Source organism: Mycena indigotica (genome assembly GCF_014461135.1).
Source record: "Mycena indigotica strain 171206Taipei chromosome Unknown Mind.scaff0008, whole genome shotgun sequence".
NCBI classification, from domain to species: Eukaryota; Fungi; Basidiomycota; class Agaricomycetes; order Agaricales; family Mycenaceae; genus Mycena; species Mycena indigotica.
This window is the reverse complement of record NW_023503007.1, coordinates 1,310,050-1,448,140: the sequence shown is the minus strand read 5'-3', so window position 1 is coordinate 1,448,140 and position 138,091 is coordinate 1,310,050. Positions and strand designations below refer to the sequence as shown.

Below are 138,091 nucleotides of genomic sequence, written 5' to 3'. Positions count from 1 at the left end.
AGTAGCGCAGTACCGCAGTACTGCGCGACCACGGCGCAGTGCCTAATTTAATGTAAGCCGGCGTCGGCCTCCGGCCTCCGTTACATTCGCCCTCCGAGGCTTACTTGGAAGCCTCTACTTCGCCGGCTCTAATAATTTGCCATATCCATGCCGCTATCTGCGCGCTCCTCCTCGCTATTCCAGCGTCCACCCTCCACTGCTGTGTCATCCACCGGCATCTCCTCGTATGCCGGAGGTGCCTCCTCTTCGGCCCGCTCTACTCCCCGATCTCATCGCTAAACAACTCGTCCAGCTCGTCCATTTCATGAGCCGACCCATCCGTGGCTGTAACGCTTGCCTGTCGAACCACTTCAGCATCTTCCACCCTTTCTTGTGCTTCTGCTTGTCGGTTCTGGCCGCGGGCGCCTCTGCATACGCCCCCCGCCTCTTCTCCTTCCTATTCGATACCCGGATCGCATTCATCCGCGCCAACAACGGTTTTTGCCCATTGGACGGCTTCTGCTTAGCCTGCCATCCACGCGGCCCCGTCGGAGGCTTTCGGTTCACTTGGCCACGAGCAGTTTGGAATCCGCTTGGCACCCGATAACCCACTGGCTTACGGCCCGGGCAGTACGTTCCGTACTGATGGTTGTGCCCATACTCAGTGCACAGCGGTCGGTTAACGTGTCTCCCTGGCCACGGTGCTCCCATCCCTGGCCTTTCTCCCAAGCCCGTCGCTGTCGTCTGTGCCAGCGCTCCAATTACTGCTGCCAAGACCTCGGAGGTCATCGTGATTTCACTTCCACGGACAAGTCCCGCTACCCGTGACTGCTCCTCTGCCGCTTCCGCCCGTCTCGCCAACTCCCGCTGCCTTCTCCCTGCGAACTGCTCCGGCAAGGGCGCGTGCGCGTGCTCGCGCATGTACCTCTCTCGGTACAGGAACGGCGTGTCGTCCCCCGGATACGGCCCCCCTTCCGCCAGCCAACTATTCATCGCAACATGGTACTCGATGCAGGCCAGTTTGACGGCTGCGGTGTACATGCTGGGATTGATGTGCTGATTAGTGGGGTTCATTTCGCTTGGGTAGAAGAGTGTCGAATGCAACTGGCTAGAGGTGTGTGGTATTGCTTCCTCTTCATCGTTGCCCACTCTTATACTTCTGCAGACTCTTACTGCCGCCATCATAATCTGTTCTCCTTGTTCTCCTTCCGTCTCTTGCCTGGCCCCCTTTGCAGGTAAGCTTTTGGGATGCTTCACTCCCATTGCCTCGCAGTAACTATCCATTGCAGTCAAGTGCTTCACCTCCGCATATGGCGACCACGTCACATCCCCTGTCGCCCATCGCACCTCAAACGTGGCGTCCGTCCCTTTCCCCGCGTGAGATACTATTTTCTCTACCGCCCATTCCTTTGGGTTAACGCCAAAACCAGGGATTTGATGCATTTGTCGTCCAGGAAATCGTCGATCATCACTTGGGTAGTGCGGGGGGAGCAACGATGCATGGAACACATCATGTATGCCCCTCATCTTCAACTCCTTTGACAATTCTAACTTGTAGGATGCTCCTGGCGACACAATTTCAACTATTTTGAATGGTCCAAGGTATTTCGGCACTAGTTTTCGTGCCCGTTTCTTCGGTAATCGAATGTTCTTAGTCGACAAGTACACCAGCTCTCCTATTGCCCATCCTGACTTGCGCCTATGTTTGTTTGCCTGGTCCGTCTGCTGGATACGCGCGCCAATGATGGCGTCATGCGCTCTCATCAGCGCCTCCTTCATTCGCGCCGCAAACTTTTGTACCCCTGGAAACTCTGTCTTCTGGTCCCAAATCATCGGCCTCGGCGATCGTGCATAATTCAGAAAAAATGGTGAGAACCCCGTTGTCTCGTTGCGTGCTAAATTCATAGCAAATTCAATTGCAGGCAGCTTTTCAGCCCAGTCTGTCTGGTCCGGCGCCACGCACTGCCGCAACATTTGGGTCATCGTACGATTTGCACGTTCCGTCATACCATCTGTCTGTGGATGGTATGCTGTCGACATTCTTAGCTCAATGCCTAATAACTCGTTCAGTCTTGTCCAGAATTCGCTGGTAAACCATTTGTCACGGTCACTTATGATTCTTTCTGGCAGACCATGTAATTTGTATACCGAATCAAATACGACTTCTGCAATTTGTCGTGCGCCATATTTGTTTCTTGTAGGTATCAAATGTACCATCGACGTCAAGTGGTCGATAACCACGCAGATCATGTCAAATGACCCAGATCGTGTGCTCGATTCCGGTAGTGGTCCCACAAAATCTATCCCAACATACTGCCACGGCCTCTTTGGAACCGGGAGTGTTTTCAGCAGCCCCTGGGTTTCTGATTGTTGGGCTTGCTTGTTGCACAAGTAATACAAGATTTGCAGTATGACTCCACGTCCATTACCATAGTCTTCCACCAGACCTCTTCGAAGGAAGTCGAGTGTTTTACGTGCCCCCAGGTGTGCGAGCACCGAGTGTGCGTGCGTCATCATGATCTCTCGCGCGCTTCGTCCCTTAATTTTGATGTCAGGTATGCACAACACTTCCATTCCTTCCCTCTTTTTGAACACAAGACCACCCTTTTCCATGAAGTCGTTGTAGTCTTCAGGAGTGGTTAATATATTCTTGAAGAATGGATCTTCATGGTAGCGGTGCCTAAGGACCCCTGGAAAATCTATTCCAAGCTCACCCGCGGTCAGCACTCCAGGTAATTCGAGCATTTGTGTTTCCTGCTCAGTCTCGGTCGTCTCGGTGATTGGCATCACTTCCGGCCCGATGACATCGGCTCCACTTGCCTCGTGGTGCGAAATCTTCCCACCACGCTTCTCCTCTTTCCTCGACCTCCGCTTTCGGCCTTGGCTACCAGGTGGTGTCTCCTCGTCCCCGTCCTTATCAGATGCATCGCTCTCCTCGTAAGTCTTTCTCTGCTTGCCTGCCAGTCTCGCAGACCTTCTCAACCCACCTTCCAGGACCGCCGTTGCTCCCGTGAATACTGGAGTCGTCAATGGGCTCTCCGCCTCCCCAGACTCATCCGCAGTTCGTGCCGACGGTCTCATCTCATCCATTTCGACAACTTCCGCTGCTCCCCGCTTGGAGCCGTCACCCGCAAGCGCGCCTCGAAGGTGCGCCGCATCCACCACCTCTCGTGGCCGCACGGACGCTCCGTGAACGATGGCATCCCCGATGCCGAGGCCAACATCCGCTACGACATGATCGACCGCGCGATCGCCGATGTCATAGAAGCCGGCCGCGGCTCGCTCATGGTCAAACTTGACCTCGAATCCGCTTTCCGCCACATTCCTGTCCGTCCCGAGGACTGGCACCTTCTGGGGTTCATGTGGGACGATGCATTCTACTATGACATCGTCCTCGGTTTTGGCTGCCGATCTGCGCCATACATATTCAACCTCTTCGCCGAGGCGCTACACTGGATTCTCCAGCGCCATCTCCCCGCCGCGATCCGCCACTACCTGGATGATTTCCTCCAAGTCTTCTCACCCCGTGTCCCGCGACCCCTCACCGAACGAGCACTGGAGTGGTCGCTTGCACTTGGCGACCAGCTGGGCCTCTCCTTCCAGCCGTCCAAGATCCTCGGGCCCGCAACCACAGTAGAGATGTTGGGAATCGAGATTGACACCGTTGCGATGGAGGCACGTCTGCCAGCCGACAAACTGGCTTACTTGACCTCTCTCCTGGACGAATGGCATCACCGGACTCACGCCACGCCTGAGAGGTCCAGGAGCTGACGGGCTTCCTTCAGTTTGCATCGCAAGTCGTCCCCACCGCTCGGGCTTTCATCCGGAGCCTTTACGATTTTGAATCATCCTTCACCACTCCTTTCTCACGCCGGCGCATCTCCAAACCAGCTCGTCGCGACCTTGCCTGGTGGGAGACTTTCTCTGCCGCATGGAATGGAGTCCGACTACTCGCACCGGAACAACGCACGCTCCATGTCTACACGGATGCTAGTGGAACCAAGGGTCTCGGGGGACACTTCGGTACTCACTGGTTCTCCATCCGCTGCCCGCAACGTTACCGCAAAGATCACATCCAGGTCAAGGAAATGCTAGCCGTCGTGCACGCCATCCAATGTTGGGGATCCGAGTTCACCGGCACTCACGTTGTCTTCCACGTCGACAACGAAGCTGTTCACGATGCTATCTCCTCCCTAACCATTCGCTCCGCCCCCCACCATGAACCTCCTCCGCAACCGTGGCACTTGCATGCCGACTCGATTTTTCATTTTCCTCTGTTTGGTTATCCTCCGCTGACAATTCAATTGCTGACGCCGCTTCTCGATTTTCCTTTTCCCGCATGTTCTCCCTTGCACCCTACCTGGAACGACAGCCGAGCTCCAAAGTCCACCAGATTGGTGGTACGAACAACACGGCAATCTCCCAAAAACCGTCGCATTCTACCTTTGGCACGGCCTCGCAAGTAACACACGACGTACCTACTCCACAGGCCAAAAATCCTTCATCAACTTTTGCAAGCTCCACAGCTTGTACAACAGTGACGGCGCCATCCTTCCTGCCACTCAAACCGCCGTTATGTCGTGGGTTGCCAGCCTTGCCGGCCGAATCCAGCCCAAATCGATTAAGGCCTACCTGTCCGCCGTTCGTTCCCTCCATGTCGACGCCGACCTTCCCTTCACTGCATGTGAATCGCCAGTTGTTCAACGCCTCATCCGAGGCATCAAGCGCTTCCACGGCGAGAAGGACCGGAAGCCCGTCCTTCCCATCACCCGCTCCATCCTCACCCGCATCCTTGCCCAGCTCCGACCCGGAGCGGTCCCGGCCACAGCACGCTCTACGCCGCCTTCTGCCTGGGCTACGCCGGTTTTCTCCGCTCAGGGGAAATCACTTGGGAAATGGCAAGGACGCCAGCCTTAATCTCACGCGTAACAATGTCCAGTTCTTACCCAACTTTGAGCACGCTGAATACATCCAGCTCACTCTTCCCAGCTCCAAGACTGACCCCTTCCGAAAAGGCGTCACTCTCACTATCGCCGCAGTCCCCGGAGAACCCACCTGCCCTGTCACAGCGCTCAAGCGCCTTTTCTCCGAACTACCACGAGCCAACAACTCCCCGCCTTGAAGGACTTGACGGAAAGCCCCTACACTACAAGACGTTTGTCACCGGTCTGCGTGAGGCCCTCAGCGCAGCGGGCATCAACCCCTCCGGATATGCAGGCCACAGCTTGCGCCGAGGAGCTGCCACAGAAGCCGCCGCCGCCGGATGCAACGACTACGAAATCCAGTTACTTGGACGATGGCGTGGCGACGCCTACAAACTTTACATCGAGAACCCACTCTCCCGGATCATCGCGCTATCCAGACAACTTCACATGGCCCACACACACACCATCCCTTTCGAACCTCCGGCTCTCCGGCACTACACCTCCATGGCTTGAGTTGGTCCCCGGACCGACTCGAGAACTCGGACCCCAATATAATTGTGCCCAAACTCACTCCTCGCCCGATTCCATCACCATCTGTCTTCCTCTCCCTCACGACATCCTCCTCGCGTCGAAGGCTAATGGCGGGTCAATTAGTGGTGGGGTGGATTGACCCGGGTTAGCAGGCAAGCGTGACGCCGCCCAAGCCCGCCAGCGCTTGGAGTCCCAAGCACAGTGCTCGGACCCCCTCCGCATAGTATATAAGCCGCCTGCGAGCGCTGTCGAGACTCATCGTCTCACACTGCGCTCGCAGGTAAGTCAGTCTCAGCTATCATACTTTCTCCTCGTCTCACACTGCGCTCGCAGAACAATTCGTGTCATTTAAATTCCCCACCCTCCATCCCTACTCCATTTACACTCCATTCTACTGTCTCTCTTCTCCTCAGTCCTGTATGTCACTAGTCCCTCGTAGTTAGGCTTGAGTTGGTCCCCGGACCGACTCGAGAACTTCGGACCCCAATATAATTGTGCCCAAACTCACTCCTCGCCCGATTCCATCACCATCTGTCTTCCTCTCCCTCACGACATCCTCCTCGCGTCGAAGGCTAATGGCGGGTCAATTAGTGGTGGGGTGGATTGACCCGGGTTAGCAGGCAAGCGTGACGCCGCCCAAGCGCGCCAGCGCTTGGAGTCCCAAGCACAGTGCTCGGACCCCCTCCGCATAGTATATAAGCCGCCTGCGGCGCTGTCGAGACTCATCGTCTCACACTGCGCTCGCAGGTAAGTCAGTCTCAGCTATCATACTTTCTCCTCGTCTCACACTGCGCTCGCAGAACAATTCGTGTCATTTAAATTTTTTTTGCGTACACACTTACTTGATTCAAACCACCACTCCGGCCTGATCAACCGAAGTGCGTAATAACTACCAATTTTTGCTAACAATTTTTTTCTATTAGACATGCATGCGAAGGAAGTAGCTACTGGAGCGCCCGCGGCTGGAGGACAGGAGCGTAGGATGTCACCAGCAGCGCAAGACGGCGCAGAGCCCGTACTGGAGGCATCCAGCGGGACGCAGCAAATAGGAGCGGCGGCGCGGAGGTGGGAATATCGCTGCTCACACACCGCAGGACAAGCGGTGGACGGAAGGGCACTTGGCAGACAAGTGGGGAGCCTTCCAGATACCGGAGATGGAGGGCGGGAATCGAATGACGCGCGCAATGCGTCGAAGATCCACCATCTCAATGATGGAGAGGCCGAGTGGCATGGACGCCATATTGGAACCGGCTAGAGGTTCCGTATCGGACAGGGGTACAACCAATAGGTCAAAACCAGGAAACGACATGGGTATGGGCAGGCCGACGCCGGAAGACCTGGGAAGCCCAAAGGAGAAGAAATCCCAGGGCAGAACCGATGAAGGCACGAGTTCGGACAGCGAAGCAACAACTGCATCTGAAGTACCCGAAGGAACTGAAGTCTTCAAGGCACAAGGAGAGCTGCACGAAGGGATGATGTCGTTGGACGACCAACTAACGACTCGAACCCAAGCAAGAGTGCTGGAGTCTTCAATAGTAGACTTCTTTGGTTGGGATGGAAAGCGTGAATGGAGCGAGCCGTTTCCCGAGAAGCCAAGAAGTGACTCATCTCGGGGAGACGAGATCTGGGAGGAATGGGACGAGAGGAAGGGATGGACAAAAATAAAAGGAAAAGGAAGGAGGACGAGTACGCCGCGCGAACGGGACACGCCTTCACCGGTGGACAACAGGCGTCGCTACTTCCCGGACAGCTTCGAAAGAGAGAATAATAATAGTCCATTTCTACCTGAAACAGGCGACGAAGATAAAGTTACAACACCGTCGCAGCCACCCTCTATCCATATACCATCGCTACCGGAGCATGAAGCAGTAGATATTGATTTCATGGAATCTATCCGGAATGAGCTGAGCGATAATGAGGAAATAATGCAATTACTTACGGATGATGACGGCGAGCAGGAGTCCGAGTCCGAACGAATAAGAATGCAGGAGATTGATTGACTCTTGGAAATGGCGGCCAGAGCTCAAGACAAGGCCGCCAGAGAGCCCGAGCATATTTGCTGGAGCGACGATGGTCGAGACAAAGACAAAAGACGACCTGGAGGAATCCAAGGGTAAGGCGGTGGACCCTGCGGAACAGGGACCCCGTTACACTGAACTACACCAAGCGGGACCGAGTGGATGGGACCGGAAGGCTAAAGGGAAGTTCAGGCCAGCAAGTGTGAAAGGACGACAACATACCGTTCAAGCACCAGTGATAGACATCCAGCGAGTACCGACACCAGTACCAATGGCAAGGGAACAGCACTTTGGACCGCGCCAATACCTCCGTGAGCGGTCAGCGATGCCGGATGGGGGGTATGCAGGCGGGCACTTTGAGCCAGCAAACCAGCGGCGTGTGTCAAGTATGATGTCGACACGCCAAACATGGAGGTACCAGTGCGCCGACCGCCCAGGCCAACCCCAGTTCCAGATGGTGGGGATGGTGGTGATGGCGGAGATGGGGGCGACGACGGAGATGGAGACGACGAAAGCAGCGGGTCCGGATCAGATGGAGGACACCGTTCAGCATCCTGGAAACGTCGTCAGCGTACACCGAAGGACCAACGACGGGATGATTCTGAGAGGAATAGAAGAATAAAGAAAGTACTGTCCTCCATTAAAATCAAGCCACCGTTGACCTATGACGGAAAGGCAGACTTGGACACCTTCGACCAGTGGGTCTATGAGTTGGACACTTGGGCGGAGCTGCATGACTTGGACGACGAGATGGTCGTCAAGTTAATGGTGAATTTCATGAGCGGGAAGGCGGCGAAATTCTTCATGAAGCATGTAGCCATGTGGAGGCGGAGTTGGACGCTTGAGCAGGTATATAATGCCCTGTTCGACGAGTGTTTTCCGCCAAACTATAAGCTGGAATTGCGAGAAATTGATGAGCGCGACGCAAGGCAGCAGCAAAGTGAGAGACTTTGTGCGTGACATTGAGGCGTTGGCGAATCGTTTCCGCGATATCACAGAACGACATCTACAACAAATCTTCTGGAGTGGATTGCGGCAACACTTGAGGCTGCATCTAATTGGCGAGGGTCTTGATCCCGAGAACTCGGCGCTTGAGGAGATGGCCATCAAGGCAGCTCGTGAAGAGAAAAAGCGGGATGCCTATGCGCTTGAGCAACGGCTGGCGGGGAAGAAAGACAACTGGACTTACCGGGATGCATACTGGGAGTCGCAGCGAGTAAACCGCGGTCCGAGTTGGCAACCAAAACAAGTCAGCAATCAACAACGAAGGGGCCAGAGTTCATACAAGAACGCGGCGCAAACGCTGATGAGAAGCGACCTGTGATTAACACGAAGAATGGTCAGCCGGACAAAGACAAAGGTGCAAAGAAAAGAGAACGCACCGATTGGATGAGCCAAGAGGAGAGACAACGACTGCGCGCAAGGAAGGAAGATGCTTCCGCTGCAAGGAGGTTGGCCACGACCAGCGCAACTGCCCGGAGAGACAAACGGCGAAGGCGCCCGAAAGTCAAGACAGCGGCAGTAATGTACGGCGGCATGGAGAGCAGGGCGGCCGCCGCAAGGGCTGCGAATATGCGAGTGAGTGCCGCCCGCGTGATGGTTCTAGGGGCTGGAACGGAGGGCGCATCGGCCAAGGACATGAGGGAAAATGAAGAAAAGTACCTAGTGCGACTGTTTGAGGAGTTTTATGGAGTCAAGGAATATGAGAAAAGATTTACAACTCTTGACTATGGAGAGAGCATAGAACTCACGGATTGGCAGGCGCCGCACGCGCCTTACTTGATCAGGCGGAACGACTTGATGAGACCATCGTTTGGAGTGCTGGAGGTGCTGGACCGCGTTCTTGGGTGAGGCGGGTGACAAATATGCCCACTTGTTGCCGCATAATAAAGAACCATGGAGGCAGAATCGAATAGCGGTCGGTGTTCGCGTGGCGAGGCAGCGCCAGCAAAAGGTCCTCATCGTCGGAGACCTGCGACACGGAAGAAGGTTGCGGTTGCGGACACGATAGCAGCTGTGGAAAGGACAGCAATGCGGCCGCGGGATTTCAAGCGACAGCTGCCGCGACCAATAGTGGTGGAGGTGTTGGTAAACGGACAGGCTGTCCGAGCATTGTTGGACACTGGATCTATGGCGGATTTCATATCAACAAAGCTAGTAGACCAATTGCGGCTAAAACGGGACTTACTGGCAAAGCCGCTGACGGTACAGCTTGCTGTACATGGTTCTCGCTCGAAGATAAACTCATCGGTGACCGTAAAGCTGGAATATCAGGCCATTAATGGGGAACGGAGACTGGATGTGGCGAACCTGGATGACTATGATTTGATTCTGGGCACACCGTTTATCTATCAGCACCAGATCCTGATTGGGATGAACCCAACGCGTGTGGTGGTCGGATCAGCGACGCCGCTGAGAATGGAAGGCGCTGAAGTGGCAACAATACAATCAGCGGCCAGGACATATTTGAGGAAGACCTCACCGTTTTGCGTGAAACGCTGAAGAAGGAGGCGGAAGTCTTGTGTCCAAATCCGGGCGGAGACGGGACTGCCACCGTTTAGGGCGGTGAACCATGCAATCCCACTGAAGGATGAGTCGAAGGTTTATCATTGGCGGCCGTCTAAATGCCCCGAAGCATTGAGAGAAATATGGCGTGAGAAAAAGAACACGTACATGAAGTCGGGACGTTGGCGAATGGCAACAGGCAGTAATCGTCGCCAATGCTAATACTCCCTAAGCCAATGAAGGAGGACGGCGTGCAGCGAATACGCACCGTGTTTGATAAGCGTGAACAGAATGACAACACGATCAAGATCGCGGCGCCGCTTCCAGACATACAGGGCATTCTCCGAAACGTGGCAAAACACCCTTATCGCACACTGGTAGATGGGAAAGATTTTTATGAGCAGATAAGGGTAATACCAGAACATGTGTCGCGCACCTTGTTTAACACGCCGGATGGGACAATGGAGAGTTTGGTCCTCCAGCAAGGTGATCTGAACGGACCGGCAACCTGTCAAGCGTTGATGAACTACATATTCGCGCCGTACATTGGCGTGTTTATGGATGTATACCTGGACGATATAATAATATACTCAGACAGTGTAGAAGAACACCTGAAACATGTCAGAACTGTGTTCGATGTACTGAGGAAGGAGAAGCTATACCTGAGTGCGGACAAGATGCAGTTCTTCGCCAGGAAACTCAAGATTTTGGGCCACATTGTGGACGAGCAAGGAATCCTGATGGATCCACATAAGGTTGAATCCGTTTTAAGCTGGAAGACACCTACGAATAAGGACCTGTTGGCGAGTTTTATTGGTGCCGTTGGATATCTAGCAGACGACTGCCATGGCATACGCATACCGATGGGCATTCTGACTCCGTTGACGGGTGCCAAATCAGCATGGAAGTGGGGCGCCACAGAACAGCGAGCCTTCGAGGAGGTGAAGCGAATCGTGAATCGCTGGCGGGATCATCACCGAACGTCGATCAACTACAATAAAGACGCACCAGTGATTAACTTGGTCACCGACGCAAGCTGCACCGGAGCTAGTGGCTATGTTAGCCAAGGGGAGGATCTGAAAACGGCGAAGGTAATCGCGTTTTGGTCAGGAAAGTTCAACTCCGGCGCAACAGAATTACCCCGTTCACGAGCAAGAGCTGTTGGCGATAGTCGAATCATTAAAACGATTCCGCGGCCTGCTGCATGGAGCAAGGTTTCGTATTTCGACGGACCACCGATCCCTGGAACACTTGATGGCCCAAAAGAACCTATCGCCACGTCAACACCGATGGCTCGACATACTGAACGAATTCGACTTTACCATTCGATATATCCCGGGCGAGACTAACGAGCTCGCAGATGCGCTGTCACGAATATACAGTGATGAGCCGCTGGGGACGCAAAGGGCGCCAAGCGAATATGTGGGGACGAGGGGTTGGATGAGATGAGACCGTCGGCACGAACTGCGGATGAGTCTGGGGAGGCGGAGAGCCCATTGACGACTCCAGTATTCACGGGAGCAACGGCGGTCCTGGAAGGTGGGTTGAGAAGGTCTGCGAGACTGGCAGGCAAGCAGAGAAAGACTTACGAGGAGAGCGATGCATCTGATAAGGACGGGGACGAGGAGACACCACCTGGTAGCCAAGGCCGAAAGCGGAGGTCGAGGAAAGAGGAGAAGTGGTGGGAAGATTTCGCACCACGAGGCAAGTGGAGCCGATGTCATCGGGCCGGAAGTGATGCCAATCACCGAGACGACCGAGACTGAGCAGGAAACACAAATGCTCGAATTACCTGGAGTGCTGACCGGGGTGAGCTTGGAATAGATTTTCCAGGGGTCCTTAGGCACCGCTACCATGAAGATCCATTCTTCAAGAATATATTAACCACTCCTGAAGACTACAACGACTTCATGGAAAAGGGTGGTCTTGTGTTCAAAAAGAGGGAAGGAATGGAAGTGTTGTGCATACCTGACATCAAAATTAAGGGACGAAGCGAGAGATCATGATGACGACACGCACACTCGGTGCTCGCACACCTGGGGGGCACGTAAAACACTCGACTTCCTTCGAAGAGGTCTGGTGGAAGACTATGGTAATGGACGTGGAGTCATACTGCAAATCTTGTATTACTTGTGCAACAAGCAAGCCCAACAATCAGAAACCCGCGGGGCTGCTGAAAACACTCCCGGTTCCAAAGAGGCCGTGGCAGTATGTTGGGATAGATTTTGTGGGACCACTACCGGAATCGAGCACACGATCTGGGTCATTTGACATGATCTGCGTGGTTATCGACCACTTGACGTCGATGGTACATTTGATACCTACAAGAAACAAATATGGCGCACGACAAATTGCAGAAGTCGTATTTGATTCGGTATACAAATTACATGGTCTGCCAGAAAGAATCATAAGTGACCGTGACAAATGGTTTACCAGCGAATTCTGGACAAGACTGAACGAGTTATTAGGCATTGAGCTAAGAATGTCGACAGCATACCATCCACAGACAGATGGTATGACGGAACGTGCAAATCGTACGATGACCCAAATGTTGCGGCAGTGCGTGGCGCCGGACCAGACAGACTGGGCTGAAAAGCTGCCTGCAATTGAATTTGCTATGAATTTAGCACGCAACGAGACAACGGGGTTCTCACCATTTTTTCTGAATTATGCACGATCGCCGAGGCCGATGATTTGGGACCAGAAGACAGAGTTTCCAGGGGTACAAAAGTTTGCGGCGCGAATGAAGGAGGCGCTGATGAGAGCGCATGACGCCATCATTGGCGCGCGTATCCAGCAGACGGACCAGGCAAACAAACATAGGCGCAAGTCAGGATGGGCAATAGGAGAGCTGGTGTACTTGTCGACTAAGAACATTCGATTACCGAAGAAACGGGCACGAAAACTAGTGCCGAAATACCTTGGACCATTCAAAATAGTTGAAATTGTGTCGCCAGGAGCATCCTACAAGTTAGAATTGTCAAAGGAGTTGAAGATGAGGGGCATACATGATGTGTTCCATGCATCGTTGCTCCGCCCGCACTACCCAAGTGATGATCGACGATTTCCTGGACGACAAATGCATCAAATCCCTGGTTTTGGCGTTAACCCAAAGGAATGGGCGGTAGAGAAAATAGTATCTCACGCGGGGAAAGGGACGGACGCCACGTTTGAGGTGCGATGGGCGACAGGGGATGTGACGTGGTCGCCATATGCGGAGGTGAAGCACTTGACTGCAATGGATAGTTACTGCGAGGCAATGGGAGTGAAGCATCCCAAAAGCTTACCTGCAAAGGGGGCCAGGCAAGAGACGGAAGGAGAACAAGGAGAACAGATTATGATGGCGGCAGTAAGAGTCTGCAGAAGTATAAGAGTGGGCAACGATGAAGAGGAAGCAATACCACACACCTCTAGCCAGTTGCATTCGACACTCTTCTACCCAAGCGAAATGAACCCCACTAATCAGCACATCAATCCCAGCATGTACACCGCAGCCGTCAAACTGGCCTGCATCGAGTACCATGTTGCGATGAATAGTTGGCTGGCGGAAGGGGGGCCGTATCCGGGGGACGACACGCCGTTCCTGTACCGAGAGAGGTACATGCGCGAGCACGCGCACGCGCCCTTGCCGGAGCAGTTCGCAGGGAGAAGGCAGCGGGAGTTGGCGAGACGGGCGGAAGCGGCAGAGGAGCAGTCACGGGTAGCGGGACTTGTCCGTGGAAGTGAAATCACGATGACCTCCGAGGTCTTGGCAGCAGTAATTGGAGCGCTGGCACAGACGACAGCGACGGGCTTGGGAGAAAGGCCAGGGATGGGAGCACCGTGGCCAGGGAGACACGTTAACCGACCGCTGTGCACTGAGTATGGGCACAACCATCAGTACGGAACGTACTGCCCGGGCCGTAAGCCAGTGGGTTATCGGGTGCCAAGCGGATTCCAAACTGCTCGCGGCCAAGTGAACCGAAAGCCTCCGACGGGGCCGCGTGGATGGCAGGCTAAGCAGAAGCCGTCCAATGGGCAAAAACCGTTGTTGGCGCGGATGAATGCGATCCGGGTATCGAATAGGAAGGAGAAGAGGCGGGGGCGTAATGCGAGGCGCCGCGCGGGCCAGAACCGACAAGCAGAAGCACAAGAAAGGGTGGAAGATGCTGAAGTGGTTCGACAGGCAAGCGTTACAGCCACGGATGGGTCGGCTCATGAAATGGACGAGCTGGACGAGTTGTTTAGCGATGAGATCGGGGGAGTAGAGCGGGCCGAAGAGGAGGCACCTCCGGCATACGAGGAGATGCCGGTGGATGACACAGCAGTGGAGGGTGGACGCTGGAATAGCGAGGAGGAGCGCGCAGATAGCGGCATGGATATGGCAAATTATTAGAGCCGGCGAAGTAGAGGCTTCCAAGTAAGCCTCGGAGGGCGAATGTAACGGAGGCCGGAGGCCGACGCCGGCTTACATAAATTTGTGACGTCGCCGGCTGTCGAATAGATAGATCGGCGATAACACGAGAGTAATCTTGAAGTCGAGTGTTGTCAGTGCTGAATAATCAGTCAAGTTGCGTAGGTAGGTTGTCGATTCAAGGTCTTCTAACTACTACTATTATTCTAGCTACTATATATACCTATTTGTGAAAGGAGTAGCGCAGTACCGCAGTACTGCGCGACCACGGCGCAGTGCCTAATTTATGTAAGCCGGCGTCGGCCTCCGGCCTCCGTTACATTCGCCCTCCGAGGCTTACTTGGAAGCCTCTACTTCGCCGGCTCTAATAATTTGCCATATCCATGCCGCTATCTGCGCGCTCCTCCTCGCTATTCCAGCGTCCACCCTCCACTGCTGTGTCATCCACCGGCATCTCCTCGTATGCCGGAGGTGCCTCCTCTTCGGCCCGCTCTACTCCCCCGATCTCATCGCTAAACAACTCGTCCAGCTCGTCCATTTCATGAGCCGACCCATCCGTGGCTGTAACGCTTGCCTGTCGAACCACTTCAGCATCTTCCACCCTTTCTTGTGCTTCTGCTTGTCGGTTCTGGCCCGCGCGGCGCCCTCGCATTACGCCCCCGCCTCTTCTCCTTCCTATTCGATACCCGGATCGCATTCATCCGCGCCAACAACGGTTTTTGCCCATTGGACGGCTTCTGCTTAGCCTGCCATCCACGCGGCCCCGTCGGAGGCTTTCGGTTCACTTGGCCGCGAGCAGTTTGGAATCCGCTTGGCACCCGATAACCCACTGGCTTACGGCCCGGGCAGTACGTTCCGTACTGATGGTTGTGCCCATACTCAGTGCACAGCGGTCGGTTAACGTGTCTCCCTGGCCACGGTGCTCCCATCCCTGGCCTTTCTCCCAAGCCCGTCGCTGTCGTCTGTGCCAGCGCTCCAATTACTGCTGCCAAGACCTCGGAGGTCATCGTGATTTCACTTCCACGGACAAGTCCCGCTACCCGTGACTGCTCCTCTGCCGCTTCCGCCCGTCTCGCCAACTCCCGCTGCCTTCTCCCTGCGAACTGCTCCGGCAAGGGCGCGTGCGCGCGTGCTCGCGCATGTACCTCTCTGGTACAGGAACGGCGTGTCGTCCCCGGATACGGCCCCCTTCCGCCAGCCAACTATTCATCGCAACATGGTACTCGATGCAGGCCAGTTTGACGGCTGCGGTGTACATGCTGGGATTGATGTGCTGATTAGTGGGGTTCATTTCGCTTGGGTAGAAGAGTGTCGAATGCAACTGGCTAGAGGTGTGTGGTATTGCTTCCTCTTCATCGTTGCCCACTCTTATACTTCTGCAGACTCTTACTGCCGCCATCATAATCTGTTCTCCTTGTTCTCCTTCCGTCTCTTGCCTGGCCCCCTTTGCAGGTAAGCTTTTGGGATGCTTCACTCCCATTGCCTCGCAGTAACTATCCATTGCAGTCAAGTGCTTCACCTCCGCATATGGCGACCACGTCACATCCCCTGTCGCCCATCGCACCTCAAACGTGGCGTCCGTCCCTTTCCCCGCGTGAGATACTATTTTCTCTACCGCCCATTCCTTTGGGTTAACGCCAAAACCAGGGATTTGATGCATTTGTCGTCCAGGAAATCGTCGATCATCACTTGGGTAGTGCGGGCGGAGCAACGATGCATGGAACACATCATGTATGCCCCTCATCTTCAACTCCTTTGACAATTCTAACTTGTAGGATGCTCCTGGCGACACAATTTCAACTATTTTGAATGGTCCAAGGTATTTCGGCACTAGTTTTCGTGCCCGCTTTCTTGGTAATCGAATGTTCTTAGTCGACAAGTACACCAGCTCTCCTATTGCCCATCCTGACTTGCGCCTATGTTTGTTTGCCTGGTCCGTCTGCTGGATACGCGCGCCAATGATGGCGTCATGCGCTCTCATCAGCGCCTCCTTCATTCGCGCCGCAAAACTTTTGTACCCCTGGAAACTCTGTCTTCTGGTCCCAAATCATCGGCCTCGGCGATCGTGCATAATTCAGAAAAAATGGTGAGAACCCCGTTGTCTCGTTGCGTGCTAAATTCATAGCAAATTCAATTGCAGGCAGCTTTTCAGCCCAGTCTGTCTGGTCCGGCGCCACGCACTGCCGCAACATTTGGGTCATCGTACGATTTGCACGTTCCGTCATACCATCTGTCTGTGGATGGTATGCTGTCGACATTCTTAGCTCAATGCCTAATAACTCGTTCAGTCTTGTCCAGAATTCGCTGGTAAACCATTTGTCACGGTCACTTATGATTCTTTCTGGCAGACCATGTAATTTGTATACCGAATCAAATACGACTTCTGCAATTTGTCGTGCGCCATATTTGTTTCTTGTAGGTATCAAATGTACCATCGACGTCAAGTGGTCGATAACCACGCAGATCATGTCAAATGACCCAGATCGTGTGCTCGATTCCGGTAGTGGTCCCACAAAATCTATCCCAACATACTGCCACGGCCTCTTTGGAACCGGGAGTGTTTTCAGCAGCCCCGCCGGGTTTCTGATTGTTGGGCTTGCTTGTTGCACAAGTAATACAAGATTTGCAGTATGACTCCACGTCCATTACCATAGTCTTCCACCAGACCTCTTCGCGAAGGAAGTCGAGTGTTTTACGTGCCCCCAGGTGTGCGAGCACCGAGTGTGCGTGCGTCATCATGATCTCTCGCGCGCTTCGTCCCTTAATTTTGATGTCAGGTATGCACAACACTTCCATTCCTTCCCTCTTTTTGAACACAAGACCACCCTTTTCCATGAAGTCGTTGTAGTCTTCAGGAGTGGTTAATATATTCTTGAAGAATGGATCTTCATGGTAGCGGTGCCTAAGGACCCCTGGAAAATCTATTCCAAGCTCACCCGCGGTCAGCACTCCAGGTAATTCGAGCATTTGTGTTTCCTGCTCAGTCTCGGTCGTCTCGGTGATTGGCATCACTTCCGGCCCGATGACATCGGCTCCACTTGCCTCGTGGTGCGAAATCTTCCCACCACGCTTCTCCTCTTTCCTCGACCTCCGCTTTCGGCCTTGGCTACCAGGTGGTGTCTCCTCGTCCCCGTCCTTATCAGATGCATCGCTCTCCTCGTAAGTCTTTCTCTGCTTGCCTGCCAGTCTCGCAGACCTTCTCAACCCACCTTCCAGGACCGCCGTTGCTCCCGTGAATACTGGAGTCGTCAATGGGCTCTCCGCCTCCCCAGACTCATCCGCAGTTCGTGCCGACGGTCTCATCTCATCCAACCCCTCGTCCCCACATATTCGCTTGGCGCCCTTTGCGTCCCCAGCGGCTCATCACTGTATATTCGTGACAGCGCATCTGCGAGCTCGTTAGTCTCGCCCGGGATATATCGAATGGTAAAGTCGAATTCGTTCAGTATGTCGAGCCATCGGTGTTGACGTGGCGATAGGTTCTTTTGGGCCATCAAGTGTTCCAGGGATCGGTGGTCCGTCGAAATACGAAACCTTGCTCCATGCAGCAGGCCGCGGAATCGTTTTAATGATTCGACTATCGCCAACAGCTCTTGCTCGTGAACGGGGTAATTCTGTTGCGCGGAGTTGAACTTTCCTGACCAAAACGCGATTACCTTCGCCGTTTTCAGATCCTCCCCTTGGCTAACATAGCCACTAGCTCCGGTGCAGCTTGCGTCGGTGACCAAGTTAATCACTGGTGCGTCTTTATTGTAGTTGATCGACGTTCGGTGATGATCCCGCCAGCGATTCACGATTCGCTTCACCTCCTCGAAGGCTCGCTGTTCTGTGGCGCCCCACTTCCATGCTGATTTGGCACCCGTCAACGGAGTCAGAATGCCCATCGGTATGCGTATGCCATGGCAGTCGTCTGCTAGATATCCAACGGCACCAATAAAACTCGCCAACAGGTCCTTATTCGTAGGTGTCTTCCAGCTTAAAACGGATTCAACCTTATGTGGATCCATCAGGATTCCTTGCTCGTCCACAATGTGGCCCAAAATCTTGAGTTTCCTGGCGAAGAACTGCATCTTGTCCGCACTCAGGTATAGCTTCTCCTTCCTCAGTACATCGAACACAGTTCTGACATGTTTCAGGTGTTCTTCTACACTGTCTGAGTATATTATTATATCGTCCAGGTATACATCCATAAACACGCCAATGTACGGCGCGAATATGTAGTTCATCAACGCTTGACAGGTTGCCGGTCCGTTCGTATCACCTTGCTGGAGGACCAAACTCTCCATTGTCCCATCCGGCGTGTTAAACAAGGTGCGCGACACATGTTCTGGTATTACCCTTATCTGCTCATAAAAATCTTTCCCATCTACCAGTGTGCGATAAGGGTGTTTTGCCACGTTTCGAGAATGCCCTGTATGTCTGGAAGCGGCGCCGCGATCTTGATCGTGTTGTCATTCTGTTCACGCTTATCAAACACGGTGCGTATTCGCTGCACGCCGTCCTCCTTCATTGGCTTAGGGAGTATTAGCATTGGCGACGCATTACTGCCTGTTGCCATTCGCCAACGTCCCGACTTCATGTACGTGTTCTTTTTCTCACGCCATATTTCTCTCAATGCTTCGGGGCATTTAGACGGCCGCCAATGATAAACCTTCGACTCATCCTTCAGTGGGATTGCATGGTTCACCGCCCTAAACGGTGGCAGTCCCGTCTCCGCCGGATTTGGACACAAGACTTCCGCCTCCTTCTTCAGCGTTTCACGCAAAACGGTGAGGTCTTCCTCAAATATGTCCGCGGCCGCTGATTGTATTGTTGCCACTTCAGCGCCTTCCATTCTCAGCGGCGTCGCTGATCCGACCACCACACGCGTTGGGTTCATCCCAATCAGGATCTGGTGCTGATAGATAAACGGTGTGCCCAGAATCAAATCATAGTCATCCAGGTTCGCCACATCCAGTCTCCGTTCCCCATTAATGGCCTGATATTCCAGCTTTACGGTCACCGATGAGTTTATCTTCGAGCGAGAACCATGTACAGCAAGCTGTACCGTCAGCGGCTTTGCCAGTAAGTCCCGTTTTAGCCGCAATTGGTCTACTAGCTTTGTTGATATGAAATCCGCCATAGATCCAGTGTCCAACAATGCTCGGACAGCCTGTCCGTTTACCAACACCTCCACCACTATTGGTCGCGGCAGCTGTCGCTTGAAATCCCGCGGCCGCATTGCTGTCCTTTCCACAGCTGCTATCGTGTCCGCAACCGCAACCTTCTTCCGTGTCGCAGGTCTCCGACGATGAGGACCTTTTGCTGGCGCTGCCTGCGCCACGCGAACACCGACCGCTATTCGATTCTGCCTCCATGGTTCTTTATTATGCGGCAACAAGTGGGCATATTTGTCACCCGCCTCACCCAAGAACGCGGTCCAGCACCTCCAGCACTCCAAACGATGGTCTCATCAAGTCGTTCCGCCTGATCAAGTAAGGCGCGTGCGGCGCCTGCCAATCCGTGAGTTCTATGCTCTCTCCATAGTCAAGAGTTGTAAATCTTTTCTCATATTCCTTGACTCCATAAAACTCCTCAAACAGTCGCACTAGGTACTTTTCTTCATTTTCCCTCATGTCCTTGGCCGATGCGCCCTCCGTTCCAGCCCCTAGAACCATCACGCGGGCGGCACTCACTCGCATATTCGCAGCCCTTGCGGCGGCCGCCCTGCTCTCCATGCCGCCGTACATTACTGCCGCTGTCTTGACTTTCGGCGCCTTCGCCGTTTGTCTCTCCGGGCAGTTGCGCTGGTCGTGGCCAACCTCCTTGCAGCGGAAGCATCTTCCTTCCGCGCGCAGTCGTTGTCTCTCCTCTTGGCTCATCCAATCGGTGCGTTCTCTTTTCTTTGCACCTTTGTCTTTGTCCGGCTGACCATTCTTCGTGTTAATCACAGGTCGCTTCTCATCAGCGTTTGCGCCCGCGTTCTTGTATGAACTCTGGCCCCTTCGTTGTTGATTGCTGACTTGTTTTGGTTGCCAACTCGGACCGCGGTTTACTCGCTGCGACTCCCAGTATGCATCCCGGTAAGTCCAGTTGTCTTTCTTCCCCGCCAGCCGTTGCTCAAGCGCATAGGCATCCCGCTTTTTCTCTTCACGAGCTGCCTTGATGGCCATCTCCTCAAGCGTCGAGTTCTCGGGATCAAGACCCTCGCCAATTAGATGCAGCCTCAAGTGTTGCCGCAATCCACTCCAGAAGATTTGTTGTAGATGTCGTTCTGTGATATCAGGGAAACGATTCGCCAACGCCTCAATGTCACGCACAAAGTCTCTCACTTTGCTGCTGCCTTGCGTCGCGCTCATCAATTTCTCGCGCAATTCCAGCTTATAGTTTGGCGGAAAACACTCGTCGAACAGGGCATTATATACCTGCTCAAGCGTCCAACTCCGCCTCCACATGGCTACATGCTTCATGAAGAATTTCGCCGCCTTCCCGCTCATGAAATTCACCATTAACTTGACGACCATCTCGTCGTCCAAGTCATGCAGCTCCGCCCAAGTGTCCAACTCATAGACCCACTGGTCGAAGGTGTCCAAGTCTGCCTTTCCGTCATAGGTCAACGGTGGCTTGATTTTAATGGAGGACAGTACTTTCTTTATTCTTCTATTCCTCTCAGAATCATCCCGTCGTTGGTCCTTCGGTGTACGCTGACGACGTTTCCAGGATGCTGAACGGTGTCCTCCATCTGATCCGGACCCGCTGCTTTCGTCGTCTCCATCTCCGTCGTCGCCCCCATCTCCGCCATCACCACCATCCCCACCATCTGGAACTGGGGTTGGCCTGGGCGGTCGGCGCACTGGTACCTCCATGTTTGGCGTGTCGACATCATACTTGACACGCCGCTGGTTTGCTGGCTCAAAGTGCCCGCCTGCATACCCCCCATCCGGCATCGCTGACCGCTCACGGAGGTATTGGCGCGGTCCAAAGTGCTGTTCCCTTGCCATTGGTACTGGTGTCGGTACTCGCTGGATGTCTATCACTGGTGCTTGAACGGTATGTTGTCGTCCTTTCACACTTGCTGGCCTGAACTTCCCTTTAGCCTTCCGGTCCCATCCACTCGGTCCCGCTTGGTGTAGTTCAGTGTAACGGGGTCCCTGTTCCGCAGGGTCCACCGCCTTACCCTTGGATTCCTCCAGCGTCGTCTTTGTCTTTGTCTCGACCATCGTCGCTCCAGCAAATATGCTCGGGCTCTCTGGCGGCCTTGTCTTGAGCTCTGGCCGCCATTTCCAAGAGTCAATCAATGCGTCCTGCATTCTTATTCGTTCGGACTCGGACTCCTGCTCGCCGTCATCATCCGTAAGTAATTGCATTATTTCCTCATTATCGCTCAGCTCATTCCGGATAGATTCCATGAAATCAATATCTACTGCTTCATGCTCCGGTAGCGATGGTATATGGATAGAGGGTGGCTGCGACGGTGTTGTAACTTTATCTTCGTCGCCTGTTTCAGGTAGAAATGGACTATTATTATTCTCTCTTTGAAGCTGTCCGGGAAGTAGCGACGCCTGTTGTCCACCGGTGAAGGCGTGTCCCGTTCGCGCGGCGTACTCGTCCTCCTTCCTTTTCCTTTTATTTTTGTCCATCCCTTCCTCTCGTCCCATTCCTCCCAGATCTCGTCTCCCGAGATGAGTCACTTCTTGGCTTCTCGGGAAACGGCTCGCTCCATTCACGCTTTCCATCCCAACCAAAGAAGTCTACTATTGAAGACTCCAGCACTCTTGCTTGGGTTCGAGTCGTTAGTTGGTCGTCCAACGACATCATCCCTTCGTGCAGCTCTCCTTGTGCCTTGAAGACTTCAGTTCCTTCGGGTACTTCAGATGCAGTTGTTGCTTCGCTGTCCGAACTCGTGCCTTCATCGGTTCTGCCCTGGGATTTCTTCTCCTTTGGGCTTCCCAGGTCTTCCGGCGTCGGCCTGCCCATACCCATGTCGTTTCCTGGTTTTGACCTATTGGTTGTACCCCTGTCCGATACGGAACCTCTAGCCGGTTCCAATATGGCGTCCATGCCACTCGGCCTCTCCATCATTGAGATGGTGGATCTTCGACGCATTGCGCGCGTCATTCGATTCCCGCCCTCCATCTCCGGTATCTGGAAGGCTCCCCACTTGTCTGCCAAGTGCCCTTCCGTCCACCGCTTGTCCTGCGGTGTGACAGCGCGATATTCCCACCTCCGCGCCGCCGCTCCTATTTGCTGCGTCCCGCTGGATGCCTCCAGTACGGGCTCTGCGCCGTCTTGCGCTGCTGGTGACATCCTACGCTCCTGTCCTCCAGCCGCGGGCGCTCCAGTAGCTACTTCCTTCGCATGCATGTCTAATAGAAAAAAATTGTTAGCAAAAATTGGTAGTTATTACGCACTTCGGTTGATCAGGCCGGAGTGGTGGTTTGAATCAAGTAAGTGTGTACGCAAAAAAATGTGACGTCGCCGGCTGTCGAATAGATAGATCGGCGATAACACGAGAGTAATCTTGAAGTCGAGTGTTGTCAGTGCTGAATAATCAGTCAAGTTGCGTAGGTAGGTTGTCGATTCAAGGTCTTCTAACTACTACTATTATTCTAGCTACTATATATACCTATTTGTGAAAGGAGTAGCGCAGTACCGCAGTACTGCGCGACCACGGCGCAGTGCCTAATTTATGTAAGCCGGCGTCGGCCTCCGGCCTCCGTTACATTAAAAGGCATCCCGCTTTTTCTCTTCACGAGCTGCCTTGATGGCCATCTCCTCAAGCGTCGAGTTCTCGGGATCAAGACCCTCGCCAATTAGATGCAGCCTCAAGTGTTGCCGCAATCCACTCCAGAAGATTTGTTGTAGATGTCGTTCTGTGATATCGCGGAAACGATTCGCCAACGCCTCAATGTCACGCACAAAGTCTCTCACTTTGCTGCTGCCTTGCGTCGCGCTCATCAATTTCTCGCGCAATTCCAGCTTATAGTTTGGCGGAAAACACTCGTCGAACAGGGCATTATATACCTGCTCAAGCGTCCAACTCCGCCTCCACATGGCTACATGCTTCATGAAGAATTTCGCCGCCTTCCCGCTCATGAAATTCACCATTAACTTGACGACCATCTCGTCGTCCAAGTCATGCAGCTCCGCCCAAGTGTCCAACTCATAGACCCACTGGTCGAAGGTGTCCAAGTCTGCCTTTCCGTCATAGGTCAACGGTGGCTTGATTTTAATGGAGGACAGTACTTTCTTTATTCTTCTATTCCTCTCAGAATCATCCCGTCGTTGGTCCTTCGGTGTACGCTGACGACGTTTCCAGGATGCTGAACGGTGTCCTCCATCTGATCCGGACCCGCTGCTTTCGTCGTCTCCATCTCCGTCGTCGCCCCCATCTCCGCCATCACCACCATCCCCACCATCTGGAACTGGGGTTGGCCTGGGCGGTCGGCGCACTGGTACCTCCATGTTTGGCGTGTCGACATCATACTTGACACGCCGCTGGTTTGCTGGCTCAAAGTGCCCGCCTGCATACCCCCCATCCGGCATCGCTGACCGCTCACGGAGGTATTGGCGCGGTCCAAAGTGCTGTTCCCTTGCCATTGGTACTGGTGTCGGTACTCGCTGGATGCCTATGCGCTTGAGCAACGGCTGGCGGGGAAGAAAGACAACTGGACTTACCGGGATGCATACTGGGAGTCGCAGCGAGTAAACCGCGGTCCGAGTTGGCAACCAAAACAAGTCAGCAATCAACAACGAAGGGGCCAGAGTTCATACAAGAACGCGGGCGCAAACGCTGATGAGAAGCGACCTGTGATTAACACGAAGAATGGTCAGCCGGACAAAGACAAAGGTGCAAAGAAAAGAGAACGCACCGATTGGATGAGCCAAGAGGAGAGACAACGACTGCGCAGGAAGGAAGATGCTTCCGCTGCAAGGAGGTTGGCCACGACCAGCGCAACTGCCCGGAGAGACAAACGGCGAAGGCGCCGAAAGTCAAGACAGCGGCAGTAATGTACGGCGGCATGGAGAGCAGGGCGGCCGCCGCAAGGGCTGCGAATATGCGAGTGAGTGCCGCCCGCGTGATGGTTCTAGGGGCTGGAACGGAGGGCGCATCGGCCAAGGACATGAGGGAAAATGAAGAAAAGTACCTAGTGCGACTGTTTGAGGAGTTTTATGGAGTCAAGGAATATGAGAAAAGATTTACAACTCTTGACTATGGAGAGAGCATAGAACTCACGGATTGGCAGGCGCCGCACGCGCCTTACTTGATCAGGCGGAACGACTTGATGAGACCATCGTTTGGAGTGCTGGAGGTGCTGGACCGCGCGTTCTTGGGTGAGGCGGGTGACAAATATGCCCACTTGTTGCCGCATAATAAAGAACCATGGAGGCAGAATCGAATAGCGGTCGGTGTTCGCGTGGCGCAGGCAGCGCCAGCAAAAGGTCCTCATCGTCGGAGACCTGCGACACGGAAGAAGGTTGCGGTTGCGGACACGATAGCAGCTGTGGAAAGGACAGCAATGCGGCCGCGGGATTTCAAGCGACAGCTGCCGCGACCAATAGTGGTGGAGGTGTTGGTAAACGGACAGGCTGTCCGAGCATTGTTGGACACTGGATCTATGGCGGATTTCATATCAACAAAGCTAGTAGACCAATTGCGGCTAAAACGGGACTTACTGGCAAAGCCGCTGACGGTACAGCTTGCTGTACATGGTTCTCGCCGAAGATAAACTCATCGGTGACCGTAAAGCTGGAATATCAGGCCATTAATGGGGAACGGAGACTGGATGTGGCGAACCTGGATGACTATGATTTGATTCTGGGCACACCGTTTATCTATCAGCACCAGATCCTGATTGGGATGAACCCAACGCGTGTGGTGGTCGGATCAGCGACGCCGCTGAGAATGGAAGGCGCTGAAGTGGCAACAATACAATCAGCGGCCGCGGACATATTTGAGGAAGACCTCACCGTTTTGCGTGAAACGCTGAAGAAGGAGGCGGAAGTCTTGTGTCCAAATCCGGCGGAGACGGGACTGCCACCGTTTAGGGCGGTGAACCATGCAATCCCACTGAAGGATGAGTCGAAGGTTTATCATTGGCGGCCGTCTAAATGCCCCGAAGCATTGAGAGAAATATGGCGTGAGAAAAAGAACACGTACATGAAGTCGGGACGTTGGCGAATGGCAACAGGCAGTAATGCGTCGCCAATGCTAATACTCCCTAAGCCAATGAAGGAGGACGGCGTGCAGCGAATACGCACCGTGTTTGATAAGCGTGAACAGAATGACAACACGATCAAGATCGCGGCGCCGCTTCCAGACATACAGGGCATTCTCCGAAACGTGGCAAAACACCCTTATCGCACACTGGTAGATGGGAAAGATTTTTATGAGCAGATAAGGGTAATACCAGAACATGTGTCGCGCACCTTGTTTAACACGCCGGATGGGACAATGGAGAGTTTGGTCCTCCAGCAAGGTGATACGAACGGACCGGCAACCTGTCAAGCGTTGATGAACTACATATTCGCGCCGTACATTGGCGTGTTTATGGATGTATACCTGGACGATATAATAATATACTCAGACAGTGTAGAAGAACACCTGAAACATGTCAGAACTGTGTTCGATGTACTGAGGAAGGAGAAGCTATACCTGAGTGCGGACAAGATGCAGTTCTTCGCCAGGAAACTCAAGATTTTGGGCCACATTGTGGACGAGCAAGGAATCCTGATGGATCCACATAAGGTTGAATCCGTTTTAAGCTGGAAGACACCTACGAATAAGGACCTGTTGGCGAGTTTTATTGGTGCCGTTGGATATCTAGCAGACGACTGCCATGGCATACGCATACCGATGGGCATTCTGACTCCGTTGACGGGTGCCAAATCAGCATGGAAGTGGGGCGCCACAGAACAGCGAGCCTTCGAGGAGGTGAAGCGAATCGTGAATCGCTGGCGGGATCATCACCGAACGTCGATCAACTACAATAAAGACGCACCAGTGATTAACTTGGTCACCGACGCAAGCTGCACCGGAGCTAGTGGCTATGTTAGCCAAGGGGAGGATCTGAAAACGGCGAAGGTAATCGCGTTTTGGTCAGGAAAGTTCAACTCCGCGCAACAGAATTACCCCGTTCACGAGCAAGAGCTGTTGGCGATAGTCGAATCATTAAAACGATTCCGCGGCCTGCTGCATGGAGCAAGGTTTCGTATTTCGACGGACCACCGATCCCTGGAACACTTGATGGCCCAAAAGAACCTATCGCCACGTCAACACCGATGGCTCGACATACTGAACGAATTCGACTTTACCATTCGATATATCCCGGGCGAGACTAACGAGCTCGCAGATGCGCTGTCACGAATATACAGTGATGAGCCGCTGGGGACGCAAAGGGCGCCAAGCGAATATGTGGGGGACGAGGGGTTGGATGAGATGAGACCGTCGGCACGAACTGCGGATGAGTCTGGGGAGGCGGAGAGCCCATTGACGACTCCAGTATTCACGGGAGCAACGGCGGTCCTGGAAGGTGGGTTGAGAAGGTCTGCGAGACTGGCAGGCAAGCAGAGAAAGACTTACGAGGAGAGCGATGCATCTGATAAGGACGGGGACGAGGAGACACCACCTGGTAGCCAAGGCCGAAAGCGGAGGTCGAGGAAAGAGGAGAAGCGTGGTGGGAAGATTTCGCACCACGAGGCAAGTGGAGCCGATGTCATCGGGCCGGAAGTGATGCCAATCACCGAGACGACCGAGACTGAGCAGGAAACACAAATGCTCGAATTACCTGGAGTGCTGACCAGGGGTGAGCTTGGAATAGATTTTCCAGGGGTCCTTAGGCACCGCTACCATGAAGATCCATTCTTCAAGAATATATTAACCACTCCTGAAGACTACAACGACTTCATGGAAAAGGGTGGTCTTGTGTTCAAAAAGAGGGAAGGAATGGAAGTGTTGTGCATACCTGACATCAAAATTAAGGGACGAAGCGCGCGAGAGATCATGATGACGCACGCACACTCGGTGCTCGCACACCTGGGGGCACGTAAAACACTCGACTTCCTTCGCGAAGAGGTCTGGTGGAAGACTATGGTAATGGACGTGGAGTCATACTGCAAATCTTGTATTACTTGTGCAACAAGCAAGCCCAACAATCAGAAACCCGCGGGGCTGCTGAAAACACTCCCGGTTCCAAAGAGGCCGTGGCAGTATGTTGGGATAGATTTTGTGGGACCACTACCGGAATCGAGCACACGATCTGGGTCATTTGACATGATCTGCGTGGTTATCGACCACTTGACGTCGATGGTACATTTGATACCTACAAGAAACAAATATGGCGCACGACAAATTGCAGAAGTCGTATTTGATTCGGTATACAAATTACATGGTCTGCCAGAAAGAATCATAAGTGACCGTGACAAATGGTTTACCAGCGAATTCTGGACAAGACTGAACGAGTTATTAGGCATTGAGCTAAGAATGTCGACAGCATACCATCCACAGACAGATGGTATGACGGAACGTGCAAATCGTGCGATGACCCAAATGTTGCGGCAGTGCGTGGCGCCGGACCAGACAGACTGGGCTGAAAAGCTGCCTGCAATTGAATTTGCTATGAATTTAGCACGCAACGAGACAACGGGGTTCTCACCATTTTTTCTGAATTATGCACGATCGCCGAGGCCGATGATTTGGGACCAGAAGACAGAGTTTCCAGGGGTACAAAAGTTTGCGGCGAATGAAGGAGGCGCTGATGAGAGCGCATGACGCCATCATTGGCGCGTATCCAGCAGACGGACCAGGCAAACAAACATAGGCGCAAGTCAGGATGGGCAATAGGAGAGCTGGTGTACTTGTCGACTAAGAACATTCGATTACCAAGAAAAGGGCACGAAAACTAGTGCCGAAATACCTTGGACCATTCAAAATAGTTGAAATTGTGTCGCCAGGAGCATCCTACAAGTTAGAATTGTCAAAGGAGTTGAAGATGAGGGGCATACATGATGTGTTCCATGCATCGTTGCTCCGCCCGCACTACCCAAGTGATGATCGACGATTTCCTGGACGACAAATGCATCAAATCCCTGGTTTTGGCGTTAACCCAAAGGAATGGGCGGTAGAGAAAATAGTATCTCACGGGGGAAAGGGACGGACGCCACGTTTGAGGTGCGATGGGCGACAGGGGATGTGACGTGGTCGCCATATGCGGAGGTGAAGCACTTGACTGCAATGGATAGTTACTGCGAGGCAATGGGAGTGAAGCATCCCAAAAGCTTACCTGCAAAGGGGGCCAGGCAAGAGACGGAAGGAGAACAAGGAGAACAGATTATGATGGCGGCAGTAAGAGTCTGCAGAAGTATAAGAGTGGGCAACGATGAAGAGGAAGCAATACCACACACCTCTAGCCAGTTGCATTCGACACTCTTCTACCCAAGCGAAATGAACCCCACTAATCAGCACATCAATCCCAGCATGTACACCGCAGCCGTCAAACTGGCCTGCATCGAGTACCATGTTGCGATGAATAGTTGGCTGGCGGAAGGGGGGCCGTATCCGGGGGACGACACGCCCGTTCCTGTACCGAGAGAGGTACATGCGCGAGCACGCGCACGCCCTTGCCGGAGCAGTTCGCAGGGAGAAGGCAGCGGGAGTTGGCGAGACGGGCGGAAGCGGCAGAGGAGCAGTCACGGGTAGCGGGACTTGTCCGTGGAAGTGAAATCACGATGACCTCCGAGGTCTTGGCAGCAGTAATTGGAGCGCTGGCACAGACGACAGCGACGGGCTTGGGAGAAAGGCCAGGGATGGGAGCACCGTGGCCAGGGAGACACGTTAACCGACCGCTGTGCACTGAGTATGGGCACAACCATCAGTACGGAACGTACTGCCCGGGCCGTAAGCCAGTGGGTTATCGGGTGCCAAGCGGATTCCAAACTGCTCGCGGCCAAGTGAACCGAAAGCCTCCGACGGGGCGCGTGGATGGCAGGCTAAGCAGAAGCCGTCCAATGGGCAAAAACCGTTGTTGGCGCGGATGAATGCGATCCGGGTATCGAATAGGAAGGAGAAGAGGCGGGGGCGTAATGAGGCGCGCCGCGGCCAGAACCGACCGACAAGCAGAAGCACAAGAAAGGGTGGAAGATGCTGAAGTGGTTCGACAGGCAAGCGTTACAGCCACGGATGGGTCGGCTCATGAAATGGACGAGCTGGACGAGTTGTTTAGCGATGAGATCGGGGGAGTAGAGCGGGCCGAAGAGGAGGCACCTCCGGCATACGAGGAGATGCCGGTGGATGACACAGCAGTGGAGGGTGGACGCTGGAATAGCGAGGAGGAGCGCGCAGATAGCGGCATGGATATGGCAAATTATTAGAGCCGGCGGTAGAGGCTTCCAAGTAAGCCTCGGAGGGCGAATGTAACGGAGGCCGGAGGCCGACGCCGGCTTACATAAATTAGGCACTGCGCCGTGGTCGCGCAGTACTGCGGTACTGCGCTACTCCTTTCACAAATAGGTATATATAGTAGCTAGAATAATAGTAGTAGTTAGAAGACCTTGAATCGACAACCTACCTACGCAACTTGACTGATTATTCAGCACTGACAACACTCGACTTCAAGATTACTCTCGTGTTATCGCCGATCTATCTATTCGACAGCCGGCGACGTCACATAAAGGCCTAGCATAGTGTGCCCCAAATATGTAATGCCCCAGAAGAAAGGTAAAGTCTATCTATCCAAGGGACCCAGATGCCCCATGCACACAGTTGTGTTGCCCACATGGTCCAGTTCGTCCAAGAACTGTTTTAGGTGGCTTGCCCCAAGGACTATGTAATTATCTAAGTATAGTACATGCTGCCGAAGGGTGTTTATGACGACCACAATGGGCAATCATTCCCTTTTGACACATCTGCCACACGAGGACAGACACCGGAGGCAAAGGCCCGGGCACGAGGGAGCCTAGTGCCTGACAGGCACCAGGCGTTCTGTAGGCATCTCGGCAACATCTGAGTGGCCGGGCGGGTAATCGCGTGAACAATACATTGGTCCGACTTAGGTCTGAGTGGCGGCCAGGGAGATAGTGCCTGTAGATAGAAGATCAATTGGCTTATATACCAAAGGACTACCTCCTTGTGTTCAACCAACATGCCCTCAGTTTGGTGCTCTTGTAGCCACTGTTCTCAGTGTGCTGGGGGTAGAAGATCAGTTGCCCGCCAAACCAGACTTCAGCATGAGCGCAGTGATGCTCGACAGGCATCAGCAAGTCCAATATTATCAGAAGGGGATGAAAGCAGTTCAGATTCATCTGGTCCCCAGTTTCCTGTTGATCCAGAGGCCTTGAATAATGGTGAGTATTATTTCACTAGTAAGGCTATCAATATTAATAACCTATAATAATCATAGCAATTTCACCTGTAATCAGGCTATCTTTGGTGCTAGTTCTCTGGCTAAATCTCACCATTGGAGTCAGCAGGCAGACATCAAGCATTATTTTGAAGGCTTTGCAATTCATCTTCTATGCTCTGATCAAATCTATGCTTGCTGTACTGAAGACTACTGGTGCACAAGTCCCTATGCCAGCTTTTCCAGTGGATGTACGGACACTCTACACTGATGACTATGAACCAGAAATCAAGCGGACTGTCTGCTGCCCACAATGCTTTACCATGTACTCAAGTGATCAGCCTATACCAGAAAAATATCTCTGGCGTAAAAATCCTAGGCGGGGTAAATTCTGTAACACAAATCTTTGGAAGTATAGGAAGACTAAAACAGGAAAAAAGAAAGTCCCTCTTTGTCATTTTTCAGTACAAGACTTTGGCTCTTGGCTATCTTATTTTCTAGATCGCCCAGTTATACGAGCAGCTCTTCAGTAGTCTGCAAATCTCTCTCATGAACATGCTATGCATGGTTATCCAAAGGAAATGACAGATGTTCAAGAGAGTCCTGTTTGGAAGAGCTTAGGCAACTTCACATTCATGCCTACCAATCTTGTCTGGGCAATTTATATTGACTGGTTCAATCCATTTTCCAACAAGATTGCAGGTATGTATATATACTCAATTAAATGATGTATTCAAATAAATCAATAGGAAAACATGTATCCTGTGGTGCAATAGTTCTATATTGCCTTAGTCTTCCCACCCATCTAAGATTTAAGTTGGAAAATATATTTATTCTAGGATTAATTCCAGGACCAAATATGCCAGATGTCTGGACAATCTCACACATTCTAGATACATTGGTTCAGGCACTAAATGCATATTGGCTACCAGGGAAACAGGTCAACACAAAATCTGGCCTCCAGTTTATAGTACAGGTTATAGTCCTGGCTTTAATTGCAGATCTAGCAGCTATTTGCAAAGTAGCTGGCTATTTAGCCCATAATGCTAATAAATTCTGCTCATACTGTCTACTAGATCTTAATGCTCTTGATAGTCTAGATTGGAGTACTTGGACCTACCGTAATAGGCAGACAGTCAAAGAGCAAGCCCAAGCCTGGCTCAAAATCACATCTACTACTGGGAGAAAAAAGGAATCAAGAGAAACCGGAGTACGATGGACACCACTGCATGATCTTAAAGGCTGGGATCCTGTTAAACGCTTAGTTCTGGGTTTTATGCATAATCTTCTGGAGGGTATTGCAGAAAATCATCTCCGTGAAGTTTGGGGATTAGGACGATCAGAGACATTCTCAAAGAAATTAGCACTGAAAAAGGCAATTGATGAGCTTGGTAATGCTGAAGCTGAGCTATCTGACTCAGAATTAACTCAATCTTCCATCTCAGATCTAGAGGCAGATATGACTACTACTCATGCCATGGAGCTTGATGATGATGATGATGATGATGATGATGATGATAGCACCCCAAACCCTGAGAATAATAAACTTGGATTATATACACAGAGTATTCAGGCTGATGAAGAAGATATTGAATACCAAGTGGGAGATATATTCCAATTTACTAAGGCTGAAATTGCCACTATTCGGCACTGTATTACTCATATTCATCTACCCACTCATGAAAATCGGCCACCTTCAAATTTAGGAGAAGCTTCACATGGAAAATTGAAAGCATATGAACTGCTGCTTTTGTTCACAACAATTTTACCTTTGGTGATCCCTCAACTTTGGCATCAAGGAAATACTTCTGCAGATCTTCTAGAAAATTTTCATCATCTGGTTGCATGTGTTGCAATTGTCTCTTCCTTCAGAACCTCAGATGACACTGCTAGAAAGTATATGTATCATTTTGTGGAATATAGAAAATCACTATCTTAACTATTCTCATTCTTTCCTATCAAGCCAAACTTTCATTTTGCTTGTCACAATCTGGAACAATTGAAATACTGGGGACCTCTAGCTGCTCTAAGTGAATTTGCTGGCGAGCGTATTAATGGAATTCTTGCAAGCACTAATATTAATAAGTGATCTGGTTAGTATTTAAACCACTACTATTTAATAATCTAATCATTATCAAGATGATATGGAACTGACTATGTTGCGTCATTTTGCTCGACGCAGCCGATTGGAAGCAATGCTAGCTGATAACAATGGAGATACAAGCCTGCTGGGAGAGCTCAACAATATCTTAGAACCTACTCATCCATATGATACAATGAATTCCCAGAAACCACTTACCAGCTTAGAGGAAACAAAATTTCTACAGAAAGGTCTTTTAATTGACCTGAATATATATACTTTGATCTTACAGTATCTGCATTCTATTGGCCAAACTCAGTGGTTATCATTTATTGATGATATTGGAACTCTTCCAGCTGAAAATGAATTTGTTCTGCCTCCTCATGCAGCTCTACCTTCTGAGATAAAGTTTAATAGAAAAACCTATAGCTGTAAAATATCACATGAAGGAAACAGTGGGATTCAGTTCAAGGACCCTAATAACCCTACAGCATACTTTACAGGCTATATTGAGAAAATATTCACTATTCCACTTCAAGGAATATTACAGAATTTTCTGTTTGTTCAAAAGCATAAGCCTGTGCTATCTCCTCTCATAGAACATCTTCCGTTTCATAATCATCCATGGTTTCAAGCAACAGTAGTTGATGCAGTAGAATCTGGTGAATTTTATATCATTGAACCTCAACATATCATAACCCACCTTGCTATATACAAGCCAGAAGTTGGAGCTTACAATTTAAACTGGCAATGTATGATTATCTCATGGGCATTGAATAGAGGAAGACAAGTTTGATGATTATATATATAGGAATACAAAAATTTAGTTAAATATTGTTAGTTTTGTTTTTTGTTTTCTTCTTATTTTATTTTATTTTATTTTCTTAAAATATTTTTATTTTATTTTATTTTAAGAAAAATCTTTCTAACTAACTGTTTCTTACACTGATTTTTATAAGTAATGCAATCAATCTTGACTTAGTTTTAGATCTATCTGGGAATCATAATGTGGATCATAGACATAAACATAGCATAGGCATATGGCATACACATAGGTACAAGACAGGTAAGCATAAGAAAAAGAGACAACATATTAAGCAGCTGGCATATCATCATCATCATCACCCTTCTCTTCATCCTCATCTGATAGTGCTGTCCAATCAATGTTGTCCATCTCTTCCTGTGTGGGCACATCATATGATCGGAGAACTTCAGACACATAGTGTTCATCAAATTCAGCTGATGTCATAGTCTTGAAATGTGCTGGAACATAGTAATCACCATCCCTATCACAAAGCCAATGCCTAGGTGCAGGCAATGCAACACCATTGGAATATATAGTAAAGCGGCGATGAGCGCTGAACTTGTTATATATCTCTGGCTTGAACCAGTCAATAGGAGCACCAAGTGCAATGTGCCGTTTTGCCTTGGGCTTCGGAGCATCTGGATCATCAACTGTGAGACGGCGGTGTACTGAGAAGCTATTTGTTGCACTAGCAGAAGCAGCAATGCGCTTGTCAATATTGATGTTGAAGCGTGTTGCAGTTTCACTACGTTCAGCATGTAGAACTTTGGTAAATGAGCCATCAGGATTAGCCTCATCTTCACTATTGCATTCTGGATATTTGACAAGCTTCCGGGTTGTCTCTGGCCAGCCATCCGACTTGAGGAATGTATAGCGACGGTGGGCATCCTAAAACACTTTATCAGTAGTCTGAAGCTATCTTATAGCTACATACCTGAAGTCGTCATTTGTACATATTAAGATCTTCATGCACCACATTATAGAGACTATCAGGCGAGCCAAGGACATCAGGAAGAAAACGAGAAAGCCCAGCCTCAAGTATGCCACTAAAAATCGTCTGGAGATGATTATCATTCATGCGAGCAATAGCACCTGCAATTGTTCCTCGCTTCCCCTTGTGCAGCTGATCAGCCAAACGTAAGGTCTGGACCTTGTCCATTCCATGTTGATGAGAGTATGGTTGCAGTCACGACTTCATGACAAGCTGTAATTTTGACTTTTTGGGGCTGAATAATGAGAGATTTAACTCAGAAGTACCCTTAAAACGTCCAAATTTCTCTGCCCGAAGTTTTGATCGATTACATAATCAACCCGCCAAATTTGTCTCCAACGAACGACTTTTACACACGTAACAGCGTGGCTGCTTTGGCTTCCCTCTCTTCTGCAGCAGCATCCAGATCAGCTTGAGAGACAGCACGGTAGGACTTGTACTTCTTGACAGCGTATTCTGCGGCAACACCAGTTGCTCCGAGGGAGTAGACGCTGAGATAACGGCGTGATCGTCGGAAGAAACGGGCGGATTGTTGGCAGTGGACAGGCATCCAAAGCCTCATCTAGAAGCTTTCATGCATATTTTGCGTTGCCATTGGTCCGTTCACGATAATAACGCTTTACCCATCCCCAATAATACTCGATGGGGTTGAGTTCAGGGTGAAATTTCGGCAGGAAATGGCAAGTGTGCCCAGCTTCATCGATAACCTGTCATTTGAATGAGAAATCACGGTTGGATTATAAAATTGAAGACAAACCATTTCCAACAGGCATTTTTGCTTGGCAAAATCATCTTGCAGAGCCAAGATGCGGCACATGCAGCAATCCGTTGGCTCTGTGCTCTCATCTTCACCCTCTGACTCCTCTGACTCGTTATCGCTGCCCTGATTTTGTGACACATCGGCATCTGCTTGGATCTTTCGTGAGCGCCGTTTTTTTGCACAACTCACAATCACCAATAAGACGGTGCTTGCCCAATGATGCTGCAGTATACCCTCGTTCCTCGAGGATTACCTTCATACCTTTTGGTTTGCCTTCAAACTTCTTGTAGGGGTGTTTGTCGGGGAGCTGTTCTGGGAAATTGAGCTGTTGAGGTTTACCACCACGACCAAATGGATTATTTGTCGGAATGATAGTGTCATGCATTACTGGCTGCTTTCCGCCTGGATTTACGTTCATCTTTGTGACGCAAAGGGCATCGTCCGGCATACTATCGTGGCATGATGAGTTGTCGAAAACCCAGTGGATAACTGTGTTCGGAAACATGAAATTTGCGATTTTAATCGCATTCCGAAGCTAAATAATATGAGTGACACAATTGATTGAGACCTGGGCACAGACTTGGGCAACCATCTGACTTGCATTCCAATAACTATCGCCAGTGGACTTCGACGAAGGGGTAATAATGACGCGGGAATCAACAATGTCAAGCTGGGCTGTCTGCGGAAGTTTTCTCATCTTCTCAATCATTTCTGGTGTGAGCGCAAGATTCCCGAAACATTCACACAAGAAGCCCGAGGTCATCATAAGCTGTCCTCGAGTTTTTTTCTTCAGAACATGCTCTCCTTCTTTGAGCCAGTAAGTGACGGCTTGGAAATCATTTGCGTGAAAGGCAGATTCATCCTGAGTGATCCAGACATGCTCCTTCTCACCAGCAGCAAGAACCGGAAGTGTCTCAACCATTCCGGTTCCATCATAAGATGCGGTGAATCTATTGATTGATTGTTAGAACGTTATCTTGTGATGCAAAATCTCAGGCTCACTTCTCCACTCTCTCCACCTCCTTCACAAACTCTGCGCGGCGAACGCGAACGCGAACAGATTTCCGCTCATGACCATTGTAATAGGTCCCCTTCTTATGTTGCTTCCGACGATAGCCCATCGTAATCAGCCAGCGACAAGCTGTTGCAACACTGATGTGATTCTTGCTTGTGTCGAGCGATGGCAGCACATGCTCATTGAAATGGCGCTGAACCAAGCGGGGAGTGACCTGGGGGTGTTGGTGAGTTTTCTCTCTTCCGTCGTTGTCTGCTCACTCACCGTTCCTGTTGGCAATGTCTTCAGATAACGACGGAAGCCAGATTGAATCGCTTCTTGGTGCAAAAGGCCAGTCCGCCTTGCCCGTTTTCCTTGCTGACTTGGCCGTAGTATCCCATATGCTTCGAAATGACGGGCTTGCGAGCATAAAACCCATGCAAATGCTGCACCACGCTGCAGGTTTCTGGCCACCTGCGCAGATGCCCTTGCTAGTGTTTGTCGTGGAAGAAATTGATAGAAACTGGCCAACGAGGCAAATAGTGCTTCATCACGATAACTATGGGCCTTCCGCGCCTTCTTCAAACCTTCCCGAGCCAATATCTCTAGCTCACCATAGCTTTTCGGCGCAGCTTCTTCATTTTCATCGACCACCCACTGAGATACTTCATCTGCTTGCTGTGCTTCACGCTCCACCTCCTGCTCCACCACCTCCACCTCCTGCTCCACCGCACACTCTTTCTCAGCCACGACTTCAACCAGGCCTTCATCTTCGGCAAGGCTTGGAGTAGGGATCTGGATAATCACCTCAAGGTCCGAGTCTGAACCATCAGTGGGTGACACTGGGTTCAATGTTCTCGTGTCAACATCCATTTTTGAATGCTGGGTGGCTGGGTTCCAAAATGAATCAAGGGTGTGATTTGGTCGTGGCTTTGGACGACTTTTGACTGCTTCCAGGGCTTTCTGAACTGATGGTTCATCCAAACTGCGACCTCCGGCAAGGACTTCATCACGGATCTTCTGTCGCTTTTGTTGTGCAGTGTGTTCCGCATCACCACTGACTTGATACGGCCCCCTCTTTCGTCCGACTTTGTCTTTTGGTCCATCAAGCACAAGTTCCGTGCAACGATTTGCGGCCAACTTATCCCGTTTTACTTGTGACGGTGCGCGAGGTTTGATTACAACTTCAAGAAGATTGCGGTATTCTTCATCAGAATCTTCGTCGTATTCTCAGTCAGACTCAGAGTCATCTGAACTTGGGAGAATTTCAGGCTCTATAAGCGTGCTTGCTGTTCCAGACTGGGCTCTAGCTGAAATGAAGGCACCACGAGAGTCCCGGAGAGGCTTGGCCTGCCATTTTGTACGTGTCATAGGGTAGTGCGGATGGTGAACCAACGCTGGTCTGTTGACACGTGATGTTACCTAAGCTTGATCCGCCAAATCTTGTCCATTTTTTGTGTTATTTCAAATGCGTAAAATATGGGCCGTGCAGTGGGTAAAGAGGTTGAATAGCTATACAATTATGGAGTATCAAGTGTCTACAGTACCTACTCAATGTGTTATTCAAGATTCAAAATTTCCTTTTTTGGCTTGTCATGAAGTCGTGACCGCAACCATACTTGAGACCACCTAGTTTTCGTCGCCAGTCTGCAGCAGAAACGAATCGTGTCTCGAATTCAGCAATATCTAAAGGACTAGGGAGAGGAAGGACATATTTGCCATCATGGACTCCAGCCATAATCTGCAGATGCAATGTCATCCCATTCTGATATAGATTGAGTAATGGCAGTAATTGGAGAGCTGACTTTACCTGTAGTGATCGATCTTCAAGACGCGCAGCGCAGCCACACCCTTAGTCGGAATCCAATAGGGGTTGTGTCGGCTATGCGAGCGCTTTGACGATGTTGAACCCTTTGCTTGTTTTCTACGAGCCTGGGCCTTCTTCCACTTCTCGTATTCAGGATCAGTTCCAGCTGTTGTTGCTGGTTGTGCATGCATACGAGGAGGTGGAGGCCAAGGCGGAGGAGGCGGAGGTGGAGGCCGAGAGGGAGGTGGCGAGTGATGGGGAGGTGGCAAACCTGGGTTCTGCATATTGCCAAGGGGAACATCATCACCCAGAGGTGAGTAGGTTGGTGAGAAATGAGGCACTGGTGTGAGCCGAGGTGGAGAAGGACTCGTCACCATATCCAATGGCTCAGAGCATATATCCTGTTGTTGGTGTGAAGGCCCTGGCTGTGGCGACAAAGAGTTATGATGTTGCGCTCGTGGCGTTCGGGAACGACCCCGTGTATTTGAATTTCTGGCTCGTGGTGCAGGAGAACGTGAGCGAGAAGGATGTCGCTGGCGCGCAGGTGTCCGATTGTGAAGTCGCCGAGATGGTGGTGGTGACAGAGAGGGTGAAGAACGAGATACTTGCTTGCCTTTGCCCTTCCAGGCATGTATTGCAGCAGGCGGCAGTGGGGGACGAGCCGCAAAAGCAAATGGCTCTGGGCTTGGTGAGACTCTTACTGGTGGTGGTGGCCCATGTCCATTGCCGTCATCTTGCACCACAAATGCAGGAGTGTCGGCATTATGTTTTGGAGTCGTTGATGGCAGCGGTGGATGGCCTACTTGCTCGCTGATCATTGATTCATGCTGCGATGCCTGTCGCGGTCGTGATGATGGAAGGGTGTTGGCGTCTTGGGAGAAGCGAGCAGATTGGGATGTGCAGCTCTGAAGCCGCCGCTTGTATCTGTTGGGTACACAGCGGGGACCGGGGTTGGTCGGAGAGCGGGAGTCGAATGGGAATGGAAGACGGGGGATGGGTTGGACTGCAGCTGTACGCGCTGACCGCACTGGTATGCGGCTTGGACGAGAGCGTGGGTCTCCATTGCTGCTGCTCGGAGCAGAGAACGGGTCAGGTGGCGATTGAAGCGGAGGTCTTTCGCCCTTTCGGTGGCGTGAGTAAGGTGAGAGAACAACACTGCAGCCCCGGGCGGCCGCAGGACGCGTTGTTCCAGTACTGGTTTGTTTGCTAGACATGAAGGTGAGCTTTGTCGGAGGAAAGAGACGGAAAGCATACCTGAAAGCCCCCAATACTTCAATGCATCGATTTCGCCACGACACGCGCGACACACTGCTTCCTTGTGGTAAGAAACAAAGGGAAATGAAAAGAGCGTGACCGTCTTACCGCTTCTATCATGTCAAGCTCAACAGACACGAGCTCGAGCTCGAGCGTGCAGTCCATGCACTGCAAAAGCCTCCGGATCTGCCTAAGGAGCGCCTAGTGCCTGTCAGGCACTAGGCGCCCTAGTGCGTGGGCGTCTGCCTCCGGTGAGAGGTCCACCCTTTTCTGTTCAGGACAGCATCTCACAGCCTCGCAACTCCCTAAGGAGATGTCCCCAACAATCCCTTCTGTGCAGAGGTCTGATCGAGTTTGACATGCATGCACTGACAGGGCCTGGTCGCTAACCAGAATGATCGGTGTTGAACCGTCATATTGCTGTTATGAATTTACCCTACTGGGGAAGGACTGGCTATGCGCTTGAACCTGAAGTGAGAGCAGGGCCGGCAATGCCACAATGGCAATACTAGGTTAAGAAATGATAGGTAAAAAGAGGGGGCTTTGTGTAGGTAAAGGGGCAACACTAGCCTTGACACAAAGTGTCATGCCATGTCCAATAAAGGACAGTACAATAGAGGCAGCACCGATCCGAGCAAGAAGGACTTGCCTTATGCAGGAGAAGGGGCGGGGCCCATAACCTGTTGAAGCGCCAAAAGGTCTGGTCAGACCAGGAGTTGAACCTGGGGTACTGGGATGCCTAACCACTAGGCTATCCAACCAGTCAAGTGTGAGGATTCCCATTTTCCAACATGTTGAAGTTGAAGTCATATCCGCTTACCATACTTGCACATGACCGCTTGGTAATAACCAATGCGCTTGGTAAGGACTGAATACTCGCTCAGTCATCCTCTACCTTTACTTACTCATCGTACTTATAAATCGTAGTCAACATAGTGTAGTCAGCATAGCTAGCCTGAGTATATATACTGAGTAGTCTAGCTCGTCGTCTCTCCAGTCCTGTTGTTATTCACACAGTTCTGATATCGTCTTGTCAGGTTATGGGCCCCGTCAGCGTGAGAGCGCTGCCATGATCTGCTCGCGTCAACTGTAGTTGGAGGCAGCGGGCAGACAGAAGTTCTGATCCCTCACCCAAGTTTGGGGTAACTCCGTAAAAATGACATGTAATCAGAATGTTGCGACACTGATATGATGATCACCTACCTTCTGACACAGAAGTCACGGATTGGGTATCCGTGATGAGGTAGTGTCAGGTGTCAACGTTGAGTTTGACACATGTCTGGTTTCTTGAAGTCCGTGTGAGTCTTCAGGGGGTGTGTTGGAAAATGGGAATCCTCACACTTGACCAGTGTCTAGTGGTTAGGCATCCCAGTACGATTGGGAGGACCCAGGTTCAACTCCTGGTCTGACTAGACCTTTTGGCGCTTCAACAGCTAGGAGGTTAGGAGTAGCGCCTGGCCCGCAAGGGATGTACAATCATCCCCTCTGCGGCCAGGAATGGGAGCGAGGAGGAGGAGGAGGAGAGGCCAGAGTGTCCGATCACCCCCTTTGCAGGCTCACGTATATAAGGCACGATAGTGTACCTAGGGCTCGGCGCCGTACCGTATACGGCTACGGCCGTACTTTTACGGCGCAATACGGCGCCTCCCGGACCGTCGCCGTACCGTACTGCCACTTGGCGACCCTCACTACGGCTCCGGTATGGCTCCGGTACGGCCATATACGGTGATACGGCCGTAGTTGCCATCAATGTCTGATGGCACGCATTCTACCCCTGCCGGTGGGTTACTAGGCGGTCTGATGGCTTCGAGACTGACCTTGATTACTCCAAAGGTCTGCTCTCGTCGTCAGCGCCGGTTGCGCACCTGCGGGACCATATGTGACGCGCCGGTGTCACATCATGTCACCGCGACGACGCATCGGGCCAGCGCTGGCGAGCGTCCATCACCGGTCAACAATGAGGATGTTGACAAGCCGGTGTTCTGGACCCCGTGAGGCGGCGTTCGGCTCACGATTCGCGGGCCCGTGGCCCATCAGAAGCGACCGCCGTAGGCGACCGTACCCCGGCCGGATACGGCGCTACGGCTACGGTCAGTACGGCGGCTCACCGGAGCCGTACCGTACCGTACCAGCCACCATCAACCCCTGGTACGGTACGGCGCCGTAGCCGTACTACGGCGCCGTACTGCCGTACCACTACGGTACGGTGCCGAGCCCTAAGTGTACCCTGTACCCTATCGCTTAGATCGTCTGAAGAACTACCTTACTCCGTGCAAGGAGGTGTTATCTACTCATCGGGCCCGACATGACCCGATTCGAACCTTCGACCACCGACAGCGACAAGGGACCGAGTTCACGGGCCCTTACGGTTTCGATCTACCCCGCTCGCCGTCCTTGCAGGCCCGACTATCCGTCTGTTCTGTTCCGGGCGCGTGTTCTTAGAAAAGGTCCTTGCACGGCCCGACCCGAAGTCTGACAGACACACAGTGATGTGCAGTCCCACATGTGATTGTGGCTGGCCAGAGCTCAGATAGGACAGCCTGAGGGCTGGAGTAACATTATAAGTATCAGCATCTGCATGGCTGGTAGCCACACTTTTATCTCCCTCTGTTCCCTTTCAAGTTGTACCCTCTATAGCCATTAAGCTACTTGTCTCAGGCACTCAATTGGGAGCATGTGGCATGGTCTAAGTATAAGCACCAATTTCTGACAGTTACTTTTCCTTAGTTTTACTTGACTGGGCACGGTTACAGGAGATTTCACAGAATGCTACCGGATTTCATTGAAAGAAAAGAGCAGTGTCGGATTAAGAGACCGATCGATAAGCATTCAAAGTCTCGATTTGAACTTGGGATTATCGGTAGTCTATTGGAAACTTTCAATCTAGGCCTCTATCGGATAGCCTTCTGCTTTAAGCTTCACATATGTTGGGGTCGATATGAGCTCGTTCCACCACCTAGATCATTCGTGAAAAGTACAAGAGCAGCCCACGATGGACATACCGTGCTACATGTGGCCTCTCTGCGCGCGTCATAATGTCGACTCCCGCAGGAGCCAATCCAGGAGCGTAAATGAGGTGGTATAAGTCGACCAGGGAAAGTTCCTAGCAGTAATATTTATAAGTTCAATCGCTAGCTACTCAGTTCGATTTAGACGCACGTTCCCAGCGATATACTTTTGTTTCGCCAGAATGCCTTCATAGACGTCGAGCTTCATCCCAAGGTCGTTGACACCATCCGTGAGGTTGGCCTGGTTCGTCTCAGCACCGAACATGCTGAAGAGCAATTTGAGATTAGCAATGCTGGCAAGTCAGGCTCACGGTTTAAAGATAACCTCCTGCGCAACGCGTAACATCGGACGGTAGAAATCGCACAGCTCCACAGACAACATCTGGTCATACATTGCCTGGCCCTTGATATCGCTCAGCGGCGGCGCTAGCCTGACTCCCTGGCCGGGGTACTTGTTCTCGAGGTACTTGCAGATCGCGCGGGTTTCGTAGATAACAAACCCGTCGTCATCCTGGAACGCGTCAGCATCAATTCAAGTAGCGGCCGATTTGAGATTATTTGACGCACAAGAGCGGGCAGCTGGCCAAACGGATGGCGCGCCTTGTGTTCGGGCGATTTGTGCTGCTTCTTGGCCATGTCGACAAGCACGAACTGGTACGGGATCTTCTTCATTGCCAATACGACTGCAACGACGGCGCCACCGCCGTAGAAAGAGTGACCGGCAAAAAGCTGCAGGACCATTGTTTCGTGTTGTCTTTGAGGGAGACAAGAGCGAGAGCGAGAGAAACTGAGAAAGAGACAGTGAGCTGCGATTGCCGTGAATCGGCTCGCAAATCGACAGCTTCTTGGCTTAGCAAAGCCCGGAGAATGCCCGAAGCGACATCGGAAAACGGGTCCTTGGTAGAGGAAGTATCTGCAGCGAACCGAATCGTGTTTGAGTTACAACTTGAACCGTTTTCTGCCCTCCATAACTCCGATCGGAGTTGCTTCCGGGTCTCGTCACTGTCACTTTCCTCTGAAACGTTCAAATAAGAAGAACAAGTGGGCGCGAAAATGGCGAGCCGTGCGGCGAATTTGGAGTATTGAACTGCAGTACGCCGGGTGTTATATAGCTTTCTTGGAATGAATATATTGGTGCTGGTGCCACACTAGCGCAAGATGGCGCGACCCAAAAAATGTCATCCCCATCAGGTAAGCAATCAAGAGATAAGATAATCTCATTCCCCGGTTCTAAGAAGTACGAAGGACAGAGTCCAATGCTAACATGCCACTAGCAACGACTGGCTATAAAACACTCAATTGGGGGGATGATACCCATATCCGTCATCCTGCAATTTGACGAACGCCGGGTATGTGATCAGGTCATTCCACCACCTACACCAACACTTGATAAGCAAAGGATGGGTGAGTACAAGAGAGGGGCAAAATACCGAGTCACATTGGGCCGCTCTGGACGAGTCATGATGTCCACTCCGGCTGGAGCCAACCCAGGCGTGTAGATGAGGTGGTACAAGTCGACCAACGAGATTTGCTGTAGATTTGAGTTAGCGGTCGAGTTGGAGGGGGAGAGGGACAAGTCACATACACCACCTGTAAGATATTTCTGCTTCGCGAGAACGGTCTCGTAAACATCCAATGTAGTGCCGAGGTCCTTGACCCCTTGATCAATATTGGTCTGATTGGCTTCGATCCCAAAGAGCCTGAGCATTATTATATCTATGAGCACGGAAGAGGCAAAACAATGAATGCACTGTACCTGTTGAACACAACTTCCTGTACGATCTTGAACATCGGACGGTAGAAATTGTTGACCTCGACGGACAACATCTGGTCGAAAATAGCCTGTCCCTCGGCGTCGGTCGGCACGGGAGCCAGCTGTTGACCATGGCCGGGGTACTTGTTCTCCAAGTACTTGCATATAGCGCGAGTTTCGTAAAGGATAAAGCCATTATCATCCTAGGTCGTGTCAAACTCTGCACGAAAAACATGGATATATGGCCTTACGAGGACAGGGATCTGGCCAAACGGGTGGATAGCGAGGTGCTCAGGTCCTTTATTCTGTTTTCCGGGAACGTCGACCAGGATGTGTTCGTATGGGATGTTTTTCGCCAACAAGACTGTCGCGACAATCGAGCTACCGCCAGAGACCCGTGCACCGGCATAAAGTTTGACGACCATTGTGTATTTCAGAGTGCGGTGGGTCTTCGACTTGTACTAGTAGAGCTGGCTTGAGACTTGAGGAATTACTTATTGCATGCTCTTTACTGGTTATATACCGCTGGGAAACCACGCTGACCATTGTAGTCTGCCGTTACAGGACCCTGTGATATGTTTGGAGCTTAGCAATGTCGAGTCCCAAGCGATGAGACAGCCGTTCAGAATCGTGTTGGTCGACATCGTTGGCTGAGGCAGCGATTATGGAAGCGTGTTAAGCCAGGGTCTTCCTGACATAATCCGTATTGAATTGTTGGCCGCCAAAGATGCGTATAACTGAGGCCACCGGGGCTATAGTTCGGAGAGTATGATTCTTATGTTGTCCTCCTCATGATCCTCAACGATTCCAGGTTCTGAAGTTGATGGGTTAAAATCTTCTCTGAAGTTCATGGATGCATTGTCTACACAACAGCGAATAGAGACGAAACGCGCCTCATCAACGATGACTAGACGGCAGCATGTCAGCCTCGTAGATATGAATAATTGGTTGGTATATATACCTCGCTGAAATTTTTTTTATCCAATGATGCTCGGAAACTTCAGTCCGCACCACCCACTTTCCCGCCAATCCATCGTCCCGCTACAGCAGCAACCGCGGACAGAAGAAACGCTCCATCAAAGAGGGGGCCAAACACAGCGAACGGCGGAATGGTGCTGAAGAGATTGGTCACAGCCGCATCATCGTTCCCAACTTCTGAGGGGGGCGTGGATGGGGTTGGAGGCGGGAAGGTTGTTCGCAGCTGGACGATGGTTGCAAGGATATAGACGCTCTAGAGGAAAATATCTCAGAGTAACGTCTAGTAGTCAAATGCAGAGCATACCATGACCCATGCAAGCACCAGGACCATCAGCGCAGAGCCTAAGGTCTGGCTTGTTACTCGTAAAACTCTCGTTGCTCCCCGCACGACTCGCCTCAAGCTCGATGCAATGATTATGCCCACAAGAAGAAGGCTCGCATGTCTGGCCAAGCGGGAGGCCAATTGCGGTTTGTCCGCCAATGGAGGGAGTAATGTCGTCATCACGTTCGTAGCGAGGTCCAGATCGAGCGCAGGAGAAGTTTTGCTGGCCTCAGAAGTAGTCCGTGAACCGAAAGACGAGGGCAGCAAGAATGCAGCCATCGTCTTTTGTGATGTTATTTTGGGCTAGTTAGATAAGTTGAAAGGCCACTCACTGTTAGAACCCTGAACGCGCAGTAGACGGAAAACACCCTTCCGCAAATTGTAACCAGTCTCCCGTACCATGTTCGCATTCGCAGAGCTTCCAGCCGGCGTTGTCGCAGGGTATCCACCCGTATTGTCATTTGCTCTTCCAAAGCAGAAAGGCCGGCGAGGACTTGTGTGTCTTTCAGGCAGTCAAATATGAGCACAAATATAAGACAAGGAAACTGGGAAAAAGTCGTACCATCATCCCCTCGAAAGCTGGGCATCACACGAGAAAGCCAGGTCGCATTCGCCTGCAAAAGTCAGTCGGTTACGAAATTATATGGATGTCCCAACATACTTGAGCAGCTGCAGCAGATTCAGCGCGCCGCCTTCCTGCTTCCCCTCTTTTTCTCGATATCATTTCGAATATTGGACAACGACTCCTGGGCGCTGACAAGCTCATTTTCCGTCGGGGGAATTCTGAGGATAAAAAGTGAGACCGTAAAGAAGGAAGAAAAAGATCGCTTGCATTTGTCCGTTGAGCGGAAAGTATGTCCAAACGCTGCTTGCGGCACCATAACCGGCCAGAAGACCAAGAATGACAGTGCCGACAACAATGAGCCGCGACAGCACAGCAGTAGTATAGTCGCCTGCTGGTTCTGGTAGCGGTACAAGGGAGAGAAGAAATAGATGGAGGCCAACCACGGCGACGCTGAAAGCTAATCGCGGCAAAGTGGTGCGATGCCGGGTTTCTAAGAACATAATCAGCGCTAGAAGAGGATACAGCAGATTTCGACGCACCAGAGTCCGTAGAGAATATGAGCAGTAGGCTGAGTAGGAACGGGAGGTACAGCAGAACAAGGGCAAGCAGGATGAAGAGCGAGATTCGCCAGTTGAGCAGTCGCACACTGATATGTGGCATCAGTCACTACGCAGCGAAAGGCGAGCAAACACTCACCTGGGACTCGATATATCGAGTGCCTGCATCATGAGCAGTGTGCAAAGCACACAACTTTCCATGAAACAGCCCGCAAAAACGTCTCCTGCCTCTGTTGTGGCTTTGCTCTTTCCAAATGACTTGCCCTTCGACGAATGTGTTATTGGCGATGGAAGCGGTTCTTGCAGAGGAATGAATTCGGTGTCGGAGTCTTGATAGTTTGCATGGAGACCTGCGAGTATGAATTTGCGGCAGGAGAAGAAGATTGCAGCTCTGAAACGTTAGATGATCAAATATGAGGATTCCAGACACACCTTAGAGCGACAAGAGCAACAGTCTCAGCGAGCATGACGCGTATACGTGGTTGGGTTCCAAGACTAGCATTCGCGACTGTGCTGAGATGAGAATCTCCAAGTCACGCGATTTCAGCTTTCAGCCTGACAAACAACCACTACAGCCACAACTTGCCAACGGTGTTAGAGGACGTCGATGGCTTGGTTGAACTCCCCAAGAACTTTCAACTCCACAAACTCATTGCCGTCAAATCGTCACTGTCAACGTGTCGCAATCGTGTTCTGGGAAGATTGGATGCTCTTCAAAAGCAATTGACTCTTTCTTTACATCCACCATGGGCCGTATTCGCCGCGTAAGCGCGCAGCCCACTCTTCGCCAGGTGGCAATACTCATGACTCATAGACTTTGCTTCAAGGGCTGCTATTTGCCTCCTCACTTTCGTCTTCCTACATGGCCTATGCCGCAGCAGGCATTCTCACCAATTGCAAATCGCCAGCGGTGGTAGTTCTAACGTATGTTCAGCCTACATGTCTTTCACAGATAATTTACAACTTCAGTGGGTCAATGGAACCTGGCATTCATCGCGGCGACCTCTTGTTCCTCAGCAACTGGTCGCCCCAAGAATATCAGAACGGTGACATTACGGTCTATGAAGTTCCCGGACAGATGGTCCCCATTGTCCATCGCGTGCTGGAGATGCGTGAATCTGGAGCGAGGTAAAGCCAGCAAACCGTTCTCTATCCAGATTGACCTTATGTGCTAGTCCTCGCAGATTCATGACCAAGGGTGACAACAACGATGTGAACGACATTTCGCTCTACAACGGTCTTGAGTGGCTCGAGCCGGAGCACCTTGTTGGGAAGGTGCAAGGGTCCGTAGTTTATCTCGACATCTATTCACAGCTAACCTCCCTGCCAGCATTATACCCTACGTGGGATACGTCTCTATCATCTTTGTGAGTACAAATGGTCGTGACTGTTTGCGGGACCAACCTGTTTTATAGAACGAATACCCTCGTGTTCGTAATGCTGTATTCCTACTGTTGGGTCTGTCTAGTTACATGGTCAGCGGATGAAAAATACTACTTTCTCTCCACCAGTGAAACTCAACAATGCAACTCGTCCCCAGACTGGTAGAAACTTACGACCTAGTCTACCCTAGCTTTGAATACCCGCAAAACAAAGCCGCCTTGCCGCGCCGTGACCTGAGTGGCCAACAAAGATACCGAACCAAGCACCATTCTACTCGTATAAAAGGCTTTCCGTTCGCCCTCTATGGCTTCCAAAACTTATCCCAGCTACTCCGTTTCAGCCAACGCAAATTAAACTTCCCAGCATGTCACCTTCCCACAACCCATCTCGTCTCGCCACTCTGAACATTCCTTCTCGTATGCCTCCCGACGATGTCTGGACGCTGCCACAGGACCAAGCCCGGAAAGACCTGTATGGGGTAGACGTTGTCCTGACCCGCTGTCCGGAGACCGGAAACCCCGTGGTCATTGATGAAGGCCACGAACTGCGGGGTTTCAACGTCCAAGCCAAGTCTACTGCCAGGTCATCCAGCGCAGAGTCTTCGACTAGCTCGTCGGGCAAGTCGAGCGTAATGCGGAGCTATGGCAGCAGCAGCGCCTCAACAACTCCCGAGTTGGCATCTTCCGGCTCATCTGAGGAGGAAATCATCCCGGCGTTGAAAATCAAGACTGGCGTTGCCATTCGCCATCCTCGACCTGTGTATCCCATTCCAACGTTTTACGAGCGCGATCCCACTCCACCTCCAGACCCCGCTGAGGAGCGCTACAAATATTACCGTGACCAGCTCCGCAATGCCACCAACATAGCCGCACCAATCTGCGAATTACTTGTGTCTGGTCTTGGGCACGTCACGGCCAAAGTCGTCGCGCCACTGCTCGCCCGTCTGTCCGTCGGCAAACCGAACGTAGTTGCGGTTATCCGAAGCGAGGCCATCAAGCTATTCCGCGCTTACTGGGATACTGATGCGTGGCGGAAAGAACCGCATGGCGAGCATGACTACCTGACCTCCCGCGGGGTCAACATTGCCGGCCTCCTTGGCTCGCTCTTCGCCAACGAACTCTTTCCTACTGACGACGTCTTGCGCGCGATTGGTGTGCTAACGGCCGGCAACCCGGCCTTCCTCAAGTTAATGGCTCTACATGCATTGGTCGTGCACGCTGGCCCGCCGGTTTGTGTCGGTGACGCCAGGCTCCGAATCGAGGGTCTTCTTGCCGTTGTATTTGCCCGGGACTCTGCGGGGGCTCTTGTGTGGGGTCAGCACGAGGAAAGCGCGGTCCTAGTCCAGCACTTGATGCAGGTTTTCGAGGCATATCTAGCCAGCGATGATATGCGCCAAATTCACGAAAAGGCTGTGGCATATACAGCGCCGTCTGCCACTATGCGGTACCGGATTGAAGAGAGCCACGAGTAATATATGAATTCTTGTTGTTGTTGCATGTGAATATTACAAACACTCTGTAAACTTTCGTTGACAGGGGCTTTTGCTTATCTCTCCGCCGATTGATCGCCCCGGCATCGCCAGCCAATCATCCTCGCGAGATTTCTCAGGCTGTCCCTATTCCCGACATATCTTTTTTTGCGACGGATAAGCATGATGCCTGCTTCCTCCCCAACACCATGCTCGCAGCCCTGGCCTTCCTCCCGCTTGCCTCTGCGCTCTCCCTTCCCCTCCAACTACCACTCCCAATCCCTCAGAATGAACAAAAACTCGAAACTCCGATACCACCAGGCTCAATGGAAAGGAAGCTAATTCCACCGCAGGTCGACGCGTTTATCCGTGCCCAACAAGTGTATTGGAACTCTTCAGGGCTTTCCATTGCTGTGGTCCGCAGAAAGCCAGGCAAGGAATGGGAATTCGAGTTTGGCTCGTATGGGCAGGCGAGAGCAGACGGCACGCCCGTCAGTCCTGACACCATGTTCGCTATCGCGTCTGACAGCAAGGTGTTTACGGCCGCGGGCGTCGGGCTGCTCATCAAGAATGAGACGTTGGCGGCGGAAAGGGGCCGCCCGTTGAGATGGGACACGAAGGTCGCGGAAATCTTGGGCGATGAGTGGGTGCTGATGGACAAGGACATGGAGCGCGGAGCGACGTTGCAGGACTTGCTTTCTCATCGTACGGGCTTGCCGAGACATGATTACTCTGGGTTTTCGAGAACGGGAGGAGTTTCAGAAATGGTGTGTTGAGCAGCATTGTTGTTGAAGATCATTCATTTACTCTCGCAGATATCAAAACTTCAATACCTTCGTCCCTCTGCCTCTCTACGCGAAAAATATCAGTATAATAACCTCATGTATGAGGCGCTGTCGTACCTCCCAGAAAAGCTCCTCAACCAATCATTCGAGTCATACATCGCACAACATATATTTGCTCCGCTGGGTATGAATTCGTCGACCTACTCGGTGGGAGAAGCTGAGCGGCGGTTTCTGCCCGATGGCACAAACCAGTTGGCTCATGGTTTCCATTGGAGTATGCGAGATTGGCTGGCAAACCAGACTGGCATCTTGACTCCAAGCGAATACTTTCAACGACCAGGAGAGGAGAGAATATGGGCCGGAGCAGGCGGTATCATCTCCAGTGCGAGAGATTTGGTGTGCTTCATTTTTAGCTCATTGATGCAATTGTTCCTGAAACTCGTAGTCAGTGTGGGTTGCCACGCTCCTCAACCAAGGTCGACATCCGTTTACGAACAGGACCGTAATACCTGCGGAAATCGTTGAGCACGTTGCTCTCGGCGCCAGCGTATCGCTTGAAAAAGCGGAGTTTCCTGAGACTGTAGGTGGCCTATGCATTGACGAAAACTCGCTCTTGAATCAAGTAGAGCCCCAAAGTCTATGGTTGTGGCCAAAACCGGTTCTCGTATCGCGGCCACGAGATTATTGAACATGGAGGCAGTAATCCGGGCTTCAAAACTATTGTCACCCGTCTGCCGTATGGTGAGCCCGGTTTCCACATATGGTGACATACACCTAAACTGTTTGTAAAGACCAAATTGGTCTTGTCGTCTTAACCAACGACGACGACGGCGTCCGCGTCATGGAGCCTGTCAAGTTCCGCATTATCGACGAGCTGCTTGGGTTTGGGGGCAATCCAACAAACTGGGCAGAGCGGTACCTGAAGTCTGTTGCGGATGGAATCCGGCGGAATCAAGATGTTACCCCGCGACCATCTCCCGCAAGCATACCTTCGACGCCATTTTCACAGATGGCTGGTGTCTTTGTTCACGAAACTTATGGCGCATTCCAGCCCTGCTTTATTTCGGTCGAAAGGATGGTGAACACAAGATGTCAATCCATTCTAGATGTGCCAGTGGTTAGGCAGATTCTCAACGCGTCCGACAATGTACCAACCTTTGTCGTTCCGTTTCAACGGATGCTTGCGAGCTACATCAGGTTGGCGCATTTCGACGGGAATTTGTTCAATGCTTCCATGATTTGGACCACCACAAGTGCAGCGCCCACAGCGACGAGCGGCGATGATGTCATCGTCGGCCTAGACCGTAGATATGTAGCTGAGTGGGTTCCAGGAGACGACGTGAAGGAGAAAGACGGATGGGCATTCAAGGGCGACTTTTGGGGCAAGGAGGGGGACGTGAGGGACTTAGAGGGTGCTGGAAGGGCCAGCGCAGAAGTGTGGTTTGGTCGCGCTGCTTGACCATCAGGTAGATGCCTCAGAAATATCACAGAGACTGACCTCGAAGATGAGAGCAGTAATTCGTGACCACGTCGGACAGATTTTTGACTGTTTTTGAAAATGCACTGGGGAGAAAAGTAACGGCCTCGCAATAGTCCACTTTTGTGAATGGGGTCACCGGAGACCCCGATTCAGATGTGTTTGTCCTGGTAACCGAAAGGTAACTTGAAGTATCGGAAGGGCAAAATAAATTTCGAATTTGTTTCGATTGCTCAGAGTCAAGAAGAACACATAATCAGGGTTATTGTCGAGACGTATTCCGAAAGTGGGATGATTTGTCCCGTTTTTTGCGACAGTAAAAGTCGGAGTTGCTCGTCGACGTTATGGTTGGTTGATCTTGATCTAGGCAGCACGTGCGCCATCAATTACAAAACTTCACCTCCACGCTAATAGTAACCAACCACAAATGACCTCGGAGACTCTACGGCAATGTTCGCGTCAAACTTTGCGCTCCAACAGGCTCACGAAGTGGTCTCTTTCTCTCAAAAAATGCATGTCGTAACCGTGGATTCAGCTATGCGACCGAAGGGCAAAGCAGTAACAGAAAGCAATAACGAAGAAGCTAGCGACTGTGGCTCGCCATGTTGGTGTGCATTCGCTTATAACCATGACCCCTACACGCACTAATGGTCAATCTGCAGAGTGTCTTGTGAACGATTGGGATAAAGAACGTAACACGAATATTGAACAAGAATGGCCTCTTTTTCCTCTGTCCCAAGGCCACTGATGCGGTCGGTATGTGATATTTTCGCTGTTTTTCATCAGCTTAATCCAGTCCCAACCTCAGATAGACAAAGAATCTTTGCATGGGACTGGTGGTCAAACGGGTTACAGGCTGTGACCCTTTTCTTTGCGCATAATCGACTCGCCACCGTCTAAAGGAAGACATTGGCTATTGTTCTGGACCCGGCCGACGATGGAGGTGGCAAGAACGCCTCATCCAGAGACTTCGCCCATGCCGAGACAGCCAGTTTTATCTGGGCGAGAGACAACTACGAAGACGCTGCAACGAGCTCACACGACACCATTTTGATTGGACCTCCTCAAAATAATCGCGTTGAGGGTGAAAGGAGCTGTGGGACTGGAGATCATCTGGAGATTATGGCCATTTGAAACCTCGATGCATTGGCTTCTGGGTGGGATGGATATGACGAAAAGCAAATATGCCTGATAACACTGAGCCTGGGTAAGCAACACGTCTCTCGCTTCGCCTACCTCGCGCTCATTGCGTCCCTCTAGTGCAACAACCTCCATTTCTTGGTTTTCAAAGCCCTCATTCCCAGAACGCAACTGTTTGGAGTTTATCGAGACTGTTGAAAATCTGCGATATCTCAAGCTGGCGATTGCAGACAGCCTCAGCCTCTCGATTGTCCCAGTTCTCGAAGAAGAAATATCTTTTGGCCGATCACCATTCGAAACCATATCCCAAATCGTCCTTTCTTCTTTCCATTGGCAAGATGCCTCCAACCCTCCCTTTGGCTCTATTGTCCACACAGACAGTGACCACCCTAATAATCGTTGATCCCCGACACGGTTTCCGTTTGCATTCGCCGTCGACAACTCGCTGGAACATCCATCTTTTTGGCCGCTTAGCAGGACTATATTCGTCGTGTCTCTCGAAGTTTAACCAGAACACCACTACTCGTCCTCCGAAACTTGAACCTGTCCCCTTTGGATTTGTTTGGGCGATGCTGCAAATTGCTTTTCTTAACGGGTCCTGCAGTCCACAACATCGAGTCGTCATACTGTCATGTCCAAAGACAGTGTTCTGCGCATCACGATTACAAGATCACCAACTCTCGACTGGGCCAATGGCAACAAACACTATGTTCTTTCTTTATGTTTGTTCAGCATACCAAGAGGGTTTACCTACCCGTTACTTTCTTCTGATTGTTCTCGCGTTATCATCGTCTATTACTCTACATATAAGAACTCTTTGGTACATACATAATAGTAGTCCTAGTCGTTGAAGCACTACTGACTTGCGATCTAGGTGATTTCGCTCCCCGACGCGGCACACGAGAACAGCTTCCAACTCCGCCGTTCGGTCCGGCTCGCCGACACAAGTCACTGCGCCAGAAGCTGATTGGCATCCACCTCGCCGTCGACCCTGGCTTTCGCTGCCGCGGCCGGTCCAGCCGCCCAAACGCCACCATTGTCGTCCGATTGCAGACAATGAGCGGTACTGCAGTTCTCCGTCGATTATCGAGGAGAATGACTTGCGTCGTGATGCAGATCGACTGTGGACCCACTCAATGCCCTATTTTCGACTCTTTGCTACTGTTCTCGACGGTGAATCTCCCACGAAAACGCCACCGTGGAAACGATCGAAACGTTCTTCTGTGCCCCGGCGAAAAAATGACTCTGCCCGGGAATTATCGCGGGCTGTACATATACGACAGGCCTCGCCTCGCCCTTATCTCAGTGCCCCCGCCACTTTGCGCACACAATGCTCGACAAGCTGAAAGCGAAGGCCTCATCGCTCCGCCTGCGTATTCCCTCCACCAGCGCTGCTTCTGCATCTAGCGCTTCCCTAACTTTGGCCCGGCCAAAGTCGGAGGCGCGCAACTCGTTCAGCGACACGGACTACTATCGACAGACCAAGGAGGAGATCCACTCGCCTGTGTCGTGGGTGACGCTGTATGGGCCAGAGGTGAGTGACTCTCATGAGTCGCTGGCCCTGGTTGACGTATTCATATCACAGCGCGACTCCGCGTCGGCCTATGAGCCCAACCGGGCAATAAACGACAATATATCCAGGATTCATTTGGTCTGCCCTCCAGTCCTTTGTCCGTGTCAATTACGAATAACTGTGTTCAGGAACGCGCACATACCTTCCAAGATGGCTTCGACGACGAGGACAACGACGAGGACGAAAATGACGACATAAGCCTGAGGTTCCACAACCCTCGCCCTTTTCAAACAAAACGCAACCTCTTGCTCGACAATGCAGCCCTGCCCACCCACGTCAATCACAGTCGGACTGTTGTTGCTTATACCTCTGTCGACGACGACGATGATGATGACAGCGATCTGAGATTCCGCAATCCGCCCGCATACAAAGGGCAGCTCGTGCTTGCTCATGACCTGCAGCCGCGCATCGAGCCTCCATCAGCCATTGTCCAGGTCACGACACGTAACTTCAGCGATGAAGTCGACGACGGCGACCTGCGATTCCGAGACGGTCTCAAAAGACAGCTTATACTTGAAGAGCCGGCTGAGTTGTGCCCACGGAAACGACGGGGATCACTCTGGGTGGATGGTCTTTTTGTTGACATGCTTAGACGTTTATTGGTGCTGCAGGCAACTCTTGACAAAATACTCCGCAAAGCTGCGCGGCGCAGGGCCAAGGGAAGACCGATAACAGACGCGCCTGGCCATGATCATGTTGCCGAAACAGACAATGCCGCTCCGGGGCTGAGCCGGTTTGGCTCGGGAATGCTGGTGGGCGGGTCCCGTTCCCTCAGAAGACGTCAGCGCAAAGGCAATCGGGCAAAAGTTTTCGAAGGAAACCTCCGGTCCAAGTCTATGCCCTCGTTTTTCTGAACTGTAAGCATGCTGTACTTCAACTCCACCGGATGACTGGTTGCATCCACATACATATTATTCATTTGTTGTACCTCAACTTCACTCAATACATAACCGATTAGATAATCGGGACCGACCTTGATTTTGCAAATTGCCCCCTTTCTCCCTTTCACCACGACGACGATGCTCCGCTACCAAATCCCACCCGATATCCTGCGGTCCATTTTCTCTCACTGTGACGTCGCGAGCGCACTGGCCATCGGCACGGTAAGCACACAACAATCCAGGAGACGTTGGCTCAGAAATACTTAGACCTGTCGACGATTTCACCAACTTGCGCGAGCGCGAGAACTCTGGGTCGCGCTTTGTGTGCGGCTGCAACAACACGGTGTGCTCCCCTTGGCAGCGACGCTGGTCCCTCCTCTCGCCGCGCTGTCGACGAACAGTCTTGTTGAGCTTGTCAAGCGTGTGGTTCACGGCCCACGGACCTGGGCATGCGCCGGTGACCTTGTCCCGGAGGTCAGGCACGAGATTAGGCTGCGGGTGCCTATACCCCGGCTGCACTCGTACCTCGAGAACGAGGTCAAGATGCTGCCCAGCGGGAAATATGTGCTGTTTTGCAACAACCGGCGGCTGCAGTGCTGGGATACTGCATCAGGCAGGCTGCTCTGGACGCATGCTGCCGCTGTTGAGCGTGCAGATGTCGCGGCTTTCGCTGCGGAGGAAGGGGAGGACGGGGCCCTGAGGGTCGTTGTCGGCTTGCATGCTGGCAGGAACTGCAGTGTCCGTGGAATGTGAGCAGTGAACCTAAACGCCGGTAACCGCCTGCTCACTCCTCACAGTTTTGTGGAAGTTGTCGAAGTAGACCTGCGCACCCGTGTACAACACCGTCTTATTCTCACTCGCCCCGCATATGAGCCGGATGAAGACGGGTTTTCCCAGCCATGCATACTCGGTCCGCTTGCTGCCATGGTGGTCGGGGATAACAGAATATACCTGCTCGATTGGACGACCAGGGCATACCTGTTCATCGATGTGCACGGCCAGTTTTCGGACGACGACGAGAGCTTCGTGTCTGCGTTCATGCCCGCGGGGGTAAGTTTCCGCTATTCAAGTCGCCAGCGAACCGATCGCGATTTTGTAGGCCGCACCAAGCGCGAGTCGGAACCGCGTTGCCTTGATTCCGGGGTATATCGTGCTGAAGACCGCCGTTCGCAAGTCATTTGGCGGAGACGAGCTTCTCCTCGTGGCGCATAGTGCGCTGGAGAAGCTGTGGACCCGGCTTCCGGACAACTATGATGCAACAAAAGACTGGGATGAGTACGAGCCTGAGGGGGTGCTGGCGCGACAGTTAAAGACATTCAATGTGTCGAAGCCTCCTCGTATCCGGGAGCCCGGGAGTGTGACAGGGCAGGGCAGCGACAGACGCGGCTCGTATAAAGCAAATCGGGGGAAGGGGAAGGGAAAAGAACGGTGGCGGCCATCGGGAAGCGTCGGCCGAAGCGGCCGTGATGGCCGACGCGAAAAATTATCCCGCCCCGCCGCACGCTACATGGACTGTTTCTCGGTGTCCACGAGTCCCCTCCGCGACGACGCGTATCGCATCTGGGTGCGGGAGACCCCTGTTCGTGGGCCAGCCACATATTTCGACGATCCGATGCTGGCCAATGTTGCATGGGACGATCTGGACGATGCGCTCGACAGTGTGCGGCAGAAGAGGGAAGACGGCGATGCAGGCGGGGAGCTCGTTGCGTATGACATCACACTCAACAGCGGGCTTTCTCCAGTGGTCAAGCGCTGGTGTCCTGGGGGCCGCTTCAAACCTTCAAAGGGCAGGTGGGCGAAACGTTTGTGCCGTATTCCGGACATGTGGTGGATGCCGCGGCTTGTGGAGTCCGTCCGCCATTCAGTCGGGCAGAAAGCGATGGGGAGGAGCTGGGCATGGTGAACGAGACGGAGGACAGCACGGAGAAGGTGTACGTCGGGAACGGGATCATCGGGTATGCAACAAGTCGAGAGATTGTACTGCAGTCATATATATGAACTGGAATGTTCAAGGGGGAGGTTGACGCTACGAGAAAAAGACGCAGCCTTGAGAAAGACTTTTCTCTCCATTTCTGAATTTGAAGTAAGTTGGATAAGCTTTGAGATTGTTTCTCTTACAGTACGAGGTGCTTGCATCCGAACGGAATCTCCCCGCTTTCCACTGTAGAAAACATATCCGGGTCACTGTTAATGACAGGCTAGTAAGCCTGAGTACTCTTGGGCGGATGTGGTCTCCAAATGCAATTGACGACTAGTACCGAAGAATGTAGTTGTCCAGGTTTGAAGTTGAAACCGAAGGAATTTGAATGGCTGATAAATTCTCCGTCCTGATTTGACCCGATACGACAGTTTTCTAACCCAGATCGGGTGGGATATTGATACAACTAGGACCTCTGGAAGCGCTACAGTTATTTCCGACCCGATTTACAGCCTCAACACAAAATACACCAGTCATCATCAAGGTCAAATAGCAATCTATCTTCGAGAGCGCGAGTCCAGATCTACACTGGCGGCGCATCCGAACATGCGTCAAGTTGTCAAACCTATTTTGCTGCTGTGTCAGAGACGAAATTCGAGATTGTGGAACCACTCACGCAGCCGATGTGTTTTTATTATGTGTACCAGTTTGGCGGTGGCCAGGCGGGTCGGCCGGTCCGACGCCGGGTCCGGTGTCTCTCGGAAGTCTTGCGGAGAGAGTTTTGAGATCTCTTTGTTGACCGAGGCGCGCACAACGGAGTTCGGGGCGAAATACGCGTCCACCGCCTGGTTAAATGCGCTTGGGAAGTCGGCCATGGAGGCAGATGATTCTAGGGCAGTCTGTTCGAGACAGATGCATAAAGCTGGGCATAAGTCAGTGGGCTTGGGTACGAGAAGCGGGTTAGATAAACGCACTAGCTATCACATCCGCGCGTTTCGTGTATGCCGAAGTATCCTATTCGACATTTTGATACTCAGCGGAAATTTTGGATGCGAAAGGATGACGCTACCCGTGTAGAATGTTTCCCCGATAAGCTTGACTGGCAGGTCGCAGCCACCCGCGCCTTCGAAAGTTTAAACCCAGTATGAGGGAGAGAGACACGACCTACGAGATGGTCGTCGCTCTAAAGCACCAGTCAGATAATGTTCCCGAATAAAGTGAGGCTGATTACCAGGCTAGCCATTGCTCGAGTTAAATCAACGGGCTCCTAGTTTGAGATAGGTCGCTGATCATGCTTGTGTCGCAAAACTTACATCCTATGACACATGGGCAAAGAACAAATGAGTCTATGAGGGACGCACATACTATGCGACGATTAGCAAGAGCACCAATGAAATGGGGGTTGACTCACTGTCTGTGGAGTTTTCACTGCCGTATGATGGAACAGAATTGAACGACGCACTTCATTCTGGTACCCGATCTCAGCAGAAGCGACAGAGTCGAGATTACGGACCCACTTTCTGAAGGACTGATTAGCCATTGGTGCTAGGCAGGTGGAAGCATCGTACCCAGATATGAGGATAATGTCGTAGAATACAGGACGCGAGGTCTGCCAAAGGTGATTGGAAGCGCGCATTCGAAATTGACTAATATTACCGGAGCCGTCTTTTGCATCGAAAGCTCTTTTAGTGACAATGAACTTCAGTTATATCGGATAGACAAGAACATACGCGCTGACCGCAGCTTCCATAAAAGGGTCCAGGTTGTTTTGTCGCACCGAGAAAACCATGGGCCTCAAATTCTCTTCCGTCATCAAGGCAAGTGTCGTCTGGATGAGATGCTCCAAGGTGGTGCTATCCTCCAACAAATCTGCGACGATGGTATAATTGGAGCAGATATAGATATGGGTCCACGCACCATCAATTTGAACGTATGCAGTTGGAGGGAACCGGAGTGCCTTCAGTCGATCAATGTATCCCAGTCGGAGTAACTCTCGAGCTTTCTCAAATCGCTTTTCTTTAGATTCTACCCGATTGAGAGTCCTTCTAAGCTCTGCGAATGCTGTAGTGACTAGGCCGCGGTATCGCGTGAAAACCACAATGACCGGGACTGGAAGTCGTGAGTAACCAACTTGGAAACTTCAAACAGGCTGCTCGTATACCTTGTTGAGCAAAATCGTTGTCGAAAAAATAGAAATCCCCGGGCGCTAAGCGCATCGCGGTGTCGGTGCATATGCAATACCTGCTCAATTCTCTTCAACGACTCCAATACGGATAAAGAGCAAACCATATTGCATGAACACGTTCCGAAAATGTTCGCGACAGTCCACGGTTGGCGAGAAATGATGTAACTATCCGGAAGCTTGAATCTGGTGCCTCAAAACCCGCAGAGTCGTGCAAGAAGAGATAGGATTGCGGGATTTCCGTCTCGATGTTTTCTCTGCCAGACTTCATTGCGTCAGTTCGCGTACATTGACGACCAACACAGAGTTCTACCTCAAAGGTTGTGCCACACACAGCCGCGCCATTCACAAGTGTCGTTTTGCTAGCGTGTAGTCTCCCTGCCACTAAAACCCGATGTTTGGCGATTTTGGCACCAGGGATAGTTGTCGCTTCTTGATGGCGTGATTCCGGAGTCTGGCGAAAACGTGTCTTCGGATCGATGACGGTATTCATAAATGCATCATTCGTATCTAAAGCAGACGCGGTTGAGTTCATCGCGGAGGAGCTGGGGGGGAGGGCAAGCAAGACAAATAAAGTCTAAACTTGCGTTCGGTGATGGAGGTTGAGAGCAAAGGCGAGTGTGTGAAATCGATCACTCTCCGAACTTGGACAACGACATGATGATGTAATAAGCAACGACTCTCTTCCCTGACATGCACACGTTGTTATGCTTCTTTTGTTCACACACTGTGGACGAAGTTGGGACAGCTTGGGAAAATAATCGCTGCATGTTTTTGTTAAGGACAACGTCCCGCCCACACACTGCTCATCTTTCCTCTCTCCTGCCATCCTCTCGCTACGAGAATGCCAGAACTTGAAGACGACTCCGTTAGGTACGCATGGAGCCCTTCTAGGAGCTCAGAGCAGTGCCCACAGTACGCCGCCTCCTTGATTCAATCACGAGCTATAGCTAACCTGTTCAAGGTTACATCTTTTGGTCATCGGCCGTGTAAGCTGAGCTTTGTCGAATCCGGTATCGTCACTCACAAACAATACAGCGGGAAGTTGGTAAAACGACCCTTATGCGCCATGCTCTTGGACCGGAGTCAGAGTTCCAGGCAAGTCCCAAACTTGATCAGTTTTCGAAGTGCTTAACCTCCGTCTGGATCACGGCACACGCCGGCAATGATCGTTGGGTAGCACCGGGCCTGAGTTCAATGCGAAATCCTCGTCTCATGATTCATGAGCTGTCTTACATATACAGTGTCAATCGAACTCAACCTCAGACCGTCGCCAATTCTAACACTGGCACATGTCAGGAATTGATGGCGGTCCGCCCCGGCCTCCGGCCCGTGATAGTGATCTCCATGGGAGTTCCGGGAGTGTCAGCAGGTACTGTAGTATTTTACTCAGTTCGAATGTCACGCGTCACACTGCCGATTTTATACGAATTTTTTTCGCATGTCACGCAGATTTAAGCAAAAAGACGTCCCAAAAGGGTAATTTTTGACATTTCCGGGCGCCTCCGGCGCCAAGAGTTGCCTAATTAGGCAATAATTCGAATTGAAATTTTCGTATTGAATGTCACGCTAAGAATGGCATTCGAATTGAGTTAAATAGTACAGTACATTACATTTACATATATACTGACACCTCTTTTCCGTTGCCCCTCAGTCTTTGATCCCATATAGCGGGAGACTGAGGGTATGTTACTTTACTTACTTAACTTATATAAATACTTACTGTACTTAGTTACTGCGCTTTCCGCGCATTTACAGGTAGTTAATACAGTCTTTGATCCCATATAGCGGGAGACTGAGGTTACTGCGCTTTCCGCGCATTTACAGATTTTGACAGGTTATGGGCCCCGGAGCGCTACAGCTCTGACAACATACTTGCTCTTATCAAGACTCACTGCTCGCTCTTGAAGCTAGAAGCATTTAGAAAATATTCTGCACCATCTAGGTTTTTTGCTATGGAGACTTCTAAGGTCAAATTGGCTGGAGCTTCTGATTGGCCTACATTCAAACGTTTAGCTATAAATGAACTTCGTACTTCTGGTGTCTACACTCTGATAGCAACAGTCATCCAGGCTACAACTCCTGCTGATGCTACTGCTGCAGTCCCTGCTGCAACTCCTACTGCTGGGTCAACTGCTACAGGTGTTCCATTTAAAGATCAACCAGAGGAACGTAACAGCAGAGCTTTAGGTGTTATCCATAGTTTTCTCTCTGATGAATTATCAGGAGAATATCTCAATGATACTAGTGCTGCTGGTCTTTGGGCCAAATTACGTGTCCGCTTTGAAGCGGAAAATCGTGCAGGAACTGCAGCTGGAATTCTCTCAGATCTCTTTGACACCAAACTGGTGATTGAAGGAGACCCACAGATTGTGGAACGTACTGTTATAGAGACACATATATCCCAAGTTGTGGGATTCTTCAACAGACTTTCCTCCCTTCAATATGGAATTTCTCCTGATCTTCAGCCACTAGTTCTCTTAGGTACATTGCCTACAGATGCTCACTGGACAGGTATCCGCGATAACATCACAACATCACTGGGTACCAGCATTAATCTAGATAATGTCCGTGCTAGATTGGTTGCTTTAGGAAGAAAACCTACAGATGGCAACAGTCAAGAGAACTCTGCTCTTTCTGCCAAATCCCTGGCTTCTTCCAATGCCAAGTTCACCAAATACTGTCTGAAACATGGGAAAAATAACTCTCATAATACAGATGAATGCACTGTCATGAAGGGTTTTCTCAAGGACAATAATAAGAATAGTGGAGGGAAGAAAGACAGAAAGAGAGGTGCTAAAGCCAAAGCCAATAAATCTACAGAGTCTGATGATGAGGATTCTGATGAAGATTCTGCTAGCTTTGCCACTGCCTATGTAGATGCTAAATCATATTCTGCTTTGCATGCTTATTTGGCTAAGGATAGTGAGAAAGCAAAAGAGGTCATAATTATAGATTCTGGTGCTTCAACCACTATGACTCCAAATCTAGACTGGTTTGAAACAGGAACTTATAAAATTCTTGATCCACCACAAAAAGTCAGATTAGGTGATAATTCATATGCAGAAGCCATAGGTATAGGCATTATGAAACATTCATGCCAGACCAAACGTGGAAAAACTCTTGTTTCTCTTAGAGCACTACATATTCCTACTTTTGGAATCACACTCATCTCAGTGAGACAACTGGCCAAGAAAGGCTTTGACTGTATTTTCACAGGTGATGAATGTATTGTCAGAGATGCCTCTGGAAAACGCATGATTGAAGCTACTACTCATGGTGGACTTTATCATGTAAAATGTAAATCACTCAAGGATGATCCTCAAGCACTATTTGCTATTGATATCAACCACCTTCACAGAATTTCTGGACATACAAATATGCAACATCTGCAGAAGGCAGTTCAGAAAGGTCAACTTGGTGAAATCACAATATTGACAGGTCAACCTAAACTTTGTGAATCTTGTGTTATTGGGAAAATGAAAAAGTTGCCTTTCCCAAACAGCCAAACTGTAGCTCGTGGACCTCTAGATATTGTCTCATGTGATGTAGGAGGTCCAGTGACACCTGAAGGTCCTGGTGGTATTAGATATTGGATTGTCATTGTTGATCATTTTTCATCACATACTTGGGTTTTGCTTACAGATAAGAAATCTAAAGTCTACAAGTTACTCAAGGAATGGAGAAAAACCACAGAAGAGCATTTCAAACAAAATATTGCCAATTGGGAATTCTGTCCTGGCTGGATTAGATTCTTTCGTACTGATGGGGGTGGTGAATTTACCTCTAATCAGATGGAAATTGAATTCAAAAACCAGGGAATCATTCATGAAACTACAGCTCCATATACACCTGAACAAAATGGTGTTGCTGAAAGAATGAATCAAACTCTAGTGACTAGAGCTATAACAATGCTAGTTGATTCTAGGTTACCTCGTAAATTTTGGACTTGGGCCATGTTAGCTGCTGCCTACACATTGAACAGGACCCCAACTGCTTCTAAGAATTATCGCATTCCTCATACAATACTGTATGATCGGCCTGTGAATATCAAACAACTGTACCGTTGGGGTTGTAGAGCATATCCAAAAATTCCAGATGCAAAACAGGCTAGGAAATTTGGGGACAAAGCACAAAGATGTGTATTTGTTGGCTACCATGAAAACAGCAATGCCTATGATCTTTTAGTTATCAATAAAGATGGAACCTATGGACAACTTGTCACTGCCACTCATGTGAAGTTTGATGATGATCATCATTTCACTGATTATCAGCCTAAACTGGAGCCTGTGAATGATTCAACACATGAACTTGAACGCATGTCACAGATATTGCGTAAGAGGGAAACACCATATTTTGATGATGATCAGGATGATATACCTATTTTCCCATCTACACCAGTACAGAGTTCAGTGGGGGGTTCTATTATAGCACCACCACCAGATAAGAACCCTGGTCCTATACAGATTCCAGCACAGATGCCAAATGTTATACCTCCTGAGCAAATAGCTCCTAGGAGAAGCAATAGACCTAAAGTCCTTGCAAAACATAAGAATGCTGAATATGAACGGATTGCCTCAGGTCCGCAAAGTTTACGTTCAGCTCCAAATCTAGAGCCAGTACAAACTCCAGAAGCAGATAAAATTCCAGAAGCTCTTTTTGATATCACAGATCATGCTGTCCTCTTAGCTACTCTGGAAGATGTGCAAGATGTTGCTTATGCCACTCGCAGTCCTCGTGATCCTCCAAATTGGGAGGCTGCTAGAAGTGGTCCAGATGAAGACTATTGGAGAGCAGCATTTAAAGAAGAGATTTCTGCATTTATTGAAAATGGAGTTATTGAAGTGGTAAAAATTCCTGAAGGAGTCAAGCCAATAAAATCCAAGGTTATTCCCAATATCAAAACAGATGAGAAAGGAGACATTACTCGTTTCAAAGTCCGTATTGTTGCTAGAGGTGATCTACAGAAGGAAGGTATTGACTATAAGGAAGTTTTTGCTCCAACTGCAAACTTAGAGTCAATCAGAATCCTTTGTGCCTTAGCAGCAAAATATGATCTTGAACTAGATCAAATGGATGTTTCTACTGCTTTTTTGAATGGGGAACTACAGGAACAAGTCTATATGATGGCTCCAGAAGATGCAAATCTCCCTGAAGGATATTGCTGGCTTCTAAAATGTTCAGTTTATGGTCTACACCAAGCTGGACGTACTTAGAATCGTACTCTTGATACAGCACTGTTAAAACTAGGATTTCATAGGCTTAATGCTGAGACTTGTCTCTATGTCTATCAGAAAGGAAAACAAACTTGTTTCCTACTAGTCTATGTGGATGATCTACTTCTAGCCACAACTACCAGAGAGTTTATGGCACAGATCAAAGAGACATTAAAATCTACATTCAAAATGAGAGATTTAGGTCCAGCCAGATATCTTCTAGGAATTGAAATTACTAGAGATCGCAAACAGCGTCGGATCCGTCTAAGTCAAGCCCAGCATATTAGCAAGGTTTTAGAGCGCTATGGAATGCAGGATACTCAAAATGGTGTCAAAACACCTATGGCTCCAAGACAGCAATTGTCTATTATAGATCCTGAAAATGATGAAACAATCCACAAGAAACAGCTTGTTCAAAATGGACCAATTATGCCATATCAAAGTATTGTGGGGTCTATCATGTATGCAATGCTAGGTACCAGACCTGACTTAGCATATGTTGCTGGAGTTTTGGGTCGTTATAGTGCAAATCCAAAAGCATGCCACTGGGAGGCAGCCAAGAGAGTTCTCAGATATCTGAAGACTACCAAAGATTGGGGTCTGACATATGATGGATCTGATATAGGCATGGATCTAAACTTCATAGGCTACTCAGATGCAGACTGGAATGGTGACAGAGATACTTCAAGGTCAACATCAGGCTATGTATTTCTTTCTGCAAAAGCAGCTATTGGGTGGTCAAGCCGAAGACAAAGTCTTGTAGCTCTATCCTCTACAGAAAGCGAGTTTATTGGACTTGCTAATGCTGGACAACATTTAGCATGGCTTAGATCATTCTTTGAAGAAATAGGTCAACCACAACAGGGAGCTACTGAACTACGATGTGATAATCGTGCAGCTATCATTCTCTCCAAAGATCCTCAATATAGAGCTCGAACACAGCATATAAATCGAAAATATAGTTTTGTCCGAGATGACTTGGTCCGTCATGGAGAGTGTGAAGTTGTTTGGTATCCTACAGAAGATATGGTGGCAGATATTTTCACCAAGTCTCTACCCCATGCTCAGCACTACAAATTCTGTCTAGCTATGGGACTACGGCCTGGGTCGAGTGGGGGTGTCAGGAATTGATGGCGGTCCGCCCCGGCTCCGGCCCGTGATAATGATCTCCATGGGAGTTCCGGGAGTGTCAGCAGGTACATTACATTTACATATATACTGACACCTCTTTTTTCCGTTGCCCCTCAGTCTTTGATCCCATATAGCGGGAGACTGAGGGTATGTTACTTTACTTACTTAACTTATATAAATACTTACTGTACTTAGTTACTGCGCTTTCCGCGCATTTACAGGTAGTTAATACAGTCTTTGATCCCATATAGCGGGAGACTGAGGTTACTGTGCTTTCCGCGCATTTACAGATTTTGACAGCACACTGGACAAGTTAAAGGATTTTTTGGACCAAAAGGTCGCTGGCCAGCCGTTGGTGGACCAAGTTCATATAATTTGGTGAGAGAATTTCACCGCCAAGTCCTAATCCATTAAGTAGTATGGGAACAGGTTTTGCATCCAGGTCCCATTGTCTGGGGATCGTCCAGTTCTGGGTCCTTCAGAGCTTGCATTCTTGGCCTCACAGAAGGGTATATATATCGAGTTCTTGAGTCTTCTTGGTCATATCGAACCATCTTTAGTGCCGATTATGGTGGTGTTTACCCGATTCGACGGGCTTGTCGCACAATTGGAAGAGAGATTGAGTTTGCCCGACATCATCTCGGATGAGTTAATAGCGGACGGTGGCTTAACGGTTCAACGAGCGGAGTCGCAATTCTGGGAGACATGTGTTGCTCGACTGAACAAATTGGAGAACGTACCCTGGTATATTCGCACTGGAGGTCTGATCTTTCTTCTTCTTTGTCCTTATGTGTTGTTTTGACAATATCTATAGGCCTGGAGACCAGTGATTTGGATGCGGATTCGCGACGCATTATCAGACAACTGCTTGAAACAACATGCCAACTGGGAGACGAATACGTCGAACGCAAGCTGTGGGAAGTAGAACGCACACGCATAGATGGTTCTCGGAAAACAATTGCGGAGGCTCTCAAGTCAGTGTTCATATTAGTCCTGTGGCAAAAGCAGCTCACGCCCAATCCCAGAATTATGATGGATGGTATGAACGGCCAGATTTCATGAATAATGCTGATGATATACCAGTCTATTACTTGGGGGGGCGTTCAGTAACATTCCCTGGCACACGCAGGGTAACATGCTTGACCAACTCCACCGGACCCTCACGCGAAGATGGAAGATGGATGATCCTCGTATGGTGAGATAGCTCTTTCTTCAAGAATAGGAATACTGCTAAGTACTTGCAGCGACGAGATGCTCCCCCTTTTGTTTCTCAAGTCCATGAACTGTCAACGGCCTACAACGTCCACCACCCGGAATCCGACAAATCTTCATGGGGGTAAGCATCATGAGTACAACAATGTGAAGTGAAGCTTACTAGCCAGCCCAGGGAGGCCCTCGACCGATATCAACCCCTTTTCTCACTTTTTGTGGGAGGTATTGTCTCATATAAGAGCCGCCTGTGTATTGCACTGGTCGTTTGTGGTTTCCTGTTGCTGGGACAATTGGTTTATTGGCTCAAGTATAGAGTGTGAGCAGTTCATTTGCTGTGCCACACACCAATAACACTTACCAGTCCTAACACCCTCCGCTTCTTCCTCGAATACACCATCCACCTCATACTCCTCCTGGACCGCATCTTCTGCAATACTCTGAACCATGTCAGTCGCCCGCACCCGTTGACAGACGCGGATCTAAATCAGGCGCTTGAGGAATACCAAAACTCTGGAGCAGCGGCCCAGGTGCACTCCGAAGTACAGTTATTTATTGATGATGGCTGCAAAAGCTGGTGGTGGATGATATGCTTTGGATTAAGGAAGGGAATGGCAGAGCCGTTTGTGAACGAGGTGGTTGAAAGGTGGAGGGTACGACCGGAGAATGGCTTGACACCGAGGCCGGCAGTGGGTAACAACCGCTCAAATCAGAGGACTGATGTCGTGGACAATTCTCCTGGCCCCATGCAGGCGATTGAGAGGTGGAGGGCACACGTGGAGAATGAGATGATACCGATGGAGGTGCTGGGCAACAACTCCTCGAATCAAAGGAACGGTGTCATCGTCAATCCTGCTGGCGCCACCCAGATCGAGAATCAAAATGGGAGGGCCTTAACAAGCCCTGACGATAACAGGTAGACGGAATCAAGAGGGGAAGGCGCCGACTGCAAGGAAGTTGATTAGCATATCGCATACTGTAGAATAGCACCACGGACCCCTTTTAGAACGCTTTTCGCGTCGTTATTGCATATTTACACCATGATTCTACCGTGCCGAAATGAAGCAGATTGAAAACGAAGTTGCGAGATGAAGGGGTGTGGCAGCGGTGGAATTTGAGCGACGAGAATCTAAGGGTCAGGTCATGAATCCGACTTCGACAGAGTCCCTCCGTTGCTTCGTATTGGGTCTTTGTGTGTTGAGCGAAATTGAAGAGGACCGCAGCGAATCCAAAGAGGAGACTACAAGAGGGCCGGAATAAAGCAGACCGAGATAACAAATCAGACGAACGAAGCCAGCCCTCCGTTGCTGCATTGGACATCCAACTTTTCGGCAGCCGTATTCCGTATTTCCATGCAGGAGAATTGACGCGAACGCAGCTTCAACAACGGTGGGTGACGGACGACAAAGTAGACTCCCGAGTATTGAGTATGTTTCTTGATGTCGAGAGCGGGTTTGGGGACAGGCAGACGGTGTAGATGTTGAGCTCGTCGTCGTTGACCTCGAGAGGTGTGATGCGTGACAGTGAATCACTCCTTGGCTCGAAAATTACCGGGGCAAGGCAACAGCTGGGTGCATAGTAGCCTGTTCCGTGCAAGGGTACTTATTGGGGCCGCAAAAACCCAAATTGAGAAACATCTGCCTCTTGTCGCCATTTGTATATCAAGCCTATACATTCTCGAAACCAGTTGTTCATGGCTCTCCTGATACTTACTTATATCCAACTATACGCGCCGATTTTTGTTGACCGGCGAGCCAACTACAGAAACTTGGCGGCGTATTATATTCACTTTCCCCATCGATTTCAAGTTGCTCGTTTTCAGCTGCACATCATCCCCTCTTTTGGTGTGCATCCGATGCATCTTCCTCACGAGTCACCGCACGCTTCCCCCTCCTCAATCTCCTGCGCTATCTGCCTTCCTACTACAGAAAAGCATGACACTTATGATGTAGTGTCTGTATTCGTTTTTCCTTTAGCTTGGAATCGATATTGATTTAGTCCTGAGAAATCATTCAGCAGAATACAGTAATTGGACTTGAATTGGCACCTCCTTCACTAGAACCTCTTTCACATTGGGCAACTCCCTTATCGCATGCTCGAGGAAGTGTACTGTCGCGGGTTGCGGGTCCTGTCGCTGCGGGCCCCAACGGAACATACCTTGCACACTGCGGAAGATGACTTGTTGAAGCGCTGGAAACAGCGCCAGCCACGGGATCATAGCGCGGGTGTGTGCTGACGCGACGACGGGACACTCGATATCGATGTGCGTCACGTGATGCAAGGCGCGGGTGGCAGTTTCGCAAGCCTCTGAAAGTGGAGTTGCATCGACGTTCAGGGCACCAGGATCGCCTTGCCGGAGATGGAGCGCAAGGTCTTGCTGATGGCGAGTGATGCGTGCGAGAACGGGCGTAAGGGACTCTGGGCCGGTTTCTGGATAGCAAAAGTGGAGCGACCGTAGCTGCGGCGAGCTGCCAAACGCGTCGAGGAGTTCAATTAAGCGCACGGGATCCGCCGTATGCAGGGAATCCAGCGCGGGAAGGGCGATCGGGCAAGTCAAGAGTGATCCAGAGCTACCCTGAACAGGATTGTAGGTAATTTGCCGCAACGTTGTCCGGTTTTGCTCCAGAAAGCTACTCAGGGCTGGCGGGCTGATATCTCCCAGCGTGATATCGAGGAATACGAGCCCGCGGATGCGTTGATTGGGAAGAACGACATCGAGTTCTGCACTTGTCAAAGACATTGATAGCACTTTATCCTTTGGTCCAAGACTTAGATGTGCCGTCCGGCCAGGATTTAGCTCTATGATTGTCCCCGGTAGCGATAAAGAGCTAGGTGTGGCCAAGCGCTTGAGTGAGACCCCAGCCAGAGAGGCGACCGGGTCCATCGTGCGTGACAGGGTATCATCGCGCAAGATAACATATCCATGCTTCGGCGTCGGTTGATTTGCGCCAAAGAGCTTTCGCATCCCGCGGCGCGGGCCACTCCCCGTATACTCCACAGTATCGTCAAACTTCCAGTGGAGAACATCTTCCGCCAGGCAGCGCGAGGCGAGCGCCCCGTTAAAGACTGCCACCGTGCCTGCCCTTGTCTGGACGAATCGATGTAGCAGCGTGCGGAGGAGGTGCGGGGCTGCGACAACAGCTGCCGAGTTGAAGACATTGCGGTCAAACTCAATCACGAGCTCTCCAAGGTTTGGCGATTTGTCAACGATCCGCTGGATGCACTGCAGCCGCTCCCCAAGCTTGCTGTTTGCATATGTTGGCGTCTGTTTACACACCAGACGGCGGAGGGGGTGCAGTGAGTGCGACATGGCCAATGCGGAGAGGATCAAAGGGGATTGTCGCACGTTAACCTCGATCTCTCGCGCTGCTAGCGATTGATGGCTGACTTCCTCGCGCAGGAGGAAATGCGTAATGGCGACTGTATTGAAGGTGTGAGAGACACGGCAGAGGGCCAGAAGGGACTGTTGAGGTACATCCAGGAGGGAAATTACGTTGTCCCAAAGTTCTATAGGCAGCTGAGGGACCATGGGCAGCGGTATTGTCGTGGTTGGTGAAAGAGAAGCCACAAATTCACGTGACCGATCATATTTGATTCAGACATGCACAAAATGATAGATTTTTCTCGATTTCTACCCTCATATCGCTCGCCAGCGGCCAATAAGCCATGATTACCGTCAAACATTGCAGAGTGTTCAAAACTTTTGTTCAATTGGGTATGTAAGAAAGACAATTTTTTGGATATCTAACCTGCTTCAAAACAGTCCATGCAGCATGTGATGAGATAAGCAAGGCCAATGAGAGCGCGAATAGTAAGACACCACGATCTACCACGACAGCCCAAGATTTTTCGCAAGCAGTTGCAGCGAAGACCTCCGTTTGCGACGCTCAATCTGGACCGCGGGAGTATTCGGTTCCGGCGAAGGGCTGGGCGTATGCTTGCCCTTGGCTTTGAAAAGCCGGCGCGGGAACCGCCGAGTCCGACCGGATTTAGGGGCATGTCGGGCGGACGCATCAGCTTGCGACTGCGAAGGCGAAGAAGGCATGCATGAAGTGGGTGGAGTAGAGTATTCTTCTTCCGATCCATCGCTTCGCCGTGAACTAGAAGAGCTGGAGCCACCTTCCATGGGCTGCTTGTTTGAGGTGACAGCATTGGTGGATGAAGGAAGGGGGTCCGCCAGGGTAAAGCGCTCCATCGCATTGATAGCAGACCGGAACTCCGCAAGAGTGGGTCGCATCTGCGGGTTTTTGTGGAAGCAGCGCCTCAGCAAAGCATTGGTCTCCTTTGTCAGACCCAAATCGTGAATGAGGTGGTCTTCATGGTGAATGAAGTGTTTAAATGCCGGGTCTGAGACGAGCGCTTTCTGCCACGGCATTACGCCAGCGACAAAGTTGCAGAAAAGAACAGCAACCGCCCATATATCGTTATCTTTGGGTGAGTAGCCTTCGAGGGCAGTTGGGTGGCTTCGTTCGAGTGATTCTATAAAGCGAAATTAGATCATTCGCAGAGGGAAAAGAGTATAAAGACACACCTGGGCACATGTACCCGGGCGACCCACAGCCGAGCAGCAAAGAACGTATTTTTTTCGTGGACAGACCGAAGTCCGCGATGCGGATGTTCTTGCCGTCGCTGTCACATAACAAGTTGTCGGGCTTGATATCTCGGTGGTAGATACCCTGACGGTGGAGGGCTTCAACGCCATCGAGTATCTCTCCGAATGCCTCCTTTACGCGGTCTGGTCGACGATGAAACACCTTTTCATTGGCCAAAACTTCCAAAACGTCCGTCTCGGCATAATCGAGGACCACAAAGAGGTATTCGCCAGACGTAAAATACCGATGCAGCGAGACGACCCGAGGGTCTTCGGCAACGGCCAGGTGGTATCTGATCTCCTGCTCTTGTTGTTGACGCTGGTGGGACCCCACTGGTTGCAGCCTCAAACATTTCACAGCGTAGAACGTGGGGCAGTCGGCGGGGGAGTCGAGGTCAATGGCTTTATAGACCTTGCCGAAGGCGCCAGTGCCCAGGACGGCCACGAGCTTGAGGTTCTTGTCGAGGACAGTTCCCGTGAAGTTAGGGAGGGAGCGCGAGGCACAGAATTGGGAGGGCATGATGAATGGGTCAGATGCTAACGAGTAGTGGTTTGTAGATGGTGGTTTGAGCAAGAGTGATTTGGAGACAGGAGGAATCCACAACGTGGCTTTTTAAGGACGATTTGCTTCCGCGGTCTCAAAAGGGTTTCGTCTCGGAAAGTGAGACACGGGGATTGTCCCTCCTGTCAATCATATTGGTGAGAGAAAATTTCCGGGCCTACAAGATGGTTAGCTGCGATGAGCACTCGGTATAGCCGGACCTTACTACTTCCGGGTCGCAATCCGGCTCCGTAGTTTTGTTCCGAGCTCACTAAACCGCACGCAAGGCATAATGTCCGTATGATTTGTGGCAATAAACCGTGCCGGAGGCTAAAACATTAGCACATCGTCAAAACAGCTACTACATCGGCTTACTATGCCGACTTGCTTGACATCGGAGGTGCGTGCCCTGAGTTTTTCGAATCCCTTCGCAACTGCCCGGAATTGCGTAAAATTCGAGTCGATTTAGGGCTTGTGATGTGGGGGAGAGATTGGCTATGACTACACAATCTCTGTCGCAATCAGAGAAGGAAATGGAATTGAGAGGCAGACAAACCCTAAACAAATGCTGTATGGGCAGGAAATGATGCAAAGCCACCGTAATGCAACCACTATAGTAGCGAAACAAGCCACCTCATGGCCTGAACATATCTGGGGACAATCAGCAAATCCCTGTAAGAGTAGTATGGGCTGTAAAGTTGCGTTGTCAATCATATTGCACCGTCGAGTCTATGCCCGCCAGCAGAACCACATGCAAAATGTGTCCGATAGCCCAGTTGACACCGGCCATTAAGGACTCTTACAAAACCGAGCCGGATGATCAGGCTGGTCAAAAGGGCTTTAATCACTGACTCAATCTAGCCAAAAAAAAACGCACCACGACAAGTTAGGGGCCCGCGCTGGAGGTACCCATGTCAGTTTCAAGATTCGAATCCAAAAGGGACCCAAGACATGCGTGTCTGCCCCACAGAAGTTCCTTTCCAACAAGCCACCGACAACCAACGATCCAGATACTTGCCCAACACTCTGAGCATGCTCAAGCTTGTCGCCAGTCCTCCACCAACGGTGCGGAACGCTACAGCAAAGGAACATCAGAATTGGCAGCAGAGACGAGACGGCGAAATCCAGACCTATTGGGGTACATATCATGTTCTCCCTCGCAGAAATTAGCTCCTATTTTGGGGGCAAGAGCACGCTTTCAGCCACCAACCACCAAATGTGTTCTTCCCGTGGACCAGTTTAATTTTATGGGGGAAAGGTGCTCGCAGTCCTGTATACGTGAATTAGAATGCAGAAAATAAGCAGCAACAATGAAGCACACTTATGCATTGCCTTCGAACTTTGTCGGATGTATTCGGCTTATCGTCCTTGCCTGTTCGGGCGCAAGTTTGGGAGAGATATGTAGCCTTTTCGGGTTGTACGAGGGTAGGAACTGGAGAGGAACAAAGAGCGATCAGTAACAAAAGACTCTACCACTGGATGGGAGACATACCTTCACCATATCTCAATCCATCAAGCCGGCACGGTCATTGTCTGCGGTTTTTGGCGTCTGTGGTTTCGAGCTGCCGCACGCGGCAAGTGGGATGGTTTTCGTCGGGAATGGGTAGATGACGAAGTGAAGTCTAATAGTGAAGCCTCGTGAAACAGAGAAAAGTAGGCGAAAACTGAATAAACGAGGCGTACCGTGCAAGGTCAAACGCAGGGCGTCCCTCTGAGAGTTCCAGGACTCCGAGTCTCTAGTTCAGCTCAGGATAGGCATGGTCAGCCTCTGGATTAACTTGAACGAGTACTTCAAATGAAGCCGTCGCAAAGCCGTCGTCAACCAATTGCGTAGCACGTGACTGCGGAGGAAACCATGATGTCATTCGCTAGACCCAACTTTGCCCTCAACTACGATGCCCACTGGAAACTGTTTACTGCTGCCCACAACTGTTCTCGCTAAGCCTGATTTGCTTCCCTCTTTGTCTCGCCATCCGCTGCCGGCTCCAAACACTGCGAATACCAGAAGTTGAGATAGGTACAGTTCAGACCGTCGCGGCAAGCTGCAACGTTGATGCTGTTAGCTGGGAGATAGCGCAATACACAAACGCCTACTGTCTGGCCAGGCAAGGCCGTCGCCTCCACACTGGCCATAGAGCTCTATCGTGGCCGACGCGAATGGGAGCAAGAAAGCAGAGAGGATAAAAACACGGAAATGCATCCTAGTCGCGGTTTGGGGCAACGAAGAAGCAATGTCTTTGCCTGGAGAATGGCTGGACCTCCATCGCGCTTATAACGCATCGTCTGACTGGCCCCGAGGCGGATGTTCCTCGCAATACTCTCGGACGCTCCGTCAGCATGTTTCGTTACTTTTGTACCCCGCGCTGGTCATGCGAAGCTCACTGAATTCGGACCTGTCGTTGGCAACCTTCTTCTATCAGGTCGCGCTCTGCCCGCGCATCCTACGGTGCCTGTCTCTGGTGCAATTGTAAAAGCTCTATGTTGAGAGAAGACCCGCTTTAGAGACGGATCGACTCTGATTGAGGAGAAGCCTGATTTTAGGCAACTCGAGCAGCGAATTGAAATTCCAAGTCCAGTTGAACAATATTTTGGGACGCCGCCGAGGCGCATGCCCCTGATCGTTCTATGTATAGCTCCAGCTCGGGTATGAAGCCGAAGCTCCTCAGCTCACCGCCCAACCATGAGATTGGACGCACTGTCAATCCTCCACTTGAACGTTAACGATCGTCTTGTCCGGAGCGGAGATCAATTGATTCGAAGCCCGGGCCTCCGCTGCGTAGTATACAACAGTTGGCGAGCATTAATAGGATTGAGATGTCTCAAGGGCTTACAAGCCATCTTCAACTGCTAAGTGGGCACTTCAGAATGAATTAATTGTTTGGTGGTCGCCATGTCACGTCACGAAATTCTATGTCACGTCACGCTTCTCTCATCGTCGCAGCAGGTCGCAGCCGACGACAAGCTCAAGGATCCTTGCCACGGGCGTAACCTTCAGCAACGTCGAAGCTCTCTAGAAGCAGCACTCTACTTGCCATGGGTCCCTTTCTCATTCGGCTACCAAAGGGTTCCCGACGGTTTTGGCGAACAATGGGCTTTGGAGCACAATGAGGATTTCTTCTTAAAAGGATGGCTTTCAACTCATGAGTCGCTTTCTCCCAACGACCATTCACGCTTCCGAAATGCACTACGAGCTTCCCATTGGCGCCTTTCTAGCTTCCGCCCTCGTTCTCCTTCCAGTGCCGTGGCACTGGCGGGCACGGAACATCCCCACACTTTCCATTGTCGCATGGCTCTTTGTCTCAAACCTACAGCTGGGAGTCAGCGCTATTATCTGGGCCGACAGCATTCGGAAAGTCGCACCCGTCTGGTGCGATATAGGTGTGTTATCAAACAACTGCTGACAACTTGTATCTTAACATCGTTCGCAGCCACGAAATTGCAAGTCGGAGCAACCATGGCTCTTCCTGCCTGCTGTCTCTCTTTATGCATACATCTAGAACGTATCGCCAGCGTTCGTCAAGTCCAGTCGACCCCCAGCCAAAAGCGACGGCGGATGTTCTTCGACCTTACAATGTGCTGGGGTCTGCCCATCCTCAGTATGGCGTTGCGTGCGTAGTTCATTGTCCCCTCCTCTAATTCTACAAAACTTAATCAGCATTCAGATTATATCGTCCAAGGCCATCGTTTTGACATCGTCCAAGACTTTGGATGCAAACCCGCTGTCTACGTGTCGGTGCCAGCCATTTTGGTCATCCACGTTCCCGTTCTTATTGTCGTCTTCGCGACCCTCATCTTTGCATCCGCTGCCCTTTACCACTTTTTTCGCCGTCGAATCACATTTGCCCGCCATCTCCAGGACTCCTCCTCCGCCCTTACGCCGTCCCGTTATTTTCGTCTCATGGCTATGGCTCTGGTCCAAATGGTGTGGGCCACCTTTCTCACCCTGGCGAACTTGCTCCTCACAATTCGAGGCGGTTTACTGCCGTACACGTCCTGGGCTGATGTCCACGCTGGATTCGGCTATATCGGGGTCTTTCCGCGCGCTTTCATTCCAGCGAATCATTGGGCTTGGGCCTATTTTACGTTTTGGTCGATGCCCGCAACGGCGCTGCTATTTCTGGTATTCTTTGCGTTTGGTCAGGATGCGATGGCTGGTTACCGCTCTGCGTTTGCTAGTTTTCGAAAAATGGTCGGATTTCCTCCCAAACCCAAGAAGGCCCGTGTTCCTTCAATGCCAACCTTCAATCTACCCCGTTTCCCTCAACTGGACAAGGACTCTTTCTCAACCTCGTCAGAGGCGCATGCCCCTGCAACACCCGCCTCTTTTCACGCCAAATCGGTCACTGAAACCGATATCCCGCTCACTCCTTCCTCTGCGACCTCATTCTCGACCATTGTTGCATGCTACCACCCCGAACACAAGCCCCAGCTACCTTCCTTGGATCTTACGCCACACACGATCGACATGGCTTAACATAGCTGTCCGTTCTTTGGTTTTCCTCATTTTGCTGCGTTCTTTCGCCCCACCACCATTTTCCACTTTTGACTGTGTTTTACGCTTGAAGCATTTCACGTACACTCATGCCTACTGTATCTCTAGCAACTCTTCGCCATTCAAGACAATTTGTACCCGTAGACGACTACATACGTATTCTGTGCTAGTGCATCGAATTAATGAATCTCTCCTCCCCCACAAAGTAAAGAATCTCCCTTCCCCCTGGCGAAATGCGTGAACAATCAGTAATTACACGTATATCAACTCACTGACCATTGTCCGGGTCTGAGTGTGATAATCGAACCCGATTCCCCATATGTCGCACAATGGGGAATGGGTTCAGGATTATTCGCTGCATCGGCTTCGTGCGGCCATCACGAAATTTCCCTTTTAGGACAATGCGCAAAAACAACTCGTCCTTCCGACGGTCATGCCGTCTGCATATCGCTTTTGCCGCTGCGCCGATGGACAATGCGAAGGGTGCCACAATAGCATTTGCCACCCTTGTTGTCCAAGATAATAAGCCAAGGCAAACAATGGAATGAATAAAAGCCGACTTTCATTCCCCCCTTCGCCAGCCCTACCTGCACTCTCTTGCACCCAACGGACTCTTGCTTTCGCCTTCGTTGCCCTCAATCTACCACCCCCCCAGCCACCCCCATCATCACTCCAAGGTCCCCTTCCACTCGCTCTATCTATTATTGCCATGGACCAATTCTCCACCACCTCCACCATGCCGCTTGACATCGAGGTCTCCTTCCTCGCTCTGCCTGGCTCCAATCCCCAACTCGTTGCTGCCTGCTCGGTCACCACTCAAACTCATGCACAAGAAGACGCTGAAAGGGAGTCCGAAAGCGCTCTCTACGCCATGTACCTCGCCTGCGGCGGGGCTGTCGACCAAAACGGTGTCCCCATCGATGCCGATAGCGCCTCTGGCAACTTTTCCTACACGTGCATCATCGCCTAACATGGTCCCGCGTTGATGCTTGCTATGTGTTGGACCAAGATGTCTCCGTGCGTTGCTCTCACATATTGTTTTATCCCTGTTTCTCACCGCAGCTTAGAAACCTATCCAATGATCCACCCCTCCCCGCCATCGACCTCTCTAACTTTATTTGTGGCTCTTTGCGCACGTCTCCCACTCTTTGCGCATCCAATCTTTCCAACGTTAACTATTCGCTGCCAATCCGACTCCCTATACCAGAGAACGGTTCGTCGCATTCTATCACTGCTCACTACCACCGCCTGACATGCACCCATCTTAGGTTACCTTGTTTCGCTTGCTCTACCATCGCCTTCGCCCATTCTGCGTAATTTTTTTGGCTCGACTTATGAAACTGTACGACTAGCATTCACTAGGAATGCCAGGGTCCATGTATCGATAGCTTCTGATCTAACGACTTTTACTCTTGTTGACGCTCTGTGCGCCAGGTCGCGCCAGACTCCAATGCTTGCGCTGTACAGTATGTACACTGTATCCACACTAGGTGGCCAGACACACTTTTTCTTCCAATATACATATGCTATCAAGTAGTCTTTCAGTATCCAATAAATAAACACTGTACTGCGAGATGGCCTCTGGTTACAGTCTGTATAATTTGGGTGAATCACCTAATGGATACGTAGGACATCGACTTAACTGGAACGACTGCATACTGCAGTCAAATTGCCGTCCAGTTGTCCGAGTCATGCCCCGACAGTCAGCATCTCTTAGAAATAAGCCAATAACTCGAGCACGGAAAGAGCCTGGTAACGCCAAGCTTGCCTAAAAATACCGCGAGATCAGCAAAGGCCACCGGGTATCCCGACGGCGCCAAAATGATCGTCGGATTTCCTCTGTGCGCGACACTCGTGTAGAGTTCGGGACACCACGAATTCCCGCCTCGGTGAATCGGCAGAGGGGTCCTGGGTCAGCACAGCCGTCTTGTGGATGGCGACCAATCGTGATTACGTGGTAGGAAGGTCGTTAGTCAGACAATTTCCAGTTCTTTAAAAGGGTCAGACAACCACTGGGAAGAAATCATTGAAAGCGACCTTTCACCCCCCACAACATGGTTCTTAAAATCTACGGCTCAAAACTCGCCACCTGCACGCGCCGCGTTGCGACCGTCTGCCACGAGCTCCAGGTCCCTTTCGAGCTCGTCGAAGTCGATATCGTGAACAAGGAGCACAAGACACCAGCGTACATGGAGCACCAGCCGTTCGGGCAGATTCCATACATCGTAAGTCGCTGCGTTGTTACTTTCAGCCAAGGATGTGAATTCTGCAGGACGATGACGGCTTCATTCTCTTCGAAACGCGCGCTATCTGCCGCTACCTCGCCGCGAAGTACCCACGCAACAACCTGCTCCCGACGGATCCCAAGCAGAACGCGCTTTTCGAGCAGGCGGCTGCGTTTGAGCAGGCTAACTTCGATCCAGCCGCGAGTAAAGTGGGGTTGGAATTCTACAAGCGGTTTGGCGCTCTCTCTGTATAGCGTGTTGAGGAATCTGACACTTTGAAGACGCCTCGGCTGGGGCTTCGACCAGCAGGCCGTCGACGCCAATCTTCCGCAGCTCGAGCTGCGTGTCCCAGGTTACGAGGCCATCCTTGGGAAAACGCGCTACCTTGCGGGAGATGTTAGTTCATCTTCAGTAAAGATATCTCACTCACCAGTCCGTGCTAGAACATCACCCTCGCGGACATTTTCCACCTCCCTTACGGCGCATTTGTGGCGGAAGGCAGCGATGTCTTGACGAAGCATCCCAACATCGCCAGGTTCGTATTGTCCTTGAAGTCCCACTGATTCGTTCTGAGTTCTTCTTCGAAGATGGCTCAATGAGCTGACGGCCCGCCCGTCGTGGTTGGCATACACCAATGGTGTGGTTTCGACCTCGGCATATTGAATGTCGCATAAGTAGTAGTACAGCACTAGCATACGTAGAGCTTGCTGAGATGAGGCTTTGACGCAATTGGATTGGTTTTTCGAGCTTCTTGGGCTCCGTTTACTGGACGACAGAAGCTAAAAAAACCGAAAAGAATGGTCGAAACCTTGAAGATATTGTTTCCTAGCCTGGATGTTGTGGTAGAGCATATCGATACTGAAGCCGGACAGCAAGGCGCGAGCAAAGTTCAGCCAAAATAGATTATGAGAGAGGGACGCAATGAGCGCGTTCGTCGGTTGGACTCCGTTGGAGTCAACGAAGGTAGCTGACGTGATGCATTGGTAATCCGCCCACGTGCAAAATCTCGATAGCGATAACATTGCGATAACAGATGAATACAACAAGCAGTATCTCTAAAGTCATCTCTAAAACAATCCATAGACGGCCAAGGTCTCTTGGAACGCTCGAGTGATGTTCGCCGTGATATTTCGGACGACGGGCAGCAGTTCAGGCTACACAATCGCCGCACTCAGCACAACTGCGGGCTCCTGCGGAATGCACTTACGGCTGAGGCGATAGTCAGGTTGGCGAGATACAAAGAGTTGGAGTGGTTGTACAGCCGGAGGTCGTTGCGGAGGGACGCCAAATTCGCCGCGTCTTTAGAGAAGAACGGGTGCAGGCCTTCGGTGCGGTTGAGCATGTCCTCGATGATGGGGATGTAGCCGGTCTGGGCGAGGTGGATGAATCCGTCTGCGTCCTCGATGGTGGCCGGTCCGTTGGCCGAAAAGCAAGCCTGGAGTTGTGTTAGTCTGCGCCTATCGGACACCAGTGTCACCGACCATAACTCGCATAGATGCACCGAGAGTCAGCTGGTCCAGAGTCGTGAACTCCTGATTGATTTGCTGGATTTCGGGTCAGATGGGATATCAACCACCTGGCCGCGCAGGATGATACTTACCGCGACCAGTGTCGGCGCATCAAGCTACATTATAAAATCGTGGTCAGGTTTGATATTTAAGTGACGGAAAAAGACAGACCTCTGGGCCAGTAATATTGAACTGGGTGGCATTCAGAAGGATGAGGTCGAGGTCGAGCAAGTCGAGCTCGTTGGTGATTAGCTGCAGGTCAATTTCGGCCGGTTCGATGTCCCGCTCATAGAGCATGAACGAGGCGCTGGCGATGTTGAAGAGGAGGGAGAACCCGACGAGAAGAGAGAAGATTCCTGTGGTCGAGCGCATTTTGAGTGCTTCAAGGCGATGGCTTGCTGAGGAGGAGTCGACTTTGCGCGCCGTTTTAAAGCTCTTTCTCGCTTTGCTTGAGGTATTCCGGATGATCAGATAACTTGCAGGATTGGAGGTCGCAACAGTTTAATGCAGGGCCATCGAATATCCATCGTTTGGAGTCCTGACATGCACATATGGCCGAGGCGTTCGCCGAAAAGACCTTAATTGAAGTGAAAAGTTCTTCCGTCAACGATATACTGGGAAATTGCAAATACTAGAAACTTGAAAGGGGGTGCAATATCTTGACTTCTGACGACGAGAATAGTTCGGGCTAAAATAAGCCTTCACTAGGTTTATGATGTGGTGGACCAAAGAGAAGAGAGATGAGCTGACACAATGTGACACGTGCCGCGGCTGAGCTAAGGCAAATATTCTTGTCGTCGACTGTCATGGTCAACCAAAGAGGGATTTAACGCGTTTCCCTTTCTCTACTTCGACTCCCGAAGAACTTGCTTCCGACACACCAGCACCTTGATGCGAACTCAGCCACTCCAAGAAGCTCATCGAACTTCTCTGTGCCTGTCAGTCTTCCTGTGGCACAAATCTCCTTGAACGGGCTGATTGTTTCATTATGTGCATAGACTCGCGCTCGTCATACGACGGAAATACTTCGTGGTCAGAGAAGCCTATCGCGACATATCAATGATTGTCCCCTGGAAGCGGGCGTATTTCAAGTCTATCATGGGCATTGGGGCACACGACCGCCTCATCCTCCTCATCCTCTTCGATGCCGTCTACCAGCTTATCGCAGGCAGAAGCGCAACTGTACACACTGCTGGTGGAGTCCATCTTCTGGGGCTTGCACGTCGTTTCGCTCGTGTTTTGTCTGAGATGTCTTCTGCGGGTGGAGGATCGCTGGAAGAAAGCCGCAGAAATAAGCAAAGTTATGCTTTGTGTCGTTCTGCTTATGGCGTGTATTGGCACACTCGATCTGGTTATGACGATGGCCGCAAACCTCAATACCCTTGCGGCTCGTGATGGGCCAGGCAACTCGTTTAACTCTTCTGGATGGATTGACATCATAGGGGTACGTGCAGTCTAACTAGTGAATCATTTGGTCTGACTGACAAGCTCCCAGGTTGTCGATGTTATCGTTCAAATAATCCTTGGGGACGTGATGCTCATTTATCGCTGCTTCATTGTTTACAGTCGATCATGGCGGACTATTCTCGTACCGCTGGTGCTTGCATGCTGCGGCATCGTGCTTATCATATTGGTTATCTTCTTCCAGATCACCCTCCCCTCCGGCGCTCAGCTGGCTAGTCCTTATTTCCAACTCACCATTGCTGCGTGGGCTATGACGATCTCCATTAACATTATCACGACTGGTGAGTACTAAACAATCAACTCCCCTCCCGAAACTTACAGTGTAATCCGAAGGTTTAATCATCTACCGCATCTGGAGCGTCGACCGAAACAATCTACAGCTCATGAATGTCGCCAATCGACACGTATACCGCAACGCCCAGCGCGTAATTATCGAATCGGGACTGCTGTCTACGACAGTCACGGCTATTACGGTCGTGGTCTACATTACCGGCAGCCAGGTATTCTCTCCACTTACAGGGATCGTGTGTAGTTTTTTTTTCGTTGCGGGCTTGTTCCACGGCTCAATTTCATCCCTAGGACATTCAAGTGGTCGCAATCGCCTTCAATTTAATACTCATTCGCGTTCACCACAACCGGTCTCTCGAGGCCAGGCATGCAACGGTCACTTTGGGGACGAGCCATCCGCCTGTCGGCCCCGTAGCGCGCCGCTCGACTCTCCGCTTTGCCCCAGGGACGACTATGCTGTCGTCAGTGGATGGTGGAGACACAGTTCTTCTGTCCGTCAATGTGCAGGGGTCTGAATCCGAGTCGCGCATCAACCCGCTTGAATCTGTGGATGAGAAAAGTACCAAACATTCGTCGGATTTGGGTCACTCGATAGAGACAAAAGATGTCGGCCGCGACGCATCAACACCTTCCTCTTCTGTGTTTACCTCCCATGTATAATAAGTAATGTCTCTATGGACACTTGTAATATCGCTATGTAACTGGAAGCGCAAAGTGACTTCGCGTGACCCTCCTTCTTCAGTCCCTCTTCACGCATACGACCACTATTCGCAACGAGAAATCGATTGCCACCAGCGCTCAGTCACTCTGGAGTCTGCACTGCTGAACTGCTGAAGGATCCAGCTTGTGTGTGCCGCTCTTTTTTGCTGCTCAAAACTGACTCATGCATAAAGAGGCTTCTGGGGGCAATATGCCAATGCCTCGACTACCACTCATTCGCTCGACCAGAATACTAGATCATTGCTATGGTGGAGTGATCGTTTTCTCCCTCTTTTCTACACTCATGTGTCCTTCAAGTGGGTCGCGACTAAAAACGGGATTCAACAACATGGGCTCTTTTTACCTTGAAGTCGGTGCGTCCGTGGTCTACCCTCCGCAGACTTATCTCAGGCTCCTCCGCTAACTGTAGTACGTAGTGCAGAGGCGACGGGTTGTTTGAATCCACCCCCCAAGGCCATTCCGTCCCAACGATTGCTCCCATGAAACGCACACGTCGCTTTTCTTGCGCAGCCCAATTCCAGAGAACTCGATGCCGGAAGGCTTTTCATTCATTGCAGGCGGGAGATACAACTGGTCGTCTGTTCTTGGAATGAAGGTGTGTCTTACCTGGCGCTAGGCTAGAACGGTCACCACTGACCTCTATTGACAGCTTTCCACCCTGTAGGCTATGGGTGTCGCCCCCGGGACAGATATCTACTGAAAAAACAAGACTTTGGGCGACGGTAGCACACGCGTATTTCGGCGTTTCTCACCTTTACTCATCGTTAGAGGCAGCTACCCTCAACTCAGCCCTCCTCTTGAAAAGATGGTACGACACAGAAATCGGTACATTGTGTCGATTACGCCTGGTTTCCTTGTCTTCATCGCGCTGTCCAGTGCTCACGCTTCCACAAAGCCAGAGGTAATACCCATATCTATACTCCGCCGGGAAATGTCTGACTCGTCTCTAGCCTCGGCTTGGAACCACGGAAACCAATTCAGTCCGTCAACTTCTTGCACCGACAAATGTACTGATGCCTGTTAGGCCAATGCTGGACTTGACCAGGTCGCGGAAAGTTTATTTGGATGCTCCTTCGCGCGTTGAAGTTGCTGCAGCAGTTCTAGCGACTAGTGCCTACAAACAAGCACTCTACACTCTATCGACACTACCGCAAATTCTCTTCAGCACACATATGGCTTGTCTTTTTTGACCCAACCGTCCAACTCCAAGTCTCTACTCTCCGCGTTCCTCCTGAACCTCCAAGGACAAGGCCCGATAGCCAGCGCCATGCGGATTGCAATCAAACTCCAGCGGCAGTTTGCCAGCGGGTTATTTTTTGTCGGTGGACAGAGGTCGAGGTGGAAACGGGAAGAAGGCAAGGGCAAGGCAGTCAAAATTATCGACCTGCTAAAGCACTCTGCTGAGCTCGGCACCACCGATGCACTATACACGCTCGCCCACATATCACTGGTGTAGACCGTTGTCAAAACTCGCCCTTCGTCTGACCAACGGTTTCGCAGTTCCCACCCACGATCCACTTCTCGTCATATCCCAAACTGGCTCTTGCCCCATTTTCCACGCACGCAACCATCACCGAAAACGCGTCCTCGCAATCGTTCATCGCCTTTTTCCATGCGACAAGCTACTATACATTTGCGGCCAACGCTGGAGACAAGGGGCCTAAATGAGTCTGGCGTATCGCTACTGGAGCGGTATCGGGACCCAGGAGGACTGTAGTCGCGCTGCGGAGAAATGTGCGAAATTCTTTTCCGATGTAGTGCATATATTAACTCCTCAAATAGCTATGGAGGTCTTCATGGCTGGCCCGCCTGGTGGACGAACGTTGCTTCAAACACCCAAGCGTGTTTATGAAAGTACCCCCGCAAATACTTGGACAGCAGTAGGTCGCGACATGCTAAAGGTGTGCCCATCGTTGGCCTGGTTTCCCTCATTCTAATGCGTATACAGGCCACTCGGTTTTGCATCTTCTGCCACTTGTCCTTTTTTAAAAGTTTTTTATACGCGTCTACAGAACGGACAATATTGGTCGCTGTACAATGCATCTTGTATGTGTTTATGTGCTTCTGTGTGGTTTGTATTGCCGCAGTCCTCCATATAAATTAAGGTTAAAATTGTAGAATGTGACTGTGCTTCTTCAAACACGACAACAACCTGCTTGCTTTGGTTTTATCCTTCCCCCATGGAAACAAATCCTACGTTCCTCAAGGTATTTTCGTTCTGTGCTGACGAGCTAGCTGCTAACTAGTCCCTAGGCCAAAGCCGCCTTCGAGCACCATCTCGCCACCGTCGACCTCAAGAAGGCGCCGCCAGAGGGCCTTACCTCGCTCGTTTGCAAGTTTGGCCTAACGACGGACGTGCGCGAAGCGCTTGCCGAGGTTGTCCGGACCCACGGATGTAGTATGTCGGTATATGAACTTGATGAAGAACAGACGAAGAAAATTGACCCTCGGCGCAAAGGGGTGCGTGCAATCGATGCACCGTCTGTTCCTACTAATGAAAACATTGCCAGCGTCTAACTCATACGTTTTTCACCGTGACCGCCGCCGCCCAGCAGGCATACCTTGCCGCGAACCCTGGCGCAGAAAATATGGTGCGGCCCCGGCTCAAACCCGGTCCCATGCGCAATCCGCTCAGACCCAAGAAGAGCCCTCGGCAGCGGAAATTGCAGCTCGTACAGCCTGCGAAGAAGCTGAAAAAAATGGTGGGCGAGTTGGGCCAGGAAGTGGAGGGCAAGTCGAGTGAGAATGAGGAGGATTCCATTCAAGATGAAGATGATAGTAGTAAGTTTCGATAACCAGCGGGGGTAACTCGAGATGACTGACGATTGTGTAGCTGAAGAAGAGGAAAGCGTGGTGGAAACGGAGAAGTTGCCGCGGGTCAAGCAGCAGCAGCAACCCCGCTTGCCGACGGGACGCCTCATCGTGCCCAGCACCAGCGGCAACAAGAACCAGTCGTCGAAAAGTCAATTTTACATGCGCGCTCCGGTATGCGACGAGACATCCTCCCCTACCCCGGCGCATTATCACAACCAAGCCAACTCCCATAATCGTGACTCCCGTTCCGCGATGTTTCTCGAAGATACCGACGCCGAAAGTGATTCTGGGGAGCTGATTGGAGGCTACACCGTCGCCGCGAGTGACTTCGACACGTGCATGTACGAGCTTGCGGCCCTGGTGGAGCTTTTCCCGGCGGAGAGCCGGAGCAGGAAGCAGAGGGAGATCAAGGAGGGCGTGAAGCGTGCTGTGAGGAACATGGATCGGATGCGCACCAGCGAGGGGGCCTATCGGAAGCGCAAGTGGGAGGAGTGGGAGGAGGATGTGCAGCCGACGGCGAGCAGTGGTAAGGGGAAGGAGAAAGCGACGAAGCAGCTGCGCCAGGTTTCGGTGCTGGGCTCGCCGGCTAGCAAAAAGCGCCGCGCATAGTTGGATGTCGAGCGAGAGTAACAAACAAGTGTCGAGATTGTACATAAATATTGTCTAAGTACTTACTTGTAGGCAACTCATCTAGATTCAATGAAGCAACGACAATGGCGACAAGATCTAAGATGTTTCTCAATTCGAGGAGGTTTTTGTTAATCCCAACACATACCCTTGCACGGAAAAGGCTCATATGTTGCCTCGCTGACCCGGCAAATTTCGGGCCAATTTTCACCGTCACGCATCACACCTCTCGAGGTCAACAACGACGAGCTCAGCATTTACGCCGTCTACCCGTCCCCAAACCTGCTCTCGACGTCAAGAAACATACTTCATACTCGGGAATTCACCTTTTCGCCCGTAACTCGTCGTTGTTGATGCTGCGTTCGAACTTCGCGTCAATTCTCCTGTTTGGATATACGGACTATGGCTGCCGAAAAGTTGGATATCCAATGCAGTAAGGGAGGGGTTCCGCTCGCTGGCTTCGTTCGTCTGAATTGTTATCTTGGTCTGCTTGATTCTGACCCTCTTTTAGTCTACTCTTTGGATTTGCTGCGGTCCTCTTCACTTCGTTTAACACACAAGAGCCAATACGAAGAAACAGAGGGATTCTGTGGAAGTCGGATTCATGGCCCGAGTCTTCGATTCTCATCGCCCAATTTCCACTGTGCGACACCTCTTTGTGTAGCAACTTCGTTTTCAATATGCCTCATTTTGACACGGTGGATGGTAAAACTTGAAATATGCAATAACAACGCGAAAAGCGTTAATGAACAGGTCCGTGGGGCTATTCTACAGTATGCGGTATGTTTATGCTAATAACTTCCTCCCAGTTGGCGCATTCCCTCTCGATTCCGTCTACCTGTTGTCGTCAGGTGTCGTTGTGGCCCTCCCATCTTGATTCTCAATCTGCGTAGCGCCAGCAGAATTGTCGACAACGTCGTTCCTCGGATTCGAAGAGTTGTTTCCCAATACCTCCATCGGTATCATCTCAGTCTCCACTTGTGCCCTTCCCCTCTCAACCGCTTGCCTAGGGCCGGAAAAATTTCCCGCGACATCGATCCTCGCGTCTGGGCGGTCGTTACCCGTCATTGGTGTCAAGCCGTTCTCCGGTCGTACCCTCAACCTCTCGACTACATCTTTCACCAACTGCTCTGCCCTTTGTTTCTTAAGCCTGGGGTACATCTTCCACCACGTTTTGCATCCATGGTCCACAAACAATTGTACTTCGGAGTGTACCTGAGCCGCTGTTCCAGAGTTTTGGTACTCATGAAGCGCCTGGTTCAAATCTGCCTCTGTTAATGGGCGTGGACGACCGAGATTATTGATTGTGGTATTGTAGAAAATGCGGTCCAGGAGGAGTATAAGGTGGATAGAGTATTCGAGAAAGAAACGGATGGTTTCAGGACTGGTGAGTGAAGATCAACGTTCTGTTGCGAGGATTGATTGAAGCGCACATTTTTTGTGTGATCCAATAGACCATCCAAAAGCCCACTATGACTCCTCCCGCAATCATACTCTTAGACGAGACGATGGCTGCGAGGAATAGTGTGATAGCCAACTGATATCTGTCGACACCAGCCTCTCTGGTAGATCTGGTCAGCCTTTCTTCATATCAGCGCAGGCATGCTGCTTACAACCATGAAGGTTTATCAGACTCCGGGCGATGTGGGTTGTGCGTGGTCGACAGTTGGTGGACCTGGGAAACAAAAGGGGTATCGTCCCGTCGCTGCAAGTCCACATTGTCACCTAGTCTCCGAGTCAAGACGCTCTCTCACCACATGAGGATCATCCAGCTTCCATTTCCGCGTAATGGTTCGATGCAGTCTATCCATGGTGTTGCCTAGGCTGCTCCAGGGAATGTTACTGCGGACCGCCTCATAATAGACTGCTGAGCAATGAGCACTGCGGACGTTACGGTGATCTGTCATCCATACCATCCATGACACTTCTAACGAGGTAGAATTCTGGGTGAGCTCGTTCCGCTGTGTTACCAAGACGAGCACTGACTCTGAAGCCTCAGCGATGGTTTTCCAAGGACCATCACGATCTTGGGATATACGTGTGCGCTCAGATTCCCACAGCTTGCGTTCCACGTATTCATCCGCAAGATAGCAGGTCGTTTCAACGAGTTTTCTAATGACGTTAATGGATTCTGCGTCTATAGTCGCGGTTTTCAGTCCTGTTCATCATGAGAATGTGAACAAAGCGGGTACGAAACGAATCAGACCCCCGGTGCGGGCATGCGAGGCTATGTAGTCCAATTCGGCTAGCTTTGACATGCACATAGCGAGGAATTGTGCATTTGCTCGTTGCACTGTTAAGCCATCCGCCGATTCGTCCGAAATATTGTCAGGCAAACTCAATCGCTCTTCCAGATCAGCGATGAGAAGGTCAAATCGGGTGAAAACCACTACGATGGGCACTGTTCGCGATCAAATACTGGCGCTGAAGGTTCGAAACCCTTGATATACCATTCTGCGAGGCCAAGAATACAAGATCTGAAGGTGTAAAAACTGGACGATTTGACGATGCTGGGACTTCGATGCAAAACCTGTTACGGGGAAGTCAAAGACGTTGTAAATGGACCTGGTCATCGCAATTCACTGACCAAATAACATGGATTTGGTCCATAAAAGACTGGTCGGTGGTTTTCTCCTTCAAAATTTGCTGCACTATCTCCAGTTTATTGAGCCCAGGAATCGAATCTTCTTCCTGTGTAAATTCGTCGTCGTAGATATACGATATCTCGTGAACCACCAGTCGGGGATTGCGCAGGGAACTCCAGCCCGGCGTGACCCACTCATCGTTATTGCTGTGCACGGTGATCTGGGAGGTTTATTCAGCAACCCAAAATGGGTGCATGCGCTGACTCGAATTTGACTCTTGAACTCGCCTGGAACTCCGACTCGGGTCCTGCTAGAGCATGGCGCACTAGTGCTGTTTTGCCGATTCCCCGCTAGAGGTGTAGCCGATTGGTGAGTGGGTTTGTAGGAGACTAATGCTCACGGCGCCGACAACTAGAAGATGTAGGCTGCTACCAAGTTAGCCTCTCGGCCGAAAACGATTCAAAAGAACCGCACTGTGGGCATTGTTCGGAGCTCCGAGTTCTTGAATGACCCCAGAAATGGTCTGCCGGGGTGTTCCTTGGCATTCGCGCTATGCGCGAAGTCGGGCGCTGGAGGTCCTAGTGGGAGGATGCCAGGGTATGGTCAGCACGTGTAGGGTGTGTGTGGGCGAGACGCCAAGACCGTGACGCCAGAAAACACGCGGCGATACTTTAATTTCTCCCAGGCCATCTTCGCGATACAGCATTGAACGAGAACAAAAGAACCAAAGAGAATGAGAGAATGCGTCGTGAAAGACAGATTATTGTTTGATCATGTGTCTTTCATCCGTATTTGGATCAACATCATCATCGATTTTCACACGCCGTCTTTGCTCTCAACCTCCACCATTGAGCACGAGTTCGAGCCTTTCTCTGACTCATTCGGCACTCTATTTCCTCCGCTATGGAATCCACCGCATTGGATGCGCATGGCGCATCTAGTCGTGCCACCATCGATCCGAAGGCCACAAGCAGGACACGCGGAATTTTGGAATCACGCCATCAGGAAGGACTTGTGCCGACAATCTCCAGTGCCGGAGGAGCAAAATTTCGGGTTCTTGTGGCAGGAAGGCTGCAGGCAGGCAAGACAACTCTCGTCAACACGCTATGCGGCACTGTTCTTGAGGTACGAGGTCATTAGTGTCCGTCCTATCAAGTACGCGCAGCTGAAGCCAAGGCACAATTTAGCCCGGAAAAGAGGACATCGAGACGGGGATACCGCATCCCAGTCTCTTGTTGCATGATTCTGCGGGATTCGAGGGAGCAGGAGGCTCACGAATGCGACTAGTCAAAACATTTCTCGCCAAACGTGGACTCGCGCGAACATTTCCGGAGCGTGTTCATGCTATCTGGTTGGTTCTTTAGTCCCTTAATTGTAAACCTAATGGAACAAAACCACAGGTATTGCATTTGTACCGATACGGGAATGCAATTATCCCCAGGCGATTTACATTTTTTTGACAACGATATTGCTCAAAAAGGTTGGATAATACCGTTGAATTGACAATTGACTCTTATTGGCCAATCCCAGTACCAGTAATCGCTGTGTTTACGCGATACCGCGGACTCGTGACTAGGGCGTTTGCAGACCTCCGAATCACGCTCAAACGAGTTGAAGCCAAAGAAAAACGTTTCGAAAAGGCTCGAGAGTTGCTTCAGCTGCAATATATCGATCCATTGAAAGCGCTCCGGTACCCTCCCACAGCCTTTATTCAAGTGGATGGTACGTCAACCTTCTTTCTCTGACCTACCTTTAATGAGAATATTGTGTCAGACCTACTGGACGAGACCACTAACCTGGAGCATCTCGTTCACAGGACTCTCGAGCTTATGACAGAAGACAGGTTAAGACCGACGGTTTCGTCCGTTCGACAGATCAACCTGGATTATTGTATGGAATCTGCCGTCAGCGAGTATGGTTCTTTTATGTGCCCTGTTTGCCCGATCCTAATCCTCCGCTGGTAGATCTTTCGACGCTAAAGAAGGCTCAGGTAAGAGCATTTGGCCTCGGAGCTATCTGCTTTCAATTTGATTCTTGCAGATATCACGTTTTGTGTTGTGCGACATTATCCGCACATCTGGGTACGATATCATCATCTTCCAAATTCAGGGCGCTCATCGTTCTTCAGAAAGTTGGTCTATGATTTAGGTCTTGTGACTGATTCTGAGATGGCGACCAGAACGAAGTGTGTTGTTTGATTCAGTTTTCTGGCATCACAATGAAATGATCATGTTACACAGACAGTGAGTCGAGCTGATGACGCGAAAGCCTGTACTAATGACCGCGCAGTATGTGCGTCTGCTCTTGATTGCCCCCCTTTGCTTGCCGACACTAGTATCTCGTAGGATGTGAGCTATGCGACAACAACATCACCACAGACTTACCTCGCGCCAGGCGCCTGTTGAATCGGCTCCAGCGATTACTGACCTGGTGATTATGATGGTTTATCTTCTCTTCGGAAGAAATTATCTGACTTGAACTGCAGAACGATGAGCATCTGGTCCGTAGTGCCTTTATGCTTCGCATCAAGCTCAATCGTTACAGGCGCCAGCAATCGCTGCATGTCAGTCAGGCTTATCCCGGAAATTTGCTGTACGGGGGGCCTTTCTTCGACTATTCGGGCGTTGCGCTGAGCCTCACCGATATTAGATCACTTCTGCACACACAAAACGGGCGGAAGTCATAGCTAGTGCGGCCCTTCGACCAACTTATGGTGCCCAAGCCCACTGACCGTACACAGCGTTGTGTATCTGCATCGAACAGACCTCATCGGAAGGATCTGCCTCTATGGATGACTTCCCGGGCGCATTCAGCCAGGCGGTGGACGCGTATTTCGCCCCAAATTCCGTTGTACGCGCCTCTGTCAACAAGGAGATTGCGAAACTGTCCCCGTATGACTATCGAGAGACGCAGGACCCGACGTCAGACTGTCCGTCTCAGCGCCCGGCGACTGCAAAGCTGATACAGATAATAAAAGCACATCGCCTGCGTGAGTGGTTCTGGATCTCAAACTTCGTCTCTGACGCGGCGGAAAATAGGCCTGACAATCGCGGCAGAGGAACCCCAAGTGTAGTTTTGGACTTCTAAGTTGCGCTTTCGAGGATATCTTGCTACTAGTGCATTTTGTGTCGATGATGTAAAGTGGGTTGGAGATAACTGTAGTGCTTCCAGAGGTCTTAGTTATAGGCTTTTCCTTTTCGGCTTTAAGCAGTTCCGCCTAAGTTCGGCGCCTAACTGGCCTTGATCCAACCCAGACACGCAAGTGCTTTAGCAGTGCTTTGCGACTGTGACCACCTTGCTACCAGCCACTGCATGAGCTTTAGCAAAATAGTATTGGACAATTGTGGATAATTATAGCGTATTGGACATAAGTTATCCAAGGGGTATTCCTTGATAATAGTCCTCTCTCCCGGTGAGATAGGATTCTGAAAATAAAATTGTGGCTGAAATTTGTTTGGATCTTTTGAACCTCACACTTGACTCAACACACTCAGATGAGTTCAAGTTGGTGGCAGCTGGCCGGATTTGACCACTTACTAGTAACTACCCTCCACATCATGATAACACATTCCCACCCCCTCAGCCCTCTTTTTCGGATTTCCTGCCCTACTATCTATCAGTTCTTGGCAAGCTTCTTGCTGTGGGTGGTGGTTTGGGTTTGAAAGGGGACATTTGGGCAGCTGTTCTTCCAAACTGTGACAGCGTTTCACAGTTTTGAAACAGTGTCACACAATGACACCGACACTATGATCATGACGATAGTGATCGATTCACACACTCATCTTTGCTCCCAACCTTCATCCCTTTTAGCGTGGCTAGTTTGCTCCGAGTTTGCTCTATCCTACTTGGCCCGCCCATACTTTCACAATGGTGTCAGCCGCATTGGGTTCAGATGTCCATAACACATTTACCTTTTCTACAGTATCCAACCGTGGACGAGCCAAAAGGTTTTCGCAACACGTCCACGCGATTTGGTCGGTCCTTATTCCCATTCCACCGCGTTCCTTAAGACGAATAATAGGTACTGCATATGCACTGATACCGGAATGTGCTTCAAGTTATCCCCTGCCAGTGGCGACGAACATTTTTTCGACAATCATATCGCTCCGCAAGGTTGGTGGAGCCAATCCTCTGAATTGTCGGTATTAATAGAGTTCAAGTACCAATTATCGTTGTTTTCACGCGATACCGGCGCGGACTTGTCACTAGGGCATCGTTGATTTAGCTCGAGCAATGGCTAGCCTGAGCCTGGTAATCACACTGGCGTTTCTCGAGGAGATTGTCTGACTTGGACTTTAGAGCGACGGTCATCTCGTAGGTAATGCATTGCTTCCTCATATTGGGCTCAAAACCTTCGAAGGTGCGGGTGGTTGCGTTATGTCGGCCAATTTTATCGACAGCTAGTGCGGCCATTCTACCCATTTCGCGTCCCCAAGCCCACTGACTGCGCACAGCACTTGAACAGACTGCCATCGAATCGTCTGTCTCCATGGCCGACTTTCCGAGCGCATTTGACCAGGCGGTGGAGGCATATTTCGCCCCGAATTCGATCGTGCGCGCGTCTGTCCACAAAGAGATCTCAAAACTCTCTCTGCAAGACTTCCGAGAGACACAGGAACCGACGTCGGACCGACCGACACGCCCGGCGACCGCGAAACTGATCCATATAATAAAAACACATCGGCTTCGTGAGTGGCTTCCGAACGCCGGGCCGTGTCTCGTCTCTTATGCGGAAAATAGGTCTGGACAGTTCGTCAGATGCATCCTCAGCGGCACTATAGATCTGGACTCGCGCTCTTGAGAATATCTTGCTATCTGGCCTTGGTGATACTTGTAGCCTGACTCGTGTATTTTGCGTTGATATTGTAAATCTGGTCGGAGATGACCGGGAGGTCCTAGCTTGTATTGATACCCTACCCGTCGCGCGAATCGCACCAAAGACGCAGTATCCCGGACCATCGGCGGGGACCAGGTAACTTGCAAGTGCAGCCTCCTGTTTCTGAATCCGGGCCGGCCGGCCGACCACTTGGGAGATACCACACCCAACCTGCAGGCTGCATCACGATGCGCTGTTCCTTTTTGGCTGATGTCTGAAATAACATACTGACCTTAAAGTGCAATGAAGCAACTTCAAGTCACCGTTCCCAGTTGCACGGTCCGCCCGGCGCCGAACCGCCGCAGCCTGCCAGCCATAATCAATTTGTGCTGTCTTCAGCCTTGATCTGGAATTACTTGTACTGCATATACAAGCCACATATCTGTGATAATAGTACTATGGCTCAAATGTCTAAAAAAACCTATCTTACCTGTGTTAGTTATGAGGTGCTTTAACCCGCCTGTGGCATCATTGATATGATTGCCATCACTCAGAGATCACGATCAGACGCGGTCACGTGAGGACAGGCTGGGTGATGCAGCACTGATGCTAGGCAACAGGGGCTGGTGTGCTGGCAGTGGATTTGCCATTTGGGTGGAGGGAGGAACAGGGGGTAGATTATGCCAGTGTAGAGTAGAATTAAAGGAGAGAACTTGCATGAGAAAGGGTTGTGTGGATTGCAGTGTGTGGATTGTATCATTGCCAAGAATTTACAATAAACACAAAACTACTGCTGAGACAAGCGCGACTGAGAGTATTTGTCAAGTATTTGTGCAAGGGCATACAAGGAAGTACATAAGCAAACGCCGCACAAGCTGACACGCGCACGCGCCACTGTCAGAAGTTCCCGTCAGCGTTACTTCGCCAGCGGTCACTCGAATCTTACTCCTCAGTCTTCTTTCCCCCTGCTCCGCTGCCCCCATCGTGCCGTCCAGCCCGAGGCGTCGCCCGAGCCACAAGCCATCCGACTTCGAGGCTACCGCGAGCGCCGACTCGGCCGCAAGGAGCCTGAAGGACCCGGGGAGGTAGATACCTGCGCGTCACGGTGCGTCTCTCTGGCGCGCTCCCCTCTTCTTTCCCCCTTGCAGCAGACTCCTACTTCCCGCCTCCCACGCTCTCCATCCTCCATGGTTCCCGTCAAGTTGCAGCGCCTCCGTTCTCGTCGGCGGCCCTGAGCTTGCGCAGGCGCGGGCGCGGGCGGGGGCGGCGCCAGCCTGCAAACTGCCACGAGTCAATGCCTCTGTCCGCTCGCTCGCTGCCCGCATCCACTCACTCCACCTCGCCATCCCTCCCACCACCACCTCCTCCTTCCACATCCCAACCAGATTCCCCATCCTCCGCCCGCCTGCCGTTCCCACAGCCATAGACAGCGTCCTCCAGCCGCCCGGCCCCCCGTCCCCGTCCTCGAGCCCGGGCTACAGCGCCGACTCAACCTCGCCGCCCTGTCCCTGCGCAAGAGTCAGTCGTCTGTCCGTTCGCTGCTCACAACCACTTACCGACCATGATGCATCCCTTAGGGCCAGCCTGTCCGGCTTCCCATTCCGACCAGCCCAGCGCCCCACGGCCAGCCCGCATAGCACCAGTCTCCGCTCCACGTCCAGCCCGTCCCCGTCTGCCGGGCCCAAACCAAAGCTAGCCCGGCCGTCCAGCTTCCACGAAATGCGCGCTAGTTTCGAATTCCTCGCCAGCCAGGCCGACGTCTCGCCGCCCAGCGTCCCCTTCGGGGCCCGGCCCAGCGCTGCCAGAGCCCGACTCGACCCTGACCACGTGGGGCACCGGACCGGAAGATCAAAGTTTACTGCCGCCGGAAAGCAAACGACGTGATTTGCTTTTTTCAAGAACCGTTCTTCGACAGCGCGCGGTGGGGAAGGCGACGGTGCCAACCCGAGGACGGCCGCCAGCCTGTGGCCTTACGCCCATTATCCCCACAGGCCACCGCTGTCTGCGGCTGGCTCGCAGCTACCCGCAGCGCATGCCAACCCTGCAGGTTCTCGGGACAGCCCGTACTCAGCGGTCCTGGGCCGCGGTGATGCTGGGCGGGGGGCGCTTATCGCGTTGCGCCTGGCGCGGAGGGCGTGCCAGCGCGCGCCAACCGGTGTGTGCGGACCGAGCGCCGGCGGCCGGCCGAAGCCGGGCGGCTCGCCATCGACGCAGGCCCGCTCCATGTCCGCCGTCCGCCGTCCGCCGCCGGCGATCGCACCGCCCCACGGGCGACGGGTATCATCAGGGCTTAACCTTCGACCCTGACCTCGAGGCGTGCGCATCCACCCGTGCGCTTCCTTCCGCGCGCTTCCATTCTCGCGGCCATCGATATCGATGGCGGGATTCTGGAAATCGCCGACTGGGGCCCGGGTGTGCCGAGCACGTGGTGCGGTCATTTTGCACGTGCCCCGGGGCTCGGGGCTCGGCGCCGGACGGGGCGGCCGGATGACGCGTTTGGGTGCGAAGGGCAGGGCGGTGGGCTGGGGCGGCGCGCGGTGGGGACTACCAGGAGGTATGTTCCGATGCGCGTCGCTAGCGGCTAGACTGCGGATTCCAGAGCAAGCACGCGGACAATGCGGGCCGGGCGGGCTGGTGTTGCGCGCTGCGAGAGGAAGAGGTGCGCGTCGTGAGTTATTGGGCCGACACAGAGCATATCGATAAGGAGGGCGGTGATGGTGTGGGCGTGGGTGGGGGAGGGCGCCGGCGTCCAGTGTTTTGCTGCAAGGAAATCTGTTTTGCTGTCAGGGAATATCGCTTTATCGCCAGGGAACATTGCTTTTCTGTCAGGGAATATCGAATATTGCTTTTCTGCCAGGGAATCGCTTTCGATGCTGCCAGAGAGTCCGACGCAACGCGCGAGATCTGCCAGTGAGCGGGCGGGGTGGCGTTGCGGCTGGGCCTGCGGCGGGGTGTCGCGCGGACCGATGCGGTGTGGGGTTACAGGGCGGACGGGAAGAGGAAGGTAAGGAGGGGAGATCTGAATCTGGAGACTGGTCTCGATTGGCGTATGCTTTCGGAGGGAGAGGAGGTGAGTGAGAAGAGGTGGTCTGGCATGGGTGACTTCAAACAAGCGCGTCGCCGTCTTGCTGGTCTGGTGCCGGTGGAGATTCAGAGCCATAGCCGACTGTGGTTCAGCACAGAGGAGGAGGATTGCGAGCCAGCTACACTGGTGAGCCGACTCGCAAGAGCGCCTTCAAGCTCGGGATCACGCCAGTTGGCCGCGCGCCGCGCCGACGCGCCGACGCGATCCCCCGCCCTCGCCTCTCCAGCACTTATTGCGTCAACGGCGAGCGAGCAGATAAGTCGTTCTTCGGCTCAGCGGCAGGCAGAACTCACAGTTGGCAGCACCCAGTTGCCACGCGTAAGTACGCGTGCGCGCCGCTCTGACCTCGCCCATCCTGCATATTCCGCGCACACCCGTCGCGACAGTGCGTCCATCGTCGCGGTTGCGCGCGTGGTCGGGGTCGTGGGCGGCGCACGTGGTGGGTGGCGGAAAACAGGGCCGGCCGGGTGTGACGGCGTGACTCGGACGGAGAACAGCCTCAGGCTGCGCGGTGGTCGCTGCTGATGCTGGCGCCGGTTATATGGCCCGCGGCGGGGCGGGCGCAGGGGCCTCCTCGATGTGGCAGCAGCGCGCGGTGCGTCCCAGGCCGCTTTTTGTCCGCTAACGCGCGTTTTTAGTCTTTTCCCTTCTTTTTCTAAGTTTTTTCTCCTCGATCGAGACGACAAAGTTCAATCCCGGCATCGCACGTCCCACGCATAGCCCGCGAGCCGCACGCACGCACGCGCTAGCGCCTCCGGGTCCAAAACGGGCATAAATTCGGTGCGCTTCTCTGTTGCCCGCTCAGGGTCGAGTATAAATACTGAAATAAGGTGGGGTCCTCTTCTTTTCTGCATCCACCGCGAGTGCACGGTGGCCCAGGACCGCCCTTCATGCTTGTGGATCGGCAGGAGCAGCGGCGCGCCCTCGACGCCTTTGCGGCGGCGGCGGCCCCACCCGTATTCCTCGTCGACGGCGACGGCGACGGCGACGTGCGTCCTCCCGCTGCCATTCCCGCCCTGCACCTAACCCCGCCCACAGCCAACGTCAACGGCGGACGCGAACAGCGCCACCCCGCCGTCCAGCGGCTACGACCCGCTTTACCGTGCCCCCCCGCGCCAGGCAAGTCACGTCCTTTCGCCACTTCTCACCCCACCTCTGCTCACTGCCCCACACAGGCAGCAGCGGACGACAGCCCGCCGCCGCTGTACGCCGATCAAGAGGCACGTCCCCCGTTCTCATCTCTCCTCCGCTCACTGCCCCATAGCCACCCGCCGACTCACCACCAGCGTACGACGCCATCGGCCCCCCGCCGCCGGCGCCGACGTACGCCTCGGCCCCCCCCCCCCCCCCCGCCCGCTCGCCATGGCCTCCCCATGGCGCGCTTCACCTCGGGGCCGGCGGGCCGGCGCGGCGTGTCCCGCGAGCTGGCGACCGTGCGTTCCCCTCATCTCGTCCTCATCCTATCCTCGCTCATCGTCGCCAGTCGTTCTGCGGCCCCGCGCCTGCGGCCCGCGCCGGCCGGCCCCCCCAAGCCCAGGACGCCGGCGCCGCCCCGGAGACGAACATGGAGATGGAGATGACCCAGGCCGGCGCCGCCGCCGCGCCAGGTCCGTGACGCGTCCGCTCGCGCTCGCGTCGCCTCCCGCTGTGACCTCGCCATTCGCTCTTCGCCACCGTCAATTGCGCCGTCGTCCGCCCCGGTGTCTTGCTTTCGAGTTTTCGTCGTGCTCTGTTGTCCTTTTTTCTGTCCTGCTCTTCGTTTGCTGTCCTTACCACCTATTATACCACACACACTGGCCCTGTAGCATACTTACTGCACCTCATTCGTTCTTACAAAATGTATCATGAGTATTTGGAATTCAAAGTACCCAAGGAAGTACCTTTAGTCCGAGAATGCAATTACAGTACCACTGGCTATCTGGGTGACTATCTGAGTACATATTGACCAAAGCGCCACTAACTGCAAACGATGGTATATAAGTAGTCGATCAGATAGGGAAAGGAATGAAATAGGACAATTAATCAAGCAGCGGCGCTCCAGTCATCTTCTGCAAATTGTACAATGCAGAGCAGCCAGACTCCTGATTATTAACTGATCAGTACTCGTTTGCTGCTATCTATGCCTGCCAATAATAAATATAGACAGAAAAATGAGAATCAGTCTGGAAGATACCAGTAGACTCTTCAGCACAACTGTCGCTAAATAATTACAAAATTTTAAGAGATTTTTAGAGGACTAAGGACTGAAGAAATGTCAGGAATACATAGAAATGAGCAAAATCACAAATCTTTTTCAAAAATAAAGTTGTTCAAGATTTTTCAAAATGGTTTTTTTCTGATATATCAATATATTGATATTAGTGAATTGAAACCAATAGGTCATTCTAGGACAAAGAGTTGTGAATACTCCACATTCTAGGGTCAGAAGTCAACTCCTGGCAATGCTACTTTTCACCTAGGTGGCAATAAATCCTAAAAGAAATTTTATATGATTTGGCACTATAGACATACTGACCCATTTCATTCAATTCTGCCAGTCAGTCACATTGGATTTTTTGGCTGAAATATTTCGGCAGGTCACAGGTTACAGGTTACAGCCAACACAGGTCATGTCACAGTTCGGGTCGGGCCGCCAGGCCACGGGACCATTCGGGCCCGCATTCCCTGCTCGGGCCCACATCTCCGCCATACTCCTCAAAGCTTCCCATCCGATCCATCCCTAATATCCTAGCGTATAAAAACCGTACTTACAGGATGTAGTCGTTAGGTGTCAGAGTATGGCACGGCTGGCCATATAGCCGGCGCGTCTCTTCTGAGACGCGCATAGACACCGTTATTCCCCCCTTATTCCCCCCTTCACTACCATCATCCTTACGATCGAATACTTATACTTACAGTAGCTTAGGAGATACCTCAGTCGTTCACTTTCCGTGCCCCGACTGAGGTATGTTCTTATTTACTATACCTTCTTTCTCTTACTTATCTTACTTGTGTAGCTCTTTATTCTACAGGTACAGAATATATCAGTCGTTCACTTTCCGTGCCCCGACTGAGCTCTTTATTCTACATTAGGCTAATGTCATCTATTCTCCAGGCTAAACCCCATCTTTTGTGCTCCTCTAACCCTAAGTCAGACTACCCGATAACCCAATATGGCCGGAGCCTGACGCTGACAGGTCATATGTTGAGGATATGCCCGGCCGGCCCGGCCCGGCCGGCCGGACCATCCACGGCCACCTGACCACGGACTGACTCGCCTCCGATGCGGCTCAGTCAGCACTTAGCAAGACTTGTAGATAGTTATGGAACATTCTAGTTACTCTCACTTGTAGTATATATACTGGGCTGAAAGCCCCCAATAATCATCATATTCTTGAGTCATCTACTCTCAACAGGTTAAGTCTCTCAATATCTGTCTTACCCATCGCGTATCAGCCTTATCGACATCATCAACACATCACTGCATCATAATTCATATTATCCAGCATGTCTGATGCTACCACATCAGCCTACCGCATTCAGTACCTTTCCGGATCCACCGACTACCCCACATGGGCTGTCAAGCTCACCAACATCTTGACAGATCTTCAGCTCGATGACTATCCAAAGGGTCGTATTCTCAAGCCTGGCGCCGCATCGCCTGTCATCATCGTTTCGCCTCCAGCAGGCACCGGCACAGCCTCCGCCCAGCAAACAGCTGCAGCCGCGCCCGCGGCACCTGCTTCCCCCAGCACACAGACTGTCGCCGAGTGGGAGCGCAAGGACCACCAGGCCCTGTCAGCCATCCGACTTCGTGTATCAGACGGCCCGCTTGTCTACATCACCAACTGCACCACCTCCAAGGATGCGTGGGACACATTGGAGAAGATGTACTGACCGCACGGCGCATTCACTGTCATTCTTCTGCACCGGAAGCTCTTGCATCTCCAGTGCCCGGAAGGCAGCGACATTGAAGAACACATCCGGAAGCTCACAGGACTCCGGACTCAAATCCAAGCTCTCGGCTCAAAGTTTGAAGAAGACAAGTTTTCCACGGCCCTCCTTATATCCCTCCCGGAGTCCTGGAACTCCTTCATCCAGACTGTTGACACTTCCTCCTTTACCAACTCTGCCCCAATCATCGCGCGCATCCTTGAGCAGGATCGCCAGAAGAATGCCAAGCCAAACTCGGATGCTGTTGCCCTACCCGCCAAACCACAAGTCCCGCGCAGACATTGTTCACTACAGGTGCAGCCGACACGCCCAATGGCAGTAGCCAGGGTATTGCATGCATTACTGTGTGCATGTCCTGGAGACCCCCGGCCAGTCTGTCACCAGCTTCGGCGCGATGCCAAGCTATTGGCAACGCCAAGATTGCTTTACATGTAGGCAACACCGCCTACGCGCTCACGCTCAAGAACACATTGCATGTCCCCGCCGCGCCATACAACCTCATCTCTATTGGTTGTCTCATGGCTGGCAGATGCTCTGTCGAATTCTCCAGCGACACAATGAAAGTCTTTGCACCTGGCTCCAAAGGCGAAATCATGCGCGGCATGCATATCGGCAACCTGTATAAAGTCCGCATCACGTGATCCTCATGGACGCCAGCACCACCCGCATCACCTCCCTCCATCGCACTCCCGTCCGTCTCTCCTCCGTCTCATGGCACTGCATCTTTGGCCACATACAGCACAAGTTAGTCAAGCTGCTTTACAACAAGGACATGGTCACCGGCATGAAGGTCGACGTGTCTAGCACGCCGACTTCTCACTGTGACATCTGCGTCAAAGCCAAATCGCACGTCTGTCAGGGGATGAGGGTCCAGGTGCCTAGTTGATACCAAAGCCGGGGGAACAGCCCCACAGCCAACTACTTAAGTACAGGGCTATCTGCGCACGGACCAGTCACGTGATCAGTCACAGCTGTCACATCACATGCTCCCCTTACAATGTCATGCCATTCCCTGTGAAATCCGACACCAAGTACAAGGAGATTGGAGAAATAACATTTACCGATGTCTGGAGCCCATCCCAAATCACTGGGATCGATGGCTCCTGCTATTATGTTTCATTCACGGACGCTGCAACACACCACACTCTTGTTTACTTTATGAAATTGAAGTCAGAAGTCAAAGACAAGATGCGCGACTATGACTAGTATGTCCAAACTTAGATCAGCAAACGCGTCAAATGTTTCCGCTGCGATAACGGGGGAGAATACATCAATCAGGACGTCAAAAACCTCCTCGCTGAGCGTGGAATTTGTCTCCAGCTTACAGCTCCCTACCTCCCCGTCTCAGAACGGTGTTGCCGAGCGGCTCAACCGAACCCTAATTGAGCATGCCCGTGCCATGCTAGCTGCGCACAATCTCCCACTTTTCCTGTGGCCCAAGGCCATTGCATACACTGCTTATCTAAAGAACCGGTGATTTGCGGTGATAAGCCGCAGTCTGGGACAGACCAGGAAACGACTATTTTTGTCGATTTTGGTGCTCAGCGCACATCTCAGAGTTGACATGAGTCCCGAATGGTCAACTAGGGAGTTACCTGCACAAGAACCAGTCAAAATCCAGTCAAAATCTATCAAATTGCTCTCAGTGATCCCAAAATCTTGACTAGGAAAAGTTCGCAGAGCCCGTTTCTTGCTAGAATCTATCCAATTCTACGCAAAATACCCAAAGAGAGTGTATTCTAAAAGGCATATTCAGTTTGGCACTCAGTGGAGACTCGAGATCGACTTCTCCTAGATAAGGGACACCCCTATCTCTGTTGGTATTGACGACTGACATCATTGGAACGTGGTTTCGGATCATGCTGGAGGATCGAGAGTGCCAAGGGACGGTTAAACAGCGAAAACCTACTCAATTGATTGGGGCCTGGACCTGTGATCAACGGCGACTCTAAAACACCGTCGAGGAACTGATCATCTGAACATTGGAAATACGCCAGGAGAGTTGGGACAATCACCGCGGAGGCCATACGCACAAGATACGAGTTATGGGTGTCAATCAAAAGCTGGGAAGCAGAGCTATCAACTTTTCCTACTCAAGATCAAGGGATACTTCACAAACAAAACTAGATGGTCGCGGACACAGAAGATTTACACAGGTTATTGACACCAATACACGCGATACCAGTCATCTGGACCTGGATTTTCGACTCTGGGCCGTATGGCGAAATGATACCTATACAATTCTGCACATGGACTACTTTTCTTACTCACGATTTTCCCTGATTCTATCAATTTCGTTTTAGTATTTATATCTCTGTTTTGTATTTGGCAGGTTCACGGATTGCCCCGCTTTACTAGGTGCATCTGGGGATCTAGCTCGTCAATTTATCTTGCTAGCTCTTTCGAAATAGTATCATCGCGTCGGAAGGATTATTGGTTGAGGGTTTCGGTTGCTGAATACAAGAGTTCCGGTTGCTGTCTATTGGGTTTCGGTTGCTGGTCGAGAGTTTAAGCCAGTTAGTTCCTGACTCGAGACAACTCAGAGGGTTTAAGGCAGTTAGTCCTGATCCAACGAGTATAAACTCTCCGGGCATCGTATTGGTGCTTCTCTATTGCGGAGTTTCGTCGATAGTACACTTTGGGGCACACAAAATCAATGTTTTTCGCAAGAAACTCGTATCTACCCTACAACCTTACACATCTGTGCCAAGGCTCTGTTCACAGGGGCCTGTACTCGCACAAGGAGTTGACGATTTTTGGGTTTTGTGACTTTTCCTACTTGACATTATACATCTTTCTCTCTACGAAAAGTGGAGTTTTGATTGTTTTTGTTGGTTTGGTTAGTTAGAGAGCTCATTTGCTGTCTGCACTCCGCACTCATCAGCGGCGCTCAGGACTAACTATAGGAACTGGAGTGCCAGTGTGACAACTGGAATAACGACCAGAATGTGATGGAACCGTCGTCTAATGGACTCAGACAAATGAGGAACAGGCTGAAACCTGCTCTACACTCTATATCCTAAGAACAACCCCAACCCAAACTTACCATAAACCAAAACACTCTCTTATAGTCCACTCCACCCACATAAACCTGACAAGTCATTGTCTCAACACATTCGTTGAGAATTGTTATTGAGGATCACTCTCCAAATCACTCTTCAGAAGGTCTGACTCTATACCTATGAACACATCTTGTTCTGAACTGAACTTCAGAACAAGATAACGCCTCAAAGACTAGTGCCAAATCATGTAGAATGGTAAAATAGGCCAAGATAAATACAACAAACTCCAATCCTGGCTGAAAACTCGAACTGAAATCTGAGGTTTGGATATAAAGTTTCCCAACTGTGTCACAGAATTGTCCAAAGAACACTTCCATCTACCCAAATATCGAGTGTGTACAATGAAAAACCAATAATCAAGGCTTGTCAAGATCACTTGTCTTGTTCCTCACACTCAGAGATTGTTCTAACCATTGACCAAGGCTAGTTCCAGACTCTCCATTATCGATAATCGTTGTTATTGGCATGGTAAATGCAATGTTGACCGAAGTTCCTGTCGATTCTCATGATACCTCTGCCTATAATCCGTTCCCTCAACCAAATCTTCGTCTCCAAACTCAGATTTCCCCCAATCTAAAGTGTACTACCGACGAAACACCGCAATAGTGAAGCGCCAGTACAATGCCGAGATGTATATGACCATGAGGGAGCGATAGAGAACGCTTCCAACCCTCACAGCCTGGGTATACAAGCCTCTGGGAGTGATACAACACACTTTTGGAACCCCAGCCGACCTGGTTCTCGTTCAGGTCAGGAACTCACTGCCTTAAACCGTCCAGAGATGTCTTGGATCAGGACTAACTGCCTTAAACCCTCGACCACCAACCAAAACACAGTGATAACGCCAACCGGAACCCATGATAACGCCAACCGGAACACAGATGTCGATAATTTTGATAACCAAAGTGTCAGACTGCAGGTTGGGCCGTGCAAGGACCTCTCCTAAGAATGCGCGCCCGGAACAGAACAGACAGATAGTCGGGCCCGCGAGTACGGCAGGCGAGGTAGATCGAAACCGAAAGGGCCCGTGAACTTGGTCCCTTGTCGCTGTTGGTGGTCGAAGGTTTGAATCGGGTCATATCGGGCCCGATGAGTTGATAGTGCCTCCTTGCACGGAGTAAGGTAGTTCTTCAGATGATCTAAGCGATAGAGTACAGGGTACACTATCGCGCCTTATATACACGGGCCCGCAAAGGGGGTGATCGGACACCCTGGCCTCTCCTGCTCCTCCTCGCCCCCGTTCCTGGCCGCAGAGGGGACGATCGTACATCCCTTGTGGGCCAGGCGCTACTCCTAACCTCCTAGCACTCCTCCCCAGTCCCCTTGTGTCGAAGTTGGGCTCGGCGACGGCTCGACGCGTCGTTCTCGGTCACGTGCTTCCCACCTGTGCATTCCTCCTACTGGGTTGCATGTTCCCCGTCGTCACGTGCTGCGTGCTACAGCCTGCGATGGCCCGACACCAGCGCCGGAGCGGAGGGGCCGGGTCTTATCTATGACACAAAGTCATTATTGACCCAGCTCTTATCGAAGATTCCAGTTCCTCCACTAGCAAACGCCCCAAAGCGAACCCTCAACACTCCCACAATCGTCCTCCAAGCCAGAGACAAATCCAAAAGAAGAATATTTGTACAAGATCGCAAAAGTAACTTGCCCAAACAGACCCTTAAGCCTCTTCCCACCACCCTAAGGCAGAGGAAGGCGACCCAGATTGCCTGCTGAACAGCTCTACATCCTACTACTTAAATACTGGTGCCAAGCGAACCTTATAAATAATGTACAGTCAAAGGATATGCATAATTCGGAGTAATTTCCCCAGAGGTAGTCTGTTTGCTCCAATTCTTGGCCGGGCTTAGGCCCTTGTTGTTATGGTATAGTGTGCTCCGCCCTGTAGATCCTTGGATCACCCAAAAGTTGTTTGGAACCCCTGAAATTCCCCAAATCTTCGACAGTAAACTGTGTTTCCCCTGCCCTGTAAGGGCAACCCTGGAGGCCTGAGATCAAGGTCCTAGCAAGGGAGGATCCAAAGAGAAGAAACTCTAAGGGTCCGCCTGCTAGGGAGCTGACTATATACTGCTTGTCCATAGCTGCCGCTGTCGGGCACAGAAGGCTTGGGCGGCGTCGCAGGCGAGGTCCCAGGGCGACCGTTGGGAGGGCGTTGACGGATCAGTGATTGTGCAGGCGAGATGGAGGGCCGGACCGGAGTCGGAACCGGAATCGGACGCATCTCCGGGCCGAAAGGGAGGTTCCCCTGACATGCCCAACAAGTGTTGGATCGTATTGTGCACCTCTCTAGCATTCCAATGATACCCAATATGTCCCAGAACTCCAGCTCCCCATCGAGATATAGTTGAAACAAGTGGTGATGGATTGTTGTTATATGGTTCTTTGTTCAGGATTCATTTTGAACACAGTCACATGAGTTCCGAACGCTTATATTTGGCTCTCCAGCTGTCTCCAGGTCCAGTCTATACCATTATCTGGTTTCCACAAGTAGGATTTGGTATTCTCCCATAACGATTGAACCAGAATCAAGGTTTTGTTGGTTGTTCCCTTTGAGTACATGCAGGTTGGATCTTCCTACAATGAAGTCGGGCTCTGCTAGTAGTTGTAGTGGTTTAGGACAGCAACTGTGTACCCGGGAACCATGAGGAACTATGATAGAGAGTCACCACCTTGCAGATATCTCCCTCACTGTGACACTGTCGTTCGAGGAGCTTACGCTGGGCGGAAGTGAAGAGGAAATGTGTCAATAAGGGGGTTGGACAGCCATTGGAATCCAATGGCTGCCCGACGGATGACCCGTAACCTACAGCGGGAGGGAGCAGTAAGGCGTACTCAGGCGGTCGGGACGGGTCCACGAGGAGAGGAAAGACAAGACGAAGACGAGACACAAGAGGAAGAAGGACTTGGTTAAGATTGCTGCTGTGTGACTGTGGTCACGCTTACTGTTACAATACTCGTGACTACTGTATGATCATATGACTACCCGTATCTGATAAGACTGATCTTCTAGCATTTGAACGGGACTGAGTCGTCTAGGTTGAGCAAGAAGCACCATGAAAAGATATCATAAAGATGATGCAATTCGAAGACTGGGGTACAAGACGAAATCTACTCTACTTATATACACTACTACCATGTGTTTACCATGCCTAATACGAGAGGCCTTTACATGCTATCTGCCTCATGTCCAACTCCACGCTGTCAATCAACATCGACATCGACATCTGATGATCCAATCACCATCTTATCGTCCATCTTATCTCCTCCTTGTCTTATCTTATCAACCAGGGCCAAAATAAAAGGTTTAAAGGGCAAAGGGTTTTTGAGCCCAGGGTTTGACAAAATTGGGTCCATTTTTTTTCATTTTTCATTTATTAGGGTTTTAATGGACCCATTTTTTGTCTTATGATTTTGCATAAATAAGTGCCCTTTTGAAGACTATTTTTGTCTAAAACTCTGGTGTGTATCCTATTTAATTCAAGTTTTATAAAATCAAAAGTCAACCAAAATACAAAAATGAAATAAAAATAAAAAGTGGAAAAGATATCTTAGTGTTTTTATAAAATCAGGTGTGACTGTGACATACTGAATTGATTGGAATAGCTTTTTTTTGTCTGCTGTACTTGCCTTTCACGGTACTGTCCCATTTCAATCAACTGTCTGTGTTACGCATTACAGGCGGTTGCGGCGCAGACACCTGTGGCCTCCGTTACGCGTTCAAGGCCGGATTCCGATCAAAAACAGCCTTAAAAGGCAATTTTTTGTTCTGGCTGATGCTGGAGGTGCCTTTTATAGTAATCCGGACACCTTGTCTGGCCGACAGCTTACGTTACATGATATATGCCCCAGACAGTTGATCGAAATGGGACAGTAATTTCAGACACATTGACACTTTAATAAGATAAGTAACTTATATTATATTGATCAAAATAGTACTCTGGGTTGCCATTTGCCAGTCCTTGCATGGTGGAGCCTGTCCTCTCCTGTTTCAATTTTGTTATATTAGGTACAGTATTTGTTAGGTTTCCACATACACCTTGGCTTCTATTTCTCACATTTCACTAGGGTATTGACAAATCAAAATTAATAAACTTAAGCCTAAGGTCCAAATAGTAATATTATAGTATAGAGTATTGAAATATAATCACCCACATTGTGGACTAATACTCATTCCACCAGTAGAGCCCTGCCTCAGCGGCCATCCCAAATAGTGTGTGCACCATGTCCCAGCTTCTGCGTCGTGCAGTGTGGTAGTATGCAATACTCGTGACAAGCACATCCAAGCCCCAAGTGGCCACAAGCGCTTGCAGCCGCGCGGTCTCCGATGTCAGGAGGTTCTGAAGGCCAACCACCCCCACAGGCAGGGCTGTGTCCGACTCGGAGTTGTTGTGTTCCCTAAGGACCATTGCAGAACCTCCCTGTAGTACTCTTATTTGCTTAACTGGCTTTACAGACAGTTTCATTGAAAAAAATTATTGCAAAAACAAGCCTATCACCCTAAACAGGAAATTCAATGTGATGTCTGTCGAGCATGGATATCAAATACCTTACTTCTTCCTGAAGTCTATCAGGAGTGTATAAGACACCGTGGCTTACCTAATGTGGTACAATACAAGAACATCAAAACTGTCATTTTCTTTGTGCCCCATCTAAATAAATCCCTCTGTAATACATAAGTACTGACCCATTTTATTAAATTCTGTGGGTCACAGTCACATCAGATTTTTTGGCCGAAATATTTAGGCAGGTCACAGGTCACAGCCAATTTCTTTTGTCCTAAAGCATCCCAATTGGGAAGATTTCATCAATTGAACATTTCAGCCAACTGGTCACGGGCCTATTGCAATCTGTTGTTTTGTCAGTGGATAATGCAATGTCTATATATGGAATTTTGATGGCTCTAGAGGGTCAATAAAATTTTTGTATCAAAATAATAATTTAGGTTCTCAAACTGGGTCTCTATATTTAGACATGCAGAGAAATCAAAGAATTACTGAAGGGTAGGAAAAGTTGTTTTTTTTCAAGTCCAGGGTGCCAACTTTAAATCTTCTGAAAATGACTCGGACAATCATCACAAATCTCTTAGTTTCTTATACCAACTCTTCTCTTGCAAAAACCGCTTATTTTTGGCAGAATAAAAATTGTTTAAAAGTACCAGTACTTTTATTAACTAACTTTTGTGCACCTTGGCTTCTATAGTTCTATTTCTTGTGTTTCATGATCAACTTTCAACGATGGCATAGACAAATCAAAATGAATACACTCAAGCCTCACTCGGAGGTCGAAATACAATCATCACCCACATTGATCAGTGGACTAATACTCATTCCACCAGTAGAGCCCCCGCCTCAGCGGCCATTCCGAATAGCGTGTGCAACTCGTCCCAGCTTCCGCGGCGTTCTGTATGGTAGTATGCAACACTCGTGACAAGCACATCCAAGCCCCAAGCGGCTACAAGCGCGTGCAGCCGAGCAGACTCTGGCGTCGGGAGGTTCTGGAGGCCAACCACCTCCACGGGCAGGGTGTCGGCGTTGTTGTGTTGCCCAAGGGCCGTTACGGAACCTTTCCGGGTGGAATCGATATGCAGCCGGAACGAGCAAAGTTGCTGCGCGGCCCGCGCCTCCACAATATCAAAGATTATTGCCCGATGGTCCTTGCCACTATGGTCGTGAATATCAAGATGCCGCAAACGCGGCGCGGCCATAAGGCATCATGCCAAGCGTGTGCGAAAGCGCAAGGAGCGGCGTGGAGCTGTAGGCTTCGAGGTGGATATGCTCGACGGTGCGTAAACTGTCTGACAGGAGGCCATGCAGGTTCAGCACGCCAAAAGGGTCGAGCTCGGCGGGGAGAAACAACACGAGGGACGTGACAGCGGCATTGGACCGCACAACCAGCGCCTGGAGAGGTGCTATAGCCAGCGAAGCCATTGAAGTCTCGAGCGCAACTTGCTGCAGGCGCGGCAAAGTCACTCCGGAGTTTACCGTGTTTTTGACTCCCAAAAGTTGATTCAAAAAGGACTAGTTTTCATACAAAAAATATTTTTACAAAAAACAAATAGTTTCCACAAAGGGAAAACTTTCTTCCAACTGGTTCCCTTTGCGGAAACCATTTGTTTTCTGTGATATAGATTTTTATGCAAAAAGTAGTACTTTTTGAATCAACTTTTGGGAGTAAAAATCCCGCTAAACTCCGGAGTGAGTGAGATATTCGAGCGTCTCTAGGGGGACACGAATGTATGTGAGGCATGTGTGTGTGAATATCCCAGCCGGGAAAATGGTCGCGTCGCCAAATGAGTCGCTTGGATAGTTTATACAGGTGAACTGTTGAAGGCTGCTGCAGAGCTGCAAGAAATCCAGGGCGGCAGTCACGCTGGTGAGGTGCTGGAAGTACAAGCTCGTTAGCTGCGCAAAACTTGAAGGCGGATCCAGAGGGCACCGAGCGGGGATCAGGGCTGAGCGCACCCGAAGGGACCGCAATTCGGGCAAATCCAAAAGGCGCAGACGTCGTTCGCCACTCGTCGACATGCTCGATATCCCTATCGACAGTGTCTGCAGCATCGGAAACATTCCACTCGAAAGCAACTGCATCATGCTTTGCAACGGTAACATCAGTGAAACATCCCGCCACCGGGAAGCATACGGCAACAGCTCCGCCATATACGCCTCCCGCCCGCACTTTATCCATCGCCCAGACATGGAGTGTAAGAGGCAGGGCCCCCGCCCGCGCGAGCCACAGCCTCATAAGTTCAATCCTTTTGGCGCTCCAAGAGAAGCGCAGCATAATGACGGTCCAGAGCTTCGGGGAGTGGATAGCAATGTCGCGCCAGCGCCGGCAGATTTGGGAGAGGACAAGTGGTAGGTGCCACGACGAGCCGGTCTGTGGGTGCAGCGGGATACAATGCCCAAGAATCAGGGAGAGGACTTCTGGCGGGAATGCTCTCGTGGTGTCCATTGCGAGCGACACTCAAGTTGGGACGTCCAACGCGCTACAACAGTCACAGTGGCTACAGTTGTCCCTCACTCGCAAAAGATTGTTAGATGTAAACGTCAAAGGAGAGTCCGAAAAGGTGTGACGCCAGTGTGACACCTTGACCATTGGCGACGACGACGACGAAGTCAACACCATTACCGTATCGCCTTCCACAAACCCACCCTGGATGTTGAATATCATGCGCCTGCCAGGAAATCAATTCTAGTGGACCATTCTCAGTTGTTGTTGGCGCTGCAATGGCGGCACCTTGCGCCATATCAACAATGCCGCCGTGGATCCTTTCCCAGCGTGTACTGTACCCTCTCGTTAGCAACTCTATTTGGGGTCCATATTCGTCTTGTTGACTCGATATATTACAGGAGCGCTTGTACAGTACGCTGCACCCATCGTGTCGTCCGGGTTCGGCCTTGGTTTTGCCCCAGCTTTCTGATGAAGACGGTTTTTCAATCAGCTCGCTACCAGGCGCTTTGGGGATCCATGGTGTGTCTACGCGCTTCTTCATACCTTGCCGTCCAAGCTCATGCCTGTTAGTAATGAACAGGTTTACTGTCGTCGGTATTCGCGTGGCCAGTGGGCAACGCCAAACGCGACCTTTTTCCTGCCATAACGACTACCTATTAAGCCCACCTACTTCCGCTCGTATTCTGCTCGGCCCAGGAGAAAACAACGCTTGGACGGAACTCAGCTCGTTGTTTTGTCCTAGCCCTAAAAGGCACACAGAGGGCCGACAACCATTAGCCAGGATCGCTGAGTATGTAGCTCGAAACGGATAAAGGTGTGTTGCATCGAATGCTGGAGCGTTGGGAATGTTGACCACAATCGCCATCTCTTTCTACAGTTCTTTTCCTACCCTCTCCAAAAACATTTGAAACAACAACGGTCTCGTTGAATCCCAAGGCCTTGAGAGAACGAATGACGCTCAATATACCCGAGGAACAATTATAGGGTCCTCCTTGTGGCCTCTATGGGTGTGTTTGCCGTTTGCCACTCGTTTCGTTTCTCAAAGTGTATACAGGATTCTATCCTGCTAGTGACTTTTCTTTGGACGTTTTCTCCCTCCGAATAGCCTGCTGCTATAGTCGTTTGTGGAGTCGGCGTCATGATTTTGCTGGCCTTTGACCTTGACGGAGGAGAGGAAGGAGCGGGAGATAGAGTGAATTATCGGCGGAGGAAGGACATGCAACGAGGGAAATGTGCAGCATATCTTGAGGTGCGGCTGCTACGCTGACCGATTTTTGCTCATTCTGACCTTCGTTTCGCTTTTGACAGTATTGGGCCAGCCTGACCTAACCACAACGCTATCGTCTTCATGGTCCCTTCAAACGCCAAATTATATGTTCCTCGAGGCATTAATAACGACGCGAAAAGCGTTATAAACAGGTCCGTGATACTATGCAATATATGTTTATGCTAATGACTTCTTACCAGTTGCCGCTTTTCCCTCTTGATTCCGTCTACCTGTTGTCGTCAGAGGTTGTCAAGTCCTCCCATTTTGATCCTCGATCTGGGTGGCGCCAGCAGGATTGTCGACGACACCGTTTCTTTGATTCGAGGAGTTGTTGCCCAGCACCTCCATCAGTATCATCTCATTCTCCGCGTGTGCCCTCCACCTCTCAATTGCCTGCATGGGGCCAGGAGAATTGTCCACAACATCAGTCCTCTGATCTGAGCGGTCGTTACGAACCACTGGAGTCGGTGTCAAGCCATTCCCTGGTCGTACCCTCAACCTCTCAACCACCTTGTTCACAAACGGCTTTGCCTCTCCCTTCCTTAATCTGAAGCATATCTTCCACAAAGATTTGCGACCATCATCAACAAACAACTGTACTTCGGAGTGAACCTGGGCCGCTGCTCCAGAGTTTTGGTATTCCTCAAGCGCCTGATTTAGATCCGCATCTGTCAATGGGTGCGGGCGACCAACGTGGTTAAGAGTATTGCAGAAGATGCGGTCGAGGAGGAGTATGAGGTGGATGGTATATTCAAGAAAGAAGCGGAGGGTATCAGGACTGGTGAGTGTTATTATTTGGTGGCACAGTATGATAATGGACTGCTCACATTCTATACTTGAGCCAATAGATACATTGCCCGAGCAAAAGAAAAGCACAAACGATCAGTGCAATCCACCAGTGGCTCTTATATGAGACAAAGCCCCCAACAAGAAGTGAGAAGAGAGGCTGATATCGGTCGGCAGTGTCACTAGGCTGGCTTGTAAGCTGCTTCACATTGTTGTACTCATGCTTACGCCAATGAAGATTTGTCGGATTCCCGGGTGGTGGACATTGTAGGCCGTTGACAGTTCATGCACTTGAGAAACAAAAGGGGGAGCATCTCGTCGCTGCAAGTACTTATTAATATTCCTATTCTTGAAGAAAGAGCTATATATCTCACCATACGAGGATCATCCATCTTCCAAATTCGTGTGAGGGTCCGGTGGAGTTGGTCAAGCATGTTACCCTGTGTGTGCCAGGGAATGTTACTGAACGCCCCCGGGTAATAGACTGGTATATGTTTAGCATTGTTAATCAAATTGGGCCGTTCATACCATTCATCACAATTCTGGGATTGGGTGTGAGTCGCTCTACCGCAGGACCAAAATGAACACTGACTTGAGAGCCTCCGTAATTGTTTTCCGAGGACTATCCAGGCGCGTGCGTTCTACCTCCCAGAGCTTGCGTTCGATGTACTCATTCCCAAGTAGACAAGTTGTTTCAAGCAGTCCTCTAATAGTACGATCGGATTCCGCATCTAGCACTGCACCTTTCAGTCCTATAATGCTAAGATTGAGAACAATGACGACTGGGCAGAGATAAATACAGACCCCCGGTACGAGTATGCGCTGATATCATGTCCAAATTAGCCACTTGGGAACGACAGACATCTTGGAAGTGCGCCTCCGCTCGTTGCACTGTTAGACGCTCTGCCGTTTCATCCGAAATATTGTCAGGCAAACTTAATTCCTCATCGAATTGCGCGACGGTAAGGTCATATCTGGGGAAAATGAGTATTCTAGGCACTGTAGATAGCGAGCGGTCAGAGACTCCCCAATGACACGATAGCTTCAAGCGTACCATGATGTGAGGCCAAGAGTTCGTGATCGGGACCCGTAAGCACTGGGGCATTTCCGGATGGAATTCGAACGCAAAACCTGTTCCCCAAAGAGGTAAACAAAGATGATATCGACGAATGCTTTAGATATCACTCACCAAATGACATGTATCTGGTTCATGAGAGATTGCCCATTAATGTTTTCCTGTAGTAATCGTTGTACTATCTCGACCGTTTTCAGATTTATGACCTCGACTGGCCTCGCTTCATTGAGACCGCCAGGAAGGATATAGGACAGTTCATGGAACACAAGGCGGGGATTACGCATAGAGCCCCGACCTGGCCCTATCCACTCAGGCTCGTTATTGACCGTTATCTAGAAGGTCGACGTCACTTCAGTTGAGTTGAATACAGTTTGCACCTTACCTGAAACTCAGACGCTGGTCCGAGGGCATGGTCCACGAGTGTTGTTTTCCCAACCCCCTGCTATATGACTGATCATGTACTGGTCCGGTACGAACATCGACGGAGCTTACAACACCGACAACCAAAATATGTAACCTGCGAGGAAGATCAGCTTTTGGGCCAGCTCGTATCACAGAAAGCCTTACTGTGGACATTGTTCCGCGCTCCTAGAGCGGCTCCAAGCATCGCCATGTCCGACAGAGTCGTTTTCTCGCATTCTCGTCACAAGCAGTTGGCAAGAGGGAAAGGATGAGCAGTGTGTGGGCGGTACGTCGACGGTAACAAATACACGCGGTAATTCTTTTCCCAAGCTGTCCTAGTAGTGTATGCGACATCGTCCACACCGCGAACAAAAGAACGAGAACAACGTGTCGGATTCGGCCCGTGTCCGAGTCGTCAAGGGAAAGATCGCTGGCCATGTCACGCATCATGTGCCGTTGTCCTGAATTTGGATGATCGATTTCCCACGCTAACCTTTGCTCTCAACCTTCATCACCGAGCAGGAGTTGAGACTTTTCTCTGTCGCGTCCACCCACCTCCCTCCCTTTCCACCCGCTCTCAGGCTGCCATGAGCCCGACTCCATTAGATGCGAATGTCGTCTTTGCTAGCACTGTCATCCATCCGCGGACAGATTTTCGCCTAACTCCGGAATCACGCCGCGAAGAAGCGTCGAAAATCTCTGGTGCCGAGGTTGCCAAATATCGGGTTCTAGTGGCCGGAAGACTGCAAGCAGGGAAGACGACTCTCATTAATACTCTATGTGGCACAACTTGCGAGGTAAGCGCTGGATATTTCAATATGGGCGGGCTGAGCAAAGACAACTTTCAAGTCCGGTCAAGAGGACATCGAGAGGGAGTTCTCACACGAACGTCTCTTGCTTCATGACTCTGCGGGGTATCAAGGAGTGAGCTACAATATCCGACTAGTCAAGACCTTTCTCGACAAACGTGGGTTGGCGAGAACATTTGCGGAGCGTGTTCACGCGATATGGTGGGCTCTTTATGTACAGCTCGTAACCCGACTTGCTGAAAAATCAATACTAGGTATTGCATATGCACTGATTCTGGAATGCATTTAGCCCCAGGCGACTTGCATTTCTTCGACAACGATATCGCCCAACAAGGTCCGGGAACAGTACTTTTTTTGAGTTTTTATTAAATTCCTCGATGTCAGTCCCAGTTATTGCTGTTTTCACGCGATACCGCGGGCTTGTCACCAGTGCATATGCGGACCTCCGAATGACATTGAGACGGGTGGAGGCCAAAGAAAAACGCTTTGAAAAGGCTCGAGAACTACTCCAGCTTGAATACGTGGCTCCATTACAGAAACTTCGCTACCCTCCGACGGCCTTTGTCCAGATAGATGGTGGGTTGTTTAATTTCCCCGGTTCCTGCAATTAGACGATTATTGCAGATCTATTGGACGAGACAACCACTTTGGAGCATCTCATCCAGACGACGCTCGCGCTCATGACGGGAGAAACTCTAAGACCCATGGTCTTGTCCGTTCGACAAACCAACCTGGATCCTTGTATGGAAGCCGCGGTTGGCGCGTATGTTCTTGTCTATATGATATACCTGACACTCACCGTAACTGGTAGAGCTTTCGATGCAAAAGAAGGCTCCGGTACCAACACTGTGTTCTTAATACTTACTCCTATTCACCTCTTGGCAGATATCACGTCTTGTGTTCTGCGGCATTATCCTCATATTTGGGTACGCGATGCATCCGCTTCGGCTTGATATCTTTCCCTAATTTGCTCTCCCAGAAAGTCAGTCCATAACCTCCACCGTCTCGTCGCTTCTGCTGAAGTCCAAAACCAGAATGAAGTGCGTCGTTCGTTTGCGTTGACTGACATGACGGTGAAATGGTGTTGCACAGACAGTAAGTCTACCAATGTCACGGGCTCCAGTGCTGACGACACCCAGTATGTGCGTCCTCTCATGATTATCCCTCTGCGCTTGCCGATTTTGCGTAGGATGTTAGCCCTACGGCATTGATACGATCAGGGACTTATCTTCCGCTAGGAGCCGCCTGGTCCCGCTCGAGCGATGGTTGACCTAGTAAGTAATTCCAATCACTTTCTTGCCCAATATTGTCTAACTTAGACTGTAGAATGACGACTATCTCGTATGTAGTGGATCGATCCTTCCTATTGCGTTTGACCCTTCAATCAAGACACGGGCAATCGCCACATGTCGGTCAAGCATATCGCGAAGAATTTCTGTGCCAGCAGCTTCGTTTTTGACCATTCAAGTTTTCGCTGAGACGCCAATAGGACACTCCGACATACACAAAACGAGCGGATCTTATTACTAGTGCGGTCACACACTTGCTATACTCAGCCCCGCTGACTGCCATAGCATTATGCATCTGCATCGAACAGACTGCCGTAGAAGCATCTGTCTCCATGGATGACTTCTCCGACGGCTTTAACCTGGCGGCGGACGCGTATTTCGCCCAGAATTCTGCTGTGCGGGCCTCTGTAAACAGGGAAATCGCAAAACTGTCTCCGCAAGACTATCGGGAGACACCGGATCCAACGTCCGACCGGCCAATGCGCCAGGCAACCGCGAAACTGATACATATAATAAAAGCACATCGGCTTCGTGAGTGGTTTCAGAAGACTCCGGGCTATGTCTCTTACTATGCGGGAACCAGGTCTGGCAAGTACGCCAGCTGCACCCTCGACATAGATTTGAACCTCTGATCTCGAAATTGCTGTGCTATCTGACCTTGATGTAGAACGATATTATTTGGTGACAAGTAGTGTGTCTCCGCGGATACTGTAAAACGAAACGGAAATCGCTGTAGCATTCATTGCTCATTGTATTGAATACTAATACTCAGCTGATCTGGGCGCTACACTAAGAAAAAAATTCCACAAACCGTGACAGACAACGACCGCTTCGGGAAAGTCGGGATGCGACTTCGGAACGGAAATTTTTCTTCCGATCAATCACACCTTCGTTTTGACCCTCACCGCGAATTGCCTCATCTCGCTTACCCCGAGGTTTTGGACCCATACAGAGCGACCGGCGTACAGCCCTGCTGCTTCCGCCACTACTTGTCGCTCAGATATGCAGGCGCTGGCGTGACATTGCCCTCCGTTCTCCGCCGCTCTGGACTACCATTGTACTTCCGCGGCGCAGCTTCCAGCTTATTAATCTCACGAAACTCTGGATAGCGCGCGGCGGTGTCCTCCCCCTCACGCTTCATGTCTCAGTCATGGCCGGCGGCGTCTGGGCCGATATGTACATGGATGCGCTGCTACCGCATGTCTCGCGTTGGCGGGACGTCTCCCTAACCGTGCCAACGGAGACACTCGCCCAGCTATTCTCTGAGACCGGAACTACAACACGGTTTCCGATGCTGCAGCGTCTTTCGATTGCGGTGGCCGATTCTTTTAGCAAATTCAAACACCAGCTGCGAATCGTGGACGCGCCGGAACTGCGAGAACTCCAAGTACGCGCTGTGACTGTCACCGCGCGACATGCCCCCGATGTACCCTTTACGCAGCTGACGACCTTGTATTTCACGCGCCTCGCGCGTGTCGCTGCTACCCTGGCCATCCTGCAGCGCTGCAGCAGCCTCCAAAGGTTTACCTGTCTGAGGTATAAATGGACCACCACCAAGAACGTTCCCATGTTGACACACCCCCCTCCTCTCCTATGTCCGCGTCGCCCCAACAACATTCACATACCTCACTTTGCCGAGCCTGCAGCAAGTCCGACTGGATGTTCTGGACCCGCAGGCGACAGCATCGCTCCACGCCATGGTCGCCCGGTCCGCCGCCGTTGTCACCTCACTCATGCTGTGCTTCCACGATTCGGACTTGGAGGGCGCCAAACTCGAAATCACTGACGCCGTTGCCGATGTCCGCGGCCTGCTGTCGAACAGCCTCAGCGCCATCGAGCACATCCATCTCGAGGCCCCGAACAGCCTATCCCTCTTCGTTCTCGTGGAGATACTCAATCTGCCGACCGTCGCGCCACACCTCAGGGCGCTGGATGTCTACGACCGCAGCGGGGAATTTGGGGGCCACCGCCGCGTCACACTCCTTGATGCCGTGAGGACGAGGGCAGCACTGCAGCTGCGCTCGTTCCGGCTGCATATAGACGAGGCACACGGTGCCAGCCGGTCGGTCTTTGTCACAAATACGCTCGAGAACGAGTCGCGGCCCGGGCCGGCGGAGAGCGACCCCGGGCCCGACTCTGACTCCGCGTCAGCGGACAGGGTGGTCGGCCTGCAGAGCCTGCCGGAAGATGAGGCGGCGCTAGCGGCCAGCTGCGGCATCGATGTTCTCGTGACGAGCACTGTCAAGCACGGTACCCTTTCCGGCAGACATTGGGACTTGATTGGGACGTGGTGCTAAGACTGTTTGAAAGCTCCTCTGACCCGAGCGCTGCCGGGGGGAACTTTGAAGTTTGGTGGGATGCGTACTACTAAGGTCTTGTATTATATCTGGACTAGGACGAGCACTAAACTGATCTCCCTCAATGCATTTAGATTAACGCGAAGTTTTTGTGCTTGTCCGATTGGCATGATGCACGCTGCAGCACGCAACTCAATTAGAAAGCTATAAGTAGGTCGAAAATAAGCTTGAATTCTTACTCGATGTAGATGCCTTCCCTCAAAGATGCTTTCCCTCAACAGATGATCGCTCTACAGATTCTTGCACTTTATCCGAGACAGTATAATTCAAATTGTCCGTCTGAGTCTCGTGTACACAATTGATACTATTTCTTGCAATGTAGAGCTACTTATATATGCTCATTGCTCAGTGTGCGTTACAAGTCGACCACGGGATGTCTGCGTTGATGACCCCCGGGCCGGGGACGTACGCGGCGATGCCCTGGTCCAAAAACCCGAGCGCGAGCGCGGAGTCGCGCTCGTAGCGTGAGGCTGCAAAAACAAGTCAGCGCCAGGTTATCAGCCCTAGTAACTTGAACTGACTCGTGTAAAGGTGGTCCTTGACGTTTGCAGCATACAGCCGATAGAGCGGGATCGAGTCGCAGATCTGGGTCGTGTAGACGAACGCGGCGTTGCCCTCGAGCACGTAGCCGTTGTTCGTCCGGAAGTAGTCCCGCTCGACAGGGTCGGTGCTGTTTTCTTGTGTCAGCTTGGACTCGGAGACGAAAATGCTCACGTGTAGAAGTGGTCCTTTGCAGCAGAGGAGTACATCCGGTACAGCGGCAGCGTGTCGCCCTGCTGCGTGCCGAAGACCGCAGCAGCAACACCCTCCGTGGTGTAGCCCGACGCGCCGGTCGCATCGCTCGCTTTCGTTCTGGCGAATAATGTGAGTAATAATGAATGGATCAATTTGAGGAGACGAACGTGTAGAAGTGGTCTTGGACAGACGCGCTGTACGCGCGATAGATGGGCGTGATTGTGCTTCCGCAGTTGGCGCGTTTCTCCACAGGCGCGTCCTGAGGCCGATGTTAGCATAATCCAAGAAAAGCGCAGAGAATAAGTACTCGTGCTTCCTCCAGCGCGACCGATGCAGCGAGGGTGCCGACTGCAGCGACGACGAGGGCGAAAAATGCAGAGGTCTTCATTTGGGATGTGGAATGCGAGAGGATGTGGCTGTCGCTGTATTCTCTGGACGAGTTGAGTGGGCTTTTATAGCGAATCCAGCTCTGGTTTTGCGATGATTAACACCCCGATTGGTGCAGCGAGCGTTGAGCACAGACGGCGAACGAAGGCCTAGCGAGCGGCTCGTCTATCGGACAGGCGACAGACTCTGCATACTAGCGTGTTAAATTGCATCCTGTCAGTGCGGCTCCCACCCCAGACGAGCTGGAGCGCATGATCCATTTCCGAATATGAGAGCAGAGTCAAACGAGCCTGAAAATATGCCTAGCTGGGACGTAGATGAGCTGGACATGGAGAGTTACAAACAGCGCCAGCTTCAGCTCATGCCTCGATAATGAAAGCGCGAATAGACGCACACATTTCGTTCCGGGCTGCACAAGCCGCGCGATCCAACGTGATTCCAGACCGGCCCGTGTCTGCCAAGAAACAATGAGGAGGGTTAAGCGGGCTCAGATAGATAGATAGATGGCATCCGCCTTGCTGCCGCTGGTGTTCCTTACACACTTACGGACCGTCTCTAACGTGGAGTCGATCGCCCTGATCCGCGACGAGAAGTGGCTTGCGTCGTCGAACTTGGCCCGATTGAGCCCAAGATCATTCACTGTCAGGCCTAGTAAGGTCTTATCCTGCGACGAGTAAGAAGGTGCTCTCGGGCAATGGCGGGGCCGACCTACATACAAGCATCTAGCATCTGGAGACTGGCGATCTCGACTCTCGAAAGCCGACGCGTTTTGGACTTGAAGGCTGACTGATACCGTCTGCCGCTGGCGAGTTAATTAGGCGTCGTGCCTGATTAGCGTGGTCAGCCGTTGGTGTCCACCACGGTGTACCTTTCCCGCTGTTTTGCCGGGCGCCGCGGCGAATTTCTTCGTGGCTCTGGCCTGACACGAAGGAAGTCAAGTCGTTTGCTTAGGGTATCTTGGAGGGAAGTGGGTGAAAACGTGGAGGGAGGTAACACAGCTCGCTCGTCTGTGAATCAACGGTATTGCAGATTCAAGAAAGTGATTCAGATTCGAATTCCAACGTAAGAGCCAGTGGGGAGAAGCATCCAATCTCCCGCCCTCGCATCTAAAGCTTCCCTCCGCTGTTGGCGCCGCCCGTCGTACCGCTGACAACCAGCCTCCCTGTGGTTTTTTCCCGAATCTCGCAGCGTGCGACCCGGGCACCGCGTTGGCGGCGGTCGACGAAGAGCGTAGAGGCACGGATGGTGATGACCTCGCCGCTAGGACAGTTAGCAACTGAGAGGGAAAGGATGCATATATAACGCACGCGGTGGCGGGTGTATGCCAGTGTAGGTTCATGGTCGTGGTCATCCCGACTCCATCGAAAGCCTTGACACGCCCAAGCAGGACAAAGGTACCTAAGGTAGCGCTTTATATCGATTTAGTCGTCAATCCAAACGATGAGCTTGACAGAACGGCGCACTGGTCAAGAAGAAACGCCCCACACGCCCCATGCAGCGTTCCAAACGCATTGCACATATCTTCTCCCAATTAGTCCACCGCTAATAGCATCGAAAGAAAACTCACCTTGAGTAACTTCGACCTCCAGTACGACCTCTGCCCTCTCTGGGTTCTCAAAGATATTCATCTCTACAACCTCCGACCGCTCGCCAACGCTGCGGGCAAAGGCGCTTGGCGTTGCCCCACCGGTGATGAAGAAACGGAAGATGCTCGCGATGACCTGCTTGTCCGCAGTGGGTAGGTTGCCCTGAACGTGCGACGCGTCAACTTGGGGTATGCGCGACAGAAGCTTCTGCAGGCGGGCGGCGTCAGCCATGGGTGTAGGGGGCGATGAGGAAAAGGAAGAAGAAGAGTTGTGCTGGCCATAGGTTGGGGTCGGGGTCCATGTCTGCCCGAGGTAGCCATCACCGGACGAAATCCTTGTCAGCGTGACAGAAGCTGTCACGGCTCGGAGCGGGGTGATGCGCGGGATGGCGCATCATATTATATCCTGACATCACTTCCTAGACAATATATAAACTAGAGACATGCGAGTTCAAGGATGTAAATATGCTTTTCACGCGGATAGACAGCCTCAGAAGCTATCAACGACCTGAGCCAGTCAAGTTTCAACTCTGAGTCTTGTCGATAACCGGGAACCCGCTGGCAGGGTCGGCTGGAGATGAGGACAGCGAGTACATCGGAAGGCGCTACAGTGGCTTTTGTTTTGCTTACAACAACACTGATATAATACACTAGTACCATCGGACGATACTGTACATATTGGTCAAACGAGCAGCACAAGTCATTGAGCGCTCCTCCGCCACGTCTATCCATCGGGTATCTGCGGCTATGCCTTCGTCAAGCCTATTAGTCGTGTCAAGAACAAAAAGAGACGATGAAATGAAATCTCCTACGAAGCCGATGTGCTTTTATTATCTCTACCAGTTTGCCCACCGCCGGCCGTGTCGGGCGGTCTGAGGTTGGGTTGTGGACCTCCCGATAGTCGTGGGGAGCGAATTTTGCGATCTTTTTGTCTACTGACGCCCGCACGGGAGAGTTCTGACCAGAATACGCCTCCAACGCCCTGTTCAAGGCGATTGGAAAATCGGTCATCGAGACAGATGCTTCCAGGGAAGTCTGCTCGACGCAGATACATAATGCTGAGTCCATAAGTAAGCGCTTTAGATGATGAGCATCGCGAGAGTCTCTACCAGCTATAGCATTAGCTCGCTTTTTGTAAGTCGACGTGTCCTATCGAGCTCTCAACAATCAACTCAAACAGTCGAATGTTACTCACGGCAAATGTCCTAGATAAGTTTGAATGGCATGCTGAAAGTGCCCCCGTCTACAAAGACTAAGTTGAATGACAGGCATAGGAGCAATACATACGAGATGGTTGTCGTGCTAAGGCGTAGATTAGACTAATTTCTAGAAGGAAAGGTGTAATATTTACCCGGGTATTGATGTGTTCGATAGGTTCCTGGGACAGCATAAATTTGCATGGCATCGATATCGGCATCGCTCACGTCCTATGCGCGGTCGGCAAGTATCTCAGAAAGATGAAGAACAAACGCACATACTGTTCAAGCATTAGTATTGCATAGCACCCATGACTTGCGGTCGACTCACGCTCTGTTCAACCCCCGTTCATAGCCAGACAGGGAAACGAAATCGAACGACGCACTTCATGCTGGTAGCCAAGTTCAGTAGAGCAAGGTCGGGATAATCGAATTATAGACCCACTTTCTGAAAAACTGATTAGCCTGGGCGACAAGGAGGTGAATGCATCGTACCCAGATATGAGGATAATGGCGTAAAACAAAAAAGGGCAGGTCTGTCAGAGGTGATTGAGAGTGATGATTTGGCAGAGACCGCTATTACCGGTGCCTTCGTTCGCATCAAAGGCTCTACCAGTGACGCTAAGATTCGGGTACATCGGAACACGAAGACATACGCGCTCACTGCAGCTACCATACAAGCATCCAAATTGCTTTGTCGAACGGACAATACCATGGGTCTTAATGTGTCCTCTGTCATTAGCGCGAGTGTCGTCTGAATGAGATGCTCTAAGGTGGTGCTCTCATCTAATAGGTCTGAGAAGAGAGTGTGATCGAAGTAGTCGCGGGGATTAAACTGCGCACCGTCGATTTTAACGTAGGCAGTCGGGGGAAATCGCAGCGCGTTTAGTGGTTCGATGAATTGAATTCGGAGTAGTTCCCGCGCCTTTTCAAAACGCTGTTCCATAGCCTCCGCCCGTTGGAGTGTCATTCGGAGGTCGGCGAATGCCCTGGTGACGAGGCCGCGGTATCGGGTGAAAACAACGATGACTGGGACTAAGATTGGAGGATAAGAACATGAATGATTTCCATTAATTGGATGGTATTCCCCGACCTTGTTGAGCGATATCGTTGTCGAAAAAATGTTGATCGGCAGGCGACAAATGCATTCCGGAATCGGTGCATATACAATACCTGGCATCTTGTCTTCAGCAACTCAAACTTAACAAACGACGAGCTGACCAAATGGCATGCACACGTGTGGAAAACTTTCTCGCTCGTCGACGGTTGGCGAGAAACCTTTCCATAAGGCGGAAGCCTGGGCCTACGCCCTGGAATCCTGAAGAATCGTGCAACAACAGGGAACCTTGTGGCACCTCCATCTCGATGTCTTCTTTATCTGGCTTTATGGTTGATTTGATTCATTTAGCATAATCAAATGGAAGGTACAGTTTGTTACCTCAAGGGCCGTGCCACAGAGTGTATTAACAAGAGTCGTCTTGCCTGCCCAGAGTCTTCCTGCCACAAGAACCCGATATCGAGCGACCGTGGTGCCGGAGATTATCGACACTTCCTGATGGTGTGATTTCAGGGATTGGCGAAAACGTGTGCTCGAATCGATGACGGTGTTGGTAAAATCGATAGGTTCATTGAAACCAACTGCTGTCATTGAAGGGCGGCGAGTGGGACGAATAAGCTGGCTCGTGATGCGAATACGGGTCTGAATTTGCGTTCGGTGATGACGGTTAAGAGCAAAGACGAGTGTGTGAAATCGATCACAACGTTGTTCCAAATTTGGCAAACCTATGATGTGTCAATGTCACTCTCTTTCCGACACGTTGTTCTGGTTCTTTTGTTGTCGTGCACGTCGCACACAGTGGGGACAGCTTGGGAAATCAAATGCCGCGTGCTTTTGTCAGGGTCCTCTCGCCCACACTCGCTGCATCCTTCTTCTCCTTCCAACCCTTGCTACCGTCTAGTACCGAGCAGCGAGCATGCGAGAGGCAGACTCGGCCACATCTCCGTGGAGCCCTTCTAGGAGCTCAGAGCAATGCCCACAGTGAGTCTGCTCTATATAGATTACGTCCACGAGCTAATCTAGTACTAGGCTGCATGTTTTGGTCGTAGGGGAGGTAAGTTTTGTCAATGTTTGTACCAGCCTGAGGCAACCCTCTAAGCAATCATATAGCGGGGAACCGGGAAAACGACACTTGTAAATCATGCGCTGGGGCCGGAGTCGGAGTTTCAGGTGAGATCTACGCTCATGACTCGATCATGATAAGTTTTGCATGTCGGCTCACTATTCCGCACCGTTTAGATAACAACAACCAACAACGAGAGCGTGTGGATCGCGCCAGGTCGGAGCTCCATGCGAAATCCTCGACTGGTCATGCACGAGCTATCATATGACCTTCTCAGTGCTGTCGATGCATCTCAAGCCCATGATGTCGCAAGTGTCAAGACCATTGAGATAGTGCAACACCTGCTGAAAGAGAATACCGCTGGGCAGGCGTTGATGAATCAGATACATGTAATCTGGTGAGTGAGCTCCAGGAGCGTCACCTCAAGTATTTGAGTCGTATGAACAGGTTTTGCATTCAAGGCGTACCCTCGTCTATGGATAATCGTGTGTTGAGAGCCTCGGATCGCGAGTTTTTAATGTTACAGAGGGGTACCAAGCACTGCATGCTTCCCTTCTTGAATTTAATCCTTTGTAGTGCCTCAGATGATTGTGTTCACCCAATCTGATGTGGTCGTCGCACAGTGGGAAGAAGCCAACTCGAACTTACCCAACACTTCGGCTGAAACAACGGATGCCCATAGACCAAGCGTACAACGGGCGGCAGAGTCAGAATTTCTAGGGAACATATCTTCGTATTTTCGTACCGGAGGTTTGACACATATCCCCTCCAGTAGACATCGGTTTGTTTATGCGGTTAATAGGACTGAAGAATGCGACCTTGGACCCGGAATCAAATCGTGTTATTAGAAGCTTACTTGAAACGACTTGTCAATTGGGGGACGACTACGTCGAACGCATGATATGGGAGGCAGAACGCACCCGTATATCAGCGGATTATGATTTTCTTCGGAACACTATCGCTAAGGCTCTCGAGTCAGTACTTACTCAAGTTCACTTGGCAGTAAAACATACTTACACCCAATGCTAGAATTGTGATGGATGGTATGAGTAGCCAAATATCGGTAGCATGCACTAATTGAACGCCAGTCTATTATCGGGGGGCATTCAGTAACATTCCCTGGCACACACAGGGTAACATGCTTGACCAACTCCACCGGACCCTCACACGAATTTGGAAGATGGATGATCCTCGTATGGTGAGATAGCTCTTTCTTCAAGAATAGGAATATTGCTAAGTACTTGCAGCGACGGGATGCTCCCCCTTTTGTTTCCCAAGTCTACCAACTGTCAACGGCCTACAATGTCCACCACCCAGAATCCGATAAAACTTCATGGACGTAAGCATCATGAATACAACAATGTGAAGTAGCTTACAAGCCAGCCTAGTGACACTGCCGACCGATATCAGCCTCTCTTCTCTCTTCTTGTTGGGGGCTTTGTCTCATATAAGAGCCACTGGTGGATTGCACTGATTGTTTGTGCTTTCCTTTTGCTCGGGCAATGTATCTATTGGCTCAAGTATAGAATGTGAGCAGTCCATTATCATACTGTGCCACCAAATAATAACACTCACCAGTCCTGATACCCTCCGCTTCTTTCTTGAATATACCATCCACCTCATACTCCTCCTCGACCGCATCTTCTGCAATACTCTTAACCATGTCGGTCGCCCGCACCCATTGACAGACGCAGATCTAAATCAGGCGCTTGAGGAATACCAAAACTCTGGAGCAGCGGCCCAGGTCCACTCTGAAGTACAGTTATTTGTTGATGATGGTCGCAAATCTTTGTGGAAGATATGCTTCAGATTAAGGAAGGGAGAGGCAAAGCCGTTTGTGAACAAGGTGGTTGAGAGGTTGAGGGTACGACCAGAGAATGGCTTGACACCGACTCCAGTGGTGCGTAACGACCGCTCAAATCAGAGGACTGACGTTGCGGACAATTCTCCTGGCCCCATGCAGGCGGTTGAGAGGTGGAGAGCACAAACGGAGACCGAGATGATACCGATGGAGGTGCTGGGAAACAACACCTCAAAACAAAGAAACGGTGTCGTCAACGATCCTGCTGGTGCCACCCAGATTGAGGATCAAAATGGGAGGGCCTTAACAAGGCCTGACGACAACAAGTAGACGGAATCAAGAGGGGAAGGCAGCAACTAAGAGGAAGTGATTAGTATAAGCATTTCACATGCATGTAGAATAAGTAGTACCACGGACCTCTTTTTATAACGCTTTTCGCGTCCAAGTCGTTACTGCATATTTCATATCGAAATGAGGCCTATACAAAGCGACGGTCGACCAAGTTGTTAGACAAAGGGATGGGTGGAAGTTGAGCGATTCTTCGTATCATGAAGGGAACTGCAGCAAATTCACAGAGAAACTCACTCCTCACACTCTCCCCACTTGCGTTTCCGATAGCTTTCCTCGCTGGTGCGCATGCGATAGATTTGCCTCACAGCACGATTTACTCCCTCCCTCCTTCTGCTTTTCTCTGTCGGGAAAAGCTCCACCATGGCAGCGAGCTCATACATGCATAGGCTAAATTCGCTAGTGGTAATGGTGTAGCGTCCAAGAAGCCGACCAGAAACACTCTCAGCATCGGTGTTGTCGAGAAGGAACGCGGAATCGGAATCGTGGTTATGGTCGTCAGCTTGTCGGTTACAACATGGGGTAGAACATATCGTAGAATACTGGACTAAGCTTGATAACCTTCTTCTGGGCTATGGCTTTGTTCTTGCTGCTGGTGCTGGGCATGACAACGTTGACGAGACGTCCCATCAGCAAGCGGAGCCGTTGCGGTTGCTTGGACTATGTTAGATTCTTCGTTTTCGCAAAGTCTTGAGCTTCTTGACCTCCACAACCGTCAGTCATTGAGTGACGATGATGACTGTCTCAACTTACTGCTCCCATTTTCGTCGATAACATCCCCCTCAGTCTCACCTGACTTTCTCTACGATTCCCAGCCCAGCTGGCTGATGATTTTGAGCTCATTCGCTGGCTGAACAAATTTGAGATTTCCGTTGCTGATGGCCCTTCTTGGGTCTGTGCGGAACGCGGTTTTGCCGGGGAAAGACCATCTTTTCTGCAGCAGGATTCGCGGCGAGGTCTGCTGCTGGGCGGCGGCGGTCACAATGAATAACGTATGCGTCAGACGCTGCCAATGTCCGTCAGCAAGAACCATTTGTGTATCGATGTGAACCCACAGGGTGAATCTTCTTCGTCTGTTCTTCATCCAATTCGTATCCGGACACGCTACATCTATGGGCACAGAAAAACCCGGCAAGCGATTTGCGCACGTCCGTCGTTAGCTTGAACTTGCAGACGAGCGAGGTAAGGCTTTCTGCGGGGGCCTTCGTGAGTTGGACAATCCCGAGATGATGCTCGAACTGCCTCAGAACTAGTGAGCGGCGACCTTGCCAGCAGAGAACGATAATACTTTGAGGAGCGAAAGACTTGTTTCCACGGGGGCAGGAGAAAACGAAAGCTTTCAAGCAGGTTGCCGTCGCGTTTGAGAAAGAGGTGGGGTCACGGTTTGGAATCGAAGGCTTCCGCAATACAAACAACAACACATAAGGAATATGGACATCGTCTTATCGACTGGGAGATTGGTGGTGGAAGAAAGGAGCAATCGACGACGCGATTAACACTATTCAGGAATCAGGCGATAGAAAGTAGAAAATTATGGTGACGCACTTAGTTATACAGTGCGTCTAACGGTTCTCCACGCTCCACCGCTCTACAGCGGGTCATTTCGACCGCAATCCAACCAATATCGTAAGAGAAAAAGCTACAGGACGCAAAATTTTAGCCGGTTTTTGTCAAGGGTCATAAAAACGTGCCTTGTGGTCGGCACCACTTCAAATAGATCCATATATTTTGTCTGGTGGTAATCGGCTCGAGGGTAGTAAGACGAGTGTCAGATAACAGCTGTTTGGAGACTACAAACACACCTTCCGCCTGAATTCCCTCCTTGTCAAGCCTGAGGTTCAGCGAAAGACTATTTCAGGTAACGGGCCCAGAGCTTCAAGACGAAGGTGCTCTTGATTGAAAACGATAGCGTTATTGTCGATTTAGGCTCGCCCGATACTATCGAGAGCGAAAAGAATGTCAGAACCGACAATGTAGCCCATCTAGAAATGCCTCACGTTCGTCCTGTCTCCGCTGACAATCCACAATGTCTTCCACTCATTCATCTCCCGCTTCAAGATCGAAAGCCAGCAAAATAACGCCCGTCGACTCCACCACAAATCCTGTCTGCACCCTTGACAAACGATTAGAGTGGGGAAACGAGTAGTAAACAACAAACACACCTATGAAGTACCCTCTGACTATCCGTCGAGTATCTTGGACGTTGTCTGTTGGTCCCACGTCTTGAGTTTCAGGGTGATCGTTGTTGTTTCGAGAGTGTTTTGGAGGGGAGCAAAAAAAAACTGTTAAAAAAGAAACAGTGCTCAGGGTCAACGTTCACGACACTCTAGAATTCGATGCGACACACCCTCATGAGGTTGTAGCTTCTCCACCGAGTGAAAGCGGGCAAGACACCAGCAGCAGGATGGGGGAGGGGGGAGAAATGGGTAGCTATAGTCATTGTCATATGAAAAGGATCATGTTTGGAAAGGATCATGTTTGGCGTCGCTGGCCTGGTGGATGCCTACAACAGCAAACCCGTTGTTGCCACTAACAGGCGTAAGCTTGGACGCCAAGGTATGAAGAGATGTATAGCGCACCACAAACCCCCGAAGCGCCTCGTCTGTTGCGAGCCTAGTGGATTTCAAGCTAGAGCAGAACCCGGGAGTCGGGACGGGACGATGGGTGCATTACACACACGCTCCTGCAGTATATGGAGTCAATGACACAAATAAGAACCCCAAAATATACTTGCTCACGGGAGGTCCACGCCGGGAAACGATCCCGGTGGTTATTAGCGGCTTCATATAGCGCAGGTCGCCACGAATGCAGCACCAACGAGGGCCGAGAAAGGTCTATGGCAATGAGAACCTTAGGATTTGCATGATATCGAACATCTAGAGCGGCTTTGCGGAAGGCGATATGGCGATGGTGTTGAGTTTGTCGTCGTCGTCGTCACCAGCGATCAGGTGTCACACTGGCGTCACACCCTTCTTCCCCGTAAGCCACTGGAGTCTCCTTGGACATTGTTTACGTCTGACAATCTGTTGTTCATCGCTGGCCCGCTGGATAGGCAATATCAAGATTCCCGTGTTTCAAAAGACTCCTTGTCCACCCACTCAGCGGTAGCCCGACAACACAATAGCTAGCTGGAGAGCTACAGACAGTAGACCGGCGCAAGCTCTCTCGTAAGCCGGGCTCCTCGCTTCTCGAGACTGCATTCATGTCCTGCGCGATATAAAACATGTCATCAGGCTCTTGCTCGACGCGATGGCTGCAAATACTCTGGCCCTTGATCATGAACAGCAACTCTCTATATACGTCGCTGGTCCCACAAACTAAAGTCCAGACATCCTCGCGCGAATCATCGAGAGCCGACACGGCGGCAATTATGATTTCATAGGTGTTTGTTGTTCTGTCTTTCGCATAGCGGAGCATGCGACTCACACGAGACTCCGGGCCGAGAGGACGGCAAGCAGGTCCAAACATCTCGCGATGAGTGCTCAGGCTACATCTTTCGGGAGATTCGAGTCCACACTTCTTCCATCGTGATCCAATCTTCACTTCCTCGCCTGATCATGCATGATCACAAGGCTTGACATCCGCAATTATAGCCGCCCTGGTGCCAGTACTTCTTCCATCGCAGATGTGCGTTCGGCCAGACGCTCAGAATCCTCAGATTCAGGCCTCAGGATGCTTGTGCTTGGCTTCGAAACGCTCCCCTCGAGCGAGGAAACATTCCTTTCAACTAATATCAATCCACGCGCCACGAAGCTAGAAAGACAGTCGTCGAAGTTCCAGCCGACTCACCAGCATGCCTTATATCGCCAGCCATCGATCCGCTACTCATGAAATTAACGAGAGCCAGCTGCGCCGCCACGTCGGGCACACACAAGAAGGAACTTGGCCGCGGAACCCCGCATTGCCGCACCGGCGCCGGCGACCGACGGAGACAACTCCGGCCAACTGGGGATAGGCTGGTTTGCGAGCAACCAGAACCGCGGGGATATATAACGACCTGGCGCTTCGCGGGGGGCATGAACATCGCAGCCAGGTGGCAGGAGGGAGGAAAGCGGACAGTCCTTCGACTCGTTGTCGGGTCACAAGCGGGTCTCCTGATGGCGTCCAGCACCAGCATGTCCAACAGCCAGGCAGGCAGGAGTACAGGAAGAGCGACCAAGGCTCACAGCACCGGCACCGACTTTGGGCATCGAAAACGCGGTGGCGGTGGACAGTTGGACACTGGCTTCGATGCTTGATCGTCATGATCGGCATCTTGGAAGGCTGTGGGCATAGTGAATTTGAATTGATTTTCTCACTTTCCCGAGCGCCAGTCTGAGTGGGGTTTCTGATACCAACCCGTGCCGGCGACTCACATAGCCACGATATGGATTCTTTGCATGCAGACATAAATTGGCACACCCCACGCTTTCTTCCCATCTTCTTCCCCCCATGTACCGTTACCGCCGTACCCGAACTGCGTCCCTTTCTACAGAATCGCTAGTTCCAGCCTTGCATACGAAAACAAAAGCCCTGCCACCTCAGAGAACCAGGTTAGTCCGTGTCAGTATTCCGTCGATCTTTTGTTACTTAATATCTGTTTATTCACACTAAGCCGTGTGACATGGCCCTTCACCATCATTGTCGGCCAACTTGCACTGATGTTGCTTGCACTCAGCTTCCTGCTTGTTGTTCGCCACAGAACAAAGATTCCCCTGGGTGGCTTGGCAGTGCAGTACTTCAAAGAAAATCCTCAGATCCAGACATACATCTTCACAGCACTGGCTGCTGCCCTTTCACTCTTTTCCTCTTTGTCAGTCTCTCATCCCTAGTCTGATCTTCCTGGGCACTCACCAAAGTGCCAGTCTTTTCACCCAAGCAGTGACCCACTGGATTCTGGTTGCCTTGACACGTCCTTTGCATATCTCAACTCTTGGGTTTGCAGTCAGACTATCCAAGAAATCATTCATCTTGAATTGGCATAACAAATCATGGATGTTCACTAGTGCTATCGTTTTTCTGCTTGGGCTTGCACAAACTCCAGGGTAATTCAAGCGTGTCCTGCACTTGAAGATCAGCAATGATTGACATAATATCAGATGGTCCTCACTGCTCAATCCTAGTCATATCACAGTCTATGTTAAGCTGACTGGGATAGAGCTTGACCTTAGCAAGCCCTCTGTCCAATCAGACATAAGAACCTTGTGGAATGGATTGCTTTATAATGCTCGTAAGCTATATTTTTTAAAAAAATCTCAAGATAATAATTATGTCTTACTTTATCTCACCTGCAGTTGATAAAGTGATAATTCTCCCAACTCTTCTGGAAAGTGGCTCTGTTTCAGCAACATCATCTATTGGACATGTTTCTACAATTGAGTACAATCATTTCACTCATCTAGTATCAACATGTATGTCTTGCATCCTCTGATTAAACCAAGTACTTATACTATGTCATTATAGATGGAATCCTTCCTGTCAATGTGACAAACAATAGTGGGAACATGCAAGAAATGCCTCAAGGCAGCATTTTCACTATGATAAATGACTCACCCTTCCCACCCTCCACTGATCTGTCAAATGCAGCATTTATTGTGGAGCAGCAGGGTGTCTATATAAATGTTTCATGCCAGCAAACTCCATTCGAGACACTAGCACATGATCATAGGGTCAATCGCACTGCAACATTTATCCCTGGCCCTACTCTCCTCACAGAGCTGATACGGTGGGAAATGTGGACACCCTGTAGTGGAAGTGAGAGTAAGTACCTTTCATAAAAATTACAAGTGTCTTGATATGTTCATAGGCTCAGTAGCATGGACCAACTTGAGGAACAATACATTTTCTGTTGTTGCTTGTGAAACAGGAGAAACATCCAATGAGCCTATATTGAGTAAGTCAAATCATTTCTTATTATTATATCTTTCAACTTATTATAAACCTAAGATATGGTTATAGATGGTCAAGGAAGATATCCAGGGGCCTTTATGTGTACATTGTCTGCAGAAATTGGAGACACACAAGCTAATTATACAGCTGCCCCAGATGGCTTTGCTGTGGCTACCCATTCTACTAGCCCAGCTCTTCCCAATACCAGCCTAGGTGCAATAGCTGATGCAGCATTCAATGCTACCTATACTGCATTTTTCTATGCACAGGGAATTGATACACATATTATTGGGGACACTTTGTTATCTGTGATCTCACGGAAGAACTCTCTTGATGACAATCTGGACAACATTAATTTGAATTTATTCAGACAGACTTTAGTTAGTATTAACAACTTTCAAAAATATGAAAGTATTCTAATAATCTTATAGGAAGCTTATATCCGTGGAATGGCTGAGCTGACTGCTACTGTAAGCAGGTTTTATAGTTTTGGACTTTTTTGATTTTGATATTCTGATAGATTATAAAAACCAATCTTGCTATATCACTTGAGTCTACAGGTGATCTTACTGCAGACAGAATACGCAATATTACAGGCCATGCAATAGTCGATACTCTAGGCTGGGAATACAAGTCTGTTAGCAGCAGTCTTGTTCTTATTCCCATTTTCCTTTTTGGCTTTCTCACTATTATGATTGCGGTTGTGGCACAATACCGTAATAGAGGCATACCTCTAAGCCACTCTCACTTTGATCCAAATGACCCCTGGTCAATCATGGCAGCAGCAGCAGCAGGTGGGATGGGACATGTGTTCCCTGGTGTGCAACATGAAGATATAAAGCAGGGACTTGAGATCAGTATTCAGCTTGGACAAGTTGAAGGGCGGGACGGGTTTATTGAGGCAACTCCTTAAGATACTATTGGTAGTCATAAGAGAAGTGATATTGCTGTATTTGCTTATTTATTTATTTTTGAGAAAGCTGTGGTAATAAGTTGAGGTTTTATTCAATTTGTCATAATTATAATCTATATGGTGAAGTCATTGAAATATAGCTTGCTATATTTCTCAGAGCATTAATACACTGGGAAAGTGAACTAATGGAGGAGTTCAATTAAAGATCTCAACCCTATTAATCTACTAATCCATTAATTGTTTGTGTATATATATATATATGTGTGTGTGTGTGTGTGTTCAGGGTTTAAGTTGCAGAAATCTGTCAGGGAAACTAGGATGTGCACTCAGTTTTACTAATAAAACTGTGGCTACTGGTGTAAGGCCCCGGATCGCGGATCACGCGATCCGAGATAAGATAAGATTGTGCATGCCGCCGGAGTTGCGCTTGAGCGCGCCATTACTCCACAATGAACTCATTCTTTTATCATACTCTCCACTATGACATCAGTCCTGTAAATACTTATATAGGTGGAGCTGTTTTTCTGTATTAGTTAGCTTTTCCGAGGTCAAATAGAGTACTTACGCCAGTTCTCCTTGTTGTCCGACCTCGCCGGCCTTCCGCCCTCGGTCTCCCGTGTGCCGGGACTCGCTTGGTAAGCGCCCCGTCACATATTTTGAACTGCTCGCTACTGGTTTACAGTCTGTACTGACTCCGAGGGTCTGATCAACCCTTCCTGTCGTCTTGCTGTTGCCCTGACCAACCTCCGACGTCTCATGGCTACCCATCGAACCCGTCTTGCTGTGGCTACCGGTCGCGCTCCTGCCCCGACGCCCCCTGCTCGTTTGACGTCACGCCTGTCGTCATCCCGCTCCACAAGTGGAGCCGACCATCACTTGGTGAGTGATATGGGTCGCGGTGTCCCGGCTATGCCGAATTCTCGCCCCCGCCTCACGGCGTGCCGCCTCCGGGCGTGTTCCTGGCTTTGCCAGTCCTCGGCTTGCCGAGTCTCAGCTTGCTGAGTTCCCTGCGCTTTCGGGCGATGTCGATTGGGGTCGCCGGACGCCAGTCGCGGATCTTGATCCGGTTGACGATGATAGTGCTGGTATGACAACGCGCTTGTCGAGCGCGCGTCGAAGCCCAGTCATTCGTCCTACAAGTGTAGCACATTCGTCAATACATCAGTTTGAATCTGAGTCAACAACTCACCTTGCCATGGATGGCATGAGTGTTGAGGAGCTCAGCCTGTTGGCGCGCCGGCACCAGCTGCTGGCTGATGAGGCTCGCTTTGCTGCGAGTCGCAAGTCTGCGAGTGCTGCCCCGCGATTTTCAAGGTCGCCGTCGCCACTGATTGAGTTTGACGAGCAGTCTCGTCAATCCTTTGATGATGGGTATGAGTCCCCATCCGAACATCAGAGTGTCCGGTCACCGACGCACCTTGGCCATATCAGCCCAAAGCCTGTTCGCCCACCTTCAGCTGGACCTTCCCGCAACAAGGGGAAGGGCCCTGATCCCGGAAAACTGGGGAGCAAGTGAAGCCACTTGCTAGTCGTGCCGAGCGCTTTGCGCGTGAGCGTATTTTGCGGGGCGTACCCGCGGAACCACGTGTGAAGGGCACTCGCGCACACACCGTGGTGCCAGCGAGGCCATCGCGTGGCCCCCGATTTGCTGCTGGGAGCACTATTGAGCGCGCAATCAACGCCGCAACAGCAGCACCTGGGAACCCGCCCTCGCCAGACCCATCTGACGATCCTTCGAGTTCTGGCTCCGACGCGGAGGCCAACTCACCGGACCTCGATGGACTTCCTAGGCCAGGACGGCGCCAGCCTGCCATTGCTCCACGCCGCGCCGAATCGTCGCGCGTCTAGGCTCACGCCGACGTGACATTGCGCTGCCCATGCTGTTGAAGCCGGTTAAGCCGACCGCGTATGACGGTTCGCCCGATCCCGCCAAGTACAAGAAATTTGTGCGGGAGGGTACCGCGTATGTGAATACAGGTCGTGTGCCTGCTGAGCAGCAGATTTTCTACCTATCCCACTTTCTTGAGGGCAAGGCTGCAAAATTCTACGATCAGAAGGTCGTTTTGAACGAGCAGAACTACTCACTTCGCGACTTCTTCTGGGGATTGTTCGAGTTTTGCTTCCCTATGAATTTCCGCATCAAGATGCGCGACAAGTTGAATCGGATGGTGCAGAAAGACGCACCTGTTATCGAATACACTGCTGAGTTCGAAACGACCTGGAATATCATTGGTCTGCCAGATGATCAGGAGAAGGTGGTCAAATATTGGCGCACCTTGAAGCCGGACATCCAGCGCGAGATGTACCGCCAAAGGCTCGACCCCGAGACCGCCCCCTGGGACGACGTTGTCCAAGCGGCTGAGGACGCCGAGATCCTGCTCAGTATTGAGCCGGAATCGCCCGCGTCCGATGCCCTGGACAATGAGAAGGCGAAGCCTGACGAGAAATCGTCAGACGCCACCCAGAGGGACGGTGAGAGCGCTCACCGCAACCGTAGGCGAGGCCACGGAGGGCGCGTTGAGTCCGACAAGCCGCGGGCTGACTCACAGAATGAGCAGCTTCGCGCTGCGTCGGTCGAGCTTGCGACGAAGCCAGACGCGCTGAAAGAGCGCCGTATGTCTGTAAAGCGTCGGAACGAGCTCCTCGCGAAAGGAGCTTGCTTTACCTGTGGAGAAATCGGGCATCTGGCCCGAGACTGCCCCACAACGTCCACCATGAAGTCCGCCGTGAAGGGAAAGCCGCCGGGCTTTGGCGCTCACGGTGTGGACTTCTCGGAGCGCCAGTCTGCGCTGTATGAGATGTAACAATTCCAACAGCCAATGAAAATGGAACATGCGGGAGTCGCACCCGCTACCGGTCCGCTAGTCTGTCCCATCATTGCTGCGATTTTACTCTGTCATCATGCTGTAAGCGGTCACACAACCCTTACATCCGCCCTCCTGATGAGGTAATCGGACCTCAGCAAACTCTGCTAAGTGCGGGGGTTCGAACTCTCGACCCTCTGATGTTCCACCAGATGTAACAATTCCAACAGCCAATGAAAATGGAACATGCGGGAGTCGCACCCGCTACCGGTCCGCTAGTCTGTCCCATCATTGCTGCGATTTTACTCTGTCATCATGCTGTAAGCGGTCACACAACCCTTACATCCGCCCTCCTGATGAGGTAATCGGACCTCAGCAAACTCTGCTAAGTGCGGGGTTCGAACTCTCGACCCTCTGATGTTCCACCAGATGTAACAATTCCAACAGCCAATGAAAATGGAACATGCGGGAGTCGCACCCGCTACCGGTCCGCTAGTCTGTCCCATCATTGCTGCGATTTTACTCTGTCATCATGCTGTAAGCGGTCACACAACCCTTACATCCGCCCTCCTGATGAGGTAATCGGACCTCAGCAAACTCTGCTAAGTGCGGGGTTCGAACTCTCGACCCTCTGATGTTCCACCAGATGTAACAATTCCAACAGCCAATGAAAATGGAACATGCGGGAGTCGCACCCGCTACCGGTCCGCTAGTCTGTCCCATCATTGCTGCGATTTTACTCTGTCATCATGCTGTAAGGCACAGAGGTGCTGGAGACGTTGGCGGTTGGCGCCGTGGGCTTGTCGTGGGCCGATGAAGTCGAATCGGAGTTGTTCAGCGACGGTGTCGTTGTCCAGGAGGGCGAGGGAGAGTCCACTGAAAGTCTGAGTGATGATTTTTCAGCTGGATCTTCAGAGCTTGTGGACAACGCACCTGGTGACGCTGCCTCTGAGCACCCCATTGGCAATTTCCTCCTCCTCAACGCAGAGCTGTCGTTGCAGAATGCCCAGCCATACCCAGGAGATGAAGGAGCCGTCCAGCAAACGAGCCGATTCGCGCTCGCTCGGCTCTCGGAGTCGCAGCTTGTCATGCGCGATGAGAGGTACGGCGTTGAGGTGTTGCTTGAGTCCCGGCAGCTGGCCGACTCTCGCTTCCGCATCGCCGCGTGGTACGCTCGCCACAGAGCCGCTTCGTTGGGCTTTGGCACCAAGAATTTGCGCCGCCGCACGCGCTTCTTTGAATCGCTCGATGACGCGCTTGTCCGCACGGTGCAGACGGTCCTAGTAGACCATTTTGGACTCCATTCGGAGGGCGAAACTGTTCTGAGTCGGGACGACCGCGAATTCACTCACCATAGTAGACTCCGCATCGGATGTCGTGGTGGTTCTGGACAAGAAGCGCTTACGCGATGACGCGTTTGATCTCATCACGTGGTATGAGTCAGCGATCGGCGACGCGTCGTCTGCCGTGTATTCAGTGCTGGATGGTGCTGATAATGTTTCCGAGTGGAAACCACGTGGATATCTTTCCAAGCAAAGATATGGAGGGCGTATGTAAGGCCCCGGATCGCGGATCACGCGATCCGAGATAAGATAAGATTGTGCATGCCGCCGGAGTTGCGCTTGAGCGCGCCATTACTCCACAATGAACTCATTCTTTTATCATACTCTCCACTATGACATCAGTCCTGTAAATACTTATATAGGTGGAGCTGTTTTTCTGTATTAGTTAGCTTTTCCG

At 51.1% G+C, this 138,091-nt stretch overlaps 29 protein-coding genes across 29 annotated transcripts; 15 read left to right on the top strand and 14 right to left on the bottom strand.

Annotated features, from left to right (window-relative positions):
- Positions 1-42,241: 42,241 nt before the first annotated feature.
- Positions 42,242-43,227, bottom strand: MIND_00922800 (Glutathione S-transferase; the record flags this gene model as incomplete). The annotated part of the gene is made up of 5 exons (XM_037365857.1): positions 42,934-43,227; positions 42,678-42,877; positions 42,518-42,632; positions 42,361-42,461; positions 42,242-42,314 (listed from the first exon to the last, which is right to left on the bottom strand). The coding sequence occupies exons 1-5, from the start codon at positions 43,105-43,107 to the stop codon at positions 42,242-42,244; spliced, it is 663 nt and encodes a 220-aa protein (XP_037217269.1). The 5' UTR covers positions 43,108-43,227.
- Positions 43,228-43,723: 496 nt separating this feature from the next.
- On the bottom strand, positions 43,724-44,544 carry MIND_00922700 (Glutathione S-transferase; the record flags this gene model as incomplete). The annotated part of the gene is made up of 4 exons (XM_037365856.1): positions 43,724-43,897; positions 43,952-44,066; positions 44,123-44,322; positions 44,371-44,544. 4 exons carry the CDS (start codon positions 44,542-44,544, stop codon positions 43,724-43,726), a joined length of 663 nt encoding a protein of 220 aa, XP_037217268.1.
- A 472-nt stretch (positions 44,545-45,016) lies between these two features.
- MIND_00922600 (uncharacterized protein) lies at positions 45,017-47,008 on the bottom strand (the record flags this gene model as incomplete). The annotated part of the gene is made up of 12 exons (XM_037365855.1): positions 45,017-45,026; positions 45,081-45,160; positions 45,216-45,350; positions 45,402-45,701; positions 45,752-45,921; positions 45,982-46,033; positions 46,081-46,126; positions 46,164-46,202; positions 46,252-46,474; positions 46,524-46,630; positions 46,681-46,932; positions 46,974-47,008. 12 exons carry the CDS (start codon positions 47,006-47,008, stop codon positions 45,017-45,019), a joined length of 1,449 nt encoding a protein of 482 aa, XP_037217267.1.
- A 279-nt stretch (positions 47,009-47,287) lies between these two features.
- On the top strand, positions 47,288-48,028 carry MIND_00922500 (Signal peptidase complex catalytic subunit SEC11; the record flags this gene model as incomplete). Its single annotated transcript, XM_037365854.1, has 6 exons — positions 47,288-47,305; positions 47,356-47,465; positions 47,511-47,669; positions 47,717-47,824; positions 47,872-47,908; positions 47,957-48,028. The coding sequence occupies 6 exons, from the start codon at positions 47,288-47,290 to the stop codon at positions 48,026-48,028; spliced, it is 504 nt and encodes a 167-aa protein (XP_037217266.1).
- Positions 48,029-48,288: 260 nt separating this feature from the next.
- On the top strand, positions 48,289-49,395 carry MIND_00922400 (uncharacterized protein; the record flags this gene model as incomplete). Its single annotated transcript, XM_037365853.1, has 1 exon — positions 48,289-49,395. The coding sequence occupies one exon, from the start codon at positions 48,289-48,291 to the stop codon at positions 49,393-49,395; it is 1,107 nt and encodes a 368-aa protein (XP_037217265.1).
- Positions 49,396-49,601: 206 nt separating this feature from the next.
- Positions 49,602-51,636, top strand: MIND_00922300 (F-box domain-containing protein; the record flags this gene model as incomplete). The annotated part of the gene is made up of 5 exons (XM_037365852.1): positions 49,602-50,159; positions 50,208-50,573; positions 50,623-50,757; positions 50,804-50,918; positions 50,969-51,636. The coding sequence occupies 5 exons, from the start codon at positions 49,602-49,604 to the stop codon at positions 51,634-51,636; spliced, it is 1,842 nt and encodes a 613-aa protein (XP_037217264.1).
- A 2,488-nt stretch (positions 51,637-54,124) lies between these two features.
- MIND_00922200 (uncharacterized protein) lies at positions 54,125-55,221 on the top strand (the record flags this gene model as incomplete). Its single annotated transcript, XM_037365851.1, has 3 exons — positions 54,125-54,328; positions 54,380-54,445; positions 54,496-55,221. The coding sequence occupies 3 exons, from the start codon at positions 54,125-54,127 to the stop codon at positions 55,219-55,221; spliced, it is 996 nt and encodes a 331-aa protein (XP_037217263.1).
- Positions 55,222-55,386: 165 nt separating this feature from the next.
- MIND_00922100 (uncharacterized protein) lies at positions 55,387-57,151 on the top strand (the record flags this gene model as incomplete). Its single annotated transcript, XM_037365850.1, has 4 exons — positions 55,387-55,470; positions 55,516-55,997; positions 56,046-56,298; positions 56,348-57,151. 4 exons carry the CDS (start codon positions 55,387-55,389, stop codon positions 57,149-57,151), a joined length of 1,623 nt encoding a protein of 540 aa, XP_037217262.1.
- A 626-nt stretch (positions 57,152-57,777) lies between these two features.
- On the bottom strand, positions 57,778-59,883 carry MIND_00922000 (uncharacterized protein; the record flags this gene model as incomplete). The annotated part of the gene is made up of 12 exons (XM_037365849.1): positions 57,778-57,791; positions 57,843-58,088; positions 58,141-58,180; positions 58,236-58,349; positions 58,398-58,433; positions 58,629-58,686; positions 58,735-58,848; positions 58,897-59,035; positions 59,084-59,275; positions 59,328-59,407; positions 59,453-59,613; positions 59,662-59,883. The coding sequence occupies 12 exons, from the start codon at positions 59,881-59,883 to the stop codon at positions 57,778-57,780; spliced, it is 1,416 nt and encodes a 471-aa protein (XP_037217261.1).
- A 9,015-nt stretch (positions 59,884-68,898) lies between these two features.
- On the bottom strand, positions 68,899-70,466 carry MIND_00921900 (uncharacterized protein; the record flags this gene model as incomplete). Its single annotated transcript, XM_037365848.1, has 2 exons — positions 68,952-70,466; positions 68,899-68,904 (listed from the first exon to the last, which is right to left on the bottom strand). The coding sequence occupies exons 1-2, from the start codon at positions 70,431-70,433 to the stop codon at positions 68,899-68,901; spliced, it is 1,488 nt and encodes a 495-aa protein (XP_037217260.1). The 5' UTR covers positions 70,434-70,466.
- Positions 70,467-70,730: 264 nt separating this feature from the next.
- Positions 70,731-72,015, bottom strand: MIND_00921800 (Protein kinase domain-containing protein; the record flags this gene model as incomplete). The annotated part of the gene is made up of 2 exons (XM_037365847.1): positions 70,731-71,383; positions 71,436-72,015. The coding sequence occupies 2 exons, from the start codon at positions 72,013-72,015 to the stop codon at positions 70,731-70,733; spliced, it is 1,233 nt and encodes a 410-aa protein (XP_037217259.1).
- Positions 72,016-75,176: 3,161 nt separating this feature from the next.
- MIND_00921700 (Pheromone receptor Rcb2 B44) lies at positions 75,177-76,510 on the top strand (the record flags this gene model as incomplete). Its single annotated transcript, XM_037365846.1, has 3 exons — positions 75,177-75,414; positions 75,465-75,644; positions 75,699-76,510. The coding sequence occupies 3 exons, from the start codon at positions 75,177-75,179 to the stop codon at positions 76,508-76,510; spliced, it is 1,230 nt and encodes a 409-aa protein (XP_037217258.1).
- Positions 76,511-77,072: 562 nt separating this feature from the next.
- Positions 77,073-77,498, top strand: MIND_00921600 (uncharacterized protein; the record flags this gene model as incomplete). The annotated part of the gene is made up of 1 exon (XM_037365845.1): positions 77,073-77,498. The coding sequence occupies one exon, from the start codon at positions 77,073-77,075 to the stop codon at positions 77,496-77,498; it is 426 nt and encodes a 141-aa protein (XP_037217257.1).
- Positions 77,499-78,582: 1,084 nt separating this feature from the next.
- MIND_00921500 (uncharacterized protein) lies at positions 78,583-79,416 on the top strand (the record flags this gene model as incomplete). The annotated part of the gene is made up of 5 exons (XM_037365844.1): positions 78,583-78,753; positions 78,801-78,985; positions 79,035-79,149; positions 79,197-79,288; positions 79,341-79,416. 5 exons carry the CDS (start codon positions 78,583-78,585, stop codon positions 79,414-79,416), a joined length of 639 nt encoding a protein of 212 aa, XP_037217256.1.
- Positions 79,417-79,820: 404 nt separating this feature from the next.
- MIND_00921400 (uncharacterized protein) lies at positions 79,821-80,633 on the bottom strand (the record flags this gene model as incomplete). Its single annotated transcript, XM_037365843.1, has 5 exons — positions 79,821-79,907; positions 79,961-80,188; positions 80,235-80,297; positions 80,354-80,377; positions 80,433-80,633. The coding sequence occupies 5 exons, from the start codon at positions 80,631-80,633 to the stop codon at positions 79,821-79,823; spliced, it is 603 nt and encodes a 200-aa protein (XP_037217255.1).
- Positions 80,634-81,405: 772 nt separating this feature from the next.
- On the top strand, positions 81,406-82,673 carry MIND_00921300 (uncharacterized protein; the record flags this gene model as incomplete). Its single annotated transcript, XM_037365842.1, has 4 exons — positions 81,406-81,705; positions 81,757-82,006; positions 82,059-82,249; positions 82,305-82,673. The coding sequence occupies 4 exons, from the start codon at positions 81,406-81,408 to the stop codon at positions 82,671-82,673; spliced, it is 1,110 nt and encodes a 369-aa protein (XP_037217254.1).
- Positions 82,674-84,770: 2,097 nt separating this feature from the next.
- On the top strand, positions 84,771-86,156 carry MIND_00921200 (uncharacterized protein; the record flags this gene model as incomplete). The annotated part of the gene is made up of 5 exons (XM_037365841.1): positions 84,771-84,804; positions 84,852-84,940; positions 84,987-85,193; positions 85,244-85,514; positions 85,567-86,156. 5 exons carry the CDS (start codon positions 84,771-84,773, stop codon positions 86,154-86,156), a joined length of 1,191 nt encoding a protein of 396 aa, XP_037217253.1.
- Positions 86,157-87,008: 852 nt separating this feature from the next.
- On the bottom strand, positions 87,009-89,304 carry MIND_00921100 (uncharacterized protein; the record flags this gene model as incomplete). The annotated part of the gene is made up of 13 exons (XM_037365840.1): positions 87,009-87,558; positions 87,608-87,669; positions 87,729-87,736; positions 87,788-87,879; positions 87,929-88,038; positions 88,088-88,101; positions 88,161-88,332; positions 88,381-88,575; positions 88,625-88,704; positions 88,762-88,979; positions 89,047-89,109; positions 89,160-89,184; positions 89,234-89,304. The coding sequence occupies 13 exons, from the start codon at positions 89,302-89,304 to the stop codon at positions 87,553-87,555; spliced, it is 1,116 nt and encodes a 371-aa protein (XP_037217252.1). The 3' UTR covers positions 87,009-87,552.
- A 358-nt stretch (positions 89,305-89,662) lies between these two features.
- Positions 89,663-91,832, top strand: MIND_00921000 (uncharacterized protein; the record flags this gene model as incomplete). The annotated part of the gene is made up of 14 exons (XM_037365839.1): positions 89,663-89,884; positions 89,947-90,110; positions 90,160-90,239; positions 90,290-90,481; positions 90,533-90,676; positions 90,724-90,749; positions 90,800-90,840; positions 90,888-90,944; positions 91,138-91,189; positions 91,245-91,259; positions 91,304-91,351; positions 91,409-91,448; positions 91,500-91,748; positions 91,798-91,832. The coding sequence occupies 14 exons, from the start codon at positions 89,663-89,665 to the stop codon at positions 91,830-91,832; spliced, it is 1,365 nt and encodes a 454-aa protein (XP_037217251.1).
- Positions 91,833-92,992: 1,160 nt separating this feature from the next.
- On the top strand, positions 92,993-93,540 carry MIND_00920900 (uncharacterized protein; the record flags this gene model as incomplete). Its single annotated transcript, XM_037365838.1, has 4 exons — positions 92,993-93,010; positions 93,059-93,119; positions 93,214-93,447; positions 93,500-93,540. The coding sequence occupies 4 exons, from the start codon at positions 92,993-92,995 to the stop codon at positions 93,538-93,540; spliced, it is 354 nt and encodes a 117-aa protein (XP_037217250.1).
- Positions 93,541-96,156: 2,616 nt separating this feature from the next.
- Positions 96,157-96,735, bottom strand: MIND_00920800 (uncharacterized protein; the record flags this gene model as incomplete). Its single annotated transcript, XM_037365837.1, has 1 exon — positions 96,157-96,735. One exon carries the CDS (start codon positions 96,733-96,735, stop codon positions 96,157-96,159), a length of 579 nt encoding a protein of 192 aa, XP_037217249.1.
- A 16,106-nt stretch (positions 96,736-112,841) lies between these two features.
- On the bottom strand, positions 112,842-114,247 carry MIND_00920700 (uncharacterized protein; the record flags this gene model as incomplete). Its single annotated transcript, XM_037365836.1, has 8 exons — positions 113,852-114,247; positions 113,717-113,793; positions 113,467-113,661; positions 113,255-113,414; positions 113,191-113,204; positions 113,037-113,146; positions 112,891-112,983; positions 112,842-112,844 (listed from the first exon to the last, which is right to left on the bottom strand). The coding sequence occupies exons 1-8, from the start codon at positions 114,019-114,021 to the stop codon at positions 112,842-112,844; spliced, it is 822 nt and encodes a 273-aa protein (XP_037217248.1). The 5' UTR covers positions 114,022-114,247.
- Positions 114,248-114,639: 392 nt separating this feature from the next.
- MIND_00920600 (uncharacterized protein) lies at positions 114,640-116,869 on the top strand (the record flags this gene model as incomplete). Its single annotated transcript, XM_037365835.1, has 15 exons — positions 114,640-114,936; positions 114,989-115,149; positions 115,203-115,282; positions 115,333-115,524; positions 115,573-115,711; positions 115,760-115,796; positions 115,834-115,874; positions 115,928-116,090; positions 116,187-116,222; positions 116,275-116,289; positions 116,338-116,385; positions 116,438-116,477; positions 116,523-116,610; positions 116,757-116,768; positions 116,821-116,869. The coding sequence occupies exons 1-15, from the start codon at positions 114,727-114,729 to the stop codon at positions 116,867-116,869; spliced, it is 1,311 nt and encodes a 436-aa protein (XP_037217247.1). The 5' UTR covers positions 114,640-114,726.
- Positions 116,870-117,934: 1,065 nt separating this feature from the next.
- On the top strand, positions 117,935-118,534 carry MIND_00920500 (uncharacterized protein; the record flags this gene model as incomplete). Its single annotated transcript, XM_037365834.1, has 1 exon — positions 117,935-118,534. One exon carries the CDS (start codon positions 117,935-117,937, stop codon positions 118,532-118,534), a length of 600 nt encoding a protein of 199 aa, XP_037217246.1.
- A 405-nt stretch (positions 118,535-118,939) lies between these two features.
- MIND_00920400 (uncharacterized protein) lies at positions 118,940-119,726 on the bottom strand (the record flags this gene model as incomplete). The annotated part of the gene is made up of 5 exons (XM_037365833.1): positions 119,637-119,726; positions 119,497-119,588; positions 119,309-119,446; positions 119,116-119,264; positions 118,940-119,064 (listed from the first exon to the last, which is right to left on the bottom strand). The coding sequence occupies exons 1-5, from the start codon at positions 119,715-119,717 to the stop codon at positions 118,940-118,942; spliced, it is 585 nt and encodes a 194-aa protein (XP_037217245.1). The 5' UTR covers positions 119,718-119,726.
- Positions 119,727-120,822: 1,096 nt separating this feature from the next.
- On the bottom strand, positions 120,823-121,635 carry MIND_00920300 (uncharacterized protein; the record flags this gene model as incomplete). The annotated part of the gene is made up of 4 exons (XM_037365832.1): positions 121,284-121,635; positions 121,180-121,237; positions 121,024-121,125; positions 120,823-120,976 (listed from the first exon to the last, which is right to left on the bottom strand). Exons 1-4 carry the CDS (start codon positions 121,531-121,533, stop codon positions 120,823-120,825), a joined length of 564 nt encoding a protein of 187 aa, XP_037217244.1. The 5' UTR covers positions 121,534-121,635.
- Positions 121,636-122,930: 1,295 nt separating this feature from the next.
- On the bottom strand, positions 122,931-124,229 carry MIND_00920200 (uncharacterized protein; the record flags this gene model as incomplete). Its single annotated transcript, XM_037365831.1, has 8 exons — positions 123,936-124,229; positions 123,719-123,879; positions 123,591-123,670; positions 123,341-123,532; positions 123,154-123,292; positions 123,081-123,106; positions 122,993-123,033; positions 122,931-122,945 (listed from the first exon to the last, which is right to left on the bottom strand). The coding sequence occupies exons 1-8, from the start codon at positions 124,143-124,145 to the stop codon at positions 122,931-122,933; spliced, it is 864 nt and encodes a 287-aa protein (XP_037217243.1). The 5' UTR covers positions 124,146-124,229.
- Positions 124,230-124,470: 241 nt separating this feature from the next.
- MIND_00920100 (uncharacterized protein) lies at positions 124,471-126,150 on the top strand (the record flags this gene model as incomplete). Its single annotated transcript, XM_037365830.1, has 11 exons — positions 124,471-124,535; positions 124,584-124,608; positions 124,665-124,724; positions 124,794-125,014; positions 125,065-125,147; positions 125,194-125,367; positions 125,420-125,591; positions 125,647-125,660; positions 125,706-125,815; positions 125,865-125,956; positions 126,006-126,150. 11 exons carry the CDS (start codon positions 124,471-124,473, stop codon positions 126,148-126,150), a joined length of 1,161 nt encoding a protein of 386 aa, XP_037217242.1.
- Positions 126,151-135,628: 9,478 nt separating this feature from the next.
- On the bottom strand, positions 135,629-136,330 carry MIND_00919800 (CCHC-type domain-containing protein; the record flags this gene model as incomplete). Its single annotated transcript, XM_037365829.1, has 4 exons — positions 135,629-135,765; positions 135,823-135,983; positions 136,034-136,166; positions 136,213-136,330. The coding sequence occupies 4 exons, from the start codon at positions 136,328-136,330 to the stop codon at positions 135,629-135,631; spliced, it is 549 nt and encodes a 182-aa protein (XP_037217241.1).
- Positions 136,331-138,091: the final 1,761 nt, after the last annotated feature.